The sequence below is a fragment of the Eumetopias jubatus genome, unplaced genomic scaffold (genome assembly GCF_037043125.1).
Source record: "Eumetopias jubatus isolate StellerSeaLion01/CBP00866 unplaced genomic scaffold, mEumJub1_p1.0 scaffold_3, whole genome shotgun sequence".
Classification (NCBI taxonomy): Eukaryota; Metazoa; Chordata; class Mammalia; order Carnivora; family Otariidae; genus Eumetopias; species Eumetopias jubatus.
In genome coordinates this window covers 66,506,515-66,650,693 of record NW_028274809.1, presented here as the reverse complement: position 1 = coordinate 66,650,693, position 144,179 = coordinate 66,506,515, and the positions used below count along the sequence as shown (strand labels likewise).

General features: G+C 35.4%; 1 protein-coding gene across 7 annotated transcripts; it reads right to left on the bottom strand.

Moving 5' to 3' along the window:
* Positions 1-45,590: 45,590 nt before the first annotated feature.
* LOC114223176 (sodium channel protein type 3 subunit alpha) lies at positions 45,591-125,234 on the bottom strand. 7 transcript variants are annotated; one of them, XM_028121980.2, is made up of 26 exons: positions 124,971-125,234; positions 119,596-119,714; positions 115,630-115,719; positions 111,063-111,191; positions 110,482-110,573; positions 109,189-109,461; positions 108,923-108,986; positions 103,116-103,257; positions 101,792-101,998; positions 94,240-94,530; positions 88,423-88,770; positions 87,234-87,366; positions 85,429-85,667; positions 77,985-78,158; positions 76,675-77,031; positions 74,729-75,199; positions 63,956-64,076; positions 62,148-62,302; positions 61,222-61,395; positions 54,974-55,096; positions 52,209-52,481; positions 51,289-51,342; positions 50,339-50,476; positions 49,199-49,303; positions 47,306-47,576; positions 45,591-46,786 (listed from the first exon to the last, which is right to left on the bottom strand). In XM_028121980.2, the coding sequence occupies exons 1-26, from the start codon at positions 125,232-125,234 to the stop codon at positions 45,591-45,593; spliced, it is 6,003 nt and encodes a 2,000-aa protein (XP_027977781.1). The 7 variants fall into 7 exon arrangements, with proteins under 7 accessions (XP_027977781.1, XP_027977822.1, XP_027977764.1 ...); XM_028122021.2 differs by having other exon boundaries at positions 88,570-88,770; XM_028121963.2 differs by lacking the exon at positions 110,482-110,573 and adding an exon at positions 110,303-110,394 and having other exon boundaries at positions 94,240-94,526; positions 101,785-101,998.
* Between the last annotated feature and the right edge of the window lie 18,945 nt (positions 125,235-144,179).

The window sequence follows — 144,179 nt, the reverse complement described above, 5'->3', positions numbered from 1 at the left end:
CCACTGCTCCATCATTTGCTTTGTGCTTTGAGAAAAAGGTGGGTTAGACATACTCCGGGCCTATAAGGAGCCGAACATCTCATGACAACAGGTTTATAAACTGACACCTTTAATACAGTGTGCTTGTACAATAATAGAAGTTTTCACATAGTTATGTGGGATCTTAGAGAAGGTGAACCAACTTTCCTAGGAATAGGGAGATAGGAAGTGAGAGGAAGTGTACATGGAGGGAAGAGGGGGCAGTTGTTGCTAAGAAGCCTTTGTAGTGATACTTCTGTGTACACTGAATCTTGAAAAATATATAGGAAAATGTCAGGTCAACAAAGAAGCAGAGCATTTAAGGCGAAGCGAGCAGCAAAGACAAAAAGAGCGTGCATGGTATGTTTACGAAATGTTAGGGGTTCGGTGTAAGTCAAGCAAAGAGTAAATGCTGGGGCTTGCTGGAAGGTGTCTGCAAAGAGAAACAGGGATGGTGCTGTGAAGGGCCTTTTGGGCCATGGTAAGGAGTTCTAGTTTATCTTGTATGTGGAAAGGCATCCTGAGAGTTTTTAAGTCTAATATAAAAAATCTGGTTGGGCTTTGGTGTTGGTAAGTAAACATTATTGTGGTTCAATATTTAAAATGAAAATGGAAAATACACTGGAGTCTACATTTTATTATTTATTTATTCTTTTCTTAAAGATTTTATTTATCTGACAGAGAGAGAAACACAGAGAGAGGGAACACAAGCAGGGGGAGTGGGAGAGGGAGAAGCAGGCTTCCCGCCAAGCAGGGAGCCCGATGTGGGGCTCATGACCTAAGCCAAAGGCAGACGCCCAACGACTGAGCCACTGGGGCGCCCCTGGAGTCTACATTTTAAATCTGCCTGGGGATCACCTGGAAGTGGACCCCACAGTCCAAACTCCTTAATGATTATTAGTTTAAAGTAGTGCTGCCAGTTTTTTCAAGACACTACACACAGATTAAATAATAATATTTATGTAGCAAACTGGGAGAGCCTGGGCAGGGTGTTAATAGCCAGAGGTCACCAGCATAGGAGTCCTGGCCACTCTGGGAGCCATGAGGGGTAAAGAGATGGATCCCTTCCCAGACCATAACCCGTTGGCTTCACACTAGTTGAGAAACTCTAGTGTACAGATCTGAATTAGAGTAAGGACATGCTGTCAGCAGAGTGGCAATCACCTGTTTTGATAGGGAGTACAAATAATGTTAAGACTTGTTGATGGCAGTGAGTTAAGATGGGGAATGTTTGACCCCTTGAAGATCTTTTTTTTTTTAAGATTTTATTTATTTATTTGACAAGAAGAGAGAGACACAGCGAGAGAGGGAACACAAGCAGGGGGCGTGGGAGAGGGAGAAGCAGGCTTCCCGCCGAGCAGGGAGCCCGATGCGGGGCTCGATCCCAGGACCCTGGGACCATGACCTGAGCCGAAGGCAGACGCTTATGACTGAGCCAGATTTCACATTTTGTGCTTCTTAACTAACAGGAAATTTTTATAGACAAAAACTTACATGTAGGTGAAATGTGTTTCAAATTGTGCATGTTTTATTATTACTCAGGTATAGCCAGGCCAATAGTTCAGGAGACAGTTGTCATTAGAAGGATAATTACTCAGTTTCCAAGAGGAGAGGGCACGTGGGGAAGCCCCAGGGTCAGTCAGGAGGCAGAGGGAGAAGGGGAAAATGTGGGCAAGAGCCTTTTTTATGGGGCACCTGGGTGGCTCAGTCTGTTAAGCGCCTGCCTTCAGCTCAGATCATAATCCCGGCTTCCTGGGATGAGTCCCACGTGTCAGGCTCCTTGCTCAGCGGGGAGCCTGCTTCTCTCTCTCTCTCCCTCTGCCCTGCCCCAGGCTTGTGCTCTCATTCTCACTCTCTCTCTCCCTCTGTCAAATAAATAAATCAAATTTATATATATATATGTATATATATATATAAAGAGCCTTTTTTAGGTTCTGTGGGAAGGAATAAGTGAGGCAAGGTAAGCAGGCTTAGGATGGGTTAGTTTGAATGGTTTTAGCGGGCCCTGAAGTGTAGGGGACACCCCTGCGGTGGGGGTGGGGGGATAGAGGCCCAGAAAAATTGGGGAAAGCCAATAGAGAAGGTGGTTAGGGTGTGGACACTGGATGTGTTCGTTTGCATATGAAAGGCTTGTCTCCGGCAAATTGTTTGCTATCTCTAGGAATTAGCTAACCCTCAAAGATCAGTTCCCTTCGGTGTCAGCAAGATGTCAAAGCACTAGAAATTCAGAAAATAAAAATCCAGAGAATAATACAAAACTGTAATACCCTTGTACTGTCTTCAACATTTTTATATTCTACATTTCACTAAAATTTCTTAGTAGAATGAAGGCAAAAATTAAAATTTGATCATATTCTAGAAGCAGATGTTGAAAAGAAAATATAAGTAAGATTTTAATAGAAGGTGAGTTTATACAATAATGATAAGAACTGTATAAACCATAAAATATCTTCTTTTTTATTGTCTAATGGCAAAAATAATCTTGATTTGCTGATAAAATGAGCCACTTAAACTCAAAATATTATGTGAAATCAATGTTTTACATCTCCAGAAGCTGTCAGTTGTCTTAAAATGGAAACATTACCTATTAAGAGAGAAATACATAATTTGAATAGTAGTGAGTAACTCAAAACTTCTTTGGGCATACTTTATGAATTTGTTGGCAGATCTCTTTTTCCAATAATGCTCTGCTAAGGTAAATTTTAAAAATTAACTTTTATTTCCCAAGTATCCACCAGCTGGGTAGTAGAGGTAGATAAGTAAGGAGCATGCTGGGTAGGAGTGGGAAGCTTGTCTGAAACTTATAAACACACAGGAGTCATCCATTTCATCCCTATGTAAATTATTGGTTCATCATACAAAGGACTTTCAAACATTGCAAAACATTTAGAAGATTTAAAAACCTTATGCAGAGCCACATATCTGAGATATATCTATGTAAAAAATAAAATATGTGGTTAATAAAAGTGCATTATTGTAATGGGAACTTTTTGTATAGTCTTACCTGTTATAATTCATAGTTTAGGTATGTACTATAATTATCTCCCTGTGGTGATTTTATTTTTCATTTTGTCATTATTTTTCAGATTTTCTAAATGGTACACTTATTCCACATATCAAATAGAAATATAGTCAGAAAAATGCTCCAAACAAGTAGGTCTTTGAACTAAATTCAGACATTTGCATTGTATATGCTGTTTAAAATTTAGTTCTTCAGCCTCCTAGGCTGTTTAGTGTAGTGATACATATGAAATTTATCAATTTTCTAAAGTGTAGCTAGGAAAATTCTGCATTTATGATGTTCATAATATTTTTACTGGCAACAGATATGCATCAGCAAGCATATTACAAAAACCACCTGAATTTTTGTTCCATTTATTATTAGAAATATTATAGCTCTACTGACCACAATTAACCTGTGAGCTTTTCTCTGTGCTCCTTTTCTTTAAAACAAAAAACCAAAAATCTATTTATATACCAATCAATTAATTAGAAGAAAATAGAATTAAAACCTTTATCATAGACTTATTATCGTGATTTATTTGGTATTTGTGGTTGAGGTACTGGGATCTCAATTCATGGAAACTTCATGTTAGTGAAGTGAGAAGTTGGAGAAAATGCTGTCTGGTCTCACAAAGGAGGTACTACATAAGAATGATAGTACAAAGTAAACATTTTTAAATAATGCACCTTGATTCTAGGAATTAGATATTTAAACATATTCTCAAGAAGAGATTTCATCAGAGGATCATTAGGATGGCAGTGCTAGAGGTACAGCTGAATTAGGAAAAAGTGCAATATTTAAGAAGTAGTATCTAGGCTGAATTATAGAGAATTTACAGGAAATTACAGTAGTTAATAACACCGTGTCTCCAATTATGATGAACCTTTAAACTGAATTTGTTTTGGAATCCGCATGTATAATGTTGCTAATGCAAATATTTTATTTGTAGTGGCAGAGATGGAAATGTCCTGTTACATCATCTCCTGCCAATGCAAAATAGACTCCTGAAGTCCGCTTATGATGGCTTTGTTCATACAGTACTGCTTTAACGTTGTTGGGTCAAATTCAATAGTGTTGGGAAAAAGACTTTAATGTAGAAGGTAGTTATTCTGATGTGATTGTCCTATGAAACACAGTGGTAGGGTCAAATGTCACCATCATCGCTTTCAGGTAACCCAATTACCTGTTAGGTGACTCAGCAGAGGTGTCAAAACCACATAAACTGCCTGTACAACACTCAAAAATGCTTCACGAATCTTTGATGCTCTTTAGGTTGATATGTAAATTACCTAGCTCAGCGTGTTCAAAGAGTCACTATACAGCCACATCAGAGATGAAAAGCATTGTGAGTTGGTTATTCTACTGAACTTCAAAGATTAATAAAAAATCATGAAGAAAGTCAAATGAAAAATATTTTATAATTAATACCAGGAACTCTTGAAAAATAGAAGGTGTAAAGTCTCGGGTGAACTAAAGCTGTTCTTGTTTAAAAGTTCTCTAGCTCATCCTCCCTGCAGATGCTCTTGACTCTCAGTCCCTGTGAAGATGCAGATGAAGAGGCATTCTCACAATGCCACCACAATATGAAACCAAAACTTAACCTAGTGCCAAAATCTGAGAGGAAGATTTGGTAACAAAGAACGGTGAAAAGGGATTTTATTTATTTATTTTTAATATTTTATTTATTTTATTTTTTTTTGAGAGAGAGACAGTGAGAGAGGGAACACAAGCAGGGGGAGCAGGAGAAGTAGAAGCAGGCTCCCCACCGAGCAGGGAGCCCGACGTGGGGCTCGATCCCAGGACCTTGGGACCATGACCTGAGCTGAAGGCAGACACTTAACGACTGAGCCACCCAGGAGCCTCTAAAATAGTTGTTTTAAAACAAGAATGATTCCTTAAGTCACTGATTTTTTTTTAAAGATTTTATTTATTTTTTTGAGAGAGAGAGAGAATGAAAGATAGCACGAGAGAGAAGAGGGTCAGAGGGAGAAGCAGACTCCCTGCCAAGCAGGGAGCCCGACGTGGGGCTCGATCCCAGGACCCTGGGACCATGACCTGAGCCGAAGGCAGACGCTTAACGACTGAGCCACCCAGGCGTCCGAAAAGGGATTTTAAAGTGCGGGAAAGAGACTCCTACTTTTATGATATTTTACTATGATTTTATCTCCTTGAAAGGGGTAGAAAAATGATTTTTTTTTTTCTTCTTGAGGCCACCTGGTCACTTCTTCCCTCTGGGGGAAGAATGCACTCACTTGAAAGGGTCTGAACCCACAAAAACCTGGGGCAGGACTACACTGCTCTTATCGTCTCCCACCAAGTCCCCCATACGCGGTAAAGGCAGTGGAGGGGATATTAAGCAGGAGGATGGTGGTTGTGTACAGTATTTCCTGGAGATTCCATGTTGCATTCCAGCAACCACGCTCCATACAAGTCAAGTCCTGTAGAGAGGATGCCCGGAGCCCTGCTACCAGTCTTTTCTGAGACCTGTAGTGTCCGAACACTGTGAATAGGATGGGAGAACTAGTGAACACGATGGGTACTGGGAAGTCCCACTTCAATGCAGAGGGATCTCACTAGATTAAAAGCTACTAGTATACCGAGAGTGGGTCTAAGAACATATTTATTTACTTGCCATAACATTATAGATCATAGGAGAGAGATTGTATTAGGACAGAGCTGAGGGTGGGGGCAAGGGTTAATTTGCTCATTTGCCATCACTAAATGTTTTCTGTCAATAAATGTTGAGAATCTAGACAGGCATGAATTACTCAGTGTTGAATCACGGAAGAGAAAAAGAAATCCATCTTAGAAATTATGAAAAATTACCTGGGAAAGAAAGACCTCAGAGAAAAAAGGGGCACCTGGGTGACTCTGTTAGTTAAGCGTCTGCCTTTGGCTCAGGTCATGATCTCAGGGTCTCGGGATAGAGCCCCGCATCGGGCTCCCTGCTCATATATATGCAAGCTGAGATGATAATTCAATATCTGGATTAAAATTCACACTGGAGACAGTAAAAGACAGATTTGACACTGCAGAAAATTGAATTAGTAATGTGAACAATGAGTAACTCTCTCAGAATGTACAGAAAAAGGCAAAATAGTAAAAAAAGATGAGGAGGGCAATAATAGATCTGACAAGCCAAAAATGGAAAGTCAGTCTCAAGATAATACATGTTCTAGAGACTAGAATAATTGGATCAGAAGCACCCATAAAAGATAATTTTTGAAAAATGTCCTGGGTTGATAATGGCAGTTAAAGGGGTTCTCTATGTTCCAGACAAAAATCAATACAAAGGAATCTATGGGTAGGCACATTTTGGTAATACTTTAAAAAAAAAAAAATCCCAGTAGACTTACAAAATACTTCAAAAACGTTGAAGTCATAAAAAGCAGCTCCTTTGTAATAATGAAAATCATGAAAGACAAATATATGGTTTCACTCATGTGTGGAATTTAAGAAACAAAACAGATGAACATAGGGGAAGAGTTGGAAAAATAAAATAAGACAAAATCAGAGAGGGAGACAAACCATAAGAGACTCTTAACTCTAGGAAACAAACTGAGGGATGGGGTAACTGGGTGATGGGCATTAAGGAGGGCATGTGATGTAATGAGCACTGGGTGTTATAAGTAACTGATGAATCACTGAACTCTGCCTCCGAAACTAATAATACACTATATGTTAATTAATTGGTTTTAAATAAAAAGAAAAAAAATCATGATGACATCGGATGACTCCTCTGCTATGTACATATTAGCAGAAAGATAATGAAACAACCAACTTAGTACTAATTTTCTATAAAACTCAGAGGGGAAAAGATTTAATTCAAAAATTTTATAGGAAACCAATTCTTTTATGAATAAAGACAGCAAAATTTTTTTTTACATAAGCAAATTCTCAGAAAATATATCACCCATGTATTTTTAAAAGTAACGGGAAAATACACATCAGTGAACCAGAAGACAAATCCAAAATGACAAGGTTACATGAAAAGTATTTAGGGCCCGACCCTTACTCTTTGTGGAGCCCGACTATATTAATCCCGTGTAATTTAGTATTTACAGGTGGATTTGGAGTCCCGGTTAGCATGCTACTTCTCCGTACTTCCCCCAGCTCTTCCTATCCCTTTGCAGTACCAGGAAATCTGAAGCGCCGGCAATATTCACTGACAAGCTGTTCAGAAGGGCCGTCTTAACAACACAGCTTAACAACACTGAAGCCAGACTGGCTCGGTTAAGTCCAGTTGCTGAAAATCTGGTTATATGAGAAAGTTGTTTAACCTATCTGCGCCTTAATTTCCTTGTCTGTAAAATGGGGGTAATAGCAGTACCTGTCTCATAGAGTTGATAAGAAGTAAATAAGTCAACAGACACTGACATTAGCTATTGTTACTTCAGACTTTGAAATAACACTTCGTATTATATGTTTTACATGTGTAAATTGGAGAAATGAATAAAAAAACCACATAACAATCTTCTCTGATGGGAAGAGAGTATAACACAATTTTTATTTTTATTTACTTTACTTTTTAAATTTTTTTTTATTTATTTGAGAGAGAGAGAGGGAGCGGCAGAGAAAGAGAGAGAGAGAATCTCAAGCAGACTCCACCCTGAGCAGGGAGCCCGCCATGGGGCTGGATCCTAGGACCCCGGGATCATGACCTGAGCCGAAGGCAGATGCTTAACCACTGAGCCACCCAGGCACCCCTAGAATACACTTTTTATACTGTGTAATGCAGACCAGGCACAAGAATCCCTTTTCTGCCACTTTTTAGTAGTATGAATTTGAACAAATTACTGAAACTCTCTGAACCTCAATTGTTTTCATCTGTAGAATGGGGTCAATGATATTTAATATATAGGTAGGGTGACCAGCTCATCCTGTTTTGCTCTGGATGTTTTCAGGTTTTTCGCACCAGAAGTTTCACATCCTAAAAACCCCTCAGTGCAGACAAACTTGGACCACTGGTCACTCTCTTATAGGGTTATTGAGAAGATCTGACAAGTATGTAGCATATGAACCTAAAACCTAAGTGTTCAGTAAATATTTTCCATTAAATATTATTCGTTTTTGTAATAAGCCTTCAAAATCCAGTGTGTATCTTATATGTCCTGCATGTAATTTGTACTCACCACATTTTAAGAACTCAGTCACCACAAATGGCTAGTGGCTACCATGTTGGACAGCCCAGCATTAGACTGGTGCTGGAATAAGTCAAGGAAGAGATAGGTAGCTCCCCAAATTGGTTCTTTTCTCTGCCAAGAAGACGATGATAATTTTTCCTCTTTCTTATTTCACATACTCATTCAAAATTTCCAAATCTGTGAGTTCTTTGTGAAGTCAGATATTGTAGTTAGATGGTGAAGTAAAAGGATGTTAGTTTATCTCATATTTGGGATTATCCACAACATTGGTCAACAACTTGATGTATATGTAAGGTTTTATTCAACCATTTTGCTGAGAGAAACTAAGCCAAAATGCATACAGCTAGGAAAGCCTGTGGCTTTTTTTTTGTTGCTCACTTGTTTTTTAAATGGTTTATATGTAGGGGCCCCTGGGTGCCTCAGTCAGACAATTTGATTATCTTGATTTTGGCTCTTGATTTCCACTCAGGTCATGATCTCAGGGTCCTGGGATTGAGCCCTGTGTCAGGCTCCCTGCTCAGGGGGAGAGTCTTCTTGAGATTCTCTCTCGCCCCTCCACCCACTCATGGGCTCTCTCTCTTTCTCGCTCTAAAATAAATATATAAATAAATCTTAAAAAAAATGAATGGTTTAAGCATAGCCTGTATTTACAAATTATTCTAGGCTAGAGAGCAACCTTGATTCTTTGGTCATTTTTTTTTTTTTTTTTTTTGTCTGAAGACAGTGTTTGCTCAAGAGGTTATTAATCACGACAAGAAATACAAAATGGTGGTAGCTTAAGTTTAACGCTTTCAAATTTTGACATCAGTTGTCTATACCCCAGATGACTAGGATTAGGTCATGGAGATATTTGTTTTGTGATCCTAATGGATATCAGAAACTTGCCAAGCTTTTCCTTAGCCATTGCTAAATTTTAGACGTTCTGCCTTAGACCTATGGACCCCGCATGTTATATAGTCAATAACAGTATCATTAAAGAAGGAAATGAAGGCAATTGGATCTTATCTTCCTCTAATACTGAGTCTGGGTTATAAGATGAAAAGAAGAAAGTCCTTTTTAGAATTTCTTAATATCCTATAAGCTCTAATTATACACATTTAATGAAACCAGGAGAACCAGCTCAAATTAGGCTTAGTTTTTTCTACATATTTCTGAACTTGTTCAGTGATTTTAGAATAGATTCTAAAATATATTCTCCGGTTATTTTAGATTAAAGGTAGGAGGTGGATGTTGAGACCATCTGGCCTAGGGTGGCAAGTTCCATCTCAGATTCCAACCCTAATTGATTATTAGTGGCTCTATGTAAGGCTCTGCTAAGGAGAACTGTGAGTCTGGTATAGTTCTCTGCTAAAGATCGACTAAAGATGTCGGCCTCGGCTGCGGGAAGTGGGAGCACATGTGCAGGTCGTTACCTCTCATTAACAGCCATCCTCACAGAGAGGGAACTCCCCGCCTAGTAGGGGAAAGGTGATAGAGGTGCAATCATTATTTCAGCAGACCGTCTGGAGCTGCGGGCAATATTGTGTGGAAAACTGGGTCAGCAGGATGCTAAGCCGGAAGGAAAATTTGCTGCAAAGAGAGTTATAATCCCGGCGCAAATGCTCCCAGGAGCCATTCCTAGGGAAACAGCTTGCCCGAGCATACTGTAAGTGCTAGCATGTTTGTTTATGTTACAACCAGTGGGCATTAGCAGAGTGTGGAATGATGATGCCAAAGAAGGTCAATTTTAAAAAAGGGTAGTGTCAATATCATCCATATGTGTAAGACAATATCAAAATATTCTATGGTCAATTTTATCAGCATTTTAATGGAGAGTAGTTTATATTTGGGTCTTACAAAAATATTGTCTTTGAGATGTACAATCATAGACTATATAAGAACTGTAAGTAATTTTGTGTAATCTGTCTTCATTATTTAGCAAATAGACAAATGGTCCAAGAAAGATGGGTGAACTCCAAGATCCAGGAGTTTATATGTATCAGAACTGTGTCCAGAATAAGGCCTCCTGGTTCTGATAGTATTTGATTTCTTTTTTGCCCCCAAGATTTATTTATTTCAGCGAGAGAGAGAGAGAGAGAGAGAGAACGAATGGGAGGGGGATAGGTGTGAAGGGGAAGAGGGAGAGGAGAAGCAGACTCCCTGCTGAGCAAGGAGCCCAACATGGGGCTCATCGTGGTGCTCAACATAGGGTATGATCCCGCGACCCTGAGGTCATGACCTGAGCTGAAATCAAGAGTCGGATGCTTAAAGAGCTGAGCCACTCAGGCGCCCCAGTATTTGATTTCTGTAAGGGATCACAATCTGAGTATCAGAGGCCTGCTAGGACTCCTTAAAGGTTATTTATTTCATTTTATTTCCCATTAGTAGAAGTTTCCTAAGATTATTTTGGACAGGTAGCTTTTTATTGTCTTTAAAGTTTCCTAGGATAGTCTGTTGTTTCTGTCACTTAAATGTAAAAGGAAAATGATTTTCTTTATCTCTTACCTGTCTTCTGCTTCACTACTTTCCTTGAACCACTTATTTTAGAGAAAAGGATTCATTAACGTTTTCATATATTACCTCATCTTTTTAAGTATATAAATAGTTTCAATGTAGCCATATAGTTTAGGTAAGAAAAATCTATAACTAGTAAAAATTATGTATTTGTAATATATAATTTAGAGCTCTCTATTCTATTGCATCTTAATGTCTAGTGACTGGATGACTCAGTGGAAAAAAGACCATTAATCATAATTATATGTAAAATTCAATTTGGGAGTGCAATAAAATATCTTGGTTTTAGCCAAAACATAATATCTGTATTCATTCATTAAGCATTTTGAGTACTATGTATTAGTTACTAGGTACAGTGAAAAATCAACATGAAATACACATACAATACTCATAGTTTGAGGGTAGAATGCACAAATAAAAATTAAAATGCTATATTTCATATAAATAACATGGATAAAATGCTATTGGAGTACAGAAAATATAGTCTGAGAAGACTTCACGGATGAGAGGCCATCTGAACCTTGCAGATAATTTCCAAAGCAGACAAGACATACAAGTGAAGGGGCATAAGCAAAAATGAGGAGATATAATGCCATTTTTAAGTAACAATGAATAGACTGGTATGATTAAAGTGCAGGGTATATGGGATGAAATGGCAGAAGATGATTCTAGAGAAGTATATTGTATACTGGGATTATATCCTTAAGACATGGACAGTCATCATACTTTTTTAAACAGGAAAGTGGTAAAACAAGATGTATATTTACAGGGACGCCTGGGTGGCTCGGTCAGTTAAGCGTCTGCCTTCGGCTTGGGTCATGATCCCAGAGTCCTGGGATTGAGTCCTGAATCAGTCTCCTTGCTCAGCGGGGAGCCTGCATCTCCCTCTGCCTGCCGTTCCCCCTGCTTGTGCTCCCTCTCTCTGACAAATAAATAAATAAATAAAATCTTAAAAGAAAACAATGTGTATTAACAAAGATCACAGTAGTGGTAGCATGGAGGGTAGACTGAAGAGGAGAGAGGTTGCAGGGAACTGAAGCTGGGCATGGCTCGGGGCCCCATGGTCTCTTACGTTTGCTTCATTCTTCCTTGTTCTCTTTCTACTGATTCATTTTATTTATACATTGTTCCAGTTCCTTATGATAGCTTATAAGGTTGGTCGTGATCCGGCCCCTGTCTGCCTTCAAGGCTTGGTCCACCCTACTCTTCCCATTCCTCACCAGGATCCAGCCTCCTGGTCTTCCGTTTTACTCCTGTTGCAAATTCCTTCCTATCTCAGAGGTTTTACACATCTGGTGCCTCCTGCCTAAACTGTTTATTCCCTCCGCCTTTGCATGGCCAACTAATTATTTTTCAAGTTGCAGCTTGGAGTTACTTCTTTGAGGGACCCCTTCTCTATAGTTCCTTCCCTCAAAACACACAGGCATGAATGCAGAACATATCCCACGTCCAGTCCTTTTACATCCCTTCTTAGTCTTCTCCAGTGCGAGGTCATAGAAAAGGAAAGCCTTGTCTAGATTTGGAAATAATTCCTCATGCAGTTCTTTCCTTATGATCACACTCCTTCACCAGGAAGGCTTTTGGATGGCTCATGTGTTTGTTGCTTTATGCGCTCAGTAAATCTTTTTGAATGAATGAACATGGTTACCAGCCTAGGGGCTACACACCATTATTACCCAAAACCAACGGGCTGTAGTCTTTGTATGTGTGAGACCGAGGGAGAGAGAAGAGAAAGGTTCTGATTTGGTTACTCTTGCATTATGTTTTTGTATCTGCTGATGGAGGTGTCAGGGTTACTGGGTGTGAGGCTTACTCAGCAGGAGTGACAGTCGCTCAGGAGACTTAGTGACATTGGGAATGGAATGGCAGATACTCTCAAGTATACTTAACATGTTGGTAACCCGATAGGAGGAGCTGAGAAGTTCACAGATATGTAGCAGACATTTAAGAACAAAAAGCAAACTATACAGATGGAGACTGACTGACCATGCAAAAATGAGGGCTTGAAATTATTTGGATTTTATTCAATGACTAGCTGTGAGTCAGTGGTATAATGCCGCCGTTTGAAATTTCAATGTCTGAAATATGTGAATGGGAGGATGTTATGTAACTACTTCCCATGGTCATCATTTGCCATAATGTTCTAGGCTCCTCTCCTTATCATCAAATGATAAAAGAGAAAAGACCAATGTAGAAATGAATAACAGAAAATTAATACAGAAATTAATCTAACTGTACTTAGAATAATGCGAAGAAGAAGATTTAGAAAGATGTAAGCCTTAAAGTTGATTTGATTTTTAAAAAAGTTTTTAAGCATAGGCTATCAACCCAACAGTTGTAATTACTCCTGAAGAACAAGAGGAAACAGCATAGAGTATTACGTTTGTTAACAAGATTGTAAGCATGTGGATAAGGACCATACTCTGTGTTCAATGTTTTGCCTCGATGTCTAACATAATTTCTGGCAATAGGAAATGTTGAATTAATGTAAGTTGAATAAATGGAAGTAAGTGCTGGCTATTTAATGTCTATATGCGTGTACTTCTATAGAAATAAGACCAAACAAAATAATTGATATTAGAGTGTTTATAATGTGAGGCACTGTCCTAAGACGTTTATATGCAATGAATATAATATATAATTGAATATTTGTAACAACTTACTTAAAATGTGGGTTTTATTATTATTCAGGTATTGTGAAGCCAACAGATCAGAAGACTGTCATTGATAATATAACTGGTTACCCACAGTTCCCAGGAAGAAGGGACACACATGCCACTTAGGGCCATATGAGATGGTACAAAGGTCAGTCAGGAGGCAGAGGGGTGCAAGGAAAGCATGAACAACAGCTTTTATCATGGTTTTCACAGGAAGGAATCGGCGAGGCAAGGTAAAACAGACCGAGCAGGTTTAGGATTGGAGAGTTTGAATAATTTCTGTAGGCTCTGGGCTCTAGGGGTGATTCCTAGTTGTTCAGGACCTGGCCCTGTGGTGTTTTAAGGCAGGCAGATAGTGCCCTGGACTGCAGGAGCCTGATCAAAGGAGGTGGGTGGAGGTACGGATTTGTGATTTGCTGGTTTGCATATCAAAGTTGTGCTCTCAGGCAAGTTGTTTGCTCTCAGAGAATTAGCTAACCTTAGAAGAGTCAGTCCCCTCTTGGGTCCCCAAGGTCCCAAGATGTCAAAGTATAAAATACAGAAAATGTTTTCTAGAATACGATTAACACACAGCCTCATGAGGTAGGAATTGCTGTTATACACACTTTCAGATGAGCATGGACCCATGGAAATGCTGTCACTTTCCTAAGGGAACACAGTAAATGGTTAAGCTGGGTTTCAAACCAGAGAGGAAAGCTTCAGAGACTCAGTTTTTAACTGTCATGCTATGTATTTGCCACATGCACAGTGAGCAACTATGAAATAAGACCAAAAAGCCTACAGAGTAAAAGAATACACAGAACCAAACAACCAAGAGCTGAATTAATAAAGCCATGAATATCAATGTGTTTAGTTGAGTGATTAAAATCTTGGTGAGAGGTGGATCCGTCACTAGATTAGGGAGAACTTTTACTTTTTCTTTCATGAGGAAGACTTTGTAGATGATGTTAGTTTAGTTTTAGTTTAGTTTAGTTTTGTTTTGTTTTTCTAGGATGAGAAGAAAGATGGATACCTTTGGGACACAATAAAGGCTATATTTACATCCTGTAGAGTATTGTGACTTTTTTTACATGAGTTTTCCACATTAAACACTGACCATGTATGGCAGGGACTATCTTATTTACCTTAGTATCTACCTAATACCTGTCTGTCTGTATAATAGGCATTGTCCCAGAATGTGTCAAATATTGAAACACTGGTGGTAGAGTAGTTCTATGGATAGAGAGATGATGACATGAGATGGAAATACATATAGGCAAATACGAAGTGCAGGGTTTTTTGAGACAGTGGCCTGGCCTGGATTCCTTTGAACTCCATGTTCTAAACCTATATTTCTTCCTTACATAACAGTCCAGAAAGTACTATGGAAGGGAGATAGGTACTTAGAGAGCCTGAGACTATTTCCTTTATTCAGCAGCCCAACATACTCTCGAGATCATTGTTCCTATGGTTTTTACTCATTAGTTATACAACTGGGAGCTCTTTGAGTGGCCCAGCTGTGCTGAGGCCAAGCTCAAAGAAATTGGAGAGCTCATGATGGGAGACAGTTAAATATTTAAAGGTAATAAAAGGAACAAGGATTAGTGTTGCAATAAAATGCCATTAAACTTTAAAAAAAATCAAATCAGCATATTTCTGTGTAGGGTTGGTGGTTCATTTTATATCCCTTAATCTGTAGGATGATATTTGTTTCTCTTGGGAAAACACTTCACCAAACATATTAGAGTTAATTGCATTTGGCTATTTTAGATTGTGAAATGAATGCGCATTGAATATTAGACTGTTCATACCACAGTGCTTTGCAGAAAGTGAAAAGCAAAAGGGCATATTTCTACATGTTTATTTAAATTTTAGTTGCATTTTGAAGAAACTCAGAAGCTTGTAGTTAAGATTTGCAGATCTGAAAATCTGGGTCATCAGAGTGGACAGACTCTATCACTAGGACTGTACATCAGGGTTTTTTAGAAATGATGTAAATAGTTTTTTTTTTTCCTATTGCTTAGCAAGTCAATAAAAATGCTTCAGAGAATTATTATGCTGAATAAAATAGATTAATCCTGTTTATCACATTTTATGGATTATTTCTTTTTTGGTGCCGGCTTTGGTTCAGGTGGTTCAGAACTCAGGTTTCATGAATAATTGCTAGAGCTATTAATTGCAAATGTAGATTTTGAACTCATTTCCTTATATGACCCAGCAGAAGGCTATAGCTTTCAGCTCCCTCCTTTATATCAAGCCAACCCAGTTTGATTAACCGTCTTTTTCTTTTATTAATATCTGTGGGGCAAGAAGAGAGCAAAATCAAAGAAATTTCTTTCTTTTTGTGATCAATGTCAGACCAAACTGGACATGGCCTATTATATTTATCATTTATTAGTTTTTAGTATTTCTTTGCCTGTTTTTATTTATTCTTATGTGAGCGCCACAGCAATGGCAGGAGGACATGAATTTGTCTGAGTCGCCTGTTAACTAGATAATTTTTAGCAGGTTGCCAAACAAAGTTATACTATTAGTTATTATGTGTTTAAATTATTTGAACTTTTATACTTTTCAGAGAAAATTTCAATAAAAGCACGGCATACAAATTAGCTAACTAAATATACTTTTAAAGGATTTTTCAAAAATATTTCTAATTTATACTATTAATTTAATTCAAAAACAATTTTTTGAGTACCTACTATGTGATAGCCATGTACCAACACTAGAATTACTAATATGAATAACACACAAGCCTTGCTTCCAAGGAAAGATTGACTGAATCATTCATTTTGTTTTTCGTCATTGAATTTTATAAATGTGAAATAGAAGCTCAGTACAAACTAATGATCATAAAAGTTTGAAAATTTTAGTTGAGCCACATTCCCAGATCTTATATTTGAATGTTTATGCTTAAATACTTAATACTCCTGTTTCTAGAATATAATAGAAATATCATGTAAGGAAAAGTTTTATAAAAATAACTTCATCATTTCTACAGTTTCTTTTTCTGGTCACACCTTCTGACCTGATAAACTTTTCATTGTCCTTGAAGATGGATCTAACTTAAGGTAAAAGAGAAAGCATTTTTGAGCTGTATGCTGGGGCCAGATTTTAAAGAAGTCCCATCATGCCCTTTGTTGATCAAAGTCGTCAAAAGCTGGCTTTGAGCAGTGGAAACACAATCTTGATATTTTTGGTGAAGATTTACAGCCTCCCACTCAAGATCAATGACAGCAAATTCAATAAGCAATTCCTTAACTCTATACTAAGTCCTTTATAACTGTTAGCACATTTAATGCTCACAACATCCCTTAGGAGTTAAACTGCACAGTTTAGGGGTTATAAACACCCCCTCTGGAGCCAGTCGGTCTGGGTTTGAATCTACTATGATGTCCCAGTTATATCCCACATACAACATTTCCTAAATGGAACCTATTACTTTCCCCATCAACATTCCCCCTTACTTATATTTGCTACTTTAAACATTGTTACTGCCATTTTTATCCACTCACCAATTCTGAAATCTGAAACTCATCTTCAAGCCTGCATTTCTTTACCTCTTAAGTTTTAATATGATTTATTCACAATTCACCCTTCTCCACTGCATTCATAGCTGCTCGTAGCGTTTTTATGCAGCCTCTCCCACTAACCTGTATGTCTTTAGTCTTACCCTGCTCTAATCTATGATTACAGAACATCACACAAATCTGACTGTCAGACCCAGCTCAAAATCCTTTGATTTCTCATTTGTCTGCAGTTCATTTATAGAAAATTTTAGGTGAGTACCTCTGTATACAAGAAATTAAGTTGGATGCTGGGCCATTCACATATCCATAGTTCACTCTGACATATAAACAAAATTATAACAATAAAACAAAATAAGTGCAATAAAAGGTATGAATGAATAATATATATAGGTAGCACATAGCTTATCTGTGAAGCCAGTACACAGTTCTAGGATTTCCAGCTGGGTTTCAAAGATTAGCTGAAGTTTGCCAAGAGGATGGGTTCGAGGATTGTTTCAAGTATATTCTGGGCAAATGCACTAGGATGTGCAAATATAATTTAGACTTTCTTCATAGCATTCAGAATCCTTCCATCCTAATGATGATCCATCCTAAGGATCTCCCAACTTTTTCAGCAAGTACTCTTCCATGTAGATACAATGAACCAAGTTTTTCCAGAAGTGCTATCTTTTTCATTTTCTCAATGCTTTTTTTTTTTTTTTTATGTCATGAACCATCTAGCAAACTACTACTCAACCAGTGGTGTTTCTAAACTCAGTGGTTTTACTAACCAATTCCTCTGCCCCCAGCCCCTACTCCCAGACTGAGTTGTTTGTGGCTTTTCTCTGTGTATTGATTTTTGTCCAGGGCTAGCTCTGATCTTAAAGTGTCTACTTTGCATTTAGGGATCATGGCCAGATACAACCAGGTCCTCCAGATGAGTTTTTAACAGCTGTGCTTGTACAACCTGACCTTGTCCACTCAAGGAAGATAATCAGCCTCTCTCTCCTGGAAATGGGATATTTTGAACTATGAGAGGCAGAGGTTGCTGACTCAAAGGGACATCTGTACACTTCTGCTGATTACTGGGATATTCCGGTTTCTCTACTTTCTTAAGCTTATTTGTTCAAGATTGTTTTTTTTAATTTTATGAGCCACTTCATTATGCTTCCAATCAATTCCCACCACTTTTTTTTTTCTGCTTGAGCTATCTGAAATTGATTGCCATTATTCTGCAACCAAAACCAAAACCAAAAAACCCTTAAATATGATGCTCAAACTACATTACCTAAAATGATCAGTATTCATGTGTGAGTCTCTTATTTCCCTATGAAGTCATTGAAGTCAGTGATTGGCGTGTGATAGGCCTTCAGTAAATGCCGAATGAATATATGAATGAATTAATGGAATGCACTATTTGGGGTTTAATTCCAATGATCTGGGGACACATCATTTAAAATTAAGACCCCAAATCATCAATAACTGAAGATGTACCTGTTGCTTGGGACTACAGAGTGATCAACAGATGCCACATTATGTTTACCGCAGCACAGACTTGTCATTCTCTGGCCAAATTAGTAGCTGCTGAGCAGCTTCCGCTCTGGGCCAACACCATCTTTGGGAGACCCTGGAACTGAGTGCGTGTTCAAGGCAAAGGAGAGCTTGTGTTTTTGTGCATACAAACACTACAGAGTCAGGACAGGGGAATTAGGCTCTGGAGAAAGGGCTGAGGAAAGGTACTTTGCCTGGGACCAAAGGAGGACCCATAAGGAAAAAAAGAAAGCTAAAAAGTAAAAAATGGTGACAGAATAGTTGTGACAAGGTAGTAAGCTTTTGGCCATTTTTTAAATAATTTCTGTGTTAATGAGTGTACTTAAACTTCCATGTTATTTTTATTTTTTGGTGTAATGTTTATAGAGCTGTAAAGGCATTTTGAAATGATATATGTCATTTTAACCAAATGCATTTACATTAAATCTGTTCAGATTTTAACTCTGATTTGGTCTTATACCTACCTTCTTATACCTTCTTATTCCACCTCCCCCTTATAGCCATTACCCCAGTGAATCAAGAACTGACTATATTACTGTTTTTCTGAGACAAACTTTAATTTCAAAATGTAGCAATTTTATTTACATTAAAAGCAATATTTTTAATGGAGAAAGTTACTCATTGGGGTTTTATTACTTCACATGTTACTTCCTTAGATAACCTGAACCATGTCATTGTTGGATCTATTTAACATCGCCAGGGAACCAAATTCAATTTCCAGTGTCTGTGGATGTACCTGTGGGAAAGTAGATATGAAGGGAGAAGGGGCTAATACTTACAATGAGCTGAAAGAAACATTTAGGTTATATACAGTACCAATTTTTCATAATTAATATACAGTTCTTTTTAAGCACAAATTTAGTCAGTGCTTTCTCATAAACATTTTTTTATTCATGAAAAAAATGGAAAACTCTTTTTTAAATTAGTATAGCTTTTAGCCTAAAGCCTTAGGGTCTTTCAGTAAGTACACATTTGAAACAGAGTAGGTGATGTAGCCATGGGAATTTTTAAGGGGCATAAAGTATTTAAAGGTATGTCATTCCCTATATCTGTGAAAGTACCATTAGTAAGAAATATTCTTTATTTGCCAGAAGGAGTAAGAAAACGTATGTTTAAAATAGTGTTATTTTATCATTTTGGAAAACAGTTGACCCTCCTCATACAACCAGAAAAAAAAAATGTTTTGAGAGCATTTCCTATAAGTCCCTTAGGGACGGAAGACATAACTCCAGTAGTACTTGACTTAGCATGCATGCATGCATGCATTTATATCAATATAACCACGTATAAACTTGAAGTGTTAATTCTATTCTCCCTGATTCACATGGAACTAGATACTGTATCTATTTGCCATGGCAACACTATCTTGATGAAATGCTGCAGACTCCTTATCAAAATGAGTCATACTTCTGGTAGTGACAAAATGACTCTATTCCCAGGGCACTGCAGCAACTGATTCTTGTGTTAGGAAAAGAGGGAATGTTTCATGAGTGTGTGGGCTGTAAACAGAACAAAGGGGTTATCTATAATTCAGACTAAAAATAAATTGCCGAGTTACCAACACCATTTTCACCAAGGGCCCTGATGAAAATTTGTGTTAGAAATTTTTCTAAAGAAGAATCCAAGCATAACACAGAATTGCACCTTTTCTAATATCTTTCTCTAATTACTTAATTCCCCCCCCATACATACTATTACTGGTAGTCTTACTCTTGCCATTCATGTAATAATAAGATTGTAAAAATGTCATAAGGATGTTGTTATGGAGCATTAAGTGTCTGAACCCAGAGAATAGTAAATCCACTCTCCAGACAGGAACTAACAGTGACATTTTTCAGGAGACATTCTGTTAAGCCAAGAATGGCATTGTTATAAATGTTAAACAAAGGTTTATTATCTAGTTTTCTTGCTTAGTGACAATAGGGTACAACAAAAGATAAAATTTCTATGTTAACATCTGATAACAACTCCATGACATAATACTCTATGTTTCTGGGTATAAATATAAATTGTGAAGTCTTTGGGTATAATTAGTACAAAGGGCTTATCAGCAATAAACAGCATTGTAAATGCAACAATTAAAAAAGCACTACTATGGGTGTGCCTCTGATATGTGACCATCAGGCCATTCTACATTGAATATACTTGTAATTTTTCTTATGATGCCATCTGTAGATGATTTTTAATAGGACTGTTTCTGATTCTTCGCTCATTTCTTTGCTGCCTGGGCCATATAATCTCTTACCTCATAGTAGATGTGTAATCAGATCAATGTGTGTGTGTGTGTGTGTGTGTGTGTGTGTGGAGTGAAGTGATGTTTTATTTTAGAGGAATGGCTCTCAAATTGATCTCAGGACTCCTTTATACTCTTAAAAATTATTGAAAACCCCAATGTGTTTTCACTTATGTAGGTTATATAGGTATTGCTATTTACCATATTAGAAGTTAAAACTAAGAAAAAGAAGTTAAAACTAAGAATTTTTAAAATATGTATTTATTTTAAAATAATTATAATAAAACAATTACATGGTAACATAAATAGCATATTTGTGTGTGTGTGCGTTATGTGTGTGAAAACAATTCTATTTTCCAAAACAAAGGATATTCAGTGAGAAGAGCGGCGCTGTTTTAAACTTCTGTAAATCTTTTTAATGCTTGACTTAAGAGAAAATGGCTAAATTCCCACATCTACTTCTACATTCAATCTATAGCAATCTGTTGTTTTGGTTGAAGTGTATGGAGAGTGTGACCTCACACAGATAAATAATTGGAAAAGGAAGGAGTGTTTTAACAGGTAATCAAGGACATTGTTCTTTGATACTACATTAAAACTCAACAAGTGGGTATTTCTTATGGTCAGTTGCAATGTGGGCTCTGAAAACAAATCAGTAAATTTTACACACTCTCTGACATTTAAAAGTTGTTGTACTTTGAATGTAACTTAACTCCTATGTGACTTTTTTTTGCTTTTTTGGGGGCTTTGGCCAGCTGGAAATATCTCTTCACTGAATTATGCAGACCTTCCCAATATTAACACATTCCATTATTCAATACAGAAAAATTACATGTGTTTATAACATCACTGAACTCATCAGAAAAGTTTTTAAGTATTGTGAAGCTGTCAAGTTCACTGTGGCAGATACAAGTTTTTCAAAATTTTTATTTTTGCTTGAAAGTTTGAATTTTATCACTGGCAAAAATAGTGTCAGTTATTTGACTTGAAGTGACAAGCTTATTTTATTCCTTTCCAAGAAAATGCCTGTCAAATACCCAAGTCTGAATAACCATAGCTTGTCTGTCAGTTGTTCTTTCAAGTAAAAATGGTGTTCCATGAAAAATGCAGCTAGTTTATCTCCATGCTCAATCACCAATTGCTTTTCCTCAAAATGGCAGGTAAAAAGCAGAGGCTTTTTTGTGTCCTCCCATATTGTCACACAATACTCAAAATGCATATACACAGTGGTCAAGATTATATAAAATTAATAATTTTTACTGCTTCATCTAGCACATTTTAAAGTAAACTTGGATTTAAAAAAAATTGTGGGTGGCTGAGTGAGAATGTAATGCCTATTCATATTATTTGGTGTCACTCCCTTGATTCAGGCTAAGACACCCCCAATTTTATCTACCAATGCTTTGGCACCATCAGTGCAAATGTGAACATGGTGAAAAAGGCAAATAACATCTTATATTATTGGGTGACTTAGTATTCTTATGAAAATGGTAGACCTGCAGAGGTCTTGTGTGCTACTCTCTAAATCTACCACTTAATAACAGTGTTCTTGTTATCTATTGCCATGTAGGAAACTATCTAAAAAATTAGTGGCTTAAAACAACAACTTATCGTTTTCTCTCATAATTCTGTGAATCGATTCAGGTTAGGTTAGGTTTTTACCTAAGGTTTCTAAAATGGTTGAAGTCGTCAGCTGGGGCAGAGTCATCCAAAGACTTCCTCTCTGTGCTAGTCAGGATTCTCCAGAGAAACAGAACCTGTAGGATATGTATAGATATATGTAGGAAGACATTTGTTATAGGAATTGGCTCCCGTGCTATGGAGGCTGAGAAGTCCCACAGTCTGCCACCTGTGAACTGGAAAACTGGAAAAGCCAGTGTTGAAATTCAGTCAGTGTCTGTGAAAATCAGAGGTCTGATGGTATAAGTCCTGATGCGAGTTTGAAAGGCTGAGAACTAGGAGCACCAACATCTGAGGGCAGGAAAAGACGGCCATCTTAGTTCAAGAAGAAAGAGAGAATTCACCTTTCTTCTGCCTTTTTGCTCTATTCAAGCCCTGAATGGATTGCATGATGCCCACCCGAATTAGTGAGGGGACCTTCATTACTCAGTCTGCAGATTCCAATGTTAATCTCTTCCAGAGACACACTGAGAAATAATGTTTTATCAGCTATTTGGTCATCCTTTTGCCCAGTCAAGCTGACACAGAACATTAACCATCACACTCCCTCACATGTCTGCTTGAGGTGATTGGGATGCAACAGCTGAAGGACGACTGAAGATCTTGCTCTCATTGTGGCCTTTCCACTTGGCTAGCTTGGGCTTCCTCACAGCATAATGGTCTTGGGGTGGTTGGTTTTCCTACAGGGTGGCTGGTTTCCCTGGAAAGAATTTTCTAAGAAACAGGAATGTGAGCTCCAGTACAAAAATTGGCACAATATCACTTCTGCTCTGATCTACTAAGCAAAGCAATCGCAGAACCCATACAGATTCATAGACCCACGTCTCAATGGGAGGAGTGAAAGGAATTTGTCTTCATCACAAACAGTGTGATCTTGGAGAGTGTCTTCTTAGATTTCTCCAAATCTCATTTCCCTTGTCTGTAAAATGGAGGTTGCAATTGCTCCTACCTTATAGGGTCTCTACAAAGATTAAATGACCCAATTACACCAGCCTTAACATGGTGCCTCCCAAGTTGTAGAGTTCATTAAGTGTTAGATATAATAGTCATTTTTCCTGTTACTATTTTTATACTGTTATTTCACACTAGGCAAAAATTAGCCAGTATTTTCTATGGTTTCAATTCAGCTTATCCTTTTAAAATCTCACCAGCGTGAGCTTCTTGGAATTGAACTTTTTCTTCCTTTGCTCTGCTGTCACGGTCACATCAGTTTTCTATACCAGTTTTCTATACCAGTGGAGATACAGAATACCTAAGAGGGCTGGAATGCAGGAGAACAAGCTTCTCTCCAGGCTGCACTTCACTGTTGGTGACCTTGTATTAACATTTAAATAGAAACTGGGTCTCTGTCCAGAAACTGCTGCGTGGGTCAGTTTCCAAATCATAAACTTTGTAGACTAGTGGGCTAGAGCTTGTATATGATGCCTCTTGCCCTCTTGGGACAACCTTCCCAAGAATGCCTTTATCATTATATCTTTTAATCCTAATTTTTATTATTAATATGCCATTTCACAATATGGTGCTAACATACCACAACTCAGCAGCCTCTTTCTGCTCTTTAACCTTTCCTACAAGCTCCAAAATCAAGTGAAGAACAAGTCTTGCACCGTATGTGAGTGACAAACCAGGATGGATAAAGCATCTTTTCAAAACTGAAAAACATAGGAAACAACCCATTTAAACTTCCTCTGCTGGACAAAGTAACTCTTACCACTTTCATTGGTATATTTGAGTACTTCATTTCTAGGTACAGTTAAGTTTGTACTTCTTCTTTCATGAAGAGACAAAAGCAGAATGTAAATGTTGGCAAAATGTTAAAAACAAAGTTTGTGATTCATAAGCAATGAAGAAACTGTGTAGAGTAAAAGAATATTGCTACCTTTCAAAAATATGCTCCAGTGCATCTTTACTAACCTTGGTCTAAATGGTAGGGGTGACTGTGGCTTAACAAGCACCATCCCCTCCAGGTCTCATTTAATACTTAATCCAAGGCTAAAATGTTTGACTTCTTGCCAACTGGCAAGGCAGCACCCAGCCTCTACTGTAAAATTTCCTTTCCTAGAATAGACTTTTAATGGAAATGTCATTTGTATGTATTAGTAGTAGTAATTCTAATTTTCAAATTTGCCCTTATTTAGGTAGTAAAAAACAACCACAGTTGTTAGGAAAACTTCCCGTCAGTTAAAGCAACTTTTGAAAATGTTTCCAGAATATGTAATCTTGATTTCCTTCTTAACAGTGTCACCAGTTATAATAGTCTTCCACTATTTGAAAAATAGCTAATGAATCTTTTTCTATTTAGATGCCAACCTTTGGATATTCACAAATAGTCAGAAACCATCTGTAGGCATGCATCCCATTTCTGTTGCCATCTCACACTCTTGGGTGCTTAAGTATTACCAAGAGATCCCTCACACTTGGGAAGTTGTTAATTAGGATAATAGGGGTTATGGGCTTGGTCAAATGAAAGAATACTCTTAGAAGATTTGTTCTACTTCCCTAGTAGCTTGGAGTAGATTTAACTATCTTCTAAGAATGTGATTTGTCTTCATTTAAAGTGTAACAGAACTTAGATGACAGTTTCTAAGACTAGGTACTTGCAAACAATCAAATGAAAATTTTGTTTGATTGGCATGCTGACCTTATGTGTATATGTATATGTGTATATATATATATATATTCAGTACATATAGGGCAACTATGATGAAATCAAGTTGATTTAATCCAGATTTAAGTCTTTATTTAAAAACACTAAATGCTATCTTATTTTCCCCTTTAATTGGCATTATCTTAAATACATTCCTTAAGATACAGAAATAAAAGCAGACATTATCTTAGATGGCATAAACTATGCACTTTGAAGCACAATTTTTTTACTTTATATCTTGTCAAATTAATTTTACAGCATTATGAGAAAGCTGAAAGATGCAGTTTAGTCTCGTGGTTAAAACCATGGGCTCAGGAAGCACCTAGCTTTAAATACCGGCCCTCCAGTGGTTATGTGATCTTGGTTCTGTTTCTAAACCTAAGCCTCAGTCTCTATATCGGTGAAGTGGGGATAAAAATAGTGCCTCTATCATGCGGCTGCTATGAGAATTAACTGACGTAATTCATTTAGAGCACCAAGTGTATGGATTTGGGACCTACATGTTAGCTAGGCAAACTTACAAAAATTAAAACACTAAGTAAGATAATTTTGAAGTTGAATGTGGAATACCTGCATTTCTATACGCTTATCAGTGGTAGTTTTCCCTTCCTTACGTACAATTACAATAATCATTGTCACAAAAGGAGGCATTTATATTATTTAATTTAACTAAAACCTTAAAATTAAGTGAATATATTTCTTCTTCAGCAGACTGTTTATCTTGATTCATCAATATCAGCGTGCGTATCTGAATACATCTTCTGTGTGAATGTGTGTTTTGAGGAGCCTCATTATTGGAATTTTTTAAAAATCAGAAACATGAAATAAACATGAAAAAATAACCCTTGTAAACCTGTAGGTGCTAATAGTACCAGTTTCTTTTAAATTCCGACCCATAGATATCCTCATGTACATGAATGTTTGTGCTTATGTATGTTTCTGTACACAAAGGCAGAAATTATGAGCATTTGTTTGCCAGACTCTGATCATAAAGTAATATTATTTTATACCCTGCCTTTTTTATTGAAACATATATGCTGTCAGGAATTTATCCTACAGATACCCTGCAGAAGAACACCATTACCTATGTACAAGATTAATCATTGCAGCGTTGTTTGTAGTAGGAAAAGGTAGCTAATTATTCTGAGTTTAAAATATCACAAGTAGATTTAAAACATAATCTTTTAGCACTGTCTCCTCAAACCTAAGCTCTTACAGCAGTTTATCATTCCTTCCTTGGTTGAATCGAGATTCTCTCTCTCTTCACTTTTTGGGGTAGTTTGGTGAGTCACAAATGTCTACTTTTGGCCAGGAATCGGGCCCTGTGGTATTATATGGTTTGTTCCTTCGTGTGCCTTCTAGCCTTGCCACCTAGTTAACTCCTTTTTATCCCTCAGGTTCGCTTAAATTTCCCTTGGTACAAGAAACTAGTGAAGAATGGCTTAAGTGCCCACTTTTTGCTCACAGAGCACTCTGTAAGGCCCCCTTTACCTTCATCACACTGCCCTGACATTGCTTGTTTGCCTCGGTGTCCCCTGCTAGTCAGTAAACTCCGTGAAGGCAGGGGGTGTATGTTCCCGGCTGATCCTTCATCAGCATTTAGCACTGTGCCAGGCACAGTAGGTGTGCAATATATATGTTAACTGAATCAGTGACCAGCTTGCCTGAATTTTGCTTTGACCTTTCCACTGTTCTATTTATATTTTTGGTTCATTTTCAGGTGCCTGTGTTTAATGATTTCGTCTGTGTATATGTCCATGCTGCCTGACCCTAATTGGGTAAGACACTGTCTATTTCATCCGTCTTTTCCCATGTCCAGAACAGAACATTTCATGTGATCAAGGCTTTAAACTCTGAACAATTGTTCTGAAATTAAATTATTTTAAGCTCAAGGGCAGAACTACAGTTTTTTCTTCTCTCACACCTTTGGATTCTCTATGTAACAGTATATGCAATAAATACTAAGTAATAGAAAACGTGATTTCAGAGAAAATATTGACTAGAGCTAGCAGGGGGAAAGCAAACATGTCTAAAAGGGCAATATACTAAGTAGAGCTTGTTTTGGGCAGGTTTGGCATCAGCCAACCTAAATTTGAATGTTGGCGCTGACATTGACTTTGTGATCCTGATCCTCAGTTTTTTCCATCTTTAAAATGGGACTAATACAACTCACTTCACTGGGCGTCTTATGAGGAACAGATAGGATAAACTTTGATAAACATGGGGCATATAGTACAGTGGTCTATAGTATTTGTTTTACTATTTTCTTTCTGACCAATTTATAGTCTTTATTAAGATAAAATAAGAGATTCTTCACATTCGTATATTGCGCCTACATATTTATTGGTTTCTTTTACAAGAAAGAGATATTAAATAAATATAGAAGCTTTCCAGGTTTTTATAATTCTGGGTATATAGGAATATGTACAATAAACAAGTGAATTTTATGTTGCAGCTTCCAGAGATGGAGAAATCCGGAGACTGGACCAGAACATCAGAAGGATACAGCTCTGCAAATAGCCTGCTTTCGATCAGCGGGCCACTAAGAAGTTCCAGTCCAAAATGAGTTTCAGAAATTCCTATTTAAGTTAGAGTCGGCCACTTTAAACTGGAATGTAGGTATGTCATTTTATTTTAAGGAAAATGATTGCTTTAACGATATACTCTTCACAGCACAATATTTAAAGTTGGAAATGAAGTCTTTTAATATATGTACTTTTATTTTTTTTAAACGCAGTATTGAAATCATGTTATTTGGAGTGGAGACCTAGATTGGAAATGAATTGCCTTTAAAAATCTGGTTCTTGAGCTCTATCGTTACATCTCCATGTAAATGAGGAAATTAGAACTCAAAATAATCTTGCACATAATACAAGCAAAACAACTAGCCTAATTCTAGTGTTAAAATTTCTATGACATTCTCTGCTTCAGAATTAATTAAAAATAGAACTGGGAGAGTTGATTAAGTTCTGCTGTTTTGTTCCCTGTGTGATAACTACAAATTGAGAAATCATTAAATATATGAAGCTGGGTTCACTTCTTGAAGTGCAACTTGAAAATAAAGAGAGGGAAAATACACACACACAGACACACACACACACACACACACACACATTTGAGTTTGTGGGCCAGATTTGCTTTCCTCAGTCACAGATACAGCTGGACAGTTGCAGGTCTTCTTGGCTGGAACAAAGCCAGCCCACAAGGGTTACTGCAGCTCACAGCACATCAGACCATCTCCCTCTAGGCAGGAAGACCAAGAAATAGAGCCCAGAAGGTGGAAGCACATTTTCATGGTTTCTTCTCTTAAACCCCTATCAGGTATCTCATTCCTCCTCCCCTGGAAGGAGCAAAGAAGTGAACAGAGCCATACTCTTTCCACACTTTTCCCTCAGGGAGAATGGTTTGGAATTTCCTCTGTGAAAACATGAGAAGCCTGTGTGTGTGTGTTATATATTGCCTAACACTATTGTGTAATACGTTTTTGTTTAATCTCTCTCTCTATATATACACATTATATATATGTTTATATACAGACATGTATTTTCTCTTTAATGTTTAGATGTATACATACACACACATACTCCTTATGAGAGAGAAAGGGGGACAGAGGGAATAATCAGAAAATAGAAGGAAAATTTTCAACTGTTTCAAGCTTCAAAGTAAAAAGTTAGGGTAGTCCTAAAAGTCCAGGAACATCAGCTAATTTGCTGAAGATAAATTGCCATCATCCTATCTATTTACATTGATCTTTTATTGTGATGATTAACATTATTGTCATGTCACCAAAGACATGAAGAACTTAAATATTGATCATGATATCACTTTTTAGAAAGTTAGGCAAGAATGAGTGTCCCTTAAGAAGCGCATTTTGCCTTTTCATATAGCTTAAGATCCATTTTTAATGTAACATTTATTCATTTCTGGTTTGTTTCCCATGTTTTTTTTCCAGAAACAAACAGAATGGCATTATGTTATAAATTCTTCTACTTACATGCTTGATTGTGCTCTCAGAATCCAGAGGCAAAAACTCTCCAGTGAATAAATATCTGTTTCCTTATTTAAAGGTCAAAAATTCCATCTGTATTATCCATCATGTAAATGTTTTAAAAAAACACACTGGTAACTGTAATGTTGTATATAGTTCATGAATAATATATAAACCAAGGCATTCACAGCATTTTTACATAAGGACTTAAAAATTCCAAGAATGTGATTGTGTTCATTTTCTTTTGTAATTTTTCTCAAGGGAATTAGCTTGCAAGAATAATTTACATGTAAATTTATTGTTTATTATTAACTTTTTCATTTACATACTTTTTTCCTGTTTTCATTCTCTGCTAAAGGATACAAGATATCAACATAAATTGAAGGTGTGACTATAGATTTTCTAGACAAAGTAGCTGTGCTTTGTATTTAATAAAACTACAGAATAAAAGAAGAAATGTTATTTATGTTCATTCAGACAATTGAAATATAAAGAATGCTATTATAGATCACTGACTCATATTTTCACTTTTAATTACTTTTTGAATTCCAGTTGAATTAATTTGCTCTGTTTTATAATATAAATAGGGCAATCTTATAAAGTAGAATAGATTCTTTATAAATATTGATGGATTCTATAATTCTATTGTGCCTGTTTTAGTCATTTTTAATTTTAAGAAATTTGTTAACTTGTGCTTATCTTTCTGTACACATTACTGGTATTCACCAAAAGATTCCTGTAACTAAAATGGTATACAACTTTCTTGAAGAATTTACATGTTATTATAACATTATTTGTTTATTCTTATTACCAGGTAACTATTGTTATTATAGAGAAAGATTGATTATACTGGAATAGTAATAGTTTTGACTTTATTGAACCTTAGAAGAAATAAATGACTTTTCTAAAAACAGCTTTTTGATCTATTTAAATTTTAGCTAAGTAAATAGGTGATCAAAGAGTATCCTTATTGTCCCTAATATCATCGTGTGGATGTGTGTGTTGGGGTAGGGGGGTGTGGAATTTGCATACCTTTTCGTTTCTCTCTTTCAGTGGATTAGGTTATTGCTTGACGTCCACTGCGAGCTGCGAAAAGGGCTCACCACTGTGTTCCTTTGCTTGTTCACCCAGCCCTGCTGCTTCTGCTCCAGGGCAGAGGAGGAAGCCTCTTCTGTCTCCATGACAACCCTATGTCCTCTGGGAAGCTGCTTGTAGCTAAAGACCTTCTGAGAGCTGGGGGAGGGGCCATTTCTGAGGAAATTCTCACCTCATCTTCCCTCTTTCCAGCGTAATTTGCTTAATTGTCTGTCTGTCTGTCTGTCTCTCTCTCTCTCTTTTTTTTTTACTGTGTTTCTACATAATGCTGATACCCAAAAGCCACACACCCAAAACCTTATTTTATTAACAAAAATGCCCGCATCACAAGGATTTTTCTCGCATCTGGTACATAGTTTCACATTACCCCACCCCTTTTGAGTTAACTTTTTAACTTTGTCTCTAGTTCTCCAATTCCCTGAAATGATCTAAATGTTAATGATCTTTGGAAAGCCAAACACTGCTTTAGCCTAGGAATATTGTTGCTATCCATTATGAATATTTGAAAGGGAAAAGTGTTTCTTTCTTTGCTTTTTGTTTTAATGGCCTTACCAGCATAATTGTAAATTGTAGCCCCTCACAAAAAAATCTGTTTTACCATTAGACAATATAGATGTATGCTCTATGCATTATATCACGCCTAAATTTATCAAGTTAATTCATTAGGGGTGTGTATTTGATTTACATTTACTGCAAATTCTCAGCAACATTTTACATATAACCTTATTCCTTTAAATAAGGTCTGTTCCTAGAAAATAAGATTTTTGTTTTTTGTGCGTTTTGTTTTTTTCCCCCCCGGTGGCTATAGCTGGTAATTGTCGTGGGCTGGTACCATAATCTTCCCTCTGTTCTTTTTTCCCCACCTCTCTGTTCTTTATACTTTGTCTCTAAACAGTCTCTTATAGTTTTGTGGTTTTCAACTAGCATCCTGAATCAAATAATTACAATTGTATCATAATTGTGCTGGACCCTTCCTTAGCTGGGTACAGTGGCTTTATGCAGAATGAGTTTAGATAAGTTAGAACTACATTTCCCAGAATGCCCTTTTCCGTATGCCCTTGGCTCAGCGATGCGCACGCGCAAACGGAAGGCTGCCATATTTTGCTCTGAGGGTGCTGTATGGTCTGGAGCAATGGGCCAAATTGTGTGTGTTGCTGATCGACTCGTGGGCGCAGGGTATCCCTGGGGCCTGTGACTCCTCCAGCCACCGGCAGGTCTCCTTCACCTTTTTTGGGTTCTGGACCAGGCTGATTATGCATCTCCGTGTCGCAGGGGGCTCGCTTCTCCCACATCTCTCACCCACCATCTGGAGCCTTTCTTCTGGCTTTTCTGAATCCTGGGCCAGGTGTGTGTGACCAAATTTAAAAGAGAGATAGACATCCATAATTGCATAGGAATTTTTGACCTGTTTTCTCTGTAACTAATAGAATAAGCAGACAAAAACCAAGCAAAAACAGAGATGATTAAACGCTAAATATGTAGATCACTACCTCACCGGAGCAGAGTAGACCATAGCGGAATAGACATTGTTTTCAAATGTATGCAGATCATTTACTGAAAAAGACCACAGTTGACCCTTGAAGAGCTCTGGGCTTAGAGTCCCTGATACCCCCCCTCAGTCAGTAATTTTGACACCCCCAAAACTTAACTACCGATAGCCTCCTGTTGACTGGAAGCCTTACTGATAACATAAAACCACCCGTTGTAGGTATTATATACAGTCTTCTTACAATAAGGTAAGCTAGGGAAAAGAAAATGGTATTAAGAAAGTTATAAGGAAGAGAAAATGCATTTATATATAGTACCATACTGTATTTAACAAGAAAACAATGCATATAAGTGGACTCAATGCAGTTCAAACCTGTGTTGAAGGGTCAACTGTATATGTCATTTATAAAGTCTCAACAAGCTTTATTTTTAAATTTTTATTTTATTGGGGTAAGAACACTTACCGTGAGATTTGTGTACTTAACAAATTTTGAAGTGTATGATACATTATTGTTGGCTATAAGTACAGTGTTGTACAGCAGATTTTAGAGCTTATTCGTCTTGTTTAAATGAAACTATGCCTGTTGATTAGTAACTCCCCATTTCTCCCCTCCCTCAGACCCTGGCAACCACCATTCCAGTTTTTGAATCTATGAATTTGATTATTTTTAGGTGCCTCATAAATGAGGAATTATGCAGTATTTGTCTTTCTGTGACTGCCTTTATTTCACTTAGCGTGTTGTCCTCAAGGTTCATCCATGTTGTCTCATATTGCAGAACTTCATTCCTGACTAGTATTACATTGTATTTATATACCACATTTTCTCTATCCATTCATCTGTCAATGGACATTTGGGTTGTTTGTACATCTTGGCTATATTGAATAGTGCTTCAATAAAAATGGGAGTGCAAATATCTTTAAGATCCTGATTTATATTCTTTTGGGTAAATAGAAGTGGGATTGATGGCTCTTATGGTAGTTCTATTTTTAATGTTCTGAGGAACCTTATGCTGTTTTCCATAGCCGCTGCACCACTTTGCATTCCCACCAATATTGTGCAGGAGTTTCAATTTCTCTGTGTGCTCGCCAATACTTGTCTTCTTGGATGTGTAGATTAATGTTTTTCATCAAATTTGGGAAGTTTGCAGCCATTATTTCTTCAAATACTTTTTCTTTTTCTCTTTCTTCTCTCTTTTTGGCACTGCCATTACGCATATGTTGGTGTGCCTAATGGTGTCTCACATTTCTCTGAGGCTGTTTATGTTTCTTCATTTCTTTCTCTCTCTGTTCTTCAGTTTGTGTAATTGCTACTAATCTTTAATCAACTTTGCTGACTTTTTTGATCTACCAGCTCAGATTCACTGTTGAACCCCTTGAATATTTTTTTCACTGTAGTTATTGTGCCTTTCGACTCTAGAATTTCTGAACCCTCCTACCCTCTGAGCTTGTTGTTACTGTTTGGTTGCTTTTTAATTTTTAAAATTTGACTGAACAAGTTTTTGTAAAGTCTATTTCCTCTATAGTGTGAGGCTCTGATTTTGCTGCTCAGATTGTTTTCCCTTACTTTTCTCTCTTAGCCTGGATACCTTGTTTTTGCCCTTGGGTCAGCATTACCTACTTATTAGTTAAAGGTTGTAGTTAAGCCCCCTTATCCTGTTAGATTTTTATTTTTTGCCATTGAATGTAGCTTGGAGGCTGTTGTCCCTGTTTGGGGAGTTTGGGGTTTGGGCTTCATGTTCAGACAGGGACTAGTAATTGGAATTCTCCTCTCTGTTCCTGAGGGAGTACAACCTTGGACATGCACACAGTCTTTTAGACTGCTAGGAATGATTCTGAATTTATTTTTAGTAAATAAGAGTCATCTTTGGGTTAGAATATTGTTCAGTATTTGGTCAGAGGTTTTATTTAAAACCCTTATGCAGGTGAACCTCCTGTCCTGTGTTGATGGGTTTGTGTGCAGTTTGGGGGCTTTAATGTGTGCCTCATATCTTGTTCTGATTTCTCCTGAATGGCTGAAGCCTAGTGCATGCATATAGCCTTCTTGACCCACAGAATTGGCTGTGACCTCAAGAGGGTTCTTTTCAGCTTTCTTTTCCTTAGTTGACTCTATTAAACTTCTGGCTGTTCTGCTGTTTTGCTTGTAACATTGTTGCAGGAACTCTCTGCCTTTAGTGGGGGTGGTTCTTGGTCAGGCTGCTGCTTTGAAGAATGAAGAGGTAGACCAGATGAAGGGTGGTGGGCAGCAAAGCAAAGTTTATTGAGGGATAGTATAAAGCTCTTGGAGAGCGAGGGGGGGCTAGAGAGGGTTGCCCTTGGATTTTCTAAGTGTAGGGGTTTGGAACTATCTTAAGCAATCAGGGTGTGCTGAGTTGTGCAATCAGGGTTTTGGTCAGGTATCTGTCTACCTATTAGGTTAATGTCGACGTGCTGATGGTCTTTTTTGCTGTCATCTGGGGGCTTATGTCTTTTAACTGCCCCTTGCCCGTGACAGGGACAAATGCCTTGCACTTAATTGTCTTATTTTGGAATGTTTTGCACAAGTCATTTCTGCAGAGGCTGCAAAACAGAACGCTAGTGTGGTCCTGTCTTAGCTGTAAAACAGGACGTCAGTGCTGTTGTATCTTAGCTGTCCTGACTCCATATTTTCTTGCTGGGGACCCTGGCCCTGACTACCTAACTGTCCAATTAACTCCGAATAAAACGGAGCTACTAGCATTCTCTTAATAAATGTCCACCAAGATATCTGTTGTTTTCTATAACACTCTTAGACATGGAGTTCTGCACTTTCTGTTCCAAATAAAGTCAGTTCTCTCAGGAATGTTGTGGAGCTCTTTGTCTCCTATGGCCTGCCGCCTTCTCTGGACAGAATCCCCATGCCACTGCAACTGAATTGGAGGCAGAGTCATGCTTGAGGAGTGGGCACTCTATGGTGAGTGGCAGTCCCCCTTATAGATTTACCCTACCTGGAGAGGAAGCAGTGCCCTGTGAATAAGCTGTAGTGGGACACCAGGATTTTTGGCCTGCCAGGCATGGAATAGCACTTCCACTCTGCAGATGGGACTGGCTTGGGGAAGAGTTATCCAGTCCTCTCAGGCCTATTTGGAATAGAATTTCTGCAGTATGTGGCTGGGGGGTGGGAATGGGGGTGGGGATGAGAAATGAAGGCAGCTTGTTCCTCTGACTGGGCACTGGGGCAGAGGGAGTCCTGTGTTCTTGGAGTGCCCAGGATAAAGCTTTTGTAACATGGAACTGGGAGCAGGGGAAGACAGTGAGTTGTGGCTCAGATGCCACAGACTCTCACGGTTCTTAATGATATTTAGTAGATTTTCTTGAAAAAATGTTTCTCACTTCACTATATACTTACTCTTAAGAGAATTTCTAGAAGTTAAATAATTGTTCTTAATAATTTTCACCACTTAAATAGTTGTTTTGCTAGTGAGAGAATCCTCTGAGTCTCTTACTCTGCCATTCTAAAAGATGCATCTATTTTACATTTTTAATATATTGATGGATTTGGATTTTATATATATATATGTATTTTTTTTTTCATTTATGTTAAGAGTAAGATTGGCCAATAATTTTTCTTTCTGCTGCTGTCCTTGTCTAGGTTTGGTATCAACATTTAGTTTAGCTTCTAGGATGGGTTTGGGCATGTTTTTTTTTCTTTTTCTAATCTGTGGAAGAGTTTTTATATGATTATCTTTTACTTAAAATTTGATACCATATATGTCTAGTCTCTGTAGGTTGGGCGGGCAATGATTTTAACTATTAATTAAACTTCTTAAAAATTAGAAGTTTTATAAAACTTTTTGTTACTTTTTTACTTTCACTGTTGGTGTGCTAATTTTCTCAGAATGTATTTATTTTGCCTATTTTTGAAAACTTTTGTGTAAAGCAGTCTATTGCATTTTTTCCATTATTATTATTTTAATATCAGCACTACCTGTGATTTTGTGCCTTTTTTATTCCTCATATCATTTACCTTTTTTGGTCAGTCTTGCCAGAGGTTTAAAATATATTAATTTTTTTTAAGATTTTATTTATTTATTTGACAGAAAGAGGGCACAAGCAGGTGAAATAGCAGGCAGAGGGAGAGGGAGAAGCAGGCTCCCCACTGAGCAAGGAGCCCAATGTGGGGCTTGATCCCAGGACCCTGAGATCATGAAGGTAGATGCTTAACTGACTGAGTCACCTAGGTGCCCTAAATTATATTCATTTTATTTCTAAGAACCAATTTTATTTTTGTTCATTTTGTCTTTGTTCATTCTAATACATATTTTTTTTTTGTATTTCATTAAGTTTTCTTTCTTTCTATCTATCTGTCAATCATCTTGCTTCTAATTGCCTTGGAATTATTCCCTTTTTTTTAAATTATTCCTCAGCTCACTAAGTTTTAGCCATCTTTATTTTCTAACAAAAAGATTTCTGTTTATAAATTTATCTCTAAGTACCACTTTAGCTTCATTTCACAATTACTATAGTGTAGTGATTTTATATTATCAAACTCTATTTTCTAGTTTTCATTTTTAAAAATTTTTAAATTTTTTACTTAGATCTTCTTTAATTGTTTTCAGCAATGTTGTGTAAATTTTAGTAGATAAGATTTGTACTTTTTAAAAAAATTCCAGTATAGATGAATCACAGACCTGTATCTTTGAAACAAATAATACATTATATGTTAAAAAAAAAACAAACAAGAAGATAGTAGGAAGGGAAAAATGAAGGGGGGGAATTGGAGGGGGGAGATGAACCGTGAGAGACTGTGGACTCTGAGAAACAAACTGAGGGTTCTAGAGGGGAGGGGGGTGGGGGGATGCGTTAGCCTGGTGATGGGTATTAAAGAGGCCACGTACTAAATGGAGCACTGGGTGTTATATCCAAACAATGAATCATGTAACACTACATCAAAAGCTAATGATGTATGGTGACTAACATAACTTAATAAAATAAAATTAATAAAAAAATTCCAGTATAATTAACATATGGTGTTATATTAGTTTCAGGTGTATAATATAGGGATTCAGCAATTCTATGCATTATTCAGTGCTCATCAAGGTAATTGTCCTCTTAATCCCCTTCACCTGTTTCCCCATCCACTTACCCATGTCACTTCTGGCAACCACCAGTTTGTTCTCTATATTTAACAGTCTTGTTTGTTTGTCTCTTTTTCTCTTTCTTTCTTTGTTTTGTTTCTTAAATTCCACAATAGAGTGAAATCATATGGTATTCATCTTTCTTTGACTGACTTATTTCACTTAGCATTATACCCACTAGATCCATCCCTATTGTTACAAATGGCGGGATCTCATTCTTTCTTATAGCTAAGTAATATTCTATTGTATGTGTATACCACATCTTCTATATCCATTCATGTATCATTGGACACTTGGGTTGCTTCCATATCTTGACTGTTGTAAATAATGCTGCAGTAAACATCGGGGTACATGTATCTCTTTGAATTTGTGTTTGGGTAGATACCCAGTAGTGGAATTACTAAGCAGTCTTGAAAAAGAAGAACAAAACTGGAGGTATCACAATCTCAGATTTCAAGATACACTTCAAAGCTGTAGTGATCAAAACAATATGATACTGGCACAAAAATAGACATGTAGATCAATAGAACAGAATAGAGAGACCAGAAGTAAACCCATGACTATATGTTCAATTAATCTATGACAGAGGAGGCAAGACTATACAATGGGAAAAAGACAGTCTCTTCAACAAATGGTGTTGGGAAAATTAGACAGCTATATGCAAAAGAATGAAACTGGACCACCATCTTACACCATACACAAAAATAAATTCAAAATGGATTAAAGACCTAAATATTAGACCTGAAACCATAAAAATCCTAGAAGAGGGCACAGGCAGTAATTTCTCTGACATTGGCTATAGCACCATTTTTCTAGATATGTCTCCTAAGGCAAGGGAAACAAAAGCAAAAATGAACTACTGGGACGACACCAAAATAAAAAGCTTTTCCACAGCAAAAGAAACAAACATGGAACGTTTTTCCATTTCTTTGTGTCTTTCTCAATTTCCTTAATGAGTATTTGTTAGTATTTGATATTTTTCCAATCCTGTTACTTTTTCACTTTTCTGAATTTTTATGTTTTAGGTTTATTTATTTTAAATAGCTGCCTTTTAAAATCAACCTGATTTGCCTTTTAATTGAACAGTTCAATGTACTTTGTAGTAGTTATTGGCACATTATTGATATGTTTTTATAGATATCACCAATGCCATGTTGTTACATTGTATTCTCTGTTGGAGCTGTTCTCCAGAGTATACCATTTTTGGAGTACAGTGTGCTTTTTCTTTTTTTTTTACAGATTTTATTTATTTATTTGTGTGTGAGGGAGAGGGAGAGAGAGCGGGAGAGAGCATATAAGCAGGGGGAGCGGCAGGCAGAGGGCGAAACAGGCTCCCCACTGAGCAAGGAGCCCAATATGGGACTTGATTCCAGGACCCTGGGATCGTGACCTGAGCTGAAGGCAGATGCTTAACCGACAGAGCCACCCAGGCATCCCATACAGTGTGATTTTTCATGTAGAGTTGTGTAGCACCATCATTTTGGGTGTCAAGTGCTATGATACAGTGATTAAAAGATTGTATCTGGAGCCAGATTTCCTGGATTAATATCCCTGTTGTTCTTCTTCCTAACAATGCATCCCTTGGGCAATTTGAGAATATTCCATGTCTTAGTTTCTTCAAATAGTTCTTATCTTAATGGGGATAATATGAGAATTATCATGTAAGGTATTTGAAAAAATGATTAGAACATAGTAAGCACTCCTAATGGGCTATTACTAATTTCTACCAGGTTATTGTGTACTTTCCATTTGTCTTATTTTTCATATTTTTCTCCTCCTTGTGCTTTTAAGTTTATTAAATGTCAAGGTATTTCATTTTTCTTCTGTACCCTTTTAATCATTTTATCCCATTTGTCTTTCCATGTATACCCTTGAAATTTTAGTAAGCATTCTAAGCAAAATTAAAAGTTACTATCTTTATCATCCTCCTGAACAATACAATTAGAATTCTTGAACTCTCAGTAACAAATTTTTTCATTTCTTTTTTTTTTTAAGATTTTATTTATTTATTTTAGTGAGACAGAGAGAAAGCGTGAGCGGAGAGGGGACGGGGGAGAGGGAGAAGCAAACTCCCGGCCGAGCAGGGAGCCTGATGTGGGGATCGATCCCAGAACCCTGGGATCATGACCTGAGCCGAAAGTAGATGCCTAACCGACTGAGCCACTCAGGTGCTCCTCTTTTTTTATTCTTAAAGATATTTTTTTCTGACCATAAAATAACTAGTTTTAACGGACATTTTCTTACAATATTTTTGTTATTGCTGTTACAGTTGAATTGTTCTGTTGTGTCTTCTTATCCTATTTAGTTTTAAGGTTTTCTCTTGTACTTTATTGTCTTGAAATTTTATTAAGAGTTGCCTGGATATGGTTTTCTTTTATTTTAGTTAGGATTTTTGTGATTCCTGAATGTTAGGATTTGTGTCCGTTATCAATAATAAGGAATGCTTAATCACTTTGTAATCAAATATTCACTTCCGCCTAATATGTTAATTCTTCTTTTGGAATTCCAGGTATTTTGTACCTTCTCACCTTTACCGAAATTTTCTATTCTCTTAAGGGTTTCATACATTTTACCTTTTTGCCTCTGCTGTTTTGCTTGTAAGTTTTTCAGATTCTAATTAATGATTTCTCTCTTCAGTTCCATGTAACCCGGTATTTAAGTCTTACAGATGGTTTTACTTTCTTTATTTCTAGAAATGGCATAATATTCAAGTATGTTTTATAAATTTTATTTCTCACCATTATTCATACTTTAATCCCTCTTTTTATTTATTATTATTATTTTTAAAGATTTTATTTATTTATTTGATAGAGAGATAGAGAGCACAAGTAGGCAGAGCAGCAGGCAGAGGAAGAGGAAGAAGCAGGCTCCATGCTGAGTAGGGAGCCCGACGTGGGGCTCGATCCCATGACCCTGGGATCATGACCTGAGCCTAAGGCAGACGCTTAACTGACTGAGCCACCCAGGCACCCCTAATTCCTCTTTTAAAAATGTTATTAAATATACTTACATCCTATATCTGAAGAATTTGTTGATAAGTTCTCCTCTCTCATCTGGCAGCTCTGTTTTCTCATTGTTTGGTTATTTCTCTTACTGTGATTTCATGTTTCTTGAACTTTCTTTGTGGGAAATCTTTGAGGCCTGGGCAGAGGTGTGGTCTTTCAGAAAGGATTTCAGTTAGTTTCTCTCAGAAGCCTGGAACCACTAGCAACTTGAATTTTTGGCTTGTAGTATTCTGTACTAGGCAGATAATATAAATTTGGGCCATAAACCGAGGTGGATTCTGGACCAATAGCTACGAGTCTGAAGAGAGGCTTTTCTGCATAAACTCAGAGCTAAGACAAGACAGAAAAATTTGCTTGCCAAGTTGCCTTCCTGTCTGCTTTTGCAATATTGATTTTTGAAAATACTTTTATTAAGTGTGTAGCTTTTGGGAAAAAAAAGCATGTAGCTTTTATGTGCCTTGAATTTATTCAGGCTCTCTAATCCATACTGGAGCCAAATCTTTGTGTTCTGTTTCTTGTACATAGGCAATTTAAACCAAGCTGTAGGTCACTGGGATCAATAGAAGCCCACCAAGTATCATCTGACTTCAGTGTTTGCTTGCCTTTCTCCATTAGCCCCAGGGAATTTCCCTTGGTTTCTTGTAAGCCCAACTGTACATTAAAAATGGTCTTTTAACAATATTTTAGCCTCGTTTTTTAGATATTTTATGATGGGGGAGGTTAGGATAGTTGTCCCATTATATGGTGAAATAGACATATATCCAGCAAATTCCTGAAGTTATTAGTGTATTACCAGTGTACTCATGAATTATTAAAGTTAAGATTATCTACAAGATAGTGAGATAAAACCTGAGTCTCTTTTTATCTATGCAATATGTATCTATTGAAGATAACTCAATAAGATTATTTCACTGATAGAGTTAATTATTTCACTGATAGAGTTTTTGTTTCAGTAGTTTTTGTTAGGTAAAAACATTACTTGTAAACATAGTTACTAGGTGTACAGTATTTCCAAGATATTTGTATATATTTAGCTGATTATAAAGGTGGATTGTCTGAATTTACATGTTACTGAATTTGAGAATTGTCCTCCGTAAGGTCTGAAAAAGCTTATTAGTATTTCTTGTTTGGCACTTAAATATATTTGTGTGTTTCTGCAAGAATCAATTATACTAGCAATATATCTGAACATTGATAGTCACATATTCTGCTAGTCCTAAAGGAAAGAACGGTGACGAAATTAATGACATGTGTCCCATACATTGGATGTGCTACAATCTATTAAGAAGAGATAAATGCAAAGGAGGTAATACAGCACAGTATGATCACATTAGGAAGTCTGAGGAGAAATGATTTATTTCTACTTGGGGAACTCTTGAGGAAGCTTCCTAAATAATGATGATACTTGAGCCAGTTCTTGAAAGATAAGCAATGATTTGCCAGGGGGAAAAAAGAGAGGGTAGGACATTTCAGGCAAAGACAGTAGACAGATGTCCAAGACAGGAGAGATGTCAAAACATTATGTAACTGGAGAGTGTGTGATTCTGAGGGGTAGGAGGCATGAGTTGTTGAGTGGTGGCCAAGATTTGTTTGTTTGTTTTCACTCCATAATGGAAGGGGAAATTGATTTTCTGAGCAATGAGGTGCTGTCAGGTTTAGAAGATTTCAGATATGTACTTCAGTATGTCATCTGGCTAAATTATGGAGAGCAGAGAGATTCTGCAGAGAAGAGGAGGGGAGAAATTCTGCTGACAAAAGGATCCATAGGACTCAGTAACAACAAAAGTTTTTGAAAAAAAAAGATGTTTTAGATGTTAGTATAAGAAAATGATGTGTGTCTTTTACTTTTTTGTAATAAAAACAGTACTCTAGGGAATATAAGACTTAAGCCCATCTTGAAGTTTTGTGGCAAATGTTAATGACGAAGAAGAAGCAAATACACTTGTGGTTCTAGACAATTTTACAAGTAAAGTTGTAAATTTTTTAGTGGCTTTGTTTTAATCGCTTTTGTTATATATATATACATATATATATATATAAAGATTTTATTGATATCTTTATATGAGAGAGAGAGTGAGAGAACACAAGCAGGGGGAGTGGCAGAGGGAGAGGGAGAAGTAGACTCCCCACTGAGCAGGGAGCTCCATGCAGGGCTCCATCCCAGGACCCTGAGATCATGACCCAAGTCAAAGGCAGACGCTTAGCTGACTGAGCCATCCAGGTGCCCCTCATTTTTGTTATATATCAGGTGTTGTCTTTTAAAAATCTGTAACACCATAAAGAAGAAATGATAGCCGTTCTTTCATTTATTTAACGCATCCTTCACTTTGTGGCATAAAATCTTTGAGGACAAGAAAACTTTTTTCTTAATAGGGCTAAAGTGAAAGCCTTGTGTTTCTATTTAACTTATCTGAATAATATTTTAAAAGGTTTATTGACAATTCATATTTTTTTCCTTAAGTATTACCCGTATAGAGAAGATTAATCCCTTTGAATAGACAAGTTGACTTTGAACATAGGATTTTAGAATTAAAGACCTACTAGAGCCAATAGCCTCATTCAACAGAGGAGGAATCTGAGGGGCCAGAATTTGATTTGTCTGAATTAACATTGCTAATTTGATGCCAGAACTGATATTGAAAGACAAGTGTTGGAACTCTTGGTTCAGTCTTTTTGGTATTTTCCATTTCTGCAAAAATGATCAGCAAGAACTTTCTTTATGATTACTACTGAATGTTTTGAAATGCACAAGAGTGATTTTCATGTTATTTTATTGTATTCTAGTTATTTGGAAATTAGTAAACATATAAATTTATATAGCCATTATCTTTTCGCTAGAATATTTAAAAACTGGAATACCCATTTTCTTCCTCCATACAAATGTTCTTCCCTCACTAAAGGGCAGCCATTCAGTATCACTTATTGGTGAGTTTAAGTTACCTTAATTTCTTAGTATTATTATTTCTCTGTCTAAGTTGATTATTTCTAGTATGTTATTTTTAAATTTTTTTTCTAGTATGTTATTTCAAACAGAATTTTGTCATGAAGTTCAATAATTGAAGGATTTTTCTTGTGGAATTAGTTATTTAAAAAATCTATTAAACTATATTAACAGCTCTATATCTGAACAGTATTTTCAGATTATCTGTTAGCTAGATAGGTATATTTTTTAAAGCATTTTTTTTCAGCTGAAGGCTCTTGTGATTATTTTAGAAGATAATCATTTAGCTATAATGCATATCAATTAATAGAATACTTGGCTAAGATTATACAATGGGATGCCTAAAACGGCTAAGGGTTTTACAAAGTTACACTTGGCTTCTCTGTGGTGTTGGTGAGATCTGAAAATTGACTTTAGCAGAAAGAAGCCAATGAATTCCTCTGAAGTCAGTTTATATCATTTACATTAAGGAAATTATGAAATGCATATTTAGATCTACTTCGCCTTAACAACGGGGTTTTCCACTGAGAGTAAACATTTTGTTTTGAGAATGACATAAATCCAAGGGCCCTGAAAAAAAATGTTAACATAAATTTTCAATCACTGCATCATTATCATTAATACTTTATATGTAAATAGGAGTTCATAAAACACATTTAAATAACAGTTTATAACCTTTGCTACCTACCAAGAAGTTTGGCAATGTCATCAATAACACTGAGAGGAGTTGAGGTTAAAATGCGTACAGCCAAGGGAAGTAATTGGTATTGACAGCCATTGTCAATGGCTACTGTTATTGAAACTGCAAGTTGGAACATGTGGATTTGATCCTTTGCACACAAAAAAGTTCACAAAAACTGCTTTTCATAGCTTTTATTCTGTAGTACTTCTTGGTGGATCATATATTAAGTTGTTATAAAATCTATGTGAACTTTTATGTATACAAATGTCATATCAAGTACAGGTGTCATTAATTATGTATATTTTAAACATCCATCAATTAAAAAAAAAACAGAGGCCAAGAAGTTAAATATAATAAAAAATGAAATATTTATTCTTTTGGCTCAATAATGACGTAGCTCACCATTCTTTTTAGTAATAGCAATTCCCTGCATGCAGTTCATTAGTACACTACAAGTAAATAGTTTTGTAAAAGGTTAACATTAAACTTTTGGTTTGTGCAAAAAACAAAAATTTATATCATGTTAGGTAATTGCACAACTTTGCCACTTTGTTCATGGCTAAAAAGGACAGAGCCCATGTTATTCCTCTAATAGCTCTAGTGTAGCAAGAATTAAAAAAATAAGACTAGTCTGCATAAGCAAATACTACAAAAGTTTGAGTAAAAAAAAATTTCCATGAATAATGGGTAATATTGAGGCAACCATAGTTGGTAAAAAATGATCTAAGTTTGAATATTGACCAATGTATCTCCTATTGGAATGGTAGAAAATATATTATAACAAAGAAATCCACAAAACCCATTGTCTAACTTTTATTTTAGGAAATTATTCATTGAAAAGTCTTATGGATTCAAAAGTTTGGAGTTGTGATTAAAAATAAAAAGCAAAAGCATAAAGTAAAATAAATTGCCATGTCATCAACCTGAAAATAATTTTCTTATGTACAAAATGCAACAAATAAAATTGATCATATTTTTACATTATTTATATTTAAACAAGTTTTGGACATATTTTTAGCAAAATATGAAGTATAGGTTTTGACAATAGGCAGTACTCAGTGTGTTTCTTTGAAATATAGAGAGACACCATGTGACACTCAAGTTGAATTAAAAATGCAAAAGTAAAGGTACTTTTAAGTAACTGCAAGCTATTCTGCTTGACATACTGGATAGAGCTGTTTGAATTCACTCTACCAACATGTGACTTCTAACCAAGGCTTGTGAAGAATGTGTTGAGTAAAATAGAGCAGCATAGGCAATATTAACATGCATTAGTGATAGTCTACGAACTATTTATGTTTAATGAATGGTACAGGATACATCCCTGTTGGAAGCTTGCAAAAGACACATACACTGTGGTACATATTTGATTTAATAGATGTTGTTTAGCAGAATATATATATATATAATATATATTATATATATATATTCCTGCCCAAACATGCACCACTGGATAAAATAACTATTTACATAACAGGGTGTGTTGAATTGACATAAAATATCAGCTTTGCTGAGAGTAGAAGATGGCAAAGCAATACTGCAGCAGAAAGTGGGACAACTATTCTAAAGTGACACTTTAGATATATTTTTTCTAGATTTTTTTCATTTTATTTTTGGAAAGCATTTAACCAAATTAAATATAGAGCTCTGGAACTTAGAATAAAATTTGCACTTTTGGAAACAATATTTGCATAAAAATAATCCTTTAAAAATTACAGGGGACTTTACAGGCACATAACTGTTCAGATATAAACAAATGTAACAGACTAAAACACTTTCAAAATTAAAGCCATCTAGAAAATGGAAGTACCTGAAATTAATGATCTTAGAATATTTTTTTCTGGTTTTGAGCACGAATTTTATCTCTCAAAACACTTTTGCTAATTATTCGAGAGACTTATGGAGTAGGAACACAGGGCTCTTATATGCTTTTTTCTCAACTTGCATTTACAAAAATAGTGACATAAGTATTATGAATAAACTATGAATTAGGGAGCAAGGAAATCCACTAGAACAAATTTTGTAAAAATATGGCAGATATGGAAGTTAAAAATAGAGGGGATGCAAGTACTGTACTAAAGGTGTTTGGTGTAGTTACAGCGATCACTTTGCACAATTATCCCTACAGTCTAGATAGCCATTGAGTTTCTCTTCAGCAGTGTCAGCTGGTAATGAAAACAGCAACCTCTTGTCAATCTTGTTGATACCCTGACTCACAGAGTTGTAGTGATGGAGAGGTCACTGTCTTGTTATAGGCACTGACCATGAGTATTTATTAAAACAGTCAGTTTGGCATAGACCTCCTCTGGGAGTCCAGTTGACACATAGACTTTACCATCGTAGGCTGTAAACAATTGATCACAAAGATAATTCTTTGTTTCTTTTTTACTTTTGATTTTCCCTGACCTCTTTCCCTTTGCTTTCTTTTTCTGGTTTGTCTTTCTCAAACTTTTCTTTGTCTGGCTTTGTTACACTATCATAGGAAGGAGGAGATGTGGTAGAGGAACTTCCATCTGTTTTCTCTGGGGTGCAGTTTCCATTTAATTTGTCAATAATCATGTCTTCTTTGATAGGTAAGTCAATCCTTCCTTTAATTGCCTCTTTGTTATATTCACTTGATACCTTTTTTAACCTTTGTCTTAAAAGATAACATCTGAAATTACGCTGAATGATAGCAGCAGACACCTCCTCTTGTTTGCGTTTTAAAGTGGTTGTGATGGGTTCATAGGAGACTTTGGAGGGGTTCGATGCCATGAACCGGTCTTCCATCTGTATTCGAAGGGCATCCATCTCTCCACTCTCACCCAAAACACGCTTTGTAAAGGCAAATAAAATGTCGAGGCAGTGGATCCGGTCCCCACTGACCATGGGCAGGTCCATGGCGATGAGCTGGACTTTGTTTGGTTTTGCTATGAGAAGAGGAGGATCCAGGGCAGCTGCAAAATCAGAGAGCTTGGAGAACTCTATAAACTGGGTGGCGTCGGGATCAAACTTTTCCCAAACCTCGTAGAACATCTCAAAGTCATCCTCACTCAGGGGCTCGGCACTTTCTTCAGTAGCAACACTGAAGTTCTCCAGGATGACAGCGATGTACATGTTCACCACAACCAGAAATGATATGATGATGTAACTGACAAAAAAGAAAATCCCGACAGATGGGTTCCCACAGTCTCCCTTAACTGAACTTCCAGGGTGAATTGTATCAGGATCACAGTCAGGCGGTGCACTGTTGAGAATAGGTGCTAGCAATCCATCCCAGCCAGCAGAGGTGGTAATTTGGAACAGGCAGATCATGCTGTTGCCGAAGGTCTCAAAGTTGAACATGTCATCAATTCCAGCTTCCTTTTTAACATAGGCAAAGTTGGACATTCCGAAGATGGCGTAGATGAACATGACCAGGAAGAGCAGGAGGCCGATGTTAAACAAGGCAGGAAGGGACATCATCAGAGCAAAGAGCAGCGTGCGGATTCCCTTGGCCCCTTTGATCAGACGCAAGATTCGACCAATCCTGGCGAGCCGGATCACTCGGAACAGGGTAGGGGACACAAAGTATTTTTCTATCAGCTCAGCCAGAAACATACCTATAGAAAAATATAGAAATCAGCTAAACAGTGAATATTTTATGTTTATATGAATGCTTTATCTTTGCAAGGTTTATGATAACAGCAAGATTGTTATGAGTATAAACTTTTACTAAATATTTGGGTCCACTCCTTAATATTAGTAATTAAAGATTACAGAATTTTACTAAATGATTCTATAACGTTATAAACCCAATATAGATTTTTGGAAAAGCCAACAAATTAAATAATCTCAGAGTGTCATGGCAATTTAAGATTATATACACTCATTTACTATGGAAAGTTATCCCCACACACGAAATGTGCTGATTACAAACAAAGATTATTTCTGAAATCTCTAAATATATTGTTTGCTATTTTTGAATACCTACATTCTTCAGTTAGAGGAAAATGAGCAGTAGTGGTAAACTTTAGAATTACACATTAACATTCTCAGATCTCATTTCCGTGTTGCACAGCTGTCAGGCTTTGGGGAGCTTTACCTACAATGGTACCTCTCTGTAATTAAACTATTCTTACCTACAATGGAGAGAATCACCACCACAAAATCAAATATGTTCCAGCCGATGGTGAAGTAGTAGTATCTGAGAGAAATGAGCTTTAGCACAAATTCTCCAGTGAACAGGATAATGAACACAAGGTTGATCCGGGACAAAACTAGAGTCATATATTTGCTCTGGTCATCAGTTTCCACCATCATGGTGACCATGTTGAGGCAGATGAGGATCATGATGCTGATATCAAAGACTTGTCTGGTTACAAAATCAAAGACCATTCCTTGGAATTTGTTCTGGAAAGAGAGGAGAGAGAAGGTTAATATGCATATTTCATAAATAATGATCTAGTAAAACTGCAGGTGAAGTCCTTCATATATGGCCATGAGATATACACCCTTTTCACAGTAGTCCAAACAGTTCTTTGTGCTCCATGTCTCTTCACATTAAAATACGAGAAGGAAATGAAAAAAGTCATATGATAAGAACAAAACATATTTGATATATTTAAGTTTCCTGGGAAGACAAAACTCAGTAAGACATAAATTGGTGGCAATTGGCTATTAATATGCATGGGCTTTGCTTGATTTAAAAAAATTATAATTTTTACAAGTTTTACAAAAATTATGAAAACATAATGAAGATTTACAAAGTAGGTTGATACAGACAGACTTTTAGATGGATGACTACCCTAATTCATTTATCAATACTTTAGGAATTTTGGTTTATATATTATATATATTATATATATTATATATCATATATATGTATATTATATATTATATATTTTTTCCATCTCTCCCTCTTTCAAAATATGTCAGTCATTATCTATTCTACTTCTAACTATGTGTGTCTGTGTATTTGTTATTTATCTATCTTTCTTCATCTGTTCTTTCTCTATGCTTCAACAAAAATGCATGACATTTTTTTTTTGTCTTATTAGCAATCATCTCAGGAGTCACATACACTTATGGTCACTAAATATAGTTCTATTAGGGAAATAACTTTAATAATTTAGAATAAAAATAAAAAATAAAATTTCATAGCTTACTGAAGATCAGTTTCATGAATTGACCGTTTCCTTCTTTTAAATATATTTAAATGACCTTAAGTAAAGCAGATTTATGGTCTTTTGTGTATCCTGCCCTACCTCTCTCCTTGGTTGCTTCCAACCTCAATTCCAAAACTCTTAAAAATATGGTAAACTGAAGTCATTGATAGGATTCATGAGGGCTTGTTGAGTCCCAGTTCTGGCAATTACAGGCTTTATGACTTTGGGTACGATTTTTGGGGGGCCTCAGTTTCCTTATTCCTCACCCATCTAAGATAGATAAGTTAGAGTACAGCTCTATGAACGTAACCCATCGTTATTATGGCTTTTCATATATTATGAAGCTCTACATAGTATGCATTCTGATTAAGCCTTTTTCTTTTTTCTGTATTTGATGAAACAAACTATTTTGATGATACCCTTTTCCTTCCTAAGAAGGTTAAGAGTATTTTCTAGTCATACAAATGGAGAGAGCAAATAGTACAGAGGGAAGTGATGGGGTAGGATGGGAGTTTTCCAGACTCCATCTATTTAAATGGCAAGAGAATGCCATGTAACAAGATTGGGTACATTCTTGGAAGCAGTAGGTGGCAGCAGGAATATGAAGGCTGCCTTGGAAGCAGTTATTGGGAACCTCAAGTTGGATGTTTTCAATTGACAAACTGTAAAGAGCATTACTTCCTTTTTAAGAACTTAGTAATTCTTATTGAGTGTGGCAGTTGTGAATGGTGTTAAACAATATGAACTTTACAATTAGGGCATATTATACAGTGGTGATATCACTCAGTATGTTCTCATCCAGAGCACTGCCAATTTCATCATATGGAAATTAAGTTTAGAATATTAAAGAAGATGAGTAATTCTTACTGCTGGTCGAGGTATGGGCTTCTGAGGTTTCTTGGATCCAAGTTTCTTCATTGCATTATAGTATTTTTTCTGTTCCTCTGTCATAAAGATGTCTTGACCTCCAAAGTAAAGATACGGTATAAAACTGGTTATAATCTCAACATGTGTTACAACAGCACGTGTACAAAAATATTTCTGAGTCTTTAGTCTTTTCTCAATTTTTAAATGGATATTATCCCATATATATATGTGAAATTCTGAGGACTTTACTATTATGTAAAACCTATAATCACATAAATCTCTGATTAGTACAGGATCCTAATTTGATTACATTATGTTTAGAAAGAGGCTTAGGCATCTCAAATATATTTTTGTGAAAGAAAAAATGTTTTCTTAGCCCATTTCACTGTTTTCCTTCTTTATTCAATAATTTTAAGTATTTTCCATGTGCTAGAAAATATAACTGTTATCAAAATTAAATAGATATATGAGACACCAATATCTTGTTGTCATGTGGAGTAGGAAAATGAAAACAGGTAGAAAATGTATAAGGATATATAAAAAAGTATTGCAGATCAAAATAAACCCTGAAGACTCAGAAACAGGCTTTATATAGGACGATACCCTTAAGCTAGGCCTTAACATGATTAGAGGTATGCTAGGCAAAGCATTCCAGGAAAAGAAAGTACCCTCTGTAAAGTCATGGAGGTACAAGAGCGTGGCTTGTACAGAAAGGACAAAAAAATCCATGTAGCTGTGTGTGTAACGTGTGATAGTGGTGATGGCAGATATTGACTGAGGAGTAGGGAAGTAGATACAGAGATGTGTTGTGAGAGAAAATGAAGCTAGAAAACTGGGTGGAAATAATTCCTGAAATTCTCCATAAGCAAGGGTGAAGCATTAGGGGAGACCCACTGGATGCTTTGAAGCAGTGGTCCCATTTTTTGTCACAAAGACACTATAGCAGCTCTGCAGAGGATGAACCTAGAGAGGAGCCACCAACTAGAGACTGGAAACTCTGCAGCTGAACTGACCTCATAGTGAACTGAAAAGAATATAAAAGTGATCTAAGTCTGTCTTGACTATGAGTATCCTGAATATTTGGCAGTACAACAGACAGAACCTCAGAATGGGGAAAGTTGAGAGCTGAGGAATACTTATCTTCTTTTTCTGTTGGTTGAAGTTATCTATGATTACACCAATGAATAGATTCAGAGTGAAGAATGACCCAAAGATGATAAAGATGACGAAGTATAAATACATGTATAGATTTTCTTCATATACAGGCTGAAGTTTTACCTAAATAGTATTGAAAATATTTAATAATATTTAAAAACATAATAAATACTTAAACTAAGTTAACAATTTGGTGAGTGTTGTTAATCTAGAGTTATTTTTGCCTTTCCCTGAGATACTGTTCTGCAAAAAAGTTCTTTTTTCAAACTAGTATGATCTAGGATAATGCAAAGTTTATAATTTTTATGCTTGTTCTTGAATCTATTTTTCCATTGTGGTTTACCTGTACATTTTCTTTAGAGTAAATAACAGGGGTATAACAAGAAATGTTTTGAACCTATTATTAGTTTTATAATTTTTTTTTTGCAACATTTTAAATTTGGGTCTGGAGATGTTGGTTCTTGAAGATAAGGCTTTACTAATAGAATATCAGCTTCTAAGAGGAATGCATATATGTTCTGAGGAATTTTTTTTAATTTCTATTTTCAAAATTGAGTTTCCCTGAAACTTGCTTGCTTTTTTCATGGTATTTTTGGAAGTTACTTCACAAACTCTGATTTATCATACTCTCCAGGAATAGGGAGAGGCAAGTTACTTTCTCATGACCAATGTTCTCGATCTTGAGTCTCATTTATGAACCAGTTTGATGTCTTCTGATCCATGCATCTGATACATATTAGATATGCATATCAGACATATATTAATCAAAATATCATCTTTATTGAAATGCATTAACTTAAGAGGATCATTTTTGTATGCAATTATAAATGTCCTGATTGCATCTAGTATAAAATTCCTGGTCATTCACTTAAATTATTACAAATGTTCACTATGGAAAATCTTGTAACTATAAATAGTATTTGTGTGATACTTACATCTCGTGAATCAACAGCTGCATACATAATATCCATCCAGCCTTTAAATGTGGCCTGTGAACAATACATATTTGAATTCTGCATGAAAACCTAATCCAAGAATGCCATTTTACCATATGAAAATCTGATAAGTGTTACTACAAGTAAGTTTTTGTATGATATAATATAATTCTCTATCAAGAGATTGAAAGGAATTGAATTGAAGTAGAATATGATTGTATTTAGAGTCTGGAATTCATTTTCTTTGTTTCTCTTGGAAGATATTAATTTTTTTCTGCACAAAAATTTAACCAGAGGATTGATTCATAAAATACCCATCTCAGTCTCAAATCCTTTCTATACCAAAATATAAGCTCTGTGATTCAAACCTATAGTGTGTTTAAACACAACTCAATTGTTTTTATTAGGGAATTACTGATTAGTTAATATGTGGTCAATTAAGTCAAAATTATTAAACATCATACATTTTGAAATCTCCATAAGATTCATATTTCTGCAAATGGTAGAACCATACCCCTTAAATGTTAGTACAGTAAATTTTCTGACTAATAATGTATACATTTAATTCATCACTAAAATATGTACATTGTTATTTTAACATATAAAATTGCTCCTTTGGCAATGATTGCTAAGAAAAACAAAAAACAGTGTAGTAGCACTCAATAATATAATAAGAAAAAAACCGGGAAGCAGGAATATAAGGCCATATTAAAACACACTAAAAGCTGAACAACTGGGGAAATACATATTGAAATAACTGCAAAACATCTTAAAGTCAAGTTAAGCTAATAATATAAGTGTTAATCATCAACTACTTTTGTACTGTCAGATATTAATTATTCAAACAAAGAACATCAAAGAAATGATCTTTTGTAAAACATTTTGAAAATGTTTCCAGAACTCATACAGTGGCAACTTACCACTTGAAGCAATGCAAGATAGCCAGCGCCAACATTATCAAAGTTTACTTTGACGTTTTTCCATCGAGCTTGCTTGCCAAGAGCCTGACAGTCGCTCAGATTGTTGACTTCACTAACTTCAAACATGTTACCCGTTGTCGTGTTAACACAGTGGTAGAACTTGCCAGCAAACAAATTCACACCCATGATGCTAAAGATCAGCCAGAAGATGAGACACACCAAGAGTACATTCATGATAGAGGGAATTGCTCCAACAAGAGCATTCACAACAACCTGGAAGAGAAAATGAGGATAAGGCCGCTTACAAATCGCTAAAATGAAAACCATTCCTTTCATTTATTTTTTTAATACTAAAATGGGCTTGAAAAGAGTTAAATAAAAATCTAGGTGGATAAGTTGTTTCTCGCAATGTTTTCTAGGACATATTTGATGAGGGAAAACAAACAGTGACACAACTAGAGAGCTAAAGGATTTAAGGAAAGCAAAATATGCCAAAGTGTGAAAAGAAATAAAAACCTGATATAGTAAAGATGGAGTCAGAAAATGTTTGTATGCTGGGGAGAAAAGAAAAAAAATGCATTAAATACCAACAGAAGAAATAATCGTCATTCAGCAATACATTTTAGTTTTCAAGAGTGTTAATGATTGATGATTTGAAAACACGGTTAAACAAACCCTTTGCAAAAAAAGTATTAATAATGCCTTAAATCTGCCTTCTCAGATCAAGTCAACTTTTTATAACCATAAAGAATAGGGCTAAGAATTTACAAGGTTCTTTTTTCTCTTTTGGTAAATCCCAATTTAAAAAAGTATATTAAATGAAATGAATTTATCTCTGGACATAAAAATACCAAATATGTCCTCATTATTATTCTAAATCTCTCAAATGTTCACTTTGGGGTACATGTTACTTCATCAACCTAAGCTGACCTGTTTCATGAAGGAGAAATTAAGTTACCTATCCTCTTATTAAATTCAAAAGCTTAAGATGTGTTTTGAAATCCCTAGGGAAGTTGACAGTATCTTTTCTTACCTAATTTAATCTGATTCATATTGGACTCTTTTGTTAAGCATTTATGTTAAATGAAACTATTGTTTTATTTTAAAATGATGTAAATGTTATGTTAGAAATCAACACCCAAAATTTTTAAATTGACATCAAATCCTGAAATCCAAAAACGTAAAAATTTCATATGCTACTTGAATTTTATTTCTTTTAGAAATTAAGTTATATATATTATACTTGCCATATTTCTTTGTTACTAAAATCTGTGTAAAATGACCTCTACAAATTTTCTTATCAAATGACTTCATGATACATTTTACTGTATTTCATAGCTGGAACATTAACTCTGTCATAGGATTAAATTAAAAATGCCAAACAATATTTTTTCAGATGACAGCAAATTTATTTAAAAGTTTCTTATTTTGTTCATTGCTATCCTCCCTTAAAAATGAATTGTTAACGTGAAACCATGCAAGCAAATGAGGGCTTATGTAGTGTCAGTAATGGCAAAGATTGGTCGAATAGAACTTGAAATTGTATAATAATTTTTATGAATTTTATCTTGTGACTTTTTTTCATCAAGTGGCACTGAAATGAAATTAGAATGTAAAACCAAATATTTCTTTGCTTACAATGCTTCTGGAGAGTCTGGAGAGTTGTTTCATTCTCCCTGATGAGTGAATCTCTAAGTCAAGGCTGAAGTGTTTTTATTGCTCTAAACAAACCTAACATAAAAGCCTTATGGCCAGGGAGAAATTCAATATCCATGTGCATTTGCATGCTGTATTAAACAAACCTGGCCTTTTTTTTTTTTAAAGATTTTATTTATTTATTTGAGAGAGAGAGAGAGAGCACTTGAGAGGGGGGAGGGTCAGAGGGAGAAGCAGACTCTCTGCCAAGCAGGGAGCCCAATGCGGGACTTGATCCAGGGACTCCTGGATCATGACCTGAGCCGAAGGCAGTTGCTTAACCAACTGAGCCACCCAGGTGCCCCAAACCTGGCCTTTGCTAAATAGTATTTTGAGGGATGTGACAAGTGGTTGTGTATCTAAATAAGTGTGTACTTTATGTGTAGATGCATAAAGTATACACTAAAGAAGAGCTGGAAAATAAAGATGAAAATACACATGCTATGGAAAAAGTGAAACTCATTCAGAATGCTCGCTTGAAAGGGCGATCTTTAAAACAAACCCCAGGGGTTTCCTGAAATGCCTGGTTAATTATTCTAACCCCTTATTTTGGTTGCTTAGGATGTATAGATTTTATCAGAGGCTACAATTTAGAGTTGTTTTCTTGTACAACAAGCATTTTTTTTACTGATATCAACTGAAGAAGTAAAGCACGCAAAAATCATTTACCTTTCATTCATTACCAGTGATTTTTGAGGAATCAAACCTCCTAATGGGAGGAAGAAAAACCCCTACTAGGATGAATGTCAGTAGTAAAAAATCATTTAAATATGTATAAGCAATGAAAAGAAATAAATGGCAGTACATGTTTTTTTGGATGTTGTGGAAACATCTTTAACTATCATCAGAAGACTTGGATTCCAGTCCTACTTCTGCCACAAACAATTTCTGAGGACCCGTTGAAATAAACCTCAATTTCAGGCCGCTGGCCTTAGTGATATCTAAGATTCCTGCTCTGAAATTCTGTAATTCTATGAAGTAAATATCAGAGGAGTATGGTACCCCTCTGTATCTAAATCATTACCTACATTTAATTCTGATATGAATCAGAGAGCTTTTGTTCTTCTTACCCTCATGCCTTCAAACCGGGATAAAGCTCTTAGAGGTCTTAAAGCTCTTAATGTCCGTAGGGATTTAATGGCACCAAGTTCTGAGTAGCCGAGAGCATTGGCTACCAAGCTAACCAAAGAAACCTGCAAAAAGAAAAGATATGAATAGTTCACCTAGAAATAAACTGTCTACTAAAGGCATAGGATGTGGTGTCTACTCTTTAGTACCAACTAAATGAAATTCAGACATATCTTGGCTCAGCCTTCATCTTCCACGTAGTGAGTTCATCTTATATTGCTGGCCTCATTTCATGTTATTGCTCTTCTTACCAATGAAAACAATCTTTGCCCATTTTTATAAACATGTAAACCATTCCAGTTAGATATTTCACCCCATGGAATCCCTTTCAACCTGTGCATATATCACTGATGAGTCAGGATTTGGTTCAATAGCCAGATCCTCCATGGATCTATTAATATCATTGATTGGAAATCAGGTTTCTCTCCTGAACTTATGTAGTATCTTGGTTATGTGTACTGGAGGCATTTCCCATTTAATAGAATCAATTGATTAGATATCTTCTTTCCCCTTCCTGATTACATAAACTTTTTATGGGCTGGGATGAAACATTCTTCTCTTACTGTGCCTAACAGTGTCTGGTTAAATATGCTTTAGTTAATATGTGTTGGATCAATAAATAATGGAATAATTTTACCTGAAAAAAATGTTATCAGACCATGTTGTAGTTTCATAATAATGAAGAAATGTTTATCCAAACTTCTGGACTTATAATTCAAAGTGATAATACATCTTCTGATATTTACCCATATACTAAATTTTACTTAAATATATGAAAGGTTAAAGAAGACATGCCCTTTTTTGAGAGGAAGAGACTTTATTTGCTTAGATTTTCTTTCAATATAACATTTATTGAACATTTACTGTATGCAGGGTTCTGTTCTAAGTGCCTTATGCATATAAATGTTAAGAGGTAGATACCATTACTATTGCCTCTTCACTGGTGAGGGAGTTGAGTCCCCCTCATCCCACCCCCAAGAAAAGGGGTGGATGGTAATAAGAGGTGAAATTGGGTGGATCTTGAACCCAAGTGATCTGACTTCAAAACCATATCTTAACCGTTTGCATACATTATCAAAAATTTGTTCCTCATCTGAACCACAAAACACAGAAAATGGTTTAAGTGACTATCTTTTCAGTTCTTGCAAGGATTGTACAAAGGTAGTACTTTCCTTGATGCATAAGGAGGAGTTAATTCATTATATCCACTGGATGGTTTAAAGGCACTGGGGCTTAATTTTTTGCAATAAGGGCTATTGAAAATGGATCTAAATGAATCCTTGTGATGGTAGGATAGAGACTGATCTGTCCAAGAACACATGGTTTAAAGGGTGACATAAAAACTAGAACTGAAGCTTTAAAGGCAAATGGAGCCACTCTTTCCTCATTGTTTAATTTAGCATACATCTCAGAGAAATTTTTTTAGAAGATTTATTTACTTGACAGAGAGAGACACAGCGAGAGAGGGAACACAAGCAGGGGGAGTGGGAGAGGGAGAAGCAGGCTTCCCGCAGAGCAGGGAGGCCAATGCAGGGCTCTATCCCAGGACCCTGGGAACCAGACCTGAGCTGAAGGCAGACGCTTAACTACTGAGCCACCCAGGCGCCCCCATCTCAGATAATTTAACAGAAAAATAAATGACTAGTGGCAGGATAATTTATTGAGCTAGTCATTTCTGTCTTCTGTTCGCTGCTGCAGAAGACTGGAAAGATGGGAAAGGTTATTCGAGAACATGCAGGCTTCTATGTTTTGGGCTCCTTTGCCTCAGAAACATTAACATCTTCTTTAGGCTTCTGGACCTCCTTTTGGAAGGAAGATCTTTTTCTCTCATGCTCTCCCAAGTCCTTTATTTGAGAACTGGGCATTTAAAGGGAAGTGGCTGCAAATTCCTCACAACCTGAAGTAAGGAAGTTTATGGTTTGAAAAGAAAAGAAAGGCAATGGCCAAAATCAGATGGATAGGAAATTCGGGATTCAAAGGCTGGGAGACCCACTTGCATATAACCACTCCTCAGTGGGGTGACTCTGTGAGTGCCTAGAGAAGTGGGGCCTTAGTGAACTGAGCTTCTTTTAATAGACCTCATTCTGTTTTGTGTAGGATGAAAACTCATTTATTGAGTTAACTAATGCAAAAAACAATATACCTTAAAGGCAATTTTGAAATAAATAATTTTAAAGATTTGCAATGTACTTAAAATTTGAAGATACCAACACATATTGGTAGTGTTTTTATTTATTATTTCTGTCTGAGAGTGGTTAAATAACTAGTCTAGGAGAAGGTAGCAAGGGGCAAGACCATAACAAGAATTTATGTCTTCTGTTTTCTAGTCCAGTGTGTTTTCCACCTCAGCAAACATGTCCCCAACCTTTCAATATATAGTATTTTTATCCTCGTATCTTATGTGCGAAACATAAAAGGCACTCTTGCTAATGTGTGCAAGTGTAACAGAAGTCCTTTGACAAAGACCGAATTTTTAGTATAAATTTATATGAATCTAGGTGCCTCACAATATAGCAAATATATAAAACTCTCTGTGTTAGAAGTTTCAGGGGGATGGTTTAGTTGTCATCCACACCTTTCTGCATTCTTATGGCAGTGAGACTGAGAAAGAGAAATAATGCAGGCAGGATTTGATGGTTCTGAAGAAGGCCCTAGGAGTTCTTTGATTGCTTAATGAACCACATAATATGAATGTATTTCTCTTTAAAATGGCTAAAGATAATTTTTTTAAAGTTCAGTATGAGCAAGTTGAAATAAAAACCATGTAATCATTTCCATGCATTCCAGTGATACATTTCAATCCAAACACTTGCATAAATTTTGATGGCAAAATCTAGAAGCATTCTCATTAAAGTGGGCTAAAAGACTATGCCCACTACCAGTGTTATTTTTTTAACATTTTCTGGAAAAAGAAATAAGAGCTATATGGATTTGAAAAGTAGAAGAATTCAATATTTGCAGATATATTATTGTTGACCTCAAGAAAGGAATAAAGTGAAATACTACTATAAGCAATACTGTAATTATTTTAGGTGGTAACCAATAATTTTTTTCATATATTTTTTAAAAAGTTGTGTAGGAGTCTTTTGGAACTACATAAATTTTAAAATATTAACATGAAAAAGTATAACTTAAAATATTATTTTAAGAGGAACAGAGAGGACTGACCCCACCAGATATTAAAACCAATTATAAATCTGCAATAATTAAAGCTCTCATATTAGTAGACAAAGAAGTTAGTACACAAAGTCCAAATTAGGCCTAAGACATGCTAAGATTTAGCATGTAGATAAAGGCAGCATTTCAAATGAGAAGTGAAAAAAATAAATGAGAAACCATTTTGAGGAAAATAATATTGGATCCTAACCTCACACTTTACACCAAAATAAATTTTGGACTGATAAAAAATTAAAATATAAAATAAAAATGGATGAAGAAACACAAACAAAACTCAAACTGTAAAACTGGGGAAAAATCTGGAAAAATGTTTTAATAATCTTGATATGAAAGGGTCTTCAGAAGCATGAACAAACCAAGAAGGGGAAAAAAATGTGACTGATAAATTTGACCAAATCAATGTGAAACATTTCTTCATGACAAAAAACAAAGAAACAGAAACCCAAATAGGAAAAACAATCATATAATCTGTGACAAAATAACTTATTTTTAAATATTACTTGTTTACCTCTTTACTGTTTGTTCCTTCCTCCCACAAGGTGTAAGCCCTAACAGGGCTTGGCCTGTTCATGTTCATACCTCTTTTGTTTAAAATGGCATATGGCCCTTTTTAGGTGCTCAACACATTTATCAAACAAATGAATGAATGTTAGGAGGTTGGATAGATATCCCATTGCAGTCTACTTTTACTTTTAGGTAAGGAATTGAAGAGATTATGTATTTTACACAGATAAATTTTTCAAGGTTTGAAGCATATTCCTTCTGGTTTGAAGTACTTCACTTATACCTCAGATTTTTTTCCCCCTTGGTAAGCTTTTGGTAGCTTTTTAGTTTTTTTACATCAATATACCTGATGGACTGGTGAAGCTCTTTTAAGTATGTTTTACTTGTACTTTCAAAAACAGTTTTATCTCTACATTTACTGAGGTTATATTAATCCACATATTTCGCCCTGGCTTTGTAAAGAAGAATAGACTCATTTAAGGTAACGTAACTTGTCCCAAAGTAGAAGGCTTTAATTACCTAGTTTCAGTCTACTAATTGAGACTCACTAAAAAGGAAGTAATTTTTTTGGCACATTCTTTGAAATTAAATCTATTCATTTAGATATTATTCAATAGATACTTAAGAATCTATATTAGGTGTATCTAAGGATACAAATAGGCTACAAAACCCCTGCTCTTGAGAGATTTTTGCATCTTACTCATATTTTCTATATGGGCCAAATATATGGAAATACTTGAAGTACAGTGTAGTATTTCAGTAAATGTAAAATTTTTAGTAAATGTAAATATTTCAGTAAATTTCAGAATTTTCTGGAGAAGTTCTATCACATTTGTAAATGATCTTCATGTATGACAAAATCTTTCTGAACCCAAAAGGATTATTAATATATTCAATGTTCCATTATTTCAAGGAAAAGCTGGAGATTATAAATGCTGAATCCCAAAGCCAGTCTGAAAATAGAGTATTACATTTATAACAGTTAGATAGGAAACCCCTGGAGTAAAGAAGAACTGAATTGAGAATTAGGAAATTTGGACACTAATCTCAGCTTTGTTACTACGTAGTTGTGTTATCTTAGGAAAATTATTTAAACTGAGGCTTCAGTTTCCCTAATGTCTAGAATAAAGCCTTAGATATTCTTTGAAGCTCATTCCAGCTTCAGATTATAAGAGTATTAAACTTCCCTTAATGGATAGCTTTTCAGGATAACATCAACATTGACCTCTATTATCCATTAAAAGCCAACCATGGAAATTGGAAATCATTTCTGGTCTATTAAAGTGACTTGGTAGCGGATTTCTTATCAACTCAAAGGGTTAAACACATTTTTGGTTATAGCACTCTAAGTGTGTATGTGTGTGAGAAAGGGGAGTAGAATTTAGATAGGCCTGTACTTGTCAAAATGATAAAAAGAATGAATGTACACATACAGCAATTAGTGATTCTTATTGGTAAGTGTTAGAGCTAAAAATAAAGTGCTTTATGATTGCTAGGGAATGGCTAGAGATAGTGCTTAAAGTACCTGGTTTTATTGGGAGGCTGTGAAACCTTGTGCAATGGAATATCACAGACTACAAAGAACCAGATGACTGTCATTTTGCCCCAGTGCTTTTTCATTGCTTGGAATAAGAAAATAAGATGCAAGTCAGACAGATCCTATAATTGGTAATGTTTTTATGACTACTCACCCCAGGGTAATCAGATTCAGAGTAGGGCTCCTACACCTAACTCTTCGCATGGTAAATTTCTGAATAGCTACTGGGATATCTAACTACTGATTTAAGAATGGAAATGTATTTTATTGTCTCTCTGGGTATGTGACCGAATGAATACAGTAAATGGGTTATTTTAACATTATTTAGTAACAGGTACTCTAGTAAGGGATTAAAATGCAATCTTGCAATTCCTGGGCCCAAATCTGTCTTTTTTTTTTTTTTTTAGAAGATTTTATTTACTTATTTATTTATTTGAGAGATATCAACAGAGCAAGAGAGAGCACAAGTGGGGAGAGGGAGAAGCAGGCTTCCCACTGAGCAGGGAGCCCGATGCAGGACTCAATCCGAGGACCTCGGGATCACGACCTGAGCCGAAGGCAGATGCTTAACCAACTGAGCCACCCAGGAGCCCCAAATCTGTCTTGATTTTATCTCCTGGAGTTGTTTTTTTTTAAATGTAACTGTTAATAGCTAAGTGCTTAGATCTGTCAACAGATTTTTAGCTATTCCCTACCTTGAGATCCTTAACTTTCAGGAAAAGAACTGTCTGCTTGTGGCATAGAACACTCTGTGTTTTCCTTACCACTGTCCATGTTTTTAGGACCTCTTCTACCATTTCCCATGAAACTTTCCTAATTTTTATGTTTATTGTAGTTTTTTTTTAAGCTGCATAGTTGTGTCAGCATTGGTGAAGCTAGGTTCTCAAAATCAAGGTTTTAATCAGGAATATATGAAATCTCAAACTTGCCTCTTTAAAAAATAATTTCATAAAAATCACTCAGGATACTTACATCAACAATCAAGAAATCTAGCCAGCACCAGGCATTGGTGAAATATGTTTGAAATCCATAAGCTACCCATTTGAGGAGCATTTCCAGAATGAATATGTAAGTGAAGACCTTGTCAGCATATTCTAGTATGGTTTTGATAGTCTTTCGCTGTTCAATGTATATATCTTCAAAAGCCTGCAAATCAAGAAATGCTTTTATTTTACTTGAATGGCTGGCCTTCCCCAAATACTTGATAAAATTGCTTAGTATAATATTGGATACAAAGCAGTAATTTGATAAATATTGGCTAATATCTGACAAACACCAGACAAAAGCTGAAGACTAAAACTAACAGAAAATGTTGGCAAGGAAATGTCCGTATCTTTACTGATTTAGTATGTTCTTTCTTTCCTGCCTCTCACCCCAGAACCTCTATCTCAATTAACTGCTATAAAGACATGCTTTTAGAGAAGTAATATGAACTCAGGAAATAACTAGAAGTTCTGTTAATGGGGGATAGACTTGGCCTATTGCGATATTACTTTCAATGATGCCCTGACTGATCTGGCTTATTTTGAAAGAGTAAATTGATTATACATAAAGAAAACAAAATACAGTTTTAGTCCATAAATGTTAATATAATTATTAGGGCGAACTGGATGGTATTTGACATGGAAGTTAACATCGTTACAGAATGTCTCTGTAAATGGTTGTCTCAGTGAGGGAAACATCTATTAGATAAACACCAGATGAGAAATTCCATCTGGCTGTTCATAGTTCTGATTTATTATGTACTGAATTTTGCAGTTAAACCCTGGGTGCCATGCTCTGCCCGGCATAGATATACCTCCTCTTTTGCATCTTAAACTCATTGTCTCTTTGTGATATTTTCAGAAAATAAGTTATTTCACTAGAACCTGACTCTTACCACTTTGCATTTCACTTACCAAAGCACCACTGCTGAGAAGAATCATGAAGACAATGAAAGTCTCAAACCAGTTGTGTTCAACAATGCTGTAGCAGGTTTTCCGAAGATTCCACCAGACCTTTCCTTTGCCCTCTTCTATACTTACTTGACAGAATGGAAACTTTTTAATACATCCTAAAATATAACATTAAATATAAGAAATTAGAAAAAAATATATTTTGTACAACATATGGATTCAACAATCGCATACATACTAAGTGCTCACCATAGTAAGTGTAGTCACCATTTGTCACATACAAAGTTATTACAGTATTACTGACTGTATTCTCTTTGCTATACTTTTCATCTCCATGACTTATCTTAAAACTGGAAGTTTGTACTTATTAATCCCCTTTATCTATTTTGCCCATCACCCTACCCACCTTCTTTGCTTTCCCACCCACCTCCACCTTTCCTAGAAAATATATTCTAATCTTAGATAGGAAAAAATAAACTTTGTTGCTTTCTCCCATGCCAATCTCAGCTCATCATTTACAGGGTAACTGGCTACTTCATTCCTCAGTTATCTTCAGCATCCTTCCTATACAGTGAATCAGTCTCAGAGGTATATATTTAGCCAAGCACCTAAAATTCAAGGAATAACTTTATCAAGAGTTGCATGAGTATAAATAGTTTCTTTCTTTTTTTTTTAACTCTTGTTTTTTTGGTGATAAACCTTTTTTTTTAAGATTTTATTTATTTATTTGACAGAGAGAGAGACAGCAAGAGAGGGAGCATAAGCAGGGGGAGTGGGAGAGGGAGAAGCAGGCCTCCTGCTGAGCAGGGAGCCCGATGTGGGGCTCGATCCCAGGACCCCGAGATCATGACCTGAGCTGAAGGCAGTCACTTAACCGACTGAGCCACCCAGGTGCCCCTAAATATTCATTTTTAACACTAGTTAGAATCTCTTTTTGCCTCAAGGCCGTTGGTGGAAATAGGGTCTAAGAACACCTCTCAGGTTTGGGGAAAAGCTGCATGTTCAAATTGTTTATTAATTTTTTGATGTGATCCTGAATTTTTCACTTCCTTCTTTTCATGCACAGAAAAGCCCCCTGTCTTCCTAGGTATCAGCCACTGTCAGTTTTCCCAAGCTAATTTATTTTCAGCCTCAGTGCTTTTCTTAGTTACACCTATGACTCATCTTGTTAGTCAGTATCGCTGTTCCTTTGTCCTCCCCCTCCTAGTTTTCATTTTATTTCTCATTTCCATCATTCTTTGCTCTAACTCTCTGAGCTACTACTCATTGGATTAAATCCAGTCACATTGAATCAGCAAATCTTTATTGATTTGTGTGCAAGAGATTGTACTGATCACCGTGAGAACAACTACTGTTTTGCCTGTCAAGGCTCTACAGTACATCTGCATCCCCAAACAGCTCTGATCACAGCACAAATTAACCACATTTGAAACTGTGAGGGATGGGGTGTAATTACTGCAGCATCTATAAATCAAATCACAACACTGCCAATGAGGTCTGAAGGGACTGCAGTCTGTATCAATGAGATGACATTCCAGAATGCCATTTATCTCATAGGGTTAGCTTCTCCACACTCTGGAGGATAAAGAAAACAACAACAAAAAAGACACGTCAGATCATCTGAATTGTCCAGGTACAGTCACTGATATAATCTGGAAATATAGATAAATTAACTTTTCAGAAGAAAAGAGAAAAACAAAGATAAACATGCCTTTACCATTTCTTTGAAATAGTTCCCTCAAGTGAGGTATTTTCAGTCGCTGTAAGAAAAGAGGGGAGATTGCATTTTAATCATATTAGAGCTTGTTTACCTTCAGTAAAGCAAGCTTCCGGTTTAAGGTCTTCCTCAGGTTCAGTTTCAGCTTGTTCACCTTCTCGGGGTGGAGCAACATCAACTGTGCTTCCTTCAGATGAGCTGGTTGCATTTAATTTCTAGAAACAAAACCCCATTGCAAATTGTGATTTTTTTTCTCCCCTTTTATTCAGCAAATTTGGAAACTCTTTGTCATTGTGTGAAAAAATGATAGTGATCACATTTGACACTATTAACATTGCTGATAAATTATGTACTAATAATTTAACATAATTCAAGTCCTAGTATTTAAAACAATGTAATAACTACTGACCTGATTCAGACAGAAAAAGGTTAGACAGCATTCAATGTGGGTGATTTGGAAAGGATGAATTGTACTGGTTAATTTGTTTTATGATCTCTATTTATATATGGATGCCATATGAAATAGTTTAAAAATTAATTCTCAGGCCAAATCAAAAATAGTTTGGTAAAAGTTTGGTATGCTGACATTCACTACTGATTATATTAAAATGCATCAAATTAAATTGTAATTTCCACTTCTTATGATGGAATTTTTCAGAGCAAAGACCATTACCAGTTGATTCTAACTACTGTCCATGTTTCTGTAATTTTAGAAAGGAAGAACAGCACATTAACTTTAGTCACAGTCAATGTATTTCAACTTTGAGCTATATTTTTCCTCTGGCTTACATAATCTTCTTACTTTACTAGCAGAAAAATGATGGATCTCTCTCTCTCTGTCTCTCTTTTTCAACTGCTTAAATGAATTCAATACTTGCCAAAGAATTCTAAATGAAATGGAAATTTCTTCATATATCGCACTGGGGAGAATCTGTATAGACTTTTATTAGGAGCACATGCTGAATTCAACATAGTTATCAGGCTGTGAATTTTTCCTTTAAATAAATCATTGTGACAGGTCACATGTTTAGGAAGAGCCACTTTAATGTTACAAGAATAAATATATAAGTACTTTGAGATCACTTGGGAAGACATTATGGATTTGCAGTATTTTATGAAAATGGATGCAAAGACATGACGTACAACACAGCCTGACCAATGTAAAGCTTTTAGGATAAAAAAACAGCACATGGACATGGTAATGGTTTCTAAGCCCCCTTAACTTTAGTAGCTAAGTGGTAGGTGTCACTCTGCCCTAGCCTTCTGAAAGAGTTAATGTGTTGCTGAAAAATCCCCAAATGACTCCCTAAACATTGGTCATATTGGAAGAAATTTGGCTCAAGATTCCTGATTTACTGAAATCATATGCAAATGTAGTTTAATATTTTATAATGTGAACTAATTGAAAGTACTATCCAGATGATATTTTCTGTGATGTTACTTTGAAGGTGAGCTTAATCATGTCCAACTAAGTATATTATGAAAATTAAATATATTATGAAAAAATACTCTAAGTCAAAATATAATTCTATAATAAAATACTCCTAGTCTGGAGTATGCTACTAAGAGAAGCTAGGCCATCATTTTTGGCTGATGGTTCTTAGGATCATTATAGTGCAAGAGTTTTACCATTAAATTCCTCTACTTTTTGGAGAGGTGAGAAAGGCCAAGACATACTTCCCCCAGGATTTTTCTGGTTCTTATAATCAGAATATCTTTATTCTTTTAAGAAAAGCCCAGGAAAGCTACCACTGGATAGAACTGTGACAGCTTCTGATATAATGAAGAAAAAACCGAATAGCTGTTTGAACTCAGCAATTAACTCTTCCTTTCCAATTTCACTGGTGGTTGATAGGTTGAACACTATGGCATTTGATAAGTGGCAGCAATAATATCCACTGCATAAATAAATCCAGTAAGAAACCAAATTATTTTGAGGTTAGTTATAAAAAGTTTCATGTTTTCTTCTTCCTGTTGGTCAAACCAAGTTGGATAATTTCTTCTGAGCCTAGTCACGGTCCACCTCCTCCATGAAGCCTTTCTTTCTTGCATGATTTCTCCATGCTAAATTTTATAGAATGTTAGGCCATTATACTTGTTTTGTTTGATCAGATATTCTCATGAGTATTTATAAATTATATATGTACATAAAATTATACATAGGTATAAATTATATATGTACATAAACATAAACATATATACCAAAAATACACACACACATACAAATGCCAAAAGACCCAAGTACAGAATAGACACTAGTTATATCAAATTTATAGAGAGCCAATAAATGATTGATTGCATTTTTGAATTACTTTTATAGAGAGAATTATAATGTTTAGATAATTTCATCCCTCTACTTTGTTGTATAACTCAATAATGGCCTTGACAGAAGTTTATTTAGTTGTATTAGAAAATACATTTTTAATGAATAGGAATTATTTAGTTAATAATATTTTAGCGATAAAAACACATGGTATTTCCAAAATGTTTTTCTAAAATATTGGCAGACATTCAATAAAGAAATATGGGGGAAGAAAATAATCGGTATATGTGTATATACACACAAATAAATGTATACTTTTCCATTTGAAAACTCTAGAAAACATGCTGTTCTCATTTTACCACTGTTAATATAATGTGAAATGTTCAATTTTTTGTGTTATAGTTGTCTGCCATATAGTCTACAGGTGTCTTATATTTAAATACAAATACTTAAACCCAAATGGCACAAGTGATAGTAGCCACTAATCTGAATGACAACTGAATCTACTCTTTACCAAGTACTGACCTCTGGATGTATTTTTGTTATTAGTACTGTCTTTAGATATAAATATTTTTGTGAATGTGGTTAACATGTTTGGATATAAATACTTTCAATTTTCTAAATAGCTATGGAGGTTATGTATTTATATATTGTAAAGATTGTAAAGTAGAGGGTCAGTAGTGAGTTTGTTTGCCTCTGTCTGCATGGTATTATGAGGCATAACATGTGTTGTTAACAGACACCCCCACCCCCTGCCAAAACTCCACACGTATTCTGCTCTTTCAAATGAGCAGAACCCATTTTACATGGAGAATTGCTTCACTGTTATTCAGGAGTTTTTCTGATAATAGGGATAAGCTTTTTTTAAACTTATACTCTGGAAAGCTTCTTAAGGAATGTTCAGAGTCTTTTAGACCCTCATGCACCAAAGCTTAAAAGATAGTTGGTAGGCTAGGGTTCACTTCACTAAGAAGTGTTTTGTGGGGGGCTCCTTTCCCTATGGAGGTTGACATAAAGTTAATTCTTCTTAACTTGGAGAATCAGGCTCATTCATGTTGTAACCTTCATAGGCCACATTTTTTTTTTGTCATAGGAAAGTACATACATTTTAATCTATGAAGTTACAAAAATCTTGCGTCAACCACATAAAATTTCAAAAGTCGTGAATTCATTTACATTTTTATAAAGTAAAGCTTAGAGTGTGTTCTTATTAATGTATAACAGTTTACCAATTATGATATACTGCTTGATAAGCTTTAGTCATAGAATATGTAAGGAATTTTACTACTGTCTTTTTAAATAATTAGTTTCTGCCCTAGAAACTACTTAAACATTTAAAATCCTGTGTGTTGATATAATACCATCTATGTAATCTAAACATTTCCTAATTAATTTCAATTCTTTGGCAGTCATACTCTGGTAGAGTATAATTTGTGATACATCTTATCATAGCCATACCAAAATGACTTCCAAATTTATTAAAAGCATGTAACTGACTTAAAAGCAAGTGACTGACGATAAATACAAAGAATAACTTACTTTCTTTATATTGCCATAGCTGTGATACAACAATGGTATAAAAAAAAAAAGCAAAGAAACCTGAAATGAGATTTTCCATATTAAGGAACTCAATACTATACTAAATAACTAAATTAATACTTGTTCAGAAGTAGTTAGAAAAATATAATTAGTTATGTAGGCATAACTATAGAAAGCTTCCATATAAAACCGTATAGTACAAGTTCAAACTTGTGTTCTTGTACTATTTTCTCCTTACCCCTCCAATATTTTATGGCACTTAAGGTTTGATTCTTCCATCCCTTGTAGAAAGTACTGAGTCTACAGAGGGATGATGGCTTATGCTCTACAAATGCACACTGGAAAGCAGGTTTTAAGATGCAACATTCTCCAGGCCTAATTCAGCCACAGAAAACATGCCTGGCTATAGCAGAAGCCTGGCGCAATACTGTGGAAGCCGCACGCTTATCCAAGAACCATGTTCTCAAAGACATGGTACCTGAATATGAAGTTTTCAAGAAGATTAACTGCAAATACCATTCATAAGAAATGACAGAATCAGCACCCATAAAGGCCATGAGACCATTTTCCCCTCTAATAACATGAACTTACATAGAAATTCCCCTTTGTGATGAATATTGCTCTTGATTTTTTATCCAATTAAAGAATGAAATTTAACTTTCAGAGATAGAAGAGAATGTTAGCAACTGGCCTACTTCCACTGAAATGCGCTTACATTTCATTTATTTTCAATCAGCTATCAAATGTTTGACTCTCACAAATTGCTGTATGATTCAAGAGGCAAAAATAAAAGATTCAGCCATTACAGATTGCCTTTAAAATCTAGCCATTTCTCTCACAACTTCTGAGTTTTGTTTTACAAGTAGAGGAGGAAAATCTTTTGGTCACACATACTATCAGGGCCTTAGTCTGATCTTTTGGATATGCATATCCATATCTTGACTTATGATATTTCACTTAAAGAACAAGTAGCCACACCAGGAGGCCATTGGGCTGCTTGTCCAAGGCAGGAAGAACAAGATTAAAACCGATAGCTCTCTTTTCTAGACCACTTATTGAATGGTTCAAAGTATAAACCACCTGTATGTGGTTTTGCCTCAACATATTTTAAATGTGCAACAGCCCTGGTGCTTCTTTAATTTTAAAAAATGGCCTTAATAACAACACGATTTTTGAAAGTGCAAATAATTGTGTGGTAGTTGAAGAGTAAGGTAAAAGGGCATCAAGAAGCCAAAAGAAAAAGCTGGTTTATCTTGAGAAGATAAAATTTCCATCTAAACTAGCCTTAATTAGGTTTTATTTCAACAGAAGTACATGAAAGCACCAAAACCGTTCTCTGAAGGTCAAGATGGGTTTAAAATGGCATTCACATACTCATCTGTGCCTCTGGAAGAGTTGACTCACATTCAGTTTCACAGAGAGTGTGTTTGGAAGACACTGAGAGCAAGACAGAGAAAGCCCAGAGGTACTTCCACTGCTCTCCAGATTCTGAAAAAAGAACACAGTGCCTTTTCCAGAAGGGCACGTGCTTGGGATCTTAATCAAGTATCTATTTTCAGTTTCCATGAAGGCTTTGAAAAGGAGAGAATACTGTTATAAACATGATGTAGAAGATAATTTTCCAGTACCATTTAATTCTGTTCTGCTTGTGAAGAAAGAATAAATTAGATTTTTTTCACTGGCCAATGCTGGTTTACACCCCCAAACTAACAGTAAATGCTGAGTAAAAATGCATAAATCAGGGACCTATATATTTTTTTCTACATTTCATTAATAATTTTATTTCTCAATTTGTTGCATTCTCCAGCTAATTCTCAGTTATCCCTAAGGAAGAAGAGAGTAGGTATGAATTAAACCTAGAGACAACCCCAGACTCTAGTTAGATATTCTTTTTCACCAAAAGCATTGAAATTGTCAATACTCAGGAACTTTCTTCTACCTTTATAATTTCCCTCCCAGAACCCCCACTCTGGCTAAGATTCCAGTAAGCACTGATAGCAACAAGAGAAGATTGAGTCAAGAGAATAAACTAAAGGCTTAGTTAATCCACAACCCTATAGTAATCTTGGGAGATGCCCTTTACTCCTCATAAAACTGTAATTCTAAAAAACAAGACATTTTTCTATGTCTCTTTTTTACCTGCTCAGTTTTTTGGTAGAAAATTTAGGGAAGATTAATGTAGATTAGGGAAATTTTTAAGGAAGTGGGTACACTGGACCAATTACTTAATGATCAGGATGCAGTGAACTATCCCATATCAAGATGCTTTCCTTCTTTTGATTACTTTGCAGTGAACACTTAAGGTTTTACAGACATATGGCTTAAAAACTTTCCTAAACTACATGAAAATCCAAGATATGTGGTGCCCAAATACATACAGACTATGGCCCTTCATATCCAAAAACTTATGATCACCCTGCTTTTATTTTTTATAGAGCCTTTCAAAAAAAAAAAAAAAAACCATGAAAGCACACATTTCCATCTGGAACAAATGAATTATAAGGGTTGAAAATTATATTCATGAATCTGAATATAATGATCTGAAAATGGCACTATCAAAAAAATCCCATGAGGCTCATTTTGGTAATACAATTTACTTATAAGGGCTGAATCAACAACAACAAAAAATTGTGGTCTCATTTTAATGAAATAAAAGCAGAGAAATAAAAAAAAAAGTGCATGCTCTCTTAAATTCTTGACTATATTGAACTTTAAACATTCCTATCATGTTTCAAAATAGATATAAATCCTATAGAGCATGCAATTCTTGCTTTTCAAAGTTTAAAAGACTAAACTGGAAAACTCATTAGCAGAATCAAATATGATGTGGGACTGCCCATCTCGCCTGACCATGCTATGGTGTGTCACACAATTCAGCAGAGAGCGGCTGGGCACATCCAGCACTTCCTTGCCATGGCAGGGGAAGGAACAGCTGAGTAGCATGCAGGCCAGTCAAAATTCACTTCGAAAGTGATTGTACATGTACAACTTGCTTGGGTAACCTGGGTAAAAGTGGTGGCACGAGCCTCTGGCTGGTTAAAAAACACCAGAGCTGCACTCTTGATGGCTCCAGCTTGATTTTACCCCTGTGAGAAGTAAGAACGGTAAGCAGTGAAGGTCACAGTATGATATTGCTAGGTTGTGCTTTGGAATTCAACTTCAGATACGATTCTTAAGAACATTTATTCCAAATCCTCACCTAGGAAGACAATGAAACCTTTTAAAAAACTAAACTGTAAAAATTCATAGTTCTATAAATATTCCAAGAAATCATGATAACGTGAACTTTAGAAATATAAAAACAAACAAAATTCTACTTTATATCTTGTCACAAGATTTGTATAATTCCAAGTTTTCCCAAGATAAAAAGATCACTATTTTGTAATTCATACCTTTAATTCTCTTACATTTTTTCATGCAAAGCTTTGTATTTGTTTTCATACCAGTCTGTTTATGTTAGCGATCCATATAACACATATATTATAAAAATACCAACAGCATACTTTATCTCTAACAACTTTTAGGGGTCATCTCCCCAATTGCACTATAGCTAGATATATAGTATTATGAAAATGAATGTAAGGAGTAGAGTGACTAGAGTTTTCAAATACCATCTAAGTTAATGATTAACTTACTGCCTCTTCTTAAAGCAGAATGTATTACAAGTTTTTTAAATTACTTATTAATTTTTTAGTGAGAAATGTATCATCCTGTTGGTTTAGTTTGTATGATTTTTTACTTTGTCAGCAAAAATAAAGGATATTCTTGCGCCTCAAAATATAGCTCAATGTTCTTTTTCTACTTACGGTCAAAAAAGAAGCATGAACCAAAATGTTACTTTATGGTTATGTTATTTTTCACTTGTGTGTATGTGTGTGTGGAATAGTTATTAAAAAAGAATAACCCAGGGGCGCCTGGGTGGCTCAGTCGTTGGGCGTCTGCCTTCGTGATCCCAGGGTCCTGGGATCGAGCCCCGCAACAGGCTCCCTGCTCTGCGGGAAGCCTGCTTCTCCCTCTCCTGCTCCCCCTGCTTGTGTTCCCTCTCTCTCTGTGTCTCTCTCTGTCAAATAAATAAATAAAATCTTTAAAAAAAAAAAAAGAATAACCCAGCCTACATAAATATGCATCTGAAACATGACCTATGTTCAGTGCCAGCAGTTTTCAGAAATTTCAGGTTAAAACTGACCTTTCCTGGAATTTATCTAAGCCTACTGTATAATGTTAGAACATGCTGATTTTTTGTTTTTTATTTTTAAAAACATTGTACTTCTTATCTTTGTGTGAGCATATATGAGAATTGCCCTGTTACTTTTTCAGGGTTTTTTTTTTTTTTTTTGGTACTAATTTTAAAAATCATCCATATAAAATTTATTGTTGAATTCATTTCTGCCATGTGAAATAATTTGAAATTTTATCCTAGCTTTATAAAAGTATTTAATTTTATATTTAGTTTGATAAATTTTCAGACTAATATATCTGCATATTTCAACAATTTCATTACACTCTATACTTGGATTCCATGAATCCAAAATTTAGCTTGGAGGAGGATAGAATGGTTATAGAAAGAGTCACCCAAAAAGGAATTTTGGCTCAGATGATAAAATGTTTTCTAGACATTGTGTCTCCGTATACCAAATTTATGATCTTCTAGCCATTAAAAAGGCATGACAATGAGGTGGTATTTTTCTAAGCAGTCATTTGAAATATCTGTAGGCATTACAGAATTTTTGAAATACTCTGGAAACCAACTTTTTGGGAGAAAGTAATTAAGATATTTAATTTCCATAAATCCAATGTGATAAAACCTATGATACTAATGTAACAGAATTTCTGTACCTCTTTGGTTTTTCTGCCTCTTCTTGACCCTGTGCTAGTCTTGTCCCTAATCTTCCCTTATTTTCTCTTTATAATTACTTCTTTGGTAAGCTCCTCTATTTTCAAGAAATCAGATAATTATCCCATCTGTGTTTAAACCCTGATTTCTCATCCAGCCTCGCACCCCCAACACTGTCACTTCTAATTCAGTATATTCCAATTGAATTCTTCCCTTTTCCCACTTAAACCTAGTAACCTTCCTAAAAGGCCATTTCAGAGAGTGGACTTACCGTTTTTCCAATTTCCTAGTCTTCACTAGTTTGTCAAATTGCCCGAAGGTCTCAATGCCCATACATATTACCTTACCTTAGCCCAGAATTTCATCACCTCATTGCTATCAAATGATTGCTACCACATTCCTCAAGATAAACCCCTTCATCCCTCACTCTAAACTGTTTTACTCATTGTTATCAAATACACTTTCCTTAAACATCACTTTCTTTTTTGGCTTTCCCCTGCTTCAGAACAAATAGCTCTGTATTGACTATGCAGGCCATTCAAAATTTTTCTACTTACTTCAAAGACTTTACAATCTGAAAATACCTGACTCACCCAAACAAGTTTTCCACTATCTTCTCAACCAGGACTTTATTCATGCTGATTGTTCCACTGCTGCACCTTGATACCAAGCTCATTCTCAACTGTGGCTTTCCTTTGGTAGGGTTTTGCTTTGACTTTTTGATCATACATTTGACCCAAACTTGGAGGCCTATTTTAATTTTATCTCTTCTATTTAGCAACTTTCTGTGTTCTTGCTGTTTTTAATACCTATAATTTTATGTTCAGTCTGGCAGGATAAAACTTTTTAATAGGTCTCTAATGATTTTTGAGCTTCCTCAAAGATGGTGAGATTTCCCAAAGGGAGTTATATTATAGAGCTCTCCTTTAACTCTTTCTTACTCTTAGTATTCAGCAGAGTACTGAAGTTCACAAAAACTGCTCAATAATTGCTCATTAATTAGTTGATGTTTTTTCTTAAATAAATCTATGTTAGTTGATGAAAAATAAAATTAGATTGAATTTTTATTTTATCAGAGTGAGCAATATATAAACTAGGTTTGAGCTCACTAAGTGGACTTTGAGTGGAATTCCAAGAATACTATCTCATTTTGTATATGTTTTTACCTTTAAAAAATATTTCAAATTTACTATTATATCTCAGCAGTGCTGAAATGCCAGAAAGAAAGGATCAAGAGCTATGAGTTATGACATTGTCAACTACTTATTACTTATACAAATTCTATGGATACCATTCTTAAAAAGAGAAATTTTTTAAATATGCTCATAATATCAGACACCATCGGTCTGATTCCTGTGGTGCTAATATCATACCCTCAAGCTAAACTTTTATAACTCTGTGCTAGACTTACTTCCCACTGGTATATTAGAAGTCCAAAAATAAGTAATAGTAAAAAATTTTAATCCTGTTCATAATGCAGAATTAATACATTAAGCTGCTATTATGGGATTCTATGAATTCTAATCATACAGTAAGAACAATTCCATTTCTTCTTTGTTTTATTTTGAACAACTAGTAATATATGTAAGAGCAGCTTTTCAACTTTTACCTCTTAACTGTAATCCTCAAGTGGAGCTTTTCTAAGTAGGTTTTAGCATTTTCAAGTTAATCTGGAACACTGTGGATTTGTTCATCCTTGACTGGGCAAAATGTAATCAGTGCTACTTGCACATTCCAAATATGTGTAACACTTTCATAAATGAATAACACTCTATCAGAGTCAGTAAAACTTTCAGAGGTGAACAAAAACTACGTAAAAGTTTCACATTAAAAAATGAGAGCAAAACCTAATATAGACAGTAAAGAGAAGACACTTTCACAACGATCAATAAAATATGGTTCATTGATATGTCTAAAGAGCATAATGCAGTGTATAGAATAGAATGTATTAAATATGGCTTTTTTTGGCAGGCCACATTTTTAGCTAGATTTTCAAACTATCAAGAAGATGAATATACAAATTATTCAGAATGATGATTTCCTTTGGAAAGTTGGAATTTCTATGAATGGATTTCCCAATAAAGAATATCTCATAATTTTCCAACACTGCTATATATATATGACTTTCAATATACTTTTTAATAATGCATGTAAACACAATAAAAATACTAAATAACCATAATGCATGGTTATCATAGGAAATGCAACAAAAACTTTAAAAGCATTCTTACCTCTTTGCTTTCTTCTAGTTCTGACTCACTGCTAAACTCCTCAGTATTTAAGTTTTCAAAGTCAGACTCTCCAACAGCAATTGGCACTGTTACAGTGAGGCTGGGGTTGTTTATGAATGACATATAATCATTTTCATCGATTACATATTTTTCAACACTGCTTCCGGTACCTACACCACTGGTGGTTCCATTCCCATCTTTAAGATAATTAAGTTCTTTGCTTATTTCTATTCCAGTGTTATTGGATATGCAGCTGTCTATTTTGTTGCCTTCATGGATCTCTATAACTTTTGACTTTCTAAAAAATGTTTTTCTGAAACACTCCCGTATCTTATTTTTCACATAATCAATTCCCTTTTGCATCCTTCCTACTGCAATCTGGAGATTGTTCATTTCATTATCATCATCGGTAGCAGCAAGATTGTCTGAGCTAAATGAGCTCAACAATAAGGCCAGAAAGAGGTTCAGAACCTAAATGAAAAAAAAGAAAATTTGCTACATTAATATGAAGTATACATAAAATAATAAACAGGTAACTCATAGATCTTTGCTGAAATTAATTCAACAAATGCTTCTTGAATGCTTACTGTTTTTCAGACATGTGTCTGAATCACACACTATTTAAAGGACCTGACACCTTCTACCTGCTGTAAGGGCAATATGATAAAACAAGTGCCTGTTCTTTCATACCAAGAAGGACAACAGGAAACCAGAACTTCTAAGACTTAAAATTGTCTACTCAAGGTTGCCAGTGAAGAGACAAAAATCCCATTTTGATGGTTTTGGCCAATGAGAAAAAATTCTAGTCATTTTACTTCATGTTATCAGTTTGTCTAGAGAATGTCTAGCTTCATGTGTATAAATAATGAATTTATTTATTTGATAGCCTGGCAATATGTGTTAAAACAGTATACTTTTAATATAAATTCCTTTGTACAGTGGCCACAAATTTATAACAGCCGAAATTTTAAAATGCAAATTATGTAAGGTTAACACATTTCCCATCAAAGCAAGAGCCCTAGTTTGTTTCCTTATTTCTGTATCAGATTTTGGTCAGAATCTAGAGCTTCCTAATTTACCTTTCTGAAAAAATGCATGTCTACAGTTATCCCACAAACATTCTTTAAATCAGTCTTACTTGAAATGTACCTCAAAGGAAAGGTTAAGTTTGATGGCACGAAGACCACTACATACACACATAATTGAGAAATGTAAGCATTAAAACACATAAATATACAAATTGTACTTATACATTAGTGCTTTTAAGTCAGAACTAAAAGTAAGCTTCTTAAATCTGGTCAGTGTCCATACATGTAAATAACTTAAACTGCAGTAATTTATTTTCTTTTAATAAAGCAAATTCAGAGAAGGATATATTTTGTCCCCTTCCAAGTCATTTGAATAATTATAATACATGGCTACAATATAATACCCTAAAATTTATTGAAATTGATCTTCAAAATTTGGTAAAATGAAGCTTATGCTTCTGAGTAAGCCAACATGAACTACGAATGTGTAAAGAGCAATCTCAATATAGAATAGACAGTTATATTTTTAGATTTACTGGAGATCATTTTCTTCTCAAAGTAATAATAGGATAAAAAATAATTCACGCCATAACGGTAGTACAGGGATAAAATTACTCTTCATAAAAACATTTCCTCAAAAAACAAAGAAAAACTAATATTTTTGCTCCCAAACTTTGACAAATACACTTCAGTTAATCCTCACACCAACCATAAGATTTCAGCTTTGTTATTCAACTTTCATAGTTGGGAAACTTCAGACTCAGAAGTTAAGTAACTTGCCCAAACTCAGAGTGCTAGTCCTGGGATTTAAGTCTGGGTTACTGATGATAAAACCAGAGCTATTTATTGCATCAGGCAACCTTCCTACCTACTGTCTGATCTTGTTCTTAATTATGAGCATTTGTAATATATACGTACCACAAGGTTTCCAATGACCATGACCAACATGAAAACAATAAGGCACATGGTTTGGCCAGCGACCTCCATACAGTCCCACATGGTCTCTATCCACTCTCCACACAGCACGCGGAACACAATCAGGAAGGAGTGGAAGAAGTCATGCATGTGCCAGCGTGGGAGCTCACAATCACTGGAGATCTTGCAGACACATTCTTTGTAGCTCTTACCAAATAGCTGCATGCCGACCACAGCAAAAATGAAGACGATGATGGCCAACACCAAGGTGAGGTTACCTAAAGCCCCCACAGAATTGCCAATGATCTTTATCAGCATATTCAGTGTGGGCCAGGATTTTGCCAGCTTGAAAACTCGAAGCTGTAATTAAGTGAAAAGATACTCTCAGTAGTAATCACAGTATAATTTTGGAAGTTAGTTAGACATTGTTTTATTATTATACCATAAGGTAGACCTACCTCTGAGGGATATAAAATCTCAAACCATACTAAAATTCAAATAAAAAAATAGTTAATAATACACAAATTATAAATCAAATCATTAAATGCAAAAATAAAATAGGTCAGGATAAATAAAACATTTCTGATTCATCAACAGATATATCCCTGAAAACAAATTAATATTTTGATTAGTGACATTTAAATTGAATTGATTTTAGCAAACTAATGTCACCCTCAGCCTATATTTTAGAGTAAAAAATATTAAAAGTATGAGTTACATATTTTAACAGATATATATAAAATAAAACTAAAATAAACAATTGATAAAAAATAACTTACATAAAGGCTTCCTTTCAATTTGAAAAAATATACATTTTACTTAATTTCCAATAAAATTTTATATATTTTTAAATAAATTTTTTTGTCAAATTTAAAAAAGTTTGTTAGACCATTGTTTAAAATGCTAATGGTATCAAATATTTCCCTACATGTTCCTTTAAAGTAGTTCCCACTAATATTAAGTAAGGTTGAAAAAAGCTAAGGTTAATTGAGGCCTAAAATTGTTATTTGCATTTCTTTATAGAGTTGAAGCAAAAAAAATTTTTGAGTGAATTTAAAACATAATCTGAGGCACATGTGTATTTTTAAATATGCCCTAGATAGCTAATCATTATGAAGTGTTTCAACCATTTTTATCATTCTTAGAAAATAGTCACACTTAGCTTTAAAGAGAATGTTTATATATCTTCCTAGAGTATCATGTGTATTGGTGTAGATTTAAAATATTAATAGTAAATGTAAGCTACACATTGATGCATTTTCAAAATAAATTTTATGCCACTGATAGAATATAAACATAGTCTAAGTAGATACCAGTCTGAATGATCTCAGTACAGACAATCCCTCCACATTTGCCAGGCCAAGCTCCATCAAACTAAGGCTGACAATAATCCCATCAAATATATTCCAGCCTTCTTGGAAATAATAATATGGATCCATGGCAATGATCTTGAGAACCATTTCTGCTGTGAAGATCCCAGTGAAAACCTAAAGTAAAATAGAGATCACAAACACTGAAAAACTTTTGACACTGCAAGAATCTGTAAAGAATATTAAATAGTCCTGAGTAAAAATATTTAACATTGAAAATGGAGAAATGTGACAAATTGATATAAGTTTAACATTTTTTTTCCAGGGGAGTATTTTAAGTGGATTTGTTTTATTTAACAAATATGCTTGATATTTCAAGAAAATGCTGATTTTAAAACATTTCCTCATTCACATAAATAAATAAAAAATCTCATAGTGAGTAGTAACCACTGAATTACTGCTCTTTTTGGTACACCAGCCTTCTCTCATAATCACAGTGAATTTTGGTTTTAGTATTATTGCATTAGGAATGAATCTACATGTTAATTGAAGTTACTCTAAATTTATTTTAAATTTGGTAAAAACCATATTTTATTCTTGATCTTTGTGGGTTTTTAAAGGGACACCATCTTATTTCTGTAATTTTATAAATATTCCTGAAATAAGAGTGAGTTTGCCACAAATGTTTTATGATAATATTCTCTGGATGCATGCCTCACAATTAAGGTTAATGGACTGATAGAGCAAGGAGCTGCAGATTTAATTGAAAGCAGCAGGAGAACATGTTCAGTATGCATACACCCATAATTAAAATTAATAAATTATTTGAATGGTAGGATGAATGTCTGTTTCACAATAGAAATAAAATGAAACAAATTCAAAATTTGTTTTTTAACTCAGAACCACAGGCTAAGAGACCCAAGGGCATGAAGAGTTATGAAATTACTCTTGCAAAAAATCTTTTAAAGCAAATATCCTAATTAACAATAAGTAAAAGCTGCATTTTATAACTATAAAGTCAAGCTTACCATTTACAAGGTAAATCAGCCTTTACCTTGAAGGAACTCTGTCAAAATAACGGTATCAAAGTTATTTAATTTTCCTAAAATATCATGTTAATTAAAAGAAATCATTATCTACTCTTAAAAATGTATAAATGCCGCTAACATAGGGGCGTCTGGGTGGTTCAGTCAGTTAAGCACCCGACAGCTCACGTCATGATCTCAGGGTCCTGGTAGAGGCAGAACCCCCCACCCCTCCAACTCCGAGCTCAGCAGGGAGTCGGCTTGAGGATTTCTCTCCCTCTACCCCTTCCCCCACGCATGCTCTCTCTCTCTCTCTCTCTCTCTCTCTCTCAAATACATAAACTTAAAGAAGAAATAAATGCAGTAATGTATTATTTTCATCAATATAGAAAGACCGTAGGGAAATACCCATCCCAGAAAAAATAGCTCAACTTCAGTTCATCATTCATTCACTCAAGTAGAAATAAAATGTTTTTCAAGTAATCCTAGTGCATGAAAATCCGGATATATGGTGGAATCCACACTGAAAATTATTTCTTTTTTATTTTATAGAATGACTCACCATAGGATTTTTTTCCCTGGTGAATTTAAAATAAATTCTGATTTAGAGAAATTTTATTTCTTATACTAAGTCTCAGAAGCAGCTCTTTGAATTAGCAACCTGATCATAGGGTTACATTAAACCGAGGTAGAAACTATCCAGGTAAATCATCTATAAATATTCCTTTCTACAGAAATATCATAGGGTGGTCTTTTCAGCTCTTCTGAAATGACCAGATCTCCTACATTATAAAAACCTATACCTTAAATGTACATTCTTTCATCTAAAATGTAATCCCAACATGAAACTCCTTTTTAAAAATAATATTTTAATTATAATTTGCATTTAAAATTATATTTATTTATATCTTTAAATATTTTCAATTTAGGCCCTAAAAATCATTGGTATTGTTTTTTGGTACATTTTAGTCTAGTTTAAACTGCAATGTCAGTGATTACGAGTTTTTTAAAAATTCCTTCTCATTCTAGCAAAAGTCAGTCCAACATACTGATTTAATGCCTTTGTTTATATGAGTTTTAAATTCCATCAAAAATTCTAAGAACAAAAAGAACTGGCAACCTCTGGATTTGTATCAGATTATGTAAATCCCATGTATGGTTTATAAAAGTGCTAATGTGTGGTTTATAAACATACATTCAGCTGCCTTTGAATTTTCTATAACAAAGAATTTTTAAGATTCAAGACAATAAAAAACATATCAAATGTTTATTGTTTGGATTTAGCCTAATTCTGTCTTGTTTTCTTGAAGAAGCTTTTTGTCTTTTGAAACTTTGGGTTATATGCTTCTGTAGCCACTCATTCATTTGGGAAAAAACTGCTGAACACCTAAATGGAAGACATTTTGCTGGTCTTTGAAAATATAGTAGTAATTAAGATATACAAACCTGAGACTGCATAAACCTAGTTCATTTAGCCTGATAAATTTCTTATGGACAATGAATTTATAGGCTTCCTAAGCCAGCTTCTTTAGTGAGGAGATAAGTTCAGTGAAAAGTTCCTAACCTATTGTACATGATGACACATGATAAATAGCAAAAGTGTAAGTGCTAAGGATGGAGATGAGAATCAGCCTGGGAGTCTGGACCAAGAATAAAGAAATTCGGAGCATTTTGAGTTGTTTTGGGGGACACAACACTTAGGATGATCAAATATTGAGGAATAAGGTCTTATTTCAGGAATGGGAAGGTTTTCCTGTTGAGTATTTACTTAGGAAAGTTCTGTTGATGTACATTAAAAGGAGAAATGTTCATTCTAAAGGTTGAATATTGGTCAGTTTGCTCTACAGAACCTCTACTTGCCCAGATTGATGATCTATTTTTTTTGTAGTGAATTTGATGTAACTGTAGTCTACTTTTGCTGTATTATTATTAGCTTCTTGTTTTAATGGTTTTAGTTTTATTATTCCCATGCCTTTTGGATATACATCTTTAAATATTTTTTGTTGTTGTTGTTGATTGGGTGGGGAAGGTGAAATTGAAATATACTTAAAGAAAAATCATGGGAAATAATTTAACATTTATGGTGTTCTTTTCTCTCATCTGTCAAATGGGGATATTCATTGAGATGACTCATAAGGTCTGCATCTAAAATTCTTGGATTTCTGTTGACATTGTATTGCCTACCAAATTTTATTCAGCAATACTTGTGTACACACAATTACACAAGACCCTCATTATAAATTGTTAGTTTGGAGACAAGATAGCTTTATATGATAGTAGGAAAGGAATTCGATGGATAGATAGCACTCTTTCATTGATGCAGAATGCCTCCAGGTGAATTTTAGGATTCAGCTCCTAAGTGTTTTATCCGTCAATAAACAAGAGTTATTTTTTTTCCTTCAAAGAGTTATCATGTCCCTTTCCTGAGATTTTAAGTTCATACCCTGTACCACACCATTTAATTGAAATAATTTCCCTAGTTGTGTTTCTTTAGGCTTTTATTTGCAAATGACCTATAAGATCCTTAGTACAGGTACCATATTCTGAATTCCCTTCAGGGTCCAGCAGAATAAGGGTATATCATGGACTCTTAATCACTGGTTACAATGAGAATTATAGTAAGAAAAGTAATCAGTGTAGGAGCTACAAACCTCTATCTGTATTCCCTGAAGAAAGAGTTACCAGTTAGTTGGGAATGTTTGTATGATAGAGAGGTTGTCTAACCTACCATGATTGATGGAAGATTTCTTGCTTATAAAATCTCTAAGGTGGGGGCGCCTGGGTGGCTCAGTTGGTTAAGCGACTGCCTTCGGCTCAGGTCATGATCCTGGAGTTCCGGGATCGAGTCCCACATCGGGCTCCCTGCTCAGCAGGGAGTCTGCTTCTCCCTCTGGCCCTCTTCCCTCTCGTGCTCTCTCTCTTTCATTCTCTCTCTCTCTCAAATAAATAAATAAAAAATCTTTAAAAAAAATAAAATCTCTAAGGTGGGTGCATGGGTTTTATAATGGTTAAAACAAAAACAAAAAAGAGCATCTTAGAGAAACTCAACAGATGTTTGAGGTCTTCTGATACTCAAATTTGATCAGTCAATCCAATTAGTAGAGAAGTGATGTAATTTTTATGTGCTCCAGAAACAGGATACAAATGGGGCACATTGATCTAAGTAAACCTGAAAGTTCCAGAAGTCTTTTACAGGATGTTCCTTTGTTAACAATTCAACCCAAACCTAGATGTCCTATTTATAAGGTATTATGTAATCATTTGAGTAGTAATAACTACTCCATAGAAAGTAAATTTATTTAAAAGAGCAAACTATAAACTCCACAAAATATGCAATGCAACCGTCCATGGTGTATAGTATAGTCCAAAGTCAGCTAAGTACCCATGTTATAAGAAATATATTCTCTCCCTCTTCCTCTTCCTCTCTTTTTCTTTTTCTCTTTCTCTCTATGTCTGTCTCTCTATATATTGATTTTTTTACATATTATTTACATATAAACATATAATTTTCTATACATAAATATTATAAAGCTTGTTATGGGTATAAAATAAGATATGGGAAACTATGAAATGCCTTATACATATGATATTATTATTAATAACAGGAGCTCTCAGCTAATAGAAATAGTTTACACATTTTCCTACTCTTACGGTTAGAAATAGTTAACTCAGGTCTGTTTCCTATCATGTGCACTCTCTGTCTTGATGAGCGTTGTATCCCCATTGCTAACCTCAGCTTATCAATGATTTTTCCGCAATCTGTCAGTCATCAGTCTTCCACCCTTCTTCTGTACCTCATTATCTCCATTGCTACACATTAAGTTACAGAATTTTGGAACTGGAAGGGACTTGAAAAATCATCTAGTTTAATACATTCTACTCATTAGAAAAGAGACCTAAATATTTAAATGTTTTTTTCAAGAGCACCCAGTTATTTAGCATGGACTTTTGGACTTGAAACCAGATTTGGCGCTTTAGTCTAGTGCTTTTCCTTTTGATCATCCTATAATCCAACCTCTCTTATCCTGTGCTTCCAAACTCTAGTGCTTCAACATTGGAATTCTATAAAACCTGAATTTCCTGCTTCACTCTGGCAAATTTCCAAAATTTCTTCCTAACTCTTCAACTTCCCCGACTGTTCAGTATCTTGGGAAAAATACAGGAGCTAGAGCAAAACTATTTTCCATCAGTATTTCAGAGAAAGGTTAATAGCATAGATTAGAGGAAGGAAATTGTTTATTGAGCACATGCTAGATGCCAGGCTCAGTATTGTTTTCATATTTCCTCATTCGGCCTTCACAACAACTCCGGGAGATGGGTATCATTATATCCATGTCAAAATAGAAAACAAGGACTCAGATTTTTTATCAGACTTGTCCAGATGCTACATTATTAGTAAGCATTGACAACGAGGCCAAACCCAGTTCCACCCAACTCCAAAGCCCATATTCTTTCATGAAAACATGCTACTTTAAACAGCCCATTTGGGTAGGAAACAACCAGTTGGTTATCTATTGAACTACAACCATGTAATCATTATAGGAGATACAAAGGAAAAATGGGACATAACCTTGAAGAATATGAAGAATTGAGATGAGGTGATTTGAGTCAGAACACTCTAAATGTGAATGTAGGAAACAGTGAAATATTTTCCCATATGTAATTGTATAAACATGTGGTGTTTGTGTGGTACGGTGACATGGCTGTTCTGATGGGCCAATAGTGGCTGATTATGGACAATAAGATCGTATAGGAAGGATAGGATCAGATGGGGAGTCTTGAAAATCAGGTAAGACTGTTGAACCATAAATACAGATGATAGATACTTTACCAAAGTGCAAACATACTGAATGCAGAAGGTTAAAAATATTATTTTAATCATAGTTATAAGATTAAAAATGAGGTACCTTGAAAGAAGAATTAATGGATCTTCGTATCAGCTTATATATAAAAAATAAAGGAAAAGTAAGTAAAAATGGCTATCAGATTTCTATCTTTGAAGCTGGGAGGCTACTACTAGAGGTAACATAAGACTGAACTGAGATAGTTAGGACTTTCAATAAGCTGTGAGAAAGATGATCTTTCAGCTGTCACATATTATGTTTAAAGTTATCCTTAACGTTCTGTAACAGTTGGAAATACAGGACCAGGGCACAGCTTATACCACAAGAGTAGATAATTCCTATAGTTATTGAGTACATAGAAACACTGAGTGGAAAACATAGCCTTAGTAGACATAAGAAGTCCAGAAAAGAAGGAGTGATTGGAAAGATCAAGGAATAATCATTAAAAAAAAAAAATCCATTTATAGGTGCCAAAGATGAAGAAAATCTCAAGAATCTGGTAGGTGTTCTACTAAGTCAAATAATGGAGTAAAGTTGAGGTCACTTATGGGGTAGACATCTGCCAAGTATTCCCTTTTCAACTTTTGTTGGGAATTGCTCCTCCACCTGTTTGATTCCTCAGGTCTGTCATGTTTTCACATGGCTCCACCTTCTGCCTCTGATTAAACCAGAGGTGAGCATCTGACTTAAGCTATGCCAAACGAGAGTCCTATCCTGAGTCTTTAAACTAGAACTGAAAAAGAGATAGAGTTTTTTTTTTTCTGGTGTAGAGGTTACAAGATCTAAAACCAGTGAGCTATGGCTGAGCATGTTTCCTGACCCAGAGACAAAAGATGAAGTGAACATTTGGCCTACATCCAAGCTCTTGGTTAAAGCATTTCCTGAAGCCCAACTGCAAAATTACCCTTTATATGGTTTGGTAGTTCATCTTTTTCTTTCCATTCTAGGAGTCAATTTTTTTTTTTTTTTTTATTTTCCCCTTAAGTTAGTTTGAGTTTGTTTCCGTTTTGTGCCAAAAAGGAAGCTCTCTTGATTAATCCTTTTTTTACTTGTTTATACATTTCAATTTTCTCATATAAAGGAGGAAATGTACATGTCAGCATACACATACATAGATGTCTGCTCAAATAATTTGAACCAAAAGTATGGCTAAATTACAAATGCCATTTCACCAACTATTTCTTCTCTTGTGTGAATACTACTGAAGCATTTTATTAGGTAATTCAATTTGAAACAGCTATGTCCTCTTTTATACAGAAATAAATCTTTATATATTTCCTTTAATCGACACGATTTCTTCAGAGGCTGTGTATATTAAAACTGTATTTTTGTGGAACCAGAATTAGATATTATGGTTTTTCTGGACCTATATTTCAGCAAGAATGACAGTAAAAATTTTAATGAGCCTACAACTGGTAAGACACCATGGTCAATTAGCAAGGACATTGGTCTGAACAATCAGCATTCATACCAGTTGAATTTTAGATCTTATTGCCTACACAGCACAAATGGATTTTTTCTTTGGTCTATATCTCCCACCCCTACCAAAGGAAATAAGTAAACTTCAAATGAACTTACCAAGTTTCCTACAGTCAATACACTACTGAATTGACCAGTCATTGGGTAGTGCTCCATGGCCATAAAGAGGGTATTTAAGACAATGCAAATAGTGATGGCAAGATCAACAAATGGATCCATAACAATTAAATTCACAAGATGCTTTACTTTTAACCATGCATCACAGCAGTCCCAGATCAAAAACACATTGGCAAATCTGTACCAGCATGGTGGACATTTCTGTCTAGATTCTTCAAGTTCTAGGGGGATAATAAAAAGGGAGAGTAGTAAAGAACAATAAAAATGAATTATTGTTGCTATAGATTATACATTATTTTATACAATCAATGCTTCTACCTGGGGATGGAAGTTCATATTACTTAGCTTAACAAACTTGAGAAGACAATCCCATTAAATATTTTCACAAAATATTCATTAAAAATTTCATATAAACATATAAACATCTTTCTCCTTTAATTAAATATAGGAAATAAACACCTTCATTTAATATTTTGCTTCAAATTAACTAACTTTATTACCTAATAACTAGGTAATTATTGATTATATTGCCATATTCTTTTTATCAAAACAATTTTTATTTTATCTTATTTATTTTTTTAGATTTTATTTATTTCTTTGAGAGAGACGGGAGAGCATGAGCAGAGAGAGGGAGAAGCAGACTCCCTGCTGAGCAGGGAGCTGGATGCTGGGCTAGATCCCAGGATCCTGAAATCATGACCTGAGCTGAAAGCAGATGCTTAACTGACTGAGCCACCCAGATGCTCCAAAACAATTTTTAAATAAGCTTTACAGAAATATTAAATGTGTCAAACACTTATTATTTCTTTTGAAAGTATCTATTTAAGAAAACTGTCTAAAGCTATGATCCTTATTAATGTGTGCGACCAATTCTGTCTTCTGATGTCTTCACATTAGCATTAATCTTGCACACAATGAGAATGTAGTATGTTCTTTTTAGTATAGATTCAAACCCATATCTACTTTTGTTATTCATATTTACTCATATCTTTCAGAATTTTAACATAAAATATTTTTCAAAGTTGCTAGTAATTTTAATGGGTGAAACCTGTTGTAATTATTATGTGACTGTTCAGATATCATACATGCCAACAGGACAAGATACAAAATATATCTGATATTTTCTAAAGAACACATGTTACACATGTTAAATCTATTTATATAAAAGACTTATAAAATTACAGAACTAATGTAATATTCCTCCAAACTTCATGAAGTGGAGAATTATTTAATGAATGAATAGGGGAGTATTAGTTGCTGCCCGTTCCCATGGGTCAAAATCAGCAAGCATTTGTGTAAGCTCTCCTTTGGAGTAATGTAATGGTTTCTGTGTGTGTGGAAGATGAAGAGATCATTTTTTAGGGTCAGTGTTGAACACAGGTTTTCATTTGTTCAGTTCATTCACATGCCTCCCCCAACCACATCACTGCCTCCCTGCCTGGAGAACAGACTAAAGCTTGAAAGAGATGTTTCCTCGTGCTTTTACAGACCAAGACTTAAGAAGGGAGGTGTATATTCTAATTGTTTAGGGATAATGTAACATAATGATAAAAACTCACTGACATAATATGGAGTGGGGAAATATCACTCTGCAGACAAGATAAGGAGTTAAAAAGAAAAGGAACAGTATTAGTTTTTGTAACCAGTGTGATAATACTGTATTTTATATATCATCTACTTAGACAGTTCTGATCTTGGGTAATTGACTTTGGTAGTTCTATGAGAAGAAATAGTCCCAAAAAGCATATAACCGTGTAAAGCTGACTATCCCATGTCCTGCTTCTTACCCTCCATTGTGTTGGTCAGGATGCTAGCTATGCTCATGGCTCTTTGCCTTCCAGAGGAATCCTCCAGCATCTCCATTGAAATCTGGTAAGAACTTAGCCTTCTCTTTCTGACTTCCGTTTCAGTGGTGGTGCCCTGCAAACCAAATACTGATGGTTCAAACCACCCTTTCAATGAATAATACAACACCACATAGCATTTCTTTGGATGGTCATGCTACATGCAGTTTCTCCAGGTAATAACTTTCAAGTAATAATAAAATACTGAGCTTATTATTAAGTTATAAACACTTTTTAAAAAAATTGTCACAGGTGATAGTGTTTAACAAGAATTCACCAGTTAGATGCAACTGTATAGGGCAATTTTGTTGCAGGAATGTTTTAATTAACCTGTTGGAATTTTCAGAGAAGTTTTCGTAAGCATGCTAAAGTCATATATTGTTCCATTTCACTCAAATGCAGATTATTTTCAGCTTATCTCAATGATTAATAATCAGATCAGTCTTCTCCCCCCAAAATAATAGGATTATAATGTTGCGAAGCTGAATTGTTTTCTTTGAAGCTGTATTGACAATATTGACATATATGGGCCAATTTTTTTCCATGCACAAACACAGATGTACAATGAAATGTGTGTGCTTTCCTGAGATTTCTTTGATTATTTCTATATGCCATCCTATAAGAAATCAAAACATTTTAGAGTCATTTTAATACACATCAAAACATTTTAGCATCCCTGTAATATCGATATATGTATGGAAACTGCCTATTATCAATATATATTGTCAATATATCAATATATATTATCAATATATTGGTCATGATAATACTTAATTTTAAGTATATTAAATTTCCAGAATTTGAATAAAAAATTATATAATTTGGTGTGAGCACACATTTATAATAACAATTTGGTTGTCACAGTGCCCATTATTTTGTGTTGGTAGGTCTACTGAATTTGCAGATATGTTTTCTCTTGGACTCTAAAAACTCTAAGGCATTTGAAAGCTAATGGTCCCAAACAATTCAATTGGTTCTAAAGATTTATTATTTTTCATTCAATAAATCATATATTATTTCTGAGGCATTTCATTTTGGGGAAGCAGGATGGTGTAACAGGCTAAACTGCCCAGGCTTTGATTATTTCAAATTGGTGTATAATGTCAGTAGTAGCTAACTTATCTATTATCACCTCTGGCAGAAGTTGTCCAGTAGGTGAGGTTAGAGCTGATGGTCCACCCACCAAGGAAACCACACCATTGCAATCCACAGTGCTGTGCATCTTCCCATTTGCTGGAAGCCCTGGCACCATCCTGGATGACATACTGGCCTGACTAACGTTACTGTTGCGTCGGTCTCCGTGTCTGTGCGGCACAAACAGTGAGTCTCTCCTGCTCTCGCTGTCTTCAAATGTACTGTGCTCATCATCAGCAAAGTCATTTTCAGAACCGACGTCCTTTGCTCGACCTCTGAAGCTGAAAATGCTTGTTTTGCTATTGCGTCGTGGGGAAAACAAGGAGCCACGGATACTTAACAGAGACTGAGGAGAGAGCAAGGAAGAAAGGAATTGGGAGGGGGGCGGGGAAACACAGTTACGTAACAGAAGTCTTAATATTGCAGAATCTGTTTGCATTTGGATTAGAATAGTCTTGCTCTTAAACACAGGTAATCAAGTTTATAGATAACACATATGTTTTGATATTTTTATTAAAGACCACAATGCAAATTTAAGTAAAAGAGTGTTTTTTTCTGATTAGGAATCCTAATTTGCAATTTGCTAAGTGCACAACCATTTCATTTGATCTTAACTCTAATACTGTGAGGTGGATTTTGTTATAATGTTATAGGTGTGGAACGTGATGCTAGAAAGGACAAATAATTCTTTTTGGAGAAGTGGTGGTTAAACAAATAGTAGATGGCTTTTACTCCGAAATGCTATGATCTGAAGGGCATGCAACTTGGAAAATAAATTATGGCTCAAGAGAGATTGTTGGCTCAAATTTAAAATATCTGTACCAAATGCGTTACTTCTAGATAATGACTTAAAAACAAAACTATTATCTCTCTGTTCTCTTCTTTTGAATTCTAAAAGGAAATTAGTTTACTCTTTTTCTGGATCTGTTTATCTCTGTCCACGTGGGAATAAAAGTCATGAAACTTACCTGTGATGCTGTCTTCCATAATTGCTAATAGTTTCCCAAATAGCTACTAGTGATTCACCTTAAGAGAATATATGTCATAACAAACACAACAGAGAGAATTCCTAAAGTGCCATATAAATTGCTATTACTTAAAATTCAACACTGGATTAAAAAAGCAAGACATATGTACATGACTTTACTGAAGAGGGTGATGCAGAAAACAGCTTATTCTTCAGATCTCACTTTAATTTTATTAAAAGTAACTGGATGATTCAAAACTTTTTTATTACACATATTCACAAATAAATTGAGTAAATGGTTTCTGGTACTAGAAAATGAAGATTTAGCATGAAATCCATTCTTTCACCTTTTGAATGAATTTTAAACTAGCGGCACCAAATATGTCTATTCTAGCCTTGGTCATAGTTTTCAAAAACATCTCTATTCAGTCTGTGGAATCTTTGTTTACTCTCCTCATCGTTAACAATGACGTTCTCCATTGCTCCCCTCTGCTTGGACTCTTGTGACCTCTCCTACCTGTCTTCATAGCCAGGGTTATATATATATATGTATACATGCATGTTTATATGTATATATACCTACATATGTATATATACGTACACACACATATGCATACATATCCATGTGGCCACAACAAACATTCCTGTACCTTTCCATTCTTCTTCCAAACTTCAGTGTAAAGCCAAATAAAATAATTTTAGTGGGAAAAAACATAGGAAAGGCAGACTCCATCAAATTTATTTTTGGATCCTCTGCCTAATTAGGTCATGCTCATTTTCTTAGGCCCCATTTTTAGCTTTATTTTTATGGCTTTTCCCAGACTGCAAAGCACCAGAATAATCATGTTGCCCTCTGTCATAGTGATGTTCTGGAAAGATAGTATTCATTAAGAAATGTGCTGTTGCTTTGGACATAGTTAGACTATCCAGCTTGTCCAACCCAAGACTGTGCTTTTGTGACACTTAGCTTGCACACAGTTGGCTACCCAATGTCAGACAGTAGGTAGACTGATTTTCTAGTTAATCAAAGTGATCAAGAAATCAGGTATCATGAAGACTTAAACTCAACCCCCAGTAATAAAGAATGTTAGTGTTTTAATTTCCTTAGACTCAATTTTAATTCTCAATATAATACTGGTCATTATCAGACTTGTGTTTCAAAACTTTAGTGTGTATTTTTAGGTCCCAGTTTTTTTGTTTGTTTGTTTGTTTTGTTTTGTTTTTTATTTGACTTGGGATTCAGTAAGTAGGGAATAGGACTCTGGAATCTGAATATTCAACACACATTCCAGGTGATTCTAATGCAGGTACCAGAAGAATACTAACTTTGTCTTGCATTAACCCCTAGGATGGTTCATTGTAATCATCTTAATATACCTATGTTCAGCGACTGTCTTTGGAAACTGAGAATCAGTCTGTACTATATTGGTTGAGAGTATATGGTATGTGTGCATGTTTATAATGTATCTGGTACATGCCTTTAATTTGAATGTTTTTATGTTGGGGTGTTTTCAAAGGCATTCCAGAATTTTGACTTTTATTTGAAACTTCTGTTCACTCTTTGGAAAGTATAATAATGGGTGTGAGCACAGCTTTCAAAGCAACAGAGACTGAAAAAGAAGATACCAAAAATAGTGTTCAGAGAAAATAAACCAAAAATAACACACTAGAAGATGCAGCAAAGTGGAGGGAATACCCACAGCTGTGGCAGTCCTTTCTCTAAGGAAAACAAGCTTTTATGCTTTAAGGACCTCAAGGCCATTTTTCTTTGCTTCAGGCATGACAAAACATGAATCCCAGGTATCTTTATTTTTTTGCCTTATTCCAAGAAGGTAAATATGAACTTTCTCTCTTATAATTTTTGTTAACAAAAGGGAAAATAGAAGAAATTAGGTCTGTAAAACACAATCCTGCAGGTAGGGATTGAACTTGAAGTCAACTGGGAAAAGTCCAGATGGAAGATGATGCAGAGAATATAAAGATGTTCTCGTGGAAAAATGTAAAGTGAGTATAGGAAATACTCAATAGCATTTCAAGTTAACTGTGTGGACCTATCAGTGTTTTCAATAAATCAACAACTATACTTGGTTATAGCAACAAACCTGGTTTAAAAGAAATTGTCTCGGTGTGTTCAAACAACATAGCTAAAATCTTTGGAGGGGATTCACTTCCCATTGTACACCCTTAAGTACCTTTTCATGTTGTACTATGAACATGGTTTATCTATTTGAAGATAAAGTAATGTAATAAATGTAAAATAACATTTAAAAATTTATATTAGTAGAGGGCTGGGTACCCATAATTGGTGGCTTCCCTGCCTTGACATTTTCAGAAGATAAATTTGTTTTGAACTCATGCCATGTCCATCTTCTGCTTCCTATTCCTACTACCCTTGCTGATTCTCTTTACTATCACAGAGCCCTTTTTTGTTTATACAACCAGAAATTGTAAACAGCTTCTGGTATATTTTTGTTTATGAGTTGTGTTAATGCTCCCTGCCTGTTTTTACTGGGATTTGTAAATATCAGTGTTAATAGGATCTTTCTTTTACTTTTGAAATATCTCCCATCTGTCTGTCCATTTATCTACCTACCTACTATCTATCTACAAATACTATAAAATGAACTACATATAACATACGTATATACTGATTCTGTTTTTAGTGTTAAAACTCTGGCTGCCACCTAATTTCTCTCTGCTCTAGCCTCTCTGTGGTTCACTCAACACAAGCCTCCCAGCTGCTCCTTGAGCATTCCAGGCATACTGCCGTGGCAGGGCTTTACACTTGGCTCTTCCGTGAGTCTGGGATGCTCTTCAATGAGATATTCTCTTCCTTTGCCTCCTGAAAAATCTTTGCTTAAATGTCTCCTTTACAGTGAGGACTTCCCAAACCACCCTATTTAAAATTTTTACATCCACTTAGTGCTCCTGATCCCCTTTTCATGATTTGCTTATATTTTCCCATAGCACTCATCACCTTCTAACATAGTCTGTAACTTATTTATCTTGTTTATTGTCTGGCTTCTTCTTTAGTGTAAATTTCCATGATGTCAAAAAGTGTTTTCATTTTCTGGAACTATTTCTGCCACATAGTAGGTGGTCAATAAATATTCGTTGATTGGCTAAATCCAGTTTCTATTAGAGCACAGTGATGAAACAGTGATGGAAACAATACTTTTTTCAAAAACATATAAATATGCTCATGTAAATATTGCTACTGTGCAAACACCTATGTGATAATTGCAACTACTCAGAAGTTTTTAGTTTCCCTCATTTGGAATCATTCACCAATTTTAACTTAAGAACTTTACTATTTGTCACATAAGGTTTCTATATATTGCTTAATCTCTCACAACTCTTTAAGGTAGACATTATTACCCCCTTTTACAGAAATCTTACAAAAATACAAGTCACTTGAGTAGGGTAACAGAACTCACTTGGGAGTTGAGATATGAACACAAGCTTCTGTGACCTCAGTCATTATGGTATAGTGTCAAATACACCTAATGCTAATGACTCCTAATAGACCTAATAATGCTAAAATATCAAGGTAACAGTTTAAGCCAAAAGAATCTGGTCAGGGAAACTAACTTGCCCAGTAGAGCTTCCAGTTAATCCCAAATGTGTGGTACTTATTTAAACCATACTTTATATTTGTTTTATGCAAGATAATAATTAGATCTCTTGATATTGGCATTATCTGGAGGAAAATGGTTTTTATCTTTTAACTTCTCATGTGTGCACATCCATTTTTTCCCACTGTGAGAATTCAAGTTATTAATATGGAGTTTATTTATTTTTTTAAAATTTTAGTTACATATTCAATACAAATGATAAAAGAAACACCCATTGATAACTTTCATATGCTCTTTCCTCCCAACCAAGAGCTGAACACTATGCTGAATTTGTGCTTATCACTCCAATTTTTAAAAAAGTTTTTGTTCTTTATAAGAAGGATATCATACCTCTTGGTTGATATATAGATTTTGCTTTATCTTAATTATATAGTGTCCCTCAAAGCATATTTTTAGGGTATAATTCTGACCCAGATTAATATGATTAGAGAGTTAATAATTCATGGCACATGAAATTCTATTGGAACCAGTGTTCAAAGTCATAACTGTACTTATCACAGATTTCATAATTATTTACTCTTTACATTATGCAACCCATAAACTGTATTAACAAACAGAGTTAAAACTACTTTCCCTCTTTGACTTGAAAATATGCTGAAGAACTCTGTAGTTGGCATTAAGTCAGAGCAAAAATAGACTGTCTTCAATTTAGGTCTCTTCCAAGAGCATTTAGGTCATCATTTCATTCTAATGTCTCATAGCATGACACCATGTCAGCATAATGGAGACTTATGACAGCCCATGGTTCACATATCAAAAGATCAAGGCAAAATCCAGAGACATTTCTTTTCAAAATTCATGCATATGTGGCAATTACAACCTCAGATAATAAAGGCAGATACCCATATGCAAAGATAATAAGTTCATTTGAGGTCTCAAAATGAAAAAGGTAAACAAGAGATTTCAAACTCTCACTGAAGAGAGAAGTCTGATAGGTAAGTTTTACCCTCCTTACCCCCCAAAAAACAGAAAATGAAGAAACATGGCCTCAAAATAGAGTATGTTTAAAGCTGATTGCCTTAAAAGTTATTATGGTTTAATAAAAGTCTCTTTTAAAGACAGCGTATGATACAAATTAAATAATCATGTTAAATGTTAGTTCCTTGTCCCTCATTTATATCAGATATTACAAAAATATACCAAAACAAAATACAGTAATTACAAAGCAATAGCAATGACAGAACAAACTGGAGCACTTCATAGAAAACCATACCTGATGAGGGGAGTAGAATTTCTTGTCACTAGTCAGTCTGTTTCCATCCATGGAGAAAAGGAAGCTTCTCCTTTTGACACTGTCCTCAGATTCAGATTTGGGAAACCTGTCTCCCTCTCCTTTGTTGTTTCCTTCAAGATGCTCCCTTTGTCTTCTTTTCTTCCTCCGGTTCCTCCACTCCTTAGCGCTTTTAGAACTTAACTTTGATGCCTCTGAAGAACTTTCCAGGAGCTCTCCTAACCCACCTATTCCACTGAAATCTCTTGAAGCAGCTGATGCTGCAGCAACTGCCTGTTTAAGACAAAGCCAGGCACTGCTTACAACAAGTAATTTTGGAAACAGTTGACTATGGTACAGATGTTGCCATTAAGACTACTAACTATAGGTAAACATTGTGTCTTCTGGTCATTTCATTGTGTCTTAGAGAGTTTACTTAATAATGACAGTTTAAAACAGTATAAAGCAATATGCTAACCTATGCATTAAGGCAGGAAAAATCTGGTTTGACACATCTCTTGGGGAGTCTTTAAAAAAAAAAAAAAACAACTCTTTTGAGATTAGCTTCATTTTCAAGGAAAATTTCTCTCTTAAAAATATCTTCTACATTTTAAAAGCAAATGTTCTCTTAGTGGTGGTTGCTGGTCTGATTACTATTCCAATTCCATCCACAGGCTTGTTCTTCCCCACATGTGATTGTGAACAACCGAGTGTTATTTTTTCCTTCTAAATCTAGGTCTAAAACTTCTTCTTTTCCCTTTTTGTGAACTCAAAGAATTTAAAGTATCTATTATTTTACCACTAGATAGAAGTAGTGGGAATATATTGGCTAGTTTGACCTCTTCCTCCATTTGAATTACACTTATTACTATAGTTCACATGGGGTTATGTTAATTCCAGAGTTAACATGATTAATTTATTACATAGCACTTTTAGCTTTAAATTTTTTAATGTTTATAAATTATCTATTATAAATAATAACAACTGATTAACATATCAATCAATAAGTACCTGAAATAATCATTTAAGGGATTATAAGATCTTCTTTAAATATTTTTTTTATGTTTCAGCACTAAGTATATTTAATCATTTTGAATTTCTGCATATACTAAAGAAACAACCAGCTCTAAGGTAAAGCATGGCAAATTGTTTTGTAGTGAATAGTATTTTTAGACTGGAAGTGATCTAACCATGACTAGAGGATGTGAAACAGTGATATAGTTCCTATCAAAGCTGAGTTCTCACTAAGTATATTCCTGTTTTTAAATATGATCACGGAAGTGGAAATGATTAAATTATGAGAATACTGGTTCAATTCTTTACATATGTCATTACTAAATACAAATAACTCTAATTTATATACCCGTTTTGTTTTATTTTCTCTACTAGATATACGGTAGGTGGGAATTTTGTCAAATGCATTTGTACACATTGCCTAGTATGTCACCTGACATAAAAAGTGTCCAGTAAGTGTTTGGTGAATAAAGATGAAAAAGGCATTCTGTCAATTGTCTCAGACACTGGGGTGGGTGAAGAATAAGACATATATAGACTTGAATTTTCAAGATATTGTAAAAAACTATGTGTCAGAATGGTCTGTATAACAGAAACATTTTAGGAAAGAAGATAAAATTTATAATGAGTATGACAACATGTGCTTTTTGTTTTTTTCTTCCTGAGGAGAAGCAAACCCTTCACAGTAGCTTCCATTTCTGAATCTCATCTCAACACATTACAAAGAAAAAAAAAGGTTTAAAACTAAAGGTGCTATAAATACAAATTCTCTAGGATTGTCATGATCCCAGGGATGGGAACCATAGTACTACATATAGTATTAAATATGTGTTGGGCTAAGCAATGTAAAATGTACATAAAATGTAAAACAGATATTTGTTTATATTGAATACTATATTCAATTTAAGACTCAGTATAAGACAATGCCTAGCAATTAAATGGAACAGTAATTCAGAATTTGGGTATTTATGGAATTACATACAGTCGTATAACCAGATTTTGTATTTAATTCTTGATTATTAGTATCACATTTAATGTAAGTAGTAGAAGATGAGAAATATTAAAGGCCTTTTGTAAAGATGAATGAGGCTAATGTAAATATATATAAAATAAAGTGAATAAACGAGGCACTTATTTGTAGCAAGTTAAATACAGTTGCTTAGTGCTTGATACATAGAAGATACATAATGTAGAGCACGTGTTGAAAGAATGAATATACATATATTTATTTTTATCCAGATAAAGCCCTTAATTATTCTTTCCACTTTGTATACACAGTAACACAGTGCAACACATAGCGTTAATCATTTATTGACTTGTTTGTAGTTAGAAATGAAGTGGTGGTAATATTCCTTTGCCATAATCCTGAAACTCATGTTCATTTAAATCACTTCCGGAATTTGTTTTGCATAAGACATAATTTCCCTACCTATTCTGGATAACTGTACGAATAACTCAAAACTAAAGCATTTATAAGGCAACAGTGGTAACCTCCCGACACAACACATTTTCTGTGTCACTCATCAACTCAACCTGTCATTGTTCCACTGCCAGTGATTTGCCGATTCCCTCAAAGGCAGATGTTTCCTGTCACCTCTTATGTCTTTGTACCTGTTTCTACCCATCTCTGTGATAAGACCAATGTCCTGCTTACTTAGACTAAGAGTATTGCTTTCACTGGCTTGATGAATTCCTCTTTTTTTTTTAAAAATTATTTATGTAAAAGAGAGAGAGAGAAAGAGCAAGTGCACAAGCAGGGGGAGCAGCAGAAGGGGAGGGAGAAGCAGACTCCCTGCTGAGCAGGGAGCCTGATATGGGGCTCAATTCCTCTTGTAACAAATAACAAATATATGCTTAATATTTACTCAAGGAGTAACATTTCGTTCTTCTTATAACATTTCTGTGTGATTCAATGTAAGCTCTATAACTCACTGTATTTATGTGTCCTTAAGAAATGAAGCTGCGTGACTGCTTGTAATTACACTTCACTTTAAAACATAAATCCAGTTTAAAAAACCCATTCAGAATCACAAGACATTAACTATAATACCTGTTTCAATTTTACCTCTAATTACATTGGCTCTCTTAAATGCCAATATTTCTAATTTTGTCCCAAAGCTTCCTATTAAATTTTTCCTATCAGAGTTGTATACACTGCTATGGGATATGCTGTCTTGGGCACCATTAGGCATTTAAAGATCACAAATTAAATGCCAAGCACAGTTATGATGATTCAGTGTAAAACATTTTTTTTTTTTTGGTTGGGTTTTGTCTTCAATCATCCTTTAAAGTTACACTTGATTTGTGAGTTCACTGAGCTTACTGTTACTTTTTCATGTCTAAACAATGACTAGCTTTAGGAGGTCCTTCAACAGATACTAATGAAAATGGAAGAGATGCTAGGCCTCATGAAGTCATTGGCTAGATGATACCTTTGAAGAGTGACAGGTGGTTAGCAAGACATAAGTTACAGTGGGTGGAGCACCAATGATCTCATGGGTAGACTATGTCTCCCTCTCTGTCTGCTTCCAACACCTTCTTCTGTTTCAGTATTGGCTATTTACTGGGCATTGTTACCTGTGTTCTCAATAAGGAGGTAAAATTGGATTGGTACTGTGTCATCCCAGTCCAAATTAAAACACTGGGATCATTTACCCTAGGATCAGTTTAAATTTTTGTACATATGAAGCTAAAGCTGAGGCAAATCATGACTTGATCACTGGAATTCAGTAACAGACTTTTAAGTGAAAAGAATGCACATTTTTTTAGTTGACCTAATTAGGATGTAGATAATTAGATTCTTTAAACTTCTAATAGACATAGTGCACTTTTACTTATAAATTTGAAAGATTCTACTCTTTTAATTGATGCTATATTTTACCCTAAAGTGGCTGAATTTCAGAATATACTCTTACTTCTGTACTATATATCTATATAGTATTTTCAAGCACATTGCTTTGTCTGTTTTTATAAATGATAATAGAATAATCCAATGCTATAAAATACATTTATGTACAATCTACAAATATTATTTCCCATATTCATTTAAAACTTTGAAATAAATAATTTGCCCTGTAAATAGATAACATATTTCATTATCTTATAAATGTTTTATTTATAGTGATCTGAAATAAACTCTTAAGTACTTGAAATGTAGTAGAACTTTCTGCCAAGCATGAGGTATATTTTAAGTATCACCAAACTTATTTAAAGCTTTCCTTATTAAATCACTAAAATATAGCCATGATACTGCTATGTACCCAATGGTAAGAGGAAAATAGCAAAGCTAGCATGTTTAACAAATGCTAAGAATGTGGTTGGGCTGGGTAACCAGCTAAACAGTTCATTGTCAAATCCCTGTCTCACCAAAAAATGCCTCAAAGAAAAGGACTTAATGCTATATGTTGTGCATCTTCAAATTAACTCAGAATTATTAAAAACTTAAATTTTGACTCTACCCATTGTATCTATAAATCTGTCATTCAAATAATGCTTTAAATATCTGGAACTGTCCATCTGAAAAAAAAAACCCACTATGTATCAAAAAGTCACTATGTACAAAAGCTGTTCGGACTACTGCTCCTGGCTAAAAGATATAGTAACAGGGATTCGCTGTCCCTCCTGAAAGAACCACTAAAACAGACAAAATACATGTAACACTGGTTTTGAAGACACTGCATTAATGGCACATTGGGTAGAGTGTTCAAAAGGATCTTCACTCAGTGGTAGGGAATAGTTAGCCCTAGACTAGATGCTCTGCTAGTTCTACCTAACAAATCTTCAAAGGTTTTGAGATGGAAAAGTATCAAGCTGTTTATAAGTAATGTAACTAATGTCCCCAAATAAGGATCAAGGATTTTTATAGGAATACAAACATATCCAGCACTGCAAAAGGTAAAATTAACAGTGTCTTGAATTCAATTGAAAATTGTCAAGAATGAAAAAAAAAATCAGAAATATATGGCCAGTAATTAGGAAAAAATTTAATTAAAACTGATCAAGATCTGACACAGACATTAGAATTAGAAGGAAAGGACTTTAGTTACTATAACAATATTGTGTATGTTCAATATGCTAGAGACATGGGAAATATAAAAGAGACTCAGATCAAGGTTTTAGAGATGAAAACTACAAAAACTGAGATGAAAAATGCACTGGATAGGATTAATAGTTTAGCAGACATTACAGAAGAAAAGATGATAAACTTGAAGACATAGCAACAGAAACTAATGGAACGGAAATTGACAAGGTAATTCTAAAAGTCCTATGAAGCTGGAAGGGACTTAGGATGGTTAGAACAGCTTTGGAAAAAAAATGGAGAGCTATAACTACCTGATTTCAAGATTTATTAAACAGCTACAGTAATAAAGAGAATGTGTATTGCTGTAAAGAGAAACAAATCAATTGAACAGAACAGAATAAACAAATCCCATTCACATCTGGACAACTGATTTTTGACAAGGTTCAAAGGCAATTTAGTGGAGAAAGAATATTTTGTTCAACAAATGGTGCTGCCCCAGTCAGAATGGCTAAAATTAACAAGTCAGGAAATGACGGATGTTGGCGAGGATGCAGAGAAAGGGGAACCCTCTTACACTGTTGGTGGGAATGCAAGCTGGTGCAGTCACTCTGGAAAACAGTGTGGAGGTTCCTCAAAAAGTTGAAAATAGAGCTACTCTACAACCCAGCAATTGCATTACTAGGTATTTACCTTAAAGATATAAATGTAGTGATCTGAAGGGGCACCTGCACCCCAATGTTTATAGTAGCACTGTCCACAGTAGCCAAACTATAGAAAGAGCCCAGATGTCTATCGACAGATGAATGGATAAAGAATATATATATACATATATAATGCAATACTACTCAGCCATCAAAAAAAGAAAAAAAAAAGAAATCTTGCCATTTGCAGGTGGGTGGAACTAGAGGGTATTATGCTAAGCAAAAAAAACCAATCAGAGAAAGACAGTTATCCTATAATCTCACTGATATGTGGAACGTAAGAAACAAAACAGAGGATCATAGGGGAAAGAGAGGAAAAAATAAAACAAGATGAAATCAGAGAGGGAGACAAACCATAAGAGGCTCTTAATCATAGGAAACAAACTGAAGGTTGCTGGCAGGGAGGGGGGTAGACAGATGGGGTAACTGGGTGACAGACATTAAGGAGGGCATGTGATGTAATGAGCACTGGGTGTTATATAAGACTGATGAATAACTGACCTGTACCTCTGAAACCAGTAATACATTATATGTTAATTAATTGAATTTAAATTTAAAAAAGAAAAACAACAACAAAAACAAATGGTAATGTAGTAATTTGATATCCATATGCAAAAAAAATTTCAACATATAAATTACACCTTACACAAAAATTAACCGAAGATGGGTCATTGACCTAAATATAAAACATGAAACTATAAAGCTTTTAGGAATAAAAATAGGAAATCTTTATGATGTTGATTTGGCAAAAATAAATACAACACCAAAAGCATGACCAAACAAACAAACAAAACTGATAAAGTATACTTTGTCCAAATTTAATTTTTATCTGAAAATACTATTAGGAGAATGAGATGACAAGTTACAGATTAGGAGAAAATATCTGCAAAGCATATATATCATCAAGGACTAAAGGAGGATATATAACGACTACTCGAAACTCAAGAAAACAAAATGGGCAAAAGATTTAAACATCTGCTTCACAATAGGAGCTACACAGATAGAAAATAACATGAAAATCTGCTCAACATCATTGGTCATTAAGAAAATGCAGAATAAAACAATGAGGCACTTAGTAGAATGGCTAATAAGACTGACAATACCGAGTATGGATAAAGATGTAGAGGAACTCTTACTACCATGAGTCAGATTTTACTGTCTTCCCATGATTTTCACCTTCAATTTATGTGTTTTTTTTTCCTTTTAAGCAAATACTGTTCTGTCTCTTCCCTCAAGACTTGAATGCCCCATTCACTATGCCCTGAGCTCAAATAGCCTCTCAATATTAATGAGAATTTAAAGTTGTCATCTAATGCAGATGCTTTCCTGATATCCTGATAGGGGCTGTAGCAAACACCTTTTATGCTACAGAAACCCCAAAGAATTGTTAAGAGTAGGTATACATAAAGTTTTCTTGTTAACATTTGAGATCAATTAACTTCAGAATAAAACCTTAAGTGTTATAATTAGGGGAGAAACATGAATCGTTGGAAATATCAGTTATGCATCTTTTCACATTAAACTGAATGTCAGATTCTCCCCTCAGGTTTCATGAGACACTTTCATAGTTTACTTTATCTTGAATGTGTTTTCTACCCCAAAGTAATTTGTTTATATATAATGTCAAAAAGTTCCTTTGATCTCAACTTCAGAAATAATTTTAGGTTTGAATAGCTTTCTCTTATTTCTAATGATAATGCCTATATACCAAATGAAAAGCTGGTTTGACCTCTATGCTACAGCACTATTCCTACTTAAAACTTACAGTAATAATAACAGTAACAATAATAATAAAACTTTGCTTATTATCACTCAGTACCTGAGCTTCTTCCTGTTGCTTTTTAAGCTGTTCCAGCATTTGCTGAAATTCAGCCTCTTTCTGTTCTGCCTCTTCCAAGGTGGCCTGATTCTGTTCCTCATAGGCCATGGCCACCACAGCCAGGATCAAATTCACCAAATAGAAAGATCCCAAGAAAATCACCAGGACAAAAAATATCATGTATGTTTTTCCAGCAGCACGTAATGTCTAGGGGAAACAAAGGATAATTTCATCAGTATTTTATATAATGTCCCCAAATAAAGATTTGATTTCCATAACTAGGTAGTGAGGAGATGAATACTTTTTAGGATCCAGTGTATTTTGACCAAGATTTGTTTGCTGTTAAAATGAACACATGTGTAAGTGCATGCATACATGTGCACACACACATAAATAACATTTAAATTAATCTGAACCTTGACTGTAGTGTCATTTGATACAAACACACATTTCAAATTAGTATATATTGGATATATATACAAAACCCTATGAAAATCTTAGAGTCCATAATGGGGGGCACTATTAACAAATAAGAACACTACCTTTAATTCCTTTCAATGAAGTTCTACTTCCATGGCAGCCTATACTACACCATCTAAAGATAACATCTTTCTTTCTCTTTTTCTAGCCCCTAACCATGGGTTTAACTTGAAATTTTTTATGTAATTGATTTTTAAGTATTTTCACATGTTCTTTTTATATCTACAATTAGATTATGAACTCAAAGCCATGAACATTCTTTCCATCTTCCATAGTTCTAGCAGAATATCCTTCATATAAGAAGTTTTTACTGTACATGTACTGACTGAATGAACAGTTGGGATTCTAGGCATACTTGCTTTGTACTGGACCCTCCTCTGTATTCTAGAGTCTTATTAACAAGTATCAATACTTGTCAGTTCATATATGTTCATAAAATTAAATCTCACACATGTTAATTTGAACCTTACTGCTGTGGTCTGAATGCTTGTGTCTCCCCAAAATTCCTAAGTTGAAAATCTAGTGCCCAATGTACTAGTATTAGAAGATGGGCCCTTTGGGAGGTGATTAGATGGTGAAGGTGGAGCTGTCATGAATGGGATTAGTGACTTATAAAAAGAACCTCCAGAGAGATCCCTAGCCCCTTCTAAGCAGATGATGACACAGCAAGAAGATGTTAGCTCATGAACCAATATTAGGGGCTTTTGCCAGAATGAAGCCATGCTGGCATCTTGATCTTAAACTTCCCAGTCTCCAGAACTATAAGCCATACACTTCTGTAATTTATAAGCTATCCAGGCTGTGGTATATTGTTGTAGCAGCCCTAATGGATTAAGACACTTACCAACTGGTAAAGGTTCTCCCAGTAGTCTTGAGTCATGAGCCGAAATAGAGACAAGAAAGCCCAACTAAAGGTATCAAAGCTTGTGTATCCATAGTTGGGGTTTCGACCAGCCTTCACACAGATGTATCCTTCTGGACACTGGCTGTAAGAGAGAGAAATGGTGCTAGCGGCAGGTTGGCAATTATTGCCATTTCAATTGATGTTGATGTAAAGGAATTGTCAAAACCCAGGGTTGCTGTCTATGATGGATTTTCTTGCCTTCATTTCCAGAGCACTTTAGGTAATTGCTTACAGTGATACTGTTATTAGATGAAATTTATTGGGAAAACCAATAGAAAACTGGGATGCAACGAGTCAGATTTGCAGACATTTAGAATGGCAAAGGGGCAGCAACCACACACTTTTGCCTCTGACTTCATCACTGTCTTGCTCTTTACAAAGTGGGAAGAATCAATAATTAAAAATGAAAGGCCAGAAAACAAAGGGTAGGGAATCACTTAATGAGCTACTTCAGTAGGCGCTTCTGTAGAACTTTATAAAATAAAGCTTATATTTTAGAATATTTGAGATTTACAGAAAAGTTACAAAGAGAGCCCAGAATAAATGCCCCATTTCCATGCTCAATTCCCTCTATTGTTAATATGTTAGTATGGTACATTTCAATCAATATTGATACATTATTATTAACCAAAGTCCATACTTCATTCAGATTTCCTCAGTTTTTCCCTAATAATCCTTTTTTTATGTTCTTCAATTGTTCTTTTTTAATTTTTTTTATTTTATTATGTTAATCACCATACATCATTAGTTTTTGGTGTAGTGTTCCATGATTCATTGTTTGCCTATAACACCCAGTGCTCCATTCAACACGTGCCCTCTTTACTACCCATCACCAGGCTAACCCATCCCCCACCCCCCTCCCCCGATAGTCTCTCATGGTTTGTTTCCCTCTCCAATTTCCCCCCTTCATTTTTCCCTTCCTACTATCTTCTTTTTTTTTTCACATATAATGTATTATTTGTTTCAGGGGTACAGGACTGTGATTCAACAGTCTTACACAATTCACAACGCTCACCATAGCACATACCCTCCCCAGTATCTATCACCCAGCCACCCCATCCCTCCCACCCCCCACCACTCCAGCAAACCCTAATATCGTTTTATGTTTCAGGATCCCATTCAGGATACTATATTACATTTAGTCACCATGTCATTTTAGGATCCTCCTGATAAAGTTTCTCAGACTTTCCTTGTTTTTGATTATCTTGATAGTTTTAGGAATACTTTCAGGTATTTTGAAGAATGTCTTTCAATTGGAATTTGTCTGACATTTTTCTCATGATTAGATTGGGGATGGATTTTTAGGGAGGTAAAATATCATTATTGTCACATCATATGAAGGGTACATATGATCAATATGACTTATCACTGTTGATACTAACTTTTGTCACCTAATTGGAGGTAATGTTTGTCAGGTTTCTCCACTCTACATTTACTCTTTTTTCCCCCCATACTGCATTCTTTGGATAAAAGTCACTATGTGCAGCCCACACATTAGGATCCGCCTTCTTAAGAGTAGAGCATTTACAGAGATTATTTGGAATTCTTTTGCATGGGGGATTTGTCTATTATCTCTCATTTATTTATTTATTTCCTTTTCAATTATTTCTTTATATGAGTAGGTACTCATGATATTCATTTCATACTTTGAATTCTAGTTTAATTGTTTTATTTATTTTGTTGCTAAAATTGTTCCAGTTTTAGCCATTGGGAGCTTTTCCATTGACTCCTGTATCTCTTTGATGTAACCCTATGGTTCTGTGTGTTTTGTTTTTGTTTGTTTTTTAGCACTTTCTTACTTTGTGGCACTACAAGATGCTTCAGACTTATCTTTTATATTTCCTACTCTAGAATCGGCGATTTCTCCAAAAAGTCCTTGTTCTTTTATTGGAGAACAGTATTAGAACCCAGGACAAGTGTGTGTGTGTGTGTGTGTGTGTGTGTGTACACATATATCTCCTTGCTTTGTCAACTGAGGAACTAGAAGCAATGACACTGCCTTAGCAATAAACATAGCACCCAGATCTGGCTTCTAATAACACATATGTGTCTACGTGTATGTAAACATCTATACCTCTATTAAGCTAAACAGGAGGTAATACTGTCTCCAACCCTATTTCATCACCTCATGATATCATTCTAGACTCCTACCTTTGCGTATCTATAACTTCTCATTCCAAAAGTGGCTGGCTTCTATCATCTACTATCTATATGCTTAATTGTTCAATACTAGTATACATGGATAGTTGTTTCAGGATTGCTAATCCATACTAGCATGGGAAACAACTTTATCAACTAGAGTACAGTTTTTTTTTTTTGCCTTTGCCTTACACACTCCACTTCCAAAGTTGTTTAGATCAACACTTATTCTCCTACTCCTTCAGTGAGGTTATTTTATACATTATAAATGTATTTGTATCCCTTTGTTACATTCTGTTTTTCAACTGGGGATACCCCAACCATACAAATGCTTTTTTTTATTTGCATACACTGTTAACTCTTTGTACTGTTAAGTTCTATGAGTTTTGACAAATGCTTAATGCTCACCATTACAGAATCATACAAAGTTTTTCCACCCTAAAGAATCCCCCATGTGTCACCCAGTCAACCCCCTACGCTGAACCCTTGAAAAACACTGATTTTTTTTTTATCATTTCTATTGTTTATCTTTTTCAGAATGTCATGTAATTCGAATCAGACAAATATAGGTTTTTCAGATGGGCTTCTTTTCATGTATTAATATGTATTTAAGGTTCATCAATGTCTTTTTGTGCTTGATAGCTCATTTTCTTTCTTTTTTAAAAAAAGATTTTATTTATTTATTTGTCAGAGAGAGAGAGAGAGAGCACACAAGCATGGGGAGCGGTAGGCAGAGGGAGAAGCAGGCTCCCCGCCGAGCAGGGAGCCCGATGTGGGACTCGATCCCAGGATCCCGGGATCATGACCTGAGCTGAAGGCAGATGCTTAACCAACTGAGCCACCCATGCATCCCTCATTTTCTTTTTATTACTGAATAATATCCATTCACTGGGATAAATACATCACAGTTATCCATTCACCTGTTGTGGGACATCTTGATTGTTTCCAGTTCTTGTGATTATGAATACAACTGTTATAAATACTCACATGTATGTTCAAGTTAATTGGCTAAATATCTAGTAGGGAAATTGCTGGATCATATGGTTAGACTGTGTTTATTTTGTAAGAAACTGCCAAATTGTCTTACAAAATTGTTGCACTATTTTGCATTGCCTCCAGCAATGAATGAGAATTCCTGTTGTTCTGCATCCTCACCAGCAGTTGGTATTACCAGTTTTTTTGGATTTTAGCCATTCTAATAGGTATATAGTAGTAACTCATTGCTGTTTTAATTTTCAATTCCCTAATGACAAATGATGTTTAGCATCTTTATATATCTTTATTAGCCATCTGTATATATTCTTTTGTAGGGTGTCCAGATTTTTGCCTATTTTTAAATTGAGTTATTTGTTTTCTTTTTGTTGAGTTTTAAGAGTGCTTTGTATAGTTTGGATACAAGTCTTTTTTTCAGATAAATTTTTTGCAAACATTTTCTCCCAATTATGGCTTGTTTTCTCATTCCCTTTATATTGTCTCTGCAAAGCAGAAGTTTTTAATTTTAATTAAGATTTTTTCTTTCCTGGATTGGGTTATTGGTGTTTAAAACTTATCACTAAATCTGAAGTCATGTAAATTTTATTCTCTGCTTTCTTAAAGAAGTTTTATGGTTTTGTATTTTAAATTTAGGTCTGTGGTTGATTTTTCTTTTCTGGTGTTTATTTATTTATTTATTTTTATTATGTTAATCACCATACATTACATCATTAGTTTTTGATGCAGTGTTCCACTATTCATTGTTGTCTATAGCACCCAGTGCTCCATGCAGAACGTGCCCTCTTTAATACTCATCACCAGGCTAACCCATCCCCCACCCCCTCCCCCTAGAACCCTCAGTTTGTTTCTCAGAGTCCATAGTCTCTCATGGTTGTCTCCCCCTCCGATTTCCCCCCCTTCATTCTTCCCTTCCTGCTATCTTCTTCCTCTTCTTCTTCTTCTTCTTCTTCTTCTTCTTCTTCTTTTTTAACATCTAATGTATTATTTGTTTCAGAGGTACAGGTCTGTGATTCAGCAGTCTTACACAATTCACAGCGCTCACCATAGCACATACCCTCCCCAATGTCTATCACCCAGCCATGATTTTGAATTAGTTCTTGTGTAAGGCGTGAGATCTGTATCTAGGTTCATTTCTTTGCATATGGATTTCCAATTGCTTCAGCCCGATTTGTTAGAAAAACTTTCCTGTCGCCATTGAATTGAATTTTCCTCTGTCAAAAATTAGTTGATTACATTTGTGTAGGTCTATTTTTTTTGGGGGGGGGTGTCTGTTCTGTTTCATTGATACTATTTATCTATTCCTTCCCCATACCATACTGTCTTCATTACTGTATTCTTATAAGAAGTCTTGAAGTTAGGTAGTTTCTTTAGAATTTTATTTGATATTTAACAAGAGTGGCTATCAATTTTACCATGTAAATCACCTAACCCTTACTAAGTACTCAATAAAGAGAAGTGATTCTTATGGTTTAATAGTGATAAAGTATTCATCATCCAGCCTTATCCAAAATTTTATCTAGGCCTTTACATTAATCATAATAATAAAAATAATACCTAAAATGCAATAAACACTTATGATGGACCAGGTGCTAAAACAAGGACTTTATGTGTATTAAGTAATTAATCACCAAAACAACCCTAAGAGACAATATTACTCTCCACATTTTAGAAATAAATAAAATCAGATACAGAGAGCTTAGAACACTTTTCCAAAGTCAGAGTTTGTAAATGGTGGAGTTAGGGTTTGAATCCAGATATATATGAACTCTAGAATTCATACTCTTATTCACTACATTCTCCTAACAAAAGTTAGGAAAAATATCAGGAAAATAATACCCCAAACACCATATCCAGAACTGTTATACATTTTCAATAATACAATAGATCTTTATGGCCACATGAATTTCCCATTTTCTAGGATGACTCAAAATACTTCTGTGTAAATTCTGTGGTTTAAGAGTCACTAACTCTTGCCATCCTTGGCTTCTAAAAAATTACTCTACACCCTGACCTAAAATCAATTTAAAATACTCTTGGGAAAATATGTTAAGTATGAGTGACCAGCAGGATGACTAAGATATTAAAGTGTCTCTTATTGTAGAATGTGACCAAAAAGAACTATTAGGCATATAGACCTAGACAAGCCTTTGACATATATCTGTCCCTTGGCTCTTTTGCACATGGGGTTTTCATGCTATTTCAAGAATACCCAACTCTCTCAAAGCAGTTTCCCAACTGCTGAAGATCATGTTATATTCTGGATCTTTTCCAGCCACAGCAAAACTTATCACATCAACACATACCCACATCAATCAAAATGTTCCCTGTATTTATTAAACAGCTCTGATGGGTTTACAAAAAAGACAGACTATGGGTCTTCACACTTGGGGGTTATAATCAGGTACATCTAAACTATGAAATTCTGGAGAAAAGGTCTTCACCCAGAGGGGTGGTTTTAATGACCATGAGTTTAGAACTGATACAGTCCTCTAACAAAGAAGGTACTTCCTACGTAGGTAGCATCACTATTATATACATGTAAGAATACCCTTGTATTTTTTTCCTATCTGCTTTTTCCCAAACTGTTCTAGATTTTTTTAAATTGTGCTTCTTACCCTGCATCTGAGCCATTTCCACAGAGTAGAGGGTCCTTTTGTCCATCCAAAACATAAAAGTGACCTGTTAATATAAAGAATAAACTATTTCATTTCATATCTGTCCTACTGACTTTGGGAATAAATGAGAGCTTGACTGTCTCAGTTATTTCCAAAGTGGACACAATGAGGTATATTTACAAAAATGGTTTCAAGCCCACAGCCTCAACTATTTATAGTTGAAAATTCAGCAACACTAAGGTTAACAATGTAGCAATATTTCTTACTGTCATCTTCAATATAATCCTTCCAGTTAAATGTACTCATTGTTATATTAACAAATATCCCATTTGAATCCATTGTGCCATTAAAGTAGGATGTGGTGTTGGTTTCAAAAGCAGAATCGCTTGGGGGCCATTGCAAGCATTTATTCCGCAGGTTGCCCATGAACAGCTGCAGACCAATTAGAGCAAACACGCTCAGACAGAACACAGTCAAGATCATGACATCAGAAAGCTTCTTCACGGACTGGATTAGGGCCCCTACAATGGTCTTTAAACCTGAGGAGAGACAGCAATAGGTCATCCAAGGAAGAGTGTCATAATCCGTAATGTCTTCTTAGTCATACACATTCTCTTTTCCCATAAATGGTTGCCTGGCTATTTAGACACAAAGCTTTATGGATAGCCAGATGGTTTGGGAAATGGATGAAAAGCAGATTTTATTTATGAATAGTATGTTTTCTGGAGGTTTAAAATGAAAGTGTAAATATCTAGGCAGGAAGCTTTTTTGTGTGTGTGGTTTTATGTGTTGTCATGAACATCTAAAGAAGAACTTGCAGTTATTTTTCACATCAGATTGTGTTTCATGAGGCATCTCCCTCCAACCCATTCTTTACACCAGCCTCTAAGTAACAATAATTCAGAGGAGAAAAGAATTTTAAAATATTAAATATCCTATGCCATGCTGTTCAAGAATAATCTTTTCTCCTTTATAAAAGGAGATCTATTTTCATAATAGATCTGCAGTGAATGGGAAACCCAAGTAAGTTAGTAAAGGCATGGTAGTAAAGCTTTTTCCAGATTGTAAAAGAGAAAACTTTACATCATAAATGCAAAAAGAGAGAGAAAGCATGAGAGAGAGAGTGCACACACGTGCACAAAACTAGTATTTTTATAGACAACTCATGCAATTCTCTGTTAAACTCAAAGGCTGACTTTATAAATAAGTATGTAATTTCTAAACTTTTAGGAACCGAACTGCTTTGAAACATCATTTGACATTCTTGAAGTTGACAAACAAGAATAATAAACAACAAGTCTAATGACCTAAGTGTGATTTCAACCTAACTATTATTACAGTGTATTTAAATTCAGCCCCAGTGTTTAACCTAGCTCTCACCTGGAATGACTGAAATTGTTTTCAGTGCTCGGAGAACTCTGAATGTTCTCAGTGCTGAGACATTGCCCAGGTCGACAAACTCTGTCACGTATCTGTAATAGGGAGTTCACACACAACACAATAATACACAAGAAAAGTTGGAGGTACAAGGAGCCTATCATCTTACACCAGTTTCTTACCTGGAATTACAGAAATAGTTTTCAGAGCTCTCAAGACTCTGAAAGTTCGAAGGCCTGAAACATTGCCTAGGCTTACAAATTCTGTTACATACCTGTAGAATTAAATCAGAGTTACTGATAGTTTTGGCAAAGTTTATACCAAATAAAGAATGAAAGTTGGGTTTGGCGTATAGAGCCCCTTGAGTTTAACAAATGGAATTGCTATAGACCTCAGGATGCCATATGTTGAAAACTGCTTTTAAGGAATAAAATTTTGTTGTCTTATTTCAGTGTAATTTTCACTAGTATGAACAAGTTTGTTTGTAAGAAATCAAAGTACAGTTGGAGGTATTATGCTCAATGAATAACTTCATTTTGATGAAATGGAAGACTAAATGACATGAGAGTAATTGTTTAGTGCTCACTTACCAGATAGATTTACCTTACTATATGTATTCTAATGTGTATTCTCAAAATATATGAGGCATATGGTTAATTTGGCTAATAAGCAAACTCTGCATTTAAAATATGTCACAACCACCTGGTTTGTGCTACAACTATTTTCATTCCTTTGAGCTTAACAACTTTTCAAAAATACTCACGCCATCACAATGACACTGAAATCCAACCAGTTCCATGGATCACGAAGGAATGTAAAATCTTCTAAGCAAAACCCTCTTGCCAAGATTTTTATAAGTGACTCAAAGGTATAGATTCCAGTGAATGTGTACCTAGGAAAAGCATCCAAATAAAAATTAACATTTTAATTTGAGCTGTTAATATACATGGTTTCAAATATGGCAAATCTTATCCTTTTGTGGTTTTTTAATTTGCTAAAATCTTATTTCATATTTCCATTTACAAAGACTTGACTTGTCTAATTAATCTTATAAGCCTGAGTAAAAGGTTAAACTGAAGAGATAGTATCTTCCCCAAAGAATCTGATCTTGTTTAACTATTTAGACTCTAGAATAATAGTTGCATATGTTTTATGGATAATGATCAAGCTTGACCCTCTAGAGCAACACTGTTTGATTAAAATATAACACAAGCTAGGGTGCCTGGGTGGCTCAGTCGTTAAGCGTCTGCCTTTGGCTCAGGTCATGATCTCAGGGTCCTGGGATTGAGTCCCACATCAGGCTCCCTGCTCCACAGAAAGTCTTCTTCTCCCTCTCCCACTCCCCCTGCTGTGTTCCCTCTCTTGCGTTTTCTCTCTCTCTGTCAAATAAATAAAATACAGTCTTTAAAAAATATATATATAATACAAGCTAAATATGTAGTTTTCAAATTTTCAGTAGCCAAATAAAAAATGAAAAACAAGTTAATTTGTCACATTATATTTTATTTAAACCAATGTATCAAAAATATTATTATTTCAACAACTAAGACTAGCCAAATTTCAGATTTCACATGTGGCTAGTGTCTCCCTTATTAGACAATATAGCTCTAGAGGTGAAATTTCTTGGATTTATTTATTTCTAATAAAATATTTCATTCAAATTTATTAATGATTAGAATTATTTTTAGGCATATTTCCCATGTCTAGTCTAGAAAATATGCTTCCCCTTTTTATCTTTAAGAGTCAGGCATAGAGTTTTAAAACTGCTTATCTCGTATATATCTACACAAGAAAAATTGTAATTTATTAGTATTTTATGTGTATGCATTCACACAATTACCAAAACTCATAGCAAAACCAAATTTCTGATTCTTACCTGCATCAGCTACCATTTCTATACAATTGAGCCAAATCATTTAAACATGGTTACGTTCAAATTTCAACCTCCAAAATGGTGAAAAGCTTTTCCATTTACTGTTTGATATATAGTGCATTTCTAGCCCTCTCTCCTTTGAGTGTCGACAATATTATTTCTGTTTCTTCCAAAAATAGTTGAGAAAGAGTACTTGTTTTTCAACATTGTGTTCTTTTAAAGAGTGCAATTTAAGATTATCCTTCAGATTATTTCACCCAGGCCACAAAGATTTGATTTACTCGTATTAAAATTAATTATATTTCCCACCTACTCGTATTTTATATGTGAATAAAGTTAGGAGAGTTATTTCTGCATTGTTCTCTGCAGAAATTTCTCTCATATGGGGGAACAAAGAAATAAGAAGAAAATCTATGCAGCAATCTTCACATCAAGTTCTCGGCCTTTTGGCTAAGATCAAGTGAAGTTTTCCTAAGAACATTCCTCCTCCTTTTTAAAAGAATTCAGTTGACTTTTTGAGAAATAAATATAATTGCTATCTTTACTTATTATGAAGTAGCTGACCTCTTTAGGAAAAGATATAATTTACAATGCCAAGCTTATATTTACTTGTGTTTTAGTGTGGACCTTTGCACATTACACATAATCACCATGACATTTCTGTTCAGAGATAGCTACCTTATGAAAAGCCGTAAGAGACAGCTCAGTGTACGTTTTATTTATCACATTAATGGTTAATTCCCTATGGTCTAAGCTTAGGCAATTCTGAGTTATCTAAGATTAAAGTCCCTACTGCTATCCCTGTTTTCGTTGATAGCTATCCAAAGAAGAGTGTCCTGGAGCTTAACATGTGAGACAGAGCTTTGCCCAGGACAGGTGTTCATAAGTGCTTATTAGCAAACTAGATTGAACAGGTAAGTGAGAATCAAGGGAACTTGATCTTTCTTAGCTCTGCCCCACTAGGCCCCTAATCATACTTTTGATTCTGTTCATGTCACTCAGGTTTTTTTTCCCTGTAATTATGATGCCTGTAGATCTGCCTGCCTTTCATAACATGACCCTCACTATACCATATGGTCCTCAGCCTATTCTGTGCATATCACCTCTTTGTACCAGGACTGTTTATGCTGTCAATGACCTGTTTTCATGTCAGAACTGAGTTCTTTTTTCTTTGCACTCTTGTTTATTTGGTTTGGCTTATTGGCTGTAACCACTAATTTTGCTTATTTTCCTGCTACTTTGCTGTCAAGTGATAAATGATCCTCATAAATGATAGGGAAACCTGTGCAAAGTTTTCCCACTGAATGAAGTCAAAAACCTTTTGTAGGGTAAGAACATTTTCATAATGGATGTAGTTATCTCTGAAAATGACTTTAAAAAGAGAGACCTGCTGGGGGGGCCTGGGTGGCTCAGTAGGTTAAGCATCCAACTCTTGATTTCGGCTCAGGCCACGATCTCAGTATCGTGTGATTAAACCCCACGTTGGGCTCTGTGCTGGATGTGGAGCCTGCTTAAGATTCTCTCTTCTTTGCCCCCCCAACTCTCTCTCTCTCTCTATCTCTAAGAAAGGAGAGAGACCTGCATATTCAAGTAATAATATGCAAACGTCCTCTTTACCTATCTTTTAATAATGTTATAGAAATGAGATTTGTATATGGTTAAATGCTGCAGTAATTTCTTCTAGGAAGAGTACATATAGAATGGTTTTATATGTCCATTTGTTAATCCACGAATCGTAAATGATAATTAAGAATTCTGTTAAATTGCTTGCCTCAACATAAGAACTAGATTCTCTACTAAAATGATTTCTAAGGAGCATTTCCCAGCTACTATAAAAAAAATCTTTAATGTGTGAAACTGACAAATGATGGCTTAGGATAGTGCATTAAATCCTCATAGAGGCCTATAAAAACAGAATTAGAAGTGGCAATATTTGTCATAACTTATCTCCTATTGGATATTACTTTTAAAAAATATGACAATAAAAAGAACGTGCTAGAAACTTTTTTTCACTAAACCTTATCATTGTATTATACAATACATAAATAGCCTACATAACCTAAACACCTTCTGTTTCACTAAATAATGTTTCTTTGTCATGAATAGCCTCATATGTAACTGATAACTTAAGGAATAGTGTTGTTATAATGCAGAAATTATGTTACTTAATGCAAATATTTCCCCAGAACATTAATGTTCTGAATCAATTAGTGGCATCTTTTTCCTCACACTTAAATAAAACATCCTTAGTGTTAAAGGAAGACCTTAGTGATAATGAAGAGAATTGACATATAAGAGCCTTTTTTAGTGGAAGCAGGAGCTAGATTAACATGCCCAAGAACTATTGTGCTTAGACCATTTCCTTTGTATTAAAATAATAAATAAGTGTATTATTTTGATGACATGATAGAAATGTCCCCAGGTCTTCATCTTAAGTGAGAAAGGACAAGCAAGGCCTGGAGTCTGAGACTCCAAAGGAGTCTCTGGCTGTGATTTTAGGTACAAATGTCTGTAGAGCTTTCACTAGGCCAGTATCTTTTTATTGGGATTGTTATGGTTTTTATTAGTGTTCTACTTACAAAGTTTCATAAGTTTTGAGTGATCTGCTCTTAATCATGTTTCCCTTTAAGCCCTGTTATTTTTTGAGCTATGATTTTGTAGAGAGGTTTTATTTCTTTTATGGAACACATCTGTGGTGTTTGAGCACACATGCTGTGTCTAAATAAACTACATATCTAAATATAACTAAATATCTAAGTTACTTAAACACCTAAATGTGTTTTCCTGAATATAATGATATAACATATAACCAAAATACCTAATATAATAATATTGTGCTAAACATCTAAATCTGTTTTATAAGAATATGACAATAATAGTAATATATTAGAATAAGATAATTTTATTCATCACATTACTCAAATGGTCATTGTTTTTTTTTTTAAGATTTATTTATTTATTTGAGAGAGAGAATCCTCAAGCAGACTTCCTGCTGAGCGCAGAGCATAGGCTCCCTGAGATCATGACTTGAGACGAAATCAAGAGCCAGGTGTTTAACCAACTAAGCCACCCAGGTGCACAAAATGGTCATTTTTTTTTTATCTAAAATGCATAACTATGATTGAATCTTAACTTTTATCAAACTAAATACTAAATCAAACTAAAAACTTGAATCAAGCTAAATGATTGGTTTAGTTTACCAGCTAGTGTATATACTATTTATAACCTTTCTTAAACAGATACTATCATGAATTTGTTGGAAAGAATACTTACCTCATAGAAGAGAAACTCCCCCAAAGAACTTCCCTTATCTTCTTTCGTGTTATGGAAAGAACTTTTTCTTAGAAGTTTTTAGCCTGACTCCAAAAAGTATAAAACTTGTCAGACCGTAACCATAAGGCGATTGCTAGAGAATTTGAGTGTGCATTTCTCATTCAAAGAAGTCATTCCTACTTACTCTACATTCTTCGTCCAGTCTGGAGGGTTACTCAAGGTCATAAATACGCAGTTGGTCAAAATAGTGCACATGATAAGCATGCTGAATAAAGTAGATTATAGTTAAGGAATAAATGCTAGTGTATTATCATGGCCATTTACAAACAATCCAATGCCAAAAAAAAATCATCAAAGTTACCTGTGAAATTTGTCTTATATGTTTTAAAACAATGGCAAAAGTAATAAGAAACTTCAAAGCCTATCATATGTTCTTGGTCTACTCTTTTTCATTTTACATGAAATGTAAAATTTCACAGAACTGAATTTAATGGAAAGAGATCTCTATTTTAAGCAGTGGGAATTTTGCATTCCAATCAGTTATGTGAAATAACACTGCGAGGGGAAATGACCATTCTTTAGTAAGTTCACAATATAAGTGTAAATTGTAAAAAATATAAATGTAATTATATCTGAAGTTGTACTTCAGATGATTTAAAATCAGCACTGGCTGACAAAATGTTAATGAATACAATATAAAAACCCTGAGAATGTATACCCCAGTATATTCAAGGATTACATTGAATGAGAATTCTACTGTAATTAGGTACTCTTAATAGTCTTATTGTGATGTGACTCATTCTTTTAGTGTTGATAAAAGAAGAGTAAAGGGAGAGAGAATTTTTTGCTGATAAGTTAATATTGTTTTCTAACTTTTTATTTTTACTTTAGACTATGGGGGAACTTAGTGGGCCATCTAGATATCCTTCTGTACCTAGTCCACACCATACCTAACAGATAAATGCTATTTTGTAAACTTCCTGAGAATTAGCTGTAATTAAGTTCTCTTAGGATCTCAATCAGACTTCACTCTAAGGAAGATTATGATTATTTTAGGGTGAATTTTTATTTAAAAATGTAAATGTTTGCTTATATCAAACCACAGAATGAAAAGAATTCAAATGAACCTCAAAAAGTTCAGTCCTATTTGCTGTATCTCTAGGTTAACCAGTCTTTTTTCTCTCTTTTAGTTTTTATAAGGCTTTTTTAATCTATCTATATAAAATTCCCATTCTTGATTAAAGACCTAAATGTGAGACAGGAAACCATTAAAATCTAGAGGAGAACACAGGCAGTAATCTCCTTGACATCAGCCATAGCAACTTCTTACTAGATAATGTCTCCTGAGGCAAGGGAAACAAAAGCAATAATAAACTATTGGGTCTTTATCAGAATAAAAAGCTTTTGCACAGCAAAGGAGACAATCAACAAAACTAAAAGGCAAACTACAGAATGGGAGATTATTTGCAAATGACATATCTGATAAAGGATTTGTATCTAAAATGTATAAAGAGGTACAGGTCACAGAAACAAATAATACATTATATGTTAAAAAAAAAAGAAGATAATAGGAAAGGAAAAATGAAGAGGGGGAAATCGGAGGGGGAGACAACCATGAGAGACTATGCACTCTGAGAAACAAATTGAGGGTTCTAGAGGGGAAGGGGGTGGGGGATGGGCTAGCCTGGTGATGGGTATTAAAGAGGGCATGCACTGAATGGAGCACTGGGTGTTATATGCAAACAATGAATCATGGAACACTACATCAAAAACTAATGATGTAATGTATGGTGATTAACATAACATAATAAAAAACAAAAACAACAACAACAAAAAGAAAAAAGTGTATAAAGAACTTACAAAACTCAACACCTAAAAAAACAAATAATCCAATTAAAAATGGACAGAAGATATGAATAGACATTTTTCCAAAGATGACATACAGATGGCCAACAGACACATGAAAAGGTGTTTGACATCACTCATCATCAAGGAAAAACAAATCAAAACTACAATGAGATATCACCTCACACCTGTCAGAATGGCTAAAATTAACAACACAGGAAAAAACAGTTGTTGTTGAGGATGTGGAGAAAGGGGAACCCTCTTACACTCTTGATGAGAATGCAAACTGGGGCAGCCACTCTGGAAAACAGTATGGAGGTTCCTCAAAAAGTTACAACTAGAACTGCCCTAGGACCCAGCAGTTGCACTACTAGGTATTTACCTAAAGGATAAAAAAATACTGATTCAAAGGGGCACATGCACCCTGATGTTTATAGCAGCATTATCAACAATAACCAAATTATTGAAAGAGCCCAAATGTCCATCAACCGATGAATGGATAAAGAAGCTTGGTAGGTACACACACACACACACACACACACACACACACACACACACACACACACACACTGGAATATTACTCAGCCATCAAAAGAAAGAAATCTTGCCATTTGCAATGGTGTATTAGGGTGTATTATGCTAATCGAAATAATTCAGAGAAAGACAAATACCACATGATTTCACTCATTTGTGGAACTTAAGAAACAAGACAGATGAACATAGGGGAAGGGGGAAAAAAGAGGGAAGGAAACCATAAGAGACTCCTAACTATAGGACTGATGGAAGGGAGGTGGGTGGAGAATGGGCTAGATGGGTGATGGGTATTAAGGAGGGCACTTGTGTTGAGCACTGGGTGTTATATGTAAGTGATGAATCCCTAAATTCTACTCCTGAAACCAGTATTACACTATATGTTAACTAACTAGAATTTAAATAAAAATTTGAAAAAGAAAAAAAATGATAACATATCACAAGAAACAAATGGTGTCGGCAAGGATGTGGAGAAAGGGGAACCCTTTTACACTGTTGGTGGGAATGCAAACTGGTACAGCTGCTCTGAAAGACAATATGGAGGCGTCTCAAAAGATTAAAAATAGGACTACCCTACAATTCAGCAATTGTACTACTAGGTATTTATCCAAAGAATACAAAAATACTAATTCAAAGGGATACATGCACCCCAATGTTTATAACAGCATTATCTACAATAGTCAAATTATGGAAAGAGCCCAAATGTCCATCAACTGATGAATGAATAAAGAAGATGTGGTGTGTACACACACACACACACACACACACACACACACACACGAATATTAGCCATAAAAAAGATTGAAATCTTGCCATTTGCAACAACATGGATGGAGCTAGAGGATATAATGCTAAGTGAAATAAGTCAGAGAAGGACAAATACCATATGATTTCACTCATGTGTGGAATTTAAGAAACAAAACAAATGATCATAGGAGGAAAAAGAGGCAAACCAAGAAATAGACTCTTACCTACAGAGAACAAACTGATGGTTACCAGAGGGGAGGTGGGTGGGAGATGGATTAAGGAGTGCATTTGTGATGAGCACTGTGTGTTGTATGGAAGTGTTGAATTACTAAATTGTACACTTGATACTAATATTACACTTTATGTTAATAGGAATTTAATTAAATAAAAACAAAAAAAATGCCCATTGTTAAACACAGCCTCTGAATACCTTTCTATTTTATCATTGTTGGAGAATTTTCTTGAAATCCATACCCATTCTGTCTTTGTATGGTTTTTGACTATCGTTGTAAGTAGTCTTAAGTTCAGTGATTTTTGAATATATATTATCAGATATATAGGCACATATATAGTTTAAAAAATAGTAAAGGAAGGAAGGAAAAACAGACCCATGTGCTGAAGATATAGAACCAATTAAGGCATAAAAGTGTGAACATTTGGTAACATAGATAATAATACTAACCACAATAGGCTTCATTTCTTTAGCAATAGTTATGTATGCTCTAGAGGATAATAAAAGTGTGAAGTAGATTTGTTGTTGTTCCTTCTACATGGTATGTTTCATTTACATGTTCACTAACATAGTTCATTTTTACTTTTAGAATCATAATAGTTATTCTATGCTAATCTTTTTATGAATGGCAGAAGAATCAAAGAACAGATTAAATAATGTCACCATTAATCTCAAAGAAATTATATATAATATATAAAACAGTATATGTAAAATATAAATATACAAAAATATATATAGAAGAATGACATTTTCTATAAAATCAAGTACCAGCATTCAGTCACATGAAAAGGATATGAATGTACCAAAATCTTAATAGCAATTTTCCTAACAGGATTTAGTGGAGTTAAAATATACAAGGCAGAGGTGGCACTGAATCGGAAAATTGCCTTCCCTTTATTCAATACTATAAAAGTCTGAAAAAGAAAATATGAAAAAAAAATTACTAGATCAGACATGTGGCTTACTTGAAGAGCTGAAACACATGAAGAACTTTTCACCTGATTTGTTTATTCAAACTTGTTTGTTTAAACAAGTGGTATATTGTAACTATAAACATGTTAGATGTTTCTCCCCTAAATTAACATATAGCTACAAATAAACATTTGATTTACTATTATCTAATTTGTCTCTAGAGTTCCAACTTTCTGATACAAACTGATGATCCTACACAAAATTTTTTATCAAATTGTAACTTTACAGACTCCAATTTTATTTAAAGCTTACCATCTGTCTCCAGCTTTGGAAACTTTTTCAGATTATTCTGTACATATTGCTACTAAAATAATCTTTTTTTATTTTAATTATTTCAAGTCTTTGAACCCTAAAGTTTATGAAGCCTATTTTCCCTATGGTAGTTGTCCTACTTTAAAATGTTCAAACAAGCTGAATAACCTGGTTTTGCTGATTCTATATATCTGCTGGTAATACTGAGAAGGGACAGCTGCATTGAGAATTAGGATTAAATACATCATTTCAAAGGGCATTTTGTGGCTAAAATTCTATGAATTGAAACCTATAATCAATTTAGCATTTAAGCCATGCTACCCGGTGATTACCCACCACATCTCTCTAGGATCATCTTTTAGTTTTGCTCACTAAGGTATCTCTGGTCCAACCAATTCAGTCCACTTCTCAATTCCACTCATAACCTGTTAGCTTCCCCCTCTGATTCTGAAAATGTGTCATAAAATCCTAGAGGAAGGGGGTAACTGAGAGGTCATCTAATATAAACTCCCCCCATTTCAGTTCTATACCGGGCCTGACAATGAAGTCCCACCAACTATTATATCAAAGGTTATTAGTCCTCTCTGCATATTAGAATCTCTTGAGGTGATTTTAAAATTGCCAGTATTTGGGTCCTACTCAAAACCAATTGAATCAGAATTTCTGGAGGATGGGCACAGACATGGGTATTATTTTAAAAATTTCCTTAGGTAATTCTAATATGCAGCCAGGGTTGAAAAGCCCTACTCTCAGAAAATGTCCTCAGCTATCAAAATCACCTCCTCCATCATGTCTTTCCAGATAAATCACTGCCTTCTGCTCACTCCCTAATTGTTTCCCTTTACCAGTAAGTCTTAGTGTATTAATTTGCACACATTGGCATGTTGCTTGTAATTATAGTCAAGTAGCAATTTACATGTAGGGTTCATTCCACTGAAGACTAGGTTAGAAGTTGTTATAAATTATTGAGCATAAAAGCCTGTAATCTACTTTTTCTTCATTTTTTTTCACAGTATTTAACAGTGTGGTTTGTAAATAAATACTTGTTTTAATTAAGTGCAGGCTTACCTTTAAAATGCCATTTACCTTTAAGACGTCAATATATCATTTGCTTAATAATATGTTTTTACTCTTAAACTAAGGGCTGTATCCCATACAATCATGTTCACTGACAACATGGTAATGTTTGAATAGGTAGACAGAAATATTTATATTTTGAGTATAAAGGACAGAGAAAACAATTTCTCCGTACATGGCCCTTTCGTATTCAAGACCATGGAGCCAAGCATTACCTAGCCAACCGTTTTCCATGAACTGCAATCTATAAATTTGAACAATTCTATAAGGAGGGCAAGTAAACATTTTTACTAGCATTGAGATAGATCATCCATAAGGGGCAGTGGATATTGGGAAAACTGCCCTTGAAGTACAAATGCATTAAAGGATTTTCTTAAATTCACAGGATTAGATCATTTAATATTACAAACAGTCTAGATCCATTTAGGCATTCAATGACGTAAAGTTCACAATAATTTAAAGTGCATTTACTCATGCTTTTGTAAGGCAATTTCCCTGAAAAAGCAGTTACCACTTGTAACATTAGGAGAGGAATTTATTTTGAAAAATCTCCAATAACAGCGTGACAGGAATGAACTGTCCCTTTAAACATGGAATCCTCTGCTCTCCCGAAAGATTAGCCTTCTTGCTAATGGGATTAAAAATGACATGCCAAGGGCATATTCATTGAATTTGCAGGTTCTGGAACACAGCAGGCCTTAAGAACACAATTTCAGTTTTTTTCTGGGGAACACCACCAAACACAAAACCTTGAGTTCTGAGAAATGAGGAATAAAATACTAATATTCTGTACAGTGAAAGAATTAGAAGGAAGACACTTGAAATTTGGGACTCTGAGGTTATTGAGAGATGTACCTAAACTGAAAATTATTGGAGAGAGTGACAGATAATTGGAGGAGGGATAAATAGTGTCAACTCCAAAATCTGGTCTCCAAGTAATGATAAATAATGATGTGACTTAAAAAAATTACTACATATTGATACTAAGGTGATGAAAGTTATAGCTGAAAGTATGGCAAACTGGTTGTGGTTCACTCTGGAATGCTGCTTGCTTATTCCCAGATAAATATACATCTTATAGGTTCACTAAAATTTTTACTACTCAAGGCAGGAGTAAGATTCACATCTCTGAATAGGACCATATCAAGCAGAGAATTCAAAAAAAGTATACAACCAATTTTTTAATGTTTTATTTTATTAATGCCATATATAGTTTTGCTTAGTAAATAAGAGCTCTGACTGCCTGGGTTCAATCCCTGAATTTACCACTTATGGAGTGTGACTTGGGCAAGTTACCTAACCTCTCTGGGTTTGACATCCCCATGTGTAAAATGAGGCTAACATAGTACCTGCTTGACTGGTTCTTGGAATATTAAATGAATTATGCCACTTAAAGCACTGAAACAGTGCCCGACAAAGTAGGAGCACAACAAACGTTAGCTATTATGATTATCACTGTCACTATTCTTCAGCTATTACCTGGTCAATTTAAACACTATTGAAATACATTGTGATGTGGCTCATCTGATTATCTGATTAAATTAGGTATGTAAAATGTATCATAATTAATGGCAGCATACTGTTACATAATGCTTTACAGTTTTGAAGCGCCTTTCACCTGCATTATTCATATAATTAACATAAACTTCATACCATGTTTTTAAATTGCAGAACTTTTCCAGTAGCTTCTTAGCTTAGCTCCTTCAATCCTAACAATCACAAACTACCTTTTTCTTCAGTAGCACCTCAGTCTTCATGTTTATAGATACTTCACAAAGAAAAGCAATGCGCCAACAGTAAAAAGTAAATAGTCTAGATGTCTCCCAAGATGGACCATGGCCACAAGGAATAAATCAAGGTCCAAGTCTGGTTCTCAGACAGGGAGGTGATAAAAACTGACTTGTTAGCACACATAGAACAAGTCTGTTTCTTAGCAGCAGACGCACATTAACCAAGCCTGAAAGCCTGACATACAAAATCAGAATGCCAATCTGCTTATTTACAACGAGATGTATTACTGTCACATGGACTGAAATAATTGCAGTGGCAAAACCAGCATATTCTTTCCTTTCAAGCAGATCTTGTGGGGGGACAAATTATAATAAGGTTCTTTGCTGAGGGTGGAGTCCAAACGAGCTGACCTAATCAAATGCTGCACAATGTTTAATGACACCTCTGTTAGGTAGCCCAGTGTAGCCCCTCTCCAATGAAATGGCTTTGATTTGCGGAGGAAAATGCTTTCAGTGCTACTACTAAAGATCTGTTTCCCTTGGAAAATGCTGGTGTTTGTTTCTGTTATTCTCCTCACCCCTTAATCTTACCAATTTCCTTTCTTAAGGATACTTCCTTTCTTTAAGTAGCTAATACTTCTAAGCATGTCAGAGTAAGCATACCCCTGTCTCTTAAAGACATCTTTGCAAATACATACTTTGAATCAGCAATTTTAAGGAGAATTTTATTCTAGTTTCTTGGGGGATGTCTCACTGTCAGCATCATGTGTAATAATACAGTAACTAAATTTTGAATTTTTCCTTATCACTTCTATAGTGGAGTACTGGAATAAATTACTTTTAAAAATATGTGAATCTATATTAAGTGCCACCTTCATGACACTAGTTTCAGAGGAAAAAGAAAGGGCCTGTTTAACTATTTAAATTGGTATTATGCCTTCTAGAAAGCATTTTAAAACTTGCTATTCCAAGTGTGGCCCGTGTATTATAGCAGCAGGAGTCTCGCTCGAGGACTTGTTAGAGATGCAGGATCTCTAGCCCCACCCAGACCTCTGGAATCTGAATCTGGATCTTAACAAGATCCATAGGTGCTGTGTATACACATGCAAGTTTGAGAAGCCCTCCTTTAGGGCAGTAGGGCTGGTTCCACCTCTGGATGGTTAACTATCAGGTTCTTTACCCCTCACTGATCTTAGAAGATTAAATTGCGCACTGCTTAGAGAGTGCAATTTCCTTAACCATTCTTTATAAAAGGACTGGTTCTGATTAATAAAGGTATTCAATATCTTCTTTAAACTACATACCATCAATTCATGGTGAGATTTATTTATCTTTAGTTTCTACATAGACCTGTTTTTATGCTTATGAATGTGAAATATAAATTGTGGTTATAAAATGCGAAAATACCCAATTAGATGATTCAGAATCTATCATCCATTTAAAAAAATATTTACTATAAAACTCTGCACAGCCGGTTTAACTTCAAAAAACTAGTTAATTCTGACAGAATTCTGTGGTTATTATAGCATTAGGAAGGCATAGTCATAACTTGATTCAAATCATATGTAGATAGAGAAAAGAGGGTTTTTTTGTCTTTTGTTCTTGAGGTTTTTTTTGCAGAGTGATGTTTTAACAATAAGTAGGTGTGACTGTGCTTGTCAATGTATTATCTTCCTATAGGAGGATGTTAAGTAAGATTATTACCCTCTAGAGTACAAATCTATTGTGAGGAAACCTCAAGCCAGTTAAGAACTAAAAAATAAGAAGTACATATGCCCATAAATCTTCTTTTGCATGTTCTTCTGTTGTCTACCATGTGCTTAAATATGTCAGTAATAATAGATATTTTACTTTGTAGGTGTCAATTTTAATTTTGACTATCTCAGTTACTGTGAAATTGAAGAAATTGTTTATCTCTTATATCTCTTCCCTGTAGCCAAATCTTGACATCATTTCTTATAAATGTTTCTGTTTATTATACTGTGTTTAAAAGTGGAAATAAAAAGTATAAAATCTTTAACCGTAGAAAACTTACGATGCAGTATGTATATGAGCCAGAGAAAAGTATATTAGTGTTCAATTAAGGACTTAAATTTGGAAATATAACTTAACTTTTGAAAGTATAAAATCAACACTCACTTTCTTATTGATATAGTATGGGTCCAGGTCCTCCAAGGGCTCTGACACCATCTCTGGAGGAATGTCTCCATAAATAAATGGAAGGTTCTTCCCAGCTTCCAAGTCACTATTTGGCTTTGGTTTGTTCTCGTCATCATTGTCTTGTTCTCTCTTGGGCTTTTTGGCTTTCTCTTCTGCAGCACGTTTTTCGATAGCAGCAAGAGATTCTCTAGTAAAAAGGCGGAAGCTTTCAGGCCCCGGGGGTACCAGCAGTGCCTGTGCCATCTTTTCATCCTGCACATTTAATTACGTTTAGCTTCTTGCATAAGAATTGCCTACCAAGAAAAAAAATGCATGAGAGTTAGGAAAGCAAGTGAGTGAGAGGGATTAAGAAAATCAGCCAAGATGTCATTTAATGTTTCTTCTGGTAATTTCTTTGCTAGTATATTAACAAATGAATATTTATTTTTGGTGAAAAAAATGGTTTCTTCTTCAATGCATAGACATCTTTTCTTTCTCAGTGCACAGTAAAAACATTTTACAATGTTCCTTTGGGGATTCATCTAGTAACTTTAAAAATATAAACATTTTAGTGCTGCACTACAGATTTTAACCTGGGAGCATCATTATCCAATCTAATTTTCAATAAATCAATTTTATAAGTCTATCAAAGTCTGGTCTGAGACCTCTGAGCCAAAACATATTATAGTATACTTTGGTAAAAAGAGTAATGTCAGCAATACTTGTCAGTGAAATTACTTAAGGACCCATCATTCCCCCCGCCACTCCTTTTATTACATCTTACTAGCTCTTCAAATAAAGAAATACAGTCATATATGCCTGTCTCATAAAATCTTAGAATAGGAAAAGAAGTTTTGCCTAATCTAACCACTGTTCTGGCCATCAGCATCATCATCATTGACCACTGGTTCTCCAAACAAAGTCTGACCATCAGCAGTGACAGAGAAGTCAAAACTATTTTTTTCTTTTCTTTTTTTATCCAAAGACTTTATTTGTTTATTTGAGAGAGAGAGAGAGAGAGAGAGAGAGAGAGAGAGCTGGAGCAGGGGGGAGGGGCAGTGGAGAGGGAGCAGCAGACTCCTGCTGAGCGGGGAGCCTGACGTGGGGCTCAATTCCAGGACCCTGAGATCATGACCTGAGCCAAAGGCAGAAGCTTAAACAACTGAGCCACCTAGGTGCCCCCCAAAACTATTTTCTTTCAGCTTTTCACCCTGGATCCTTCTGAAGCATCTTCTGAGGCAATGCAGAATGTATTTCCTTTTCCAGTCTGTTGTTATTCAACTATTCCAAGACACTTTTGATATTCTTTCTGAATCTTCCATTTGGTGTAGTGGTTGGAAGTATGGACTGTGGAGCTAGACTCTCTCTGTTCTTAACCCTGGCTCTGTCATTTATGAGCTGTATGACTTTGCAAAAGTTAACCCCTTAGTGCTTCAGTCTCCATTTATAAAATGGGGATGCTATGAGAACTGACCTCCCAGATTATCATAAGGAATAAATGAATTAATTTACATTAAGTGTCTAGAATAGTTTTGGAATTAATAAGCACTGTGTTGGTGTCAGCTATCATCATCTAATTATTTTTCGTTCCTTCAACTATTTCCTCTGTTGTGGTTTCAGGCATTCTCAAAATTCAAGCCACTCTCCTTTAAGTAAGGCCCTGACCTGGTGGAACCACAGCTGACCATGGAATTCTGGGAGTGGGCTAGGAAGTACCAAGTACAGGGGCGTATTCATGCATGCCAAGCAACTGTCTGGGATTAGAAAGGAAGTAAGTCAGACACCTGCTCAATTCTCCAGGAAAGGTAAAAAAAATTCTGCTAGACATGTGACAGAACTGTCAAAAATACAAGAAACCCAGGCTGGTTTCTTGTATTTTCTTGTATTTTGAAATATAAGTTAATGGTTATTTTATTTTGCATTGTGCCAAAAATCACATTTAAAAAATCAGGATAGAAAATAGAAACAATAACAACAAAATACAGTGAATACATCACTCTCTTATAGAACAGTCTACAACCATGACATCAGGGTAATCATCAAAGTCACCTGTGACATCTTCCCTATCCCAACCACCCACCCCATCTCTGCCCCCACACTTATTCTGGTCTCCATAGTAGTTTATCCCTAAATGGCTTTTTAATTCTTAACTGTTTAGTGCATGGATATACTAAGCTTACAGACAATAGGAAACTCTAGATCTTACAGCAACACAAGAAAAATGATATAGACTAAAAATGATTGTAGATCATTATATATTTTTTTGAGTTTATATCTGAATTACTAGTTCCCTGGTCTATTCCGATGACTAAAGTATTTTTAATAGCTGTGTCTTTTCATTGAATTAATATTTGTAATATGACATTGTTATATTTTCTGCTACTATGAAGGTATAAGTAAGTTATAAAATATCAGATGTCAAAAAGCTGTGCCATTTTTGGCACTAGCTCTGAAAAAGGATTTCTGATTTGTGGTGGGATGGGGCTTTTCTGTTTTTTTGTTTTGTTTTGTTTGTACTCCATCAGGTGAATTTAGAAGGTACGAAATAAAAAATCGGTTCTTTTTTAATAAAAATAGAATATTCTCAAACCTTCTAATTCAACTATTTATTTTGTGCCTTCTAAATTCATGGCAAATGGCACAAACTAGAATTAAAGTTTTTAGCCATTTTATGTCCATTTTGATGTCCACATAGCCTGACACTAGGCTGTATGGAAAAATCACATTTATATTTTTGAATGTGGAAGGAGTTTGCATATTAACTGTGAGCCTTAGATACCCAGAGACATGTAATCTGCCTGTCTCTCATCACCTTTCATGAACTGAATGGATAAGGTTCTTACCAAGTGCTAAATGAAAATGAAACAGTATGACAAAGCTATCTTAAGACATTTCTATGAAACATGGTTGCTTTCTCACGGGAGAAGAAAGGTTACTTTTGTATTTGAGCATTTAGTTAGACTAATTTTTGTTTCTTTATTAACAATGGAATGAAAAACATGCAGCAATCAGATTCTGAGTTCTGGGTTCATATTGAGCCTGTCATTAACAGTTTGCTTATGACATTTAACTTTCCTCAACCTCAGTGTCATTCAAATACCTTATCAGATTTGTGGCAACACATTGCCCTAAAGAAATATCCAATTATACTCGTTTAACTGGACTTTCTTGATTCCTAAGTTTTAAAATGAGATTAGGTTAAAAATATCTAAAGTGAAGATATTTTTAATAATCTGTATAGATTATTTCTCTGAGATGACATGGAACAAGGTATCACAAAATTATAAAAACATATTTATACAGAAATAATTTTTTACCTTCCTGTTTACTTATCAAGGATTAGAACAAAGAATTTGAGTCTTGGTCAAAAAGAAGTAAAGAAGTCTCTGAAACTGCCACACTATTGTCTCTAAATTCTGAGGAGATAGGCCAGTTCCAGACTCTTGGCTTTTCCTCCAAGGTGAACTAAGGTTTGCCCAATATTTGGATAGGTTGAGACATTAAAAATCACAGTGAGGGGAGCTTCTCATGGCTTTTCCTGCAAGTTTGCTTTTTAGAAACATCTCATAGTTCCATGGCAGTTCTATTTTAATTTTTTCTTCTTCTTCCTTCTTGTTCTTTGTGAGCCTATTATATAGACCTCTTACATAATTTTATATTCCTATTAGAGCAGAGTTTTAAAAATTAATTCCTACTGATGCCTTGGTGTGAGATATATATTATTAATGAATATATGTGCATTATTATTTATTAAAATATATCAGATTTAATATGCCAAATTTTCTCCAGAACTGTCCTTGCAAGGACAAAAAAGATAAAAAAGGACCTAAGGAGATGATCTCTTTGATTAAAAACCAAGGTGTGTGTGTGAATGTGCATGGGTAGAGGAAATGCATCCCTCTGTTAATTAATAAAAATACTGTAGTTCAAAAATTCCTATTATAAGATGGACCACAGAATTTTAAACCTGGAAGGATTAGGATCATTTATTCAAGAAATATTTATTGAGGACTACTATGTATCAACTCTGTGTTTGGATTAACACCCATGGTCCCTGCTCTTAAGGAGCTGACAGTCCAGTGTGAGAGATGTGGACACAAATAATTATAATACAGCTGGTTATTGTCTGAGCTCCATAAATGGGAGCAGTTTGTTCTGCCCAGGTTAAGGGTGGGGAGGGAAGTTCAGGGACGTTTCCCTGAGGAAGTTTTATTAGACTAGTTGGGATTTGACCAACCCTCGTGGTGACAGTAGTTGGGACAAAGTTGGTAGGAAGACACATCAGTAGAGACATGTTAGACTGGGACACAGTATATGCATGGGGAAAAGCAAGGAGGGCCTGGGAAGAACTAAGAAGTTCATTATGGGTGGAGACCAACCTGCTCAAAAGGGAGTGGTAAGAGCAAGGACTGAAACACTGGCAGGATATACTCACCAAAGGTCTTGTACAGCACACTTAAGAAGCCATGGGTGGGGAGTGATGGGATCAATTTGAAGATTAGAAAAATGGTGGCAGTATGAAGGGTAGACAGGTGGGCTGATCCTAGAGCAATGATTTTCAAACATTTTGGTTTCAGGATCCTTTTATACTCTTAAAATTACTGACAATGTCAAAGAGCTTTTGTTTATGGGGAACTTATCTATTCATATTTACCATATTAAAAATTAGAAGATTTTATAACTTTTATTAACATAATAATAATAAGCCTTTGTATGTCTACATATAAAATATATTTTAACACAAATAACTATATTATCACAAATTTAAAAAAATGCCTTGAGAAGAAAGAATTTTTTTTAAATTTGGGCAAATCTCTTTACTGTCTGGCATAATGGAATACAGCCAGAGTGTCTTATCTACTTCCAAGTTCAATCTGTTGAGATATGTTGTTTTGATTGAAGTACATGAAGAAAATCCTATATATATATATATATCTGTAGCTGGAAAAGGAAGGAGTATTTTACTTGTCTTTTCAGGCACTTGTGAATATTCTTTGATACACACCAAAACTCTGCAAATGATGATTTCCTGAATTAGTTTCAATGTGGATTCTGAAACTGTATCAGGAACTTTTTACTGATTTTGCCTTTTGGATGGATTTTGTACCTTCATGCATGGATCATTTGGAAAATATTGGCACAGTGTTTTGCAGATTTCCCCAAATTTGACAAATTTCATTAACATTCAAAAATCACATTTGGTAATATCACCATTAATCTCATGAGAAAAGTCATAATATATTGGGAGGCTGTCTAGTTCCCAGCGGCAGGTAAAAGTTTTCCAAAATTCCGATTTCCACTTGAAAGCTCCAGTTTTAACGTTGACAACGAATGCTGTCATTTGCTTTTCCTGAAGTGACAAGCTTTTCCTTTGTTCATTTTTTAGAAAATATCTGCTAAATATCTGAGTCTGAATAACCATAGTTTGTCAGTTCTTCTTTCAAGTGAAAATGGTGCTCCATGAAAAAAAGAAAAAGTGGCTTATTCACCTCCTGACTCACACAGTCACACAAGTGCTTTTCCTTGAGACAGCCATGGCACTGCAACATGCAGCCGAAATGCTTCGTGTATTTTTCCAATTTCATCATACAGAATATTAAAAACACATGTTCCTTAGGTCAAGATTTAATAAAATGAATAATATTTACTGCCTCATCAAAGACATTCTTATGTGAACTGGCACTTTTTTCTTACTGAAAGTACGTGGTGGTGAAGAAAACAAGGATTCGTCCTACAGTTTGACGCTGCTCCCTTGCTTCCTACTAAGGCATGAGCTGTTTCACTCCACGACTTTGCCCTATCAGTGAAAAAGGCAAAGGTCATCTTGGTATTAGTATTAGGAAAAATAGTTTAGACCTCACTGCCCCCTGAAAGGGATTCAGGAATCCCCAGTTGTCCGCAAACCACCCTTTGAGAACCGCCCTAGAAGGAAACAGACGGACAGCAGGAGTCTAAAGGAGAAGGCAAGGGAATGTGACTATAGCTGTATTATTTAAGGGCCTATACATGGCAATCAGAACTGCATTCAAGCCCTTGCTCTGCTACTCCCTAGCAGTGTGACCTTGGGCAATTTTTTTATCCTTCATAATCTTCAGTTTCCCTATCTGCATAATAAGGATAATGTTAGCAATGATAGCACATACTTCATAGAGTTAATGTGACCTTAGATGAAAAAATCGTCCTAGAAGGTGAACACAGTGCCTGGAAGAGAGTAGGGCACCAATAAGTTAGAGAGAAGACAAACCATAGCCAGAGAACTGTATTCAATGCAAAATTAGAAGAGAGAAAATCAACGAGATTTTGTGATGCCTTGATATGTGGCTTGATGAAGACATATGAGGTAAGGCTCAATCTCAGATTGGTTTAAGCCACAAGTTGTCATTAACCCAACAGAGAAGTGGAGAGGATTTGTAGGGCATGATAATAAATTCTGTTTGGGATTTATTTAGTTTGAGATGCCTGTGAGACAGCTGGGTATGTAATAAAAATATGGATCTGAGAATCGGAAAGCCGTCTGGGTGGGAAAATGTTGATTAAAGAGTCACTGGTTGAAACTGAAGATAAGAATATGCATTACACTGTCTAGGAAAAAACTGGAACGATGAAAAGGCTGGACTCCTGTGACTACCAGTTTTTAAGGAAAGGAAAATTAGACAATGAAGTCAGAACAGTTACATAGATGCCAAAAGAGGAATTTTGAAGATGCTAATTAAAAGGCATATATTGGATTTGACAATTAGTCAACTCCCTGCATTTAAAATAAATGAAGAACAGGCACAGAGAAGCTAAGTAACCTTCACTGAAACGTCTACTGACAACACAAATTGTTGCTCTGAGGCAAAACATTTTCCACACATTCTATTCTTGACTGACTTTTCCTATTATAGTTGACATTTTTATCTTGAATCTTACTATTGTGTGATTTGATTTTAAAGATCTAAGCTTTATATAAATAACTACAGAAAAATAGATTTATATAGTTCAATTCAGTTTTCCAGGCACACATATCTGTATGCTTTGATACTAACATAAGTTTCTAAAACTATATGAAACAACAAATACAAATCCAAAGCTAATATTTGTTAATGAATCAGAATCTGAAAAAAAAGGGCATGGTAAACATTTGGAATATGCCAGGGCATTACATGGCAAGGGCAAAAGTATTATTTTTCCCATTACTCATCTAGCCTGTGAGTTCTCATCTTGCCTAATTTCCAGAATAGCAGACAATTTGGAAAATTGCATTGGTCTATAACCTGTTAATATCAATAGTTTCTCTCTCCCTTTGTAGGGATCTTTATGATTATGTTACAGACAAAAATCAATTAGTTCTGGTCTGTTCCCTTGGAGACAAAATTATGTCAGAGGCTGTAAATTTGCCATCTTCAAGGATGGAAAGCTGCTCTGTGTCATACAATTTGAGAGATCAGAAAAAAAATTCCCACAATGTATTTTTATGTCCTTGATGATAAGAGAGCAAATTGTTGGGAAAGATTGGGTCCATTGCTGAGGAAAGGATCCTGTGTTTTCTTGGTATCAATGAGCGACTATTATAGGAAGGACATAATCTAAAAGACAAAATGGACTGACTAACTACCCTTCCTTTGAATAAAGTTATTAATATTTTCTAAAGGGGTTTTCATTTTGGGTTAATGATTATCTGATATTTACTATATTTTCTTTTCTTTTCTTTTCTTTTTAAAGATTTTGTTTATTTATTTGACAGAGAGAGAGATAGAGAGAGAGGGGAGTGGGAGAGGGAGAAGCAGGCCTCCCGTGGAGCAGGGAGCCCTATGCGGTGCTCGATGTGGGGCTCGATCCCAGGACCCTGGGACCATGACCTGAGCCGAAGGCAGACGCTTAACGACTGAGCCACCCAGGCGCCTCTGGTATTTACCATATTTTCAAGTAGCATATGTGAGAAAGAGAATAATAATTTATTAAAGGCATATACAGAGCATTTGGCACATTATAATGATAACCACTGGACACTCTCCAAGGCAGAATTAAACATTATTTTCCGTATTTCAGAAGATTTTTGGAATAACATCTGGTTGGTGTGCTTACCTAACTAGGTGGCTTTGAGAATTAAACAATAGTAATAGATAAAACTCTGTTACACTGTTGCTATGTCTCAGATACTCTGTCATGTAATTTATATACATTAACTCAATCTTATGAGGTTTAATCATTTAATCGTATTTAACCTTATTATTCCCATTTTAGAGATCAAAAAAAGCTAGGTAGAGATAGGTTGGATAACTTGTCCAAGTTACAAAAGTAGTAAGTCAAGAAGACAAGATTTAAACCCATATAGCTCAGGAAATAGCCTGGGCTCCAAACCTATGAAATGAGATTTTTAGTTCATGTGTTCTGAAATGGAATTAGGATAAGTTCACTACCTCACTGGGAGGTTACTATGCATACAGCCCCATGTTAAGAATGGAGTGGTGAAATCTAAGAAACAGAGCAGTATAGTCATCACCTTTGTTTTTAATGTAGAAGATAAACAGGAATGGATTAATAACAAACATAAAACCCACATCTAATGGATACACATTGACATATATTTTAAGTACTTTAGAGTTATTTGAAGATAAATTAAAAGCCTAGGCTAGCTTTTTTTATCTATCATTACCTCTTGCTCTCACTGTGGTGTCAAGGAATTATGCAATCCTATTGGTCTGAATAAACCTACAAAGAAAGTAACTGTATAGCAAGGATATCGCTATGACATGGCCAAATACAAATGAAATTGAGACTTTCTCTGCCATTGTTCCCTTCCTGTTAGCTAAACTCATGATTGTCCACGCATAAATGTTATTTATTGATTTGCTAACTTTTTAATAAGAGAATCTATTTCCCTCTTTGTCTACCTGGACTCAATGGCATACCTCTGAAAAAAATAGCTGAGTAGGAAAGTACGAACTCATTTCTGTCATCAGAACAATTTCTATCTTGGAAATAATAATTAGTTTCTAGGAGTTGATGTTCCCAGTGACTTTGTCCTTATCAGACAGCTATAAGCTCAGAGAGACAACTGCTAAATAATAATAATTAAGCCAACATTGTAATAGACAAATTGTTGGTTTTATTAGCTCTTCAATTTTTCTACTGTATGTTTTCATACTGAAGACAATTTTGTGTTCAACTCCCCAACATCCATTCTACTCCAGACACCTTCTTCAAGCCCCTTGCCAATCATTGGCTCAGGAATATGTTTGTGGTCCAGTTCTGGCCAACAGAAGGTGAGGGGAAGCCTGCTAAGTGAGTGTCTATGAAAAGTTTCTTCACTCCTAATAAAGAGACCAAGGAGGAGACAGAATTCTCTGTCCCCTGGACCTTATTGCATTGAGGTATGATACATGGCACTACTTCAGTCAGCTTACAACCAGAAGGGATGCCATTCTGAGGGCAAAGCTGACACACTGAGAGTTGCAGATCACAGAAATCTACCCTTGGGCTCTTGACAGATCGCTCAGCTCTTGGACCCAAACAGCCTCTGCACTACTTGTTATATTCAATAAACATCTTTCTTGACTAAGACAGTTTTAGACAGTTTTTCTAGTTAGTTGCAGATGAGACACCAGACAAGTAAATACTCCTTGGTCAGTTCAAAAACTTGGCCAGTTCAGAAGCCAGCTTACAACCAAATACTAACCACATATTTGTATGTCCTTTACCCCAATTCAAACAGGTGAGCTATATATTATCCAGTTACTGAATAAATATAATAAAATGCAAGTAATTACAATCCTGGTTAGTTCACTAAACACACGGAATGAATGTCTCTTTTAAAAGAAAAAGAAATAAAAAGCTGGGTTGGTTTATCTTTCTTACATCAATGGCCTTTGGCATCATTCCACTCCTGCAGGTCATCTCTGCCGTGTTTCTAAGTGTTTGCCTCTTTGGAGGAACAAACTATCAAGGAAGTAATCACTCTTTTGCCTTCTTTTTTTTTTTTTTTTTCTCCCGATACAGCTGACTTTGTTAGCTAGTAGAGATTTTAGTTTACCTTCCACAAACACAAATTTATACCTACTGGTAGTTTAGATACCTTAGATAGTTACAGCACCTTTTTCTGGAAAAGCTTCAGGCCACTTCTGGGAATTATTTCATTTGTTCTTATACTATCCCTAGAAGAGATTCTGTATTTTTATTCCCGTAAGCCACTCTGCCACAAATCCTTGACAGATATCTCATCCCTGATGAACTCTGATGTGGCTTGGTGTCAGCTTTCTTGCTCCATAATCTGTGTAGAAAGGGAAACAGGTGAAGTTAGTCCAGCATCTTTGGCATTTGGATTGAAATGGGTGCTCTGGGTCTGGGTCTGGGTCTGTGTGCCCTGATGTGCTCAAGGAAGGATGGGGCCAGGAACCACTGCCAGGATCCTGGGGTGGGGGTGGGGCTCTTTTTTCTTTGGCAGCCTTGATTTAATTACTCTTTCTGAAGACATGCCAGAGCTCCAGAGCATCTTCCTGTTCTTTACTTCCTACTTCTTTTCCTCCCTCTCCCCTCTTTTCTCCCCCTTTCTTTCTTCTCTTCAAAACACCAAAGAAGTAGACCAATGGAACGTGTGGTCCACATTGGTATTGTGGGTCATTATTCTAGTTTGTTTTTATCTCTTTTTCTTCTCCACCTAAAACCCCATCTGATTGGCTGACTAAGACAAGACCAATAAGCCTTATTCAACGGCTTATAAGAGTAAATTTAGACAAGCAGAGATGAAAAACTAGCATGCTAAACCAAGGCATAATATTAACCTAAGTATAACAATCCGATGTCATATTCCTTTCAGCTATAACCATTAGCAATAACTTAGCCCAGTTAAACCAGTCATTATTTCAAAGGACAGACAATATATGTAATTTTTAAATCAGCAATTGATATTTATTTTTTTTAAGATTTTATTTATTTGACAGAGAGAGACACAGTGAGAGAGGGAACACAAGCAGGGGGAGTGGGAGAGGGAGAAGCAGGCTTCCCGCGGAGCAGGGAGCCGGATGCGGGGCTTGATCCCAGGACCCTGGGATCATGACCTGAGCCAAAGTCAGATGCTTAACGACTGAGCCACCCAGGCACCCCCAGCAATTGATATTTAAAACAATGTTTACCTCAGTTCACTTATTCAGAGCTCATAAGCCAAACTGGTCATGGATTCTCACCAATAAATCTCCCTTTACAATTTACTGAGACAAACAAACAAACAAAACCATTAAATCTCACCTTTTTCTTTTATACATCGTCTTTTAAAATCTTTGTCTCCCAATGAAAACTCACTCCTAGGCCACTAATCTTGTCTTTACTGTCATCAAAGTGATCTTTCTAAAACACATATCCTACCCTTATTAAAAATTGTCAGTGGCCTTCAGTGACTCATAGTCACTTTAGCAAAGTATGCAGGCACCTTTATGACCTTCCCTCTGCCTCTCCTCTCTTACCTTTCATTTGGTAATAGCACAGATCTAGCTCTGTCATCACTAGCTACGTCACATTGAACATGCTACCTAGCCAATCCAATTTTTAGTTTCCCATTATTTAATGGAGATTACAATACCTAGTGAAACAGGGCTGTTGTTTGAACTAAGTGATATATGTATTACACACACACGCACACATGCACACACGTGCACACACACACACACTTATAAGTCACTCATACAAGAGGTGGCATAAAGTAGGTTTTCCATAAAAGCTGGAGGTTTTAGTAGTATTAGAAGTAGGAAGAATAGTAATAATAGTCTTAGTTATTACTACACTACTAATTATACCCATCAGACAGACCCATACCTCAGACCTTGAAATACCGATTTGTTAAATAAATGTATAGCCCTTCAGTAAATGTTCCCGCTACTTTACAGCCACAAGCTTAATAAATGCTGCTTCTCCTCCCCAGAACACAAGTAAGAAGTAAGGCTTGAATGCCTTAATCTCCAGCCTGACATATAATGAACATGATGTTGAAAAACCAAAATGTCCATTTAGATGTATTTCCAAAATATTTTGTCATCTTTAGTATGGGAACAGGGAGAGGTATAAGGTGGGGGGTGGGGTGAATATCCAAGGAAACTAAGAAGTTAAGGAGGAGCAGGAAAGTAGTTTGAGAAAGCATCCCCAAAAGTTCTGATTTTCTTGAGTTCTCTCTCCTCTCCCTATTGTGAAAATCCCCACTGATTCATGGATCAGAAAAGATATATCCTATGGCTTGGGATCCAAATGGAGATTTGCCAACCCCAAATATATGTGGGAAATAGTAGTGATTTCTGTATATGGCCTCATGCTTCAATTTAGGCCTCATACTTCAAGTTGCATTGTGTCTTATTAAGATCTCTGTCTCAGTCAAGCAGACCATGGCTTACAGGTTAACTAATATAAAATTGGCTTCATTGAGTTATTTAGAGAATGAGGATTCTTTAAAGTAGTTCTGAACTTCAGTTAACATAGGAATCATTTGGGCTACTTGTCAAAGATGCAGCTTTCTGGGTTCAGTCTCTGGAAATTCTGAAAAAGTTGGTTTGGGGCATGGCCCAGAGATCTGCATTTTAAGCAAGCTCCCTAAATGAATTTGGTGCAGGTGGCACGTGGATTACAATTTGAGAAGGCTGCTCTGAAGGAAATGAATAGAGGTTACTAGAAATTTGAGATGGGTACTTTACACAGTCAAGGCTAGATTCAGCTCTAATGTTGCCAGTAAGTAAGAAAAAGTGGAAGCACACTGGATTTAGGAAAAAACAAAAACAATTCCTAAAAGCTGTGTATAAAAAGACAAACTTTCTCCAAGAACTAAACAGAGAAAAAAAATTTTGCTTAGGACGTAACATAAGGGACACTAGGTAATATGCTTATCAGATGTCCTGAATGTAATTGCGCAAAAGATCCAAACAAGGTTAAATCAACTAAGTCTTCTACTAATGGCTAAAATTAGTTGAACTCGGTGAATTCCATTAAGAAGATGATGAAATAGGATGGTTCAAAACTTTACTTTCAGATTATCTAATACAAGTATTGGACCAGGAGATCCCTCCCAAATTTTGAAATTATCTTCATAGAATTTCAGCATTTTGGAAATTAAGGGAAAGTTCTTCATGCCACAAATGAAGAAATGATAGCTCAAAGAACATGATAAGGCTTTACCCTGAAAAGGGAGGTGTCACCAGCTGAGGAACCTTGGACAAAGTTGCTGTGCTTTTAATTTTCTTAATCCATTTATATTAATGTTATTAATTGTAATGTTTACGTCAACAATTGAATTTTATAGAGATGAGTTTAATTGTTTATATTCCTTTTTGTGGTATTTTAGTTTATCTTGACTATTTATTCTTTAAGACTGAGTCCCAGTGTTTTTTAAAAATGTTTGTCTTACTCCCTGTGCATTGTTTTTAACCATCATCTTTCCTCTTTATCTTTTCACTGTTTTTGGCCGTTTATGCTGTTTTCTTTCAATACATCCATCTTATTTTATACTCATAATATGATGTACCTGCTTTAGAATTTTCCAGACTAAAACCATTTCTGTCATGCATTAGCTGTAAAACTCTGGGGATGTAGTTAGCTCTTTGTGCAAAGGCTGAAGCAGATCCAAAGCCTCTTATTGAGGAACTCACACACTTTGCCAGCTGGTCTCTGGCAGCATTTCCCCACAGGGAAGGGGCAGCCTTCCATCTGGGTGGGAATGCTGGTTTGCTCTCCAGTGTCTGTAATCATCCTACCCTTCCAGCTGATCATTTGGTTTTAAGACTTGAGGCTGTTATCAAGGGGACAATTCCAAATGGCCAAATCACCAAGATATTATGAAATGAAACATAGGAAGTTTGTCTAGAAAGTAAACCATACAGTCCTCTGGGTGCTCCAGAGATTCTCCCAGATCAGATTTGACCGTCAGAAGGCTTCATGGTGATTCACATTAACCTACAATCTGGTAATTGTTTCTCTGAGCTCTATAAAATTCATTCTTGCCTTCACGCTAAAAATGTTGAGTCCAGGAGGCCCAGAGCTAAATGTACATTCCAAAAGAGTAACTTCATTGATCCACAGTCTTGACAGGTTTATCACCTCCATTTTTCCGTTTGCCTTGTCTTCAACTTCCTATTGCACATGGATTTAAAAAATAATATACCACTTCCCATCATACTTTTATAAAGAGATGGGATATAATAAATGTCAAAATTTTCTCCATGATTTAAAAGATTTATTTGTTCATAAGCATGAGTCTGTGCTTCTTACAAATGAATTATTTTTCTCAAGGAATATACTTAATTTTATTATGAAAATAATTGTTAAAAATTGAACTGGGAAACCCACTATCCTAAAATTGAAAAGGATCTGTCAGTCCATCTATTTTCACCAGTTAAGATTATAGTAGTGGTTCTTCATAGTTAGCATCAGAGTTACCTAGAATGCTTTTTGTTTAAACACAGCTTGCTAGGCCTCACCCCAGAGCAGCTGATTCTATAGATGGGAGTGAGGCCCCTACGTTTGCATTTCTAACAAGTACACAGATGATGCTGGTGCTTCTGCCCCAGGAATCACACATTGACAATGACTGGCTTACAGAAACCATAATTTTATTTTACGTTTTTTTAAGTTAGAAATATATGTGCCATTAATATTGCTCTCATTTTTAGGATCTCTCAGAGATGACAGTCATAGTTTCTGCAGTTTCATTTGTTCATTCATTTAATGTCTTGTGGTATAATTCCTCTGAACCCAGAACCTTGGAATGATTTATGGCAGTATTTCACAAAAGCCTGCAATAGCTTCCTGTCTCCCTTCTCCCGGCCTATTCTCACCAGCAGGCAGAGCAATTTGGGCAAAATGGAAATCAAATCATGTCATTCCTCTGACCAGAAGCCTTCAGGAGTTACCCAGAGAAAAGGCCAAACTCCTTACAGTTGCCTATCAGACCTTATGATATGGGCTTACAGTTACCTAGCTGAACTCATCTCCTCCTGCTCTCCCCCTCCCTCACTGCCGCTTAGCCTGCTTGGCTTCTGTCTGTCCTCTGCACCTGCCAGGCACAGATACACTGTTCCCTCTCTCAGGAATGTTCTTTCTTTAGGTAGATGAATGCCTAACTCGCTCATCTCTCTCAGGTTTTGGCCAAATGTTTACCTTCTCAAAGAGACCTACTATGCTTCCCCTCCAGCTTCTTACGCCATTCTATTGGTTTCTAAAGCACTCTCACCTTATTATGTGCTACATAATTTATGTATTTGTAATGTTTATTATTCATGTTCTGTCTCCCCTGGGTAGAACATAATAAGCCTTGCAGGGGCTGGAATATTTGCCCTTTTTGGTCTATTTTGTTCACCAATGAATCCCAAGTGCTTAGAACAGTGTATGACACATAGTAGGTGCTCAGCAGACATTTTTTGAATAAACAGATTTTTAATTTTGGTTTACCCCCAATATTTAGTAATTTTTATTTCAACCTACAAGTACTCTTTAGAAAGACTAGTATTCTACTTATGGCAGTATTATTTTTATAATAACAAAGCCTAGAAAAAACTGAAATGACTGCTAATAGGGGATTGGTCAAGTAAATAAAGTAACTTAGTTTTGTATCACACAACCGTTAACACGATAAAACAAAAAAATAAAAACAGCAATGAAAGCCAAATTCTCTATGGATACTATATTTCTTAATTATGTAGTCCTATTTAATCTAGATCAAAATACATGCATTGAAATCTTGTTTACCTCAAAGATAATTGTATAAATAGGCTAAGCTTACTAGACTGTCTTTAAAACAAAGCAAAATGAAGACTGAATGCTTCACTCAAAGAATTCCCCACTCCAAAATATCTTCGAGAAGTAACAATAATGATAACAAAGGACATTAAACACTTACTGTACTATAGGCACTGGTTAGCTCATTTAATCTTCACAGTAACCCTATGAGCTAAATGTGACTATTGCCCTCATTTTACAGATAAAGGAGCTATAAGGTCCAGAGAGGATTAGTAACTTGTCCAAGATTACATGGCTAATAAATGGTACTACCAAATCCAGTGTTGTTTTTCTTTAGAAAAAGTAATCAAAGTCTCTCTCTCTCTCTAAAAATACTTTACCATCTGTCTCTGCAGTTTCATCTTACATACTTTCCTATATATATGCTCTTCTCTAGTCAAACTCATCTATTTGCCATTCCCTGAAAATTCCCAGTCTTTGGCCTTGGCCTTTCAAAAACATTCCTTCTGACTGAAATACCATTCACCACCAGTCATTGCCTGTTAAAATCCTACCTTCACTCCAAAGTCAGAAGTGATTCTGCATTCCTCTAAACTCCCAGAGCACACATATATTGTCTTTAAAATTCATATTATAATTACAATATTCTATCTTCTGTTGTTCTTAAGGATGTACCTTATTGCTTCTACATCTACTGTTAAATTCCTTGAGGAATAAGGATTACTATATTTCTACATTACTGTTAAATTCCTTGAGTCAATAAGGATTTTATTGACTAGCTACTACAGTAAGCAAGAAGTTACAAATTTTAGAAATGCCCTGTCCACTGTGGTAGCCACTGGCCAGATGCAGGAGTTGAGCACTTGAAATGTGGCTAGTGCCAAATCTTGAAATGATAGTATTTGGGCATGTTGGCTTAAATAAAACATAGCATCAATAACCTTAATTTCACTTGTTTATTTCGTCTTGTTTTTCAGCACCTAGAAAATTTCCAAGTACGTTCTGGGTCTCATTATATTTCTATTGAATAGTGCTGATCTGATACATCCCTTTCTCCTACCCACCCCCCAATCCTCCTCCAAGTGATGAAACCCATCAACAAACACATAAGTTAAAAAGGGAGGCAATCCCCTATTCTGATGCTCAAAAAGGGTGGCAGGCTGTCTCTGGATGGATAATTTTTCTATTTTACTTGGTCAGCTTGTTGTTTTTGTCCTTAAGTCATAGGATTTGGGACCAAGAAACACTATAGTGAAAAAGTTACTTTGTCCATAAGCAAACATTTTGTGTGGATGTGTGCCTGAAGCACATGTGTTTCTGGAGAGGAAACCACATTTCAATATGAATCTAGCAAAATTATAGAAAGCTTTCTATTTTGAAATAAACTGGCATCGTGGCAAACAGAAAGCAAACAGCATTCTCAGACCAGTAATAAATCCTTGATCTATAACATCAGGGTAACATCAGTGCCTCTTCAGCCGTAACAGAGAGGCCTCTGAGTTGCCCTCAGCCACGTTTCTCCTACTGCTTGCCGGTGCCGTGTGCTTTAGGCAGCTTCTTTCCAGGCAACCACAGACTGTTTACTGACTGTAATCAAAACGACAGCACACTGTTTTCACAACTGAGTGTTAAGAGTTGATTGCCTTTTTCACTTGGCAACCTGAGGGAACTTTAGAACGAGTATCTTGAGGTACAACTTGCGTTCATTCAAGATGGTGGTGCTCAGTTTTCTACATGTTACCTGCATTCCTTTGAGGTTTAAAATACAGAGGATTGAGATTTATCTAGCCTGGAGCAGAAGGGTTGTAATCACTGCCTTCAGATCACTTCTACTGGTAAACTCCACTGGAGCACAGGTTGATTTAGGTGGGGCTGAGTTTCGGCTGTCATGTGATTCTTCATCCGTCAGAACCCAGCCATTTGAGGGACCTTCTCTATTACCCATGCCCCACGAATAGATAATTATAATGCCATACACTCTGATCACTCTCAGATGGTGCCACAGAAGACAGTGCAGCGGAATGGAAAAGTTTGATGTGCTCAATCATTTTAGAAACAAGATTTAATGAAAAGGTAAGGAAGAGAGGGAGGAAAACAGGAGGGGAGTGGAAGCTGCCATTCAGGTAACCTGTATTCTAGACTTGTGTTTGCCATCATTTGCTGTGACATATTGAACACTCAATAGCTTAGGTGTTCATTGTCCACATCTACAAAAGAGAGGGAGAGGAGGAAAATTGACTAGCTCATTTGTAGTGCCTCTTTTGTTTCTAAAACTCTAGTTCCAGTGTTCAGACTCTGGGACTCTGTACCAGATACACTCCAACATCCATCCCTCTGGGAGAGAATGATAGGTACAACAATAGTCCTGTACTCTGAACAAGGACTATTGAATACTGGACTAATCATGTAACTGAGCTAGGCTGCGCTATACATATTAGAGGCTATCTTCATTTCAGAATACTCTGATGAACTATGAGCTTGCTCAGATTAAAACCATGTTTTTGATGAACAAATATTATGAATGCCTTGAGTACAGCATAGCTGGGCTGTTGGTTGCTGAAAAGAAATATCCCTCACATCCTTTCAACTCTAGATATTCAATTCTGTATACATGATTTCTTCATGTAATTCTTATACGTGTAATTTCTTCCTAGATGAGAAATTTATACAAATAGAAGTTTTTTTTTAAAAAAACTCACAAAGCTTTGTCTAATTTTCAGTGAATATGACAAGTCACTTGGTTAAATTCCCTCCCAACCCCGCCAAAATAGGGGCTTTTGAAGTGAAGAGAAGCTGAAAATATTTTTATAGGATCTGAACTCAGGTCCCAAAAAGTCAGTGTGTTTTTTTCCCCCCCAGCCACTGAGCACATCATTGGCACCAAAATTAGAGCAAGGGCCTGTGTGCACTGCCCTGATTTAGGTGTCAATGATGCCACTTTACTGCAGCAGGAACACACAGTGGAAGGTCTCTGCATGTGAAGGCAGGAAGGATGCTGTTCAATGATCAATCCTGTTGAGGCTAAAGACAACCAGAATGCCACAGGTAAGAAAAAATTACATGTGATGCAAACTTGTATTTCAGGCAAGGATTTGCAGCAACCAAACTGCTCATGAGAGCCAAGATGGGTGTAGCCTGTCCATCCTGGTTCTACCCAGGATGGAAGATCTAGCAAGTAAGACCCTGGCTAGAAAGGGCGACAATCATGAGGAGAAATGTAAAAGCTAAAGGGAGAAGATGCTAGAAAGGACAGAACCGGAATCTGTGACGTTCCTGCAGTGTTCCAGGTGTGTCCCCTGAATTATCTCCTCAAAGACATGGGTCATTCAGGATTCTGATAAAATTGCTTCTGCAATATTGGGCATTGAATTCACTAATTCTTCAAGTGACCCCCCATTTTTAAAAAAATTAATAGAATCTCTTTTTTTAGAGCCGTTCTAGGTTTACAAAAAAACTGGTTGTGAAGGTACAGAGTTACAGAGTCCCCACACTAAGTGTGCCTTTTTATGCTTTAAATAT

What these genes read in the sequence shown, in the direction of transcription:
- LOC114223176 (XM_088022138.1), bottom strand. Translation starts at nt 125,234, where the DNA reads ATGGCACAGGCACTGCTGGTACCCCCGGGGCCTGAAAGCTTCCGCCTT. An exon ending in TTCTCAGCAGTGGTGCTTTG is followed by an intron (nt 61,396 to 62,147) that starts GTAAGTGAAATG and finishes CTTGATTTGCAG; the next exon opens with GCTTTTGAAGATATATACAT. An exon ending in CAGCTGTTGATTCACGAGAT is followed by an intron (nt 50,477 to 51,288) that starts GTAAGTATCACA and finishes AATACTATTTAG; the next exon opens with GTAAAACTTCAGCCTGTATA.